The 144,179-nt window shown below is 38.6% G+C and overlaps 1 long non-coding RNA gene across 1 annotated transcript; it reads right to left on the minus strand.

The window, feature by feature from the left end:
- Window positions 1-16,289: 16,289 nt before the first annotated feature.
- Window positions 16,290-66,609, minus strand: LOC128850473 (uncharacterized). The gene is made up of 3 exons (XR_008447884.1): window positions 66,523-66,609; window positions 23,737-23,842; window positions 16,290-21,651 (listed from the first exon to the last, which is right to left on the minus strand). It is a non-coding gene; the product is annotated as an uncharacterized LOC128850473 (long non-coding RNA).
- Between the last annotated feature and the right edge of the window lie 77,570 nt (window positions 66,610-144,179).

A 144,179-nucleotide genomic window follows, 5' to 3' on the forward strand; every position in this document is an offset into this window, starting at 1 on the left:
TGAGGGCTGATTTGCCAGATTAATTAGGTAAACAATGAGTGGCATTTCTCTAGCATACAAGGTTTTGCACAGAAAGGCTTTCTCACAGCAGCTTTGAAAGCAGAGCATTGGAAATTACCATATTGATCTGAAAATTTTGGGTTAGCACATCCTCAGAATTTATCACAGCCTGTCCTGCAGTCTTATGAACAAACTTTTAATTGATGTGTGCAAACTACTGACTCTGCAGATTAGTTGTGGATAATTTATTACAGCATTGCAGGCTGCCAGTGATCCATAGACCGGAGTGTGGGAACTAGTGATACAAACATACAGAGGAGTCATTATACACTTGGCAGATAATGAGGTTAGATGCTACTTTTTTTTTTTTTTTTTTTTTTTTTTTGGAAAGACGCAGCACTTACAATGTTTTTTTCTTCTTTAGAACAGTCCATGGAGATTTTTACATTTATCTTTATATTCACAAGCAGCTTCAGTTTGATAACTAATCTAAAGGTCAGTGTCTCTGATGTTTCAATGCACAAATACAGGTTATATATGGAAACAAAGTACAGCTGTGGTGTTTATAGAAGAGCAACAAAAATGGCCTGGCAATCTGCAACAAGAGGGAAATGATTTATGAAAGACTCTGTGTGTGTCTGTCTTTATTTGGTGGTAGGGAGAAAGTGTAGAAGGTAGGCAGCATAGAAACTATCTTTCTGAGAGCACAGGATGAAAAGGAAATCAACAGATGAAAATATATAAAAAAAAAATCCTAATAGTGAAATGTGCTCATCAGTGAAATAAATGATGTCCCAAAGGAAGTTCCAAAGTCCCATTGCCTGGGGCTTGAGAATTAGGCTGGAAAAAGCACTAAAAATAAATACTGTGGGGAATGACTCCATTGTGGTGTTAGAATGGACTGAATGACCTAGTAAGACTTTCCATTTCATAACTTAATAGTTCTGTGAAGTTCTACTGTAGAATTTGAACTACAAACATTTTACCCAGACATGAATACAGCCTTCAATCCACTGTATAGCTACTCAATTTCTCCCCAAGTGATTTAAACAACAGCTTATTTATTTACGTAGTGCATTGTGTAAACATTCGGATAATATTAAAACCATGCATTTCTTGCTTAATAGACTGTATGTGATGACAAACAGGCGATATATGTTTAAAATCTGTTATAGCCTTTTGTCATAGGCTTAGTACTCTATTATACAGTGTATTTTTTATAGCTTCCTTCATACAAAATAGCTTAATAGTTCAGAGTCGATTATAATTTGTAATAGAAATGATGGATGCAGATTCAGTATTTTAGTCAGCCAGCGTCTACATTATAGCAATGTTAAGGTGAAAACGTGCAAAAGGGCGGTGGCCAGTTGCCATACTCGAGATTTTCAGAGAGAACAAATGAGTGTGGGGAAATGGAACTGAGGCTTAGTGAATGGGATTGGATTGTTTTATTAAAGAGAAGGGTAGGAGTCATAGGCCAGGGAGAAGGAAGATGAGTCTTGAAATGGAATTTGCAGGGATGTAAAGAGTCTGCAGCAGAAGTGGAGGTGTAGGACTTGTTGTCTGATGTGAAAGGAGAGTAAGAAGCATGACGCTGGATGATCAGAAGGAATGGGTCAGAGATAAGATCTGGTAGTACATACAAGGAGTAAGATAAAGATGACAAAGAGGGAAGAGTGTGTAGTGTCTGGTGAAGTGAGGAATGATTCTGTGAAAGTTTTTGAAGCCAAGGTTATAACCGGTCTGTCATCTTTGGGGGAGGGGTGAGCAGACATGCTGCTACATTTTTGACAGAAAGGAGCTTAAAGAGAAGTGACCCTGAAAACTCACCAGAGAAGTTATTCAAAATGTGTTTGGGAGGTGACGTCTGGAAAATTTTAGAACTGCAGAGGTGTGGAAGGATAAAATAAATGGTCTTGGACAGGATGAACACCTGAGATCCTGACAACAGGCCAAGAGGCTTTTTAAGAAGCAAAGTATGTGGGCCACTGGACCTATAAGTGACGAGAATGTCTCTCAGAACTTCTCTGTATGTACCAGAGCAGGAAACCATGGCCTCTCGCTTTTCTGACTGTCCTTTTTGTTCTCTTGTTGTTGTCTTTGCGGTGCTGGAGCAGGAAGAGAGAAGCAGAAAGAGAGCTTCATACCCTCAACTGCACAAGAAGGGACTTGCTGGAAAAGATGTGTGTGGAGACAGAGATCAAGACAGAAGGAAAGAATGAGGGAGGTTTGAAACCAAGAAAGTGAGACAGAAGAAAGGGCACTGTAAATACAAAATGGGAAGAATGATCTCATTAGTGCAGAGAATGAGGAATTGAGGTGTCTGTTCTCAGATGTGTCACACTTACTATGACCTTGGGAAGTTCATGGTACTTCTCTCTGTGACTTGGCCATCTTGCCTTGACGCGGTAACTAAAACAAATGCGTGGGTACAAAAACGTTCTTAATTCCTCAACCAAAAATAATGCAGCTCTTTGTTGGTTTTGGTTTGTTTTTGGTTTTTTTTTTTTTTTTTTAGTGGAAGGGGAACCTGAATCATATGAGGCATTACTCACTTTCAAGGTTTACATTCTCAATGGAGTTACCTAAAATACTGCAGCACTGCATTCTTGATGTTTGAGGAGAAGACCCATCTAGCATTTAGGTATTTTCTGCATAGTTGTGATTGCAAAAGTTTAATTTAAAACGACAACAATCCTTATAAATGAAGAAGGAAATCACAAGAAAAAAAACCCTAAGAAATGTGTAGATTTGGAAGTCTGGCAGTAGGGAATATAAACTCACGAAAAAGTAAGTCTGTGAGAATTTCCCGCAAAAGTTAATAAATCACCCGAAAATCCAGAAAATTCTATACAATATTCAAAACTATTTCAGTGATGTCGTACTCTGTTAATACGCCAATAGTCTTGTTTTGCTCCTTGGTTCAACGTCTAGGAGTTGTACAACGGGAGGGGCCACGAAATTTAGCTGGTGTTACAGAGGATAATACAGGATACAGGATAATAATAATGACCATCATCACTGGTTGATCATTCTTCCTGTTAGGGAATCTGAACTGAGCACTTCTGTCTCTGTTCTAAAGCAGTGGCATGAGTTCAAGCTGGCACTGTTCACGTCAGACGCAAGATGTGAGGTGATGTGTTTGGCTGGTGACCCTCTGCACAATCTGGGCTTTGAAATCTTGTGGGTCTTCTCGTTACAATGCTTCTGCTTGCTCGTTTGTAATTTCATGTAACAGTGATTACTTACCTTACAGAGTGCCCCGAGGACTGTGTTTGTTAAGCATATTGAGATCAAGTGTAATGTGATTAAGAACATCTGCATTAGATTTGGACATGTGTATTGCAAATAACTACCATTAAAGCAGACCTTCCAGGGACTGAAACTGCTCTCTTCTTTGCGACTAGAGAAAAAACAGTCCAAAGAGTCACACACAGGTCTCAGCCTTATCTGCCTTCTGTAAAGAAACTCTGTGCTTTCAAACCCTTTAAGTGGGCATGGCAGCAGAATTTTTTGTCTTATCTCCTGAACTGCCACAGGATGTGAAAAAAAAGACGGTGCAGGTAATTTCATAATTCTCGTTAAAAAGGTCTGGAGTCCTTAGGAGATGGTCAGAGATTCTCCTGAAGCATGAGGTTTTCTGTGGTGTTCTGGAGCCAGAAGTGCTATTTTTTTCTCCAGCATCTTCCCATAGAAATACAGTAAAGGGACCTGGAAGAAATGCTTCGGCAGAGTGTATTCCAGTTCATAATCATCAAGAATTTCCAGCAGACAACTTCCAAATTGTACTTAAAAGACAAGGACACTGCTGAATTATTCCACGCTCTGGACTAGGGAATAGTATTTTTCAGATTACATACTTCTTCTCTTTCTCTTGATATTTGAAATTTAGAAATAAATAATAGAAATTTTATTGTAAAATTTTGCTCTTTCATGTTACACTTTTATAATTCTACATTCACAATAGTGATGCCCTCTGAGTTCGAACACATGTTAGAATTTTGCCCAAAGCGAAGTTTTGTAGCTTTTAAACAGTGTTATTGGGTTTTAATTTTAGTGGCGATTTTAAAAGATATCTGTAAGTATATTGATATTAATAAAACTATTAAAATACGCTGCTTTTATTTGAAGAAATGAATTTGTGTGAACTATTCCTAGCTGTAAATCTTTTTATCTAGCACTCTGTATTTTGTTGGTTAAAAGCATTCCTCTGAGGTCAAATAAAGATTTGTAATCAAATGCAGACCAACTTTCTCTTGTACTGCTGTTCATAATGGTGAACTAGTTGTGAAATATAATCCGTTAGCTTATTATTAATGAAAACATTTAGCACCGAGGTCAAGGCTTTTGGAGAAAAAATGAAAGTGTACTTTTCAGGACAATATTTGCTGTCTACTCTTCTTACTTGTTCTTTGTAAAAAATGTGGGTTATAATTTGTCTTTTTCAGGGAAAATATTGTTGACAAGAACGCATTGCAAGTACACAAAATAAATGGACAATGGCTTCAACATGACTACTTTGCAAGGACTAGGTGTGAGAACTGTGCCTTTGTTGAGCACTACTTAGTTCACATCCTTAGTTCCTGAGGCTTCAGGGTGAGGAAGAGTGCCAGACTGTGACCCTAACCACAAATTATGAAGCCCTAAGTATTATCTCCCCAACATTTTAACGTGTTCACATACTTCATTATGGTCAGAAACTTCCAAGGATACGTTGCTGTATTCACACACAATGTCAAAACAACTCAGATTGCAGATGATTGTTCCTAAGTTCAGTTCTCCAGAACGTATTTATAGAAAGAGCTTTGAGGAAAATGTGATTGTGTTCCTTTTATTTCTCTCTATTTTAGCCTTATTAAAAGGAGAAAGTATGCATCTGAAAAGAAAAACATGAAGAGGAGACCCCATTGCCATTACTTTGGAGAGCTGAGAGGTGGAGAATGAAAAAGCCATTGGTCTCAGTTTTACTACCACAATGGCCTTTTATGAGCGGGATTAGATACGCCTAGAGCTGGTGCAGCATTCAGCGCTGCCCTGGACAACAATCTGGAAAGAAAGACGATAAAAATCAGTTTGTCATAAGGTTAAATCACCACAGACTAGCTAGATTGGCTTTTCAGATTGTTTTTCATTTGGGGAAATGAGGAAAAACAGAAAGGAAGAAAGAAAGAAAGAAATATGGCTTAAAAGATGTTTGGTAGGGCTTTTTTTTTTCTTTCTCTCTCCCCCTCCCCTTTTTTTTTTCTTTCCTGCAAGATGTAGCATTCAGAAAACATGTTGAGCGAGTGGAGGCATTAAAAAGATCAGTCTTTGGTTGCTGAATGAAAGACTGTTGTGCATGTGACTCACATACTAAACAGAAATCTGCCTTCAAAGCCTATTTTACTGCCTAATTATATATACACAAAATGTAGCTGTCTGTTTCAATCAAATCCTAGGAAAAAGAATAAAACTCCTCTTAAGATGCAATTTTCATGGTTTTTCATAACCTTAGAACACACTCTGCTAATGCAAAAGGGGGAAGTACAGCTGCAAGGTCCAGATAAACCACTAGTAATTGTTTTTCTTTTAATTATTACTTTATAAAGACATTATACCTCCTACTCAGAATGAGGAAAATTAGTGTCCTTTTTTTTTTTAGTTTTTAAGGTTTTTCCTCCCCCTTCCCCCTCTCCCCAAGCTTGTTGTTATGCATTTCAGGAGTAGTCAGCAGCTATGGGAAGTGCTTTTAAGCAGCCTCTGTTGATAACAAGCTTTCAGGAGGGATCTGGGAATTCCAGCCCTCTACAAATCTTTGTATTGCATTAAGAACTTCATATGAACAAAACCAAATATAGAATGAAAGAATGTGCCATAAAATATAAAATAATTGCTGGCAATCAGCTCTCTTGGAAACTTTCAAGCTGGACAACATGTGTGAGCCGTTATGAGAGACAAAAAAACCCAAACTGGTTTTAGCTCTTCCTGCAGTCTTTTGAGTATGTGCATGTGTGTGAGTATATGTACATACAGGCATATATATTTTTTTTAATTATCTATTTAATGGTTGGACTCGATCCAGTGGGTCCTTTCCAACGTAGTGATTCTATGATTCTGTGGAGGTCTTTTTTAATGACTTCAACTGTAATGTTTGATAAGCCATTACTAATTTACATCCTTTTGCAGATACAAATAATTGAAATGAAATTATATTTTAAAGGCTTATCCAATATATATCTAATTGCTCCTTAAAAGTTTCTTACTCTGAAGACATTACTGGGTGACCAGCTGGGAGGCTAAAGCAGTACAGACAGGCATTTGCTCTGCAAATCGCTGTGCCAGTGGAAGAGGTACTGCTCATCGTCTGCCTGGGGACAGTACCTAATATTCTCCTCGACCTGAACAGTCCCTAGACCATTCCAGCCAAAACGAGACAAATGAGCAAATGTATTTTCCTCACAGTTTAAGCAGTTAAACCCACTTAGGCCATATGGAGTTAGAGAGGGCTCTTACTGCAAGAGGTGAGGTTTAGTAACTTCTGGGAAGAGGCATGGGAGTACAGTGATAAAAAAGTCACAGCAGAGTCGGAAACTAACTCTGTTTCATCTGCAGTGGTTGTTTACAGCCTAATAGTCGTACCCTGAAACTGCCTCTATTGTTGTTAACCCATTGGTTCTAGCAGAATATTCTTGTCATTACTAGAGGGAATAAGGTCAACACTAGTCACCGAAAATCTAATTGAAAACAACGTTTTCTGTCCCAGCCACTGGCATTATTTGTGCTCACAAAAAGGCTGATCTCTCCAAAACTGGGCAATGTCTGTTAATTACAGAATTAATTAGATAAGGGGCCCTAGATGTTCTGCTCTGCGAGGTACGTGCCTTCAGCCAGAAGTTTTCTGGCAAACCTTTCTCCCACCTAATCAACGTCTGGTAATTTGAACTCTGACATACCGCAGCTGAATGGGTGAGACTGAGGAGGCCCGGTTCGCAAACCTGGAGGTTTGCTGTGCTTCCAAATGCCGATGGGTGTCCAACTCACACGGGCTGTCTTCTGTCTCCCAGACTGGTTACAATGGGGGCTTGTGGAACATAATGGCTGTGCTTTACCCAGACAATAGGTATGCTAAGGAGATTAGCTGAAGCTACTTCCCTTACCTGCCTGCAGGGAGGGAATTTGGAGAACAAACACAGAACAAAAGGCTTGTGGATCAAGTGAAGTCCCTGCAAAGTACGCGGGTGTGTGACTTTACAGCACACTAACTACTGAGCTCTCTCCTCTGGGCATCCTTTGTGCGCGGTGAGGGTGCAGCTCAGCCAGAGACACTTGAGCTACTCTAACAGCTCGCTGCTGCCAAAAGGGGCAGTCCCATTCTTCAGCCCCGTTTTCCCACTTTTTCTCCAGCCCTTCGAGCTGTGTGGTCTCATCCTCTCCATTGCACAGCTCTAGCACTCATTTGACCCCTAAGGGAGTCACTAGAGTTTGTTAAGCCAACAAAAAACTGTTGACTGTTTTGTGGGGTGAGGTTGCTGCTGGCTCAGTGAGCTGAATCCGCTCAGCCTGCAGTCAGAGGGGCAGTTGTGTCACCTCTAAGGGGGTCATTGGCAGCACACAGGGTGGGTGAGAGTGAGCGAAAAGAAACTGAGGACTAAACGGAGCAGGACCGCCTCTTTTAGTTGCAGTGAGCCAAGAACTTGGGTTATCCCGTTTCATCTAACTAGATCGTAAAGACAGAGACCTGCCTCATCTGAGACTGCTCTCCCAACGGCCATGACCAGATCTGCCACCTGAATTGCCAAAAATACGTTTTAAACATAAAACAATCCAGCTGGTTTTGCCAGGAGTGGACTAAGACATACTCGTGAACACATCTCATTCAGAGGGACAGATAAAAACTGTTGGTACATAGGGATAGAAACCACTTCCTCTGACATGGCTGCAATAAAAAGAGACGCTCTGTCTCTGTCCTTGGAGCATCTGCACTGTGAGAGATTTAGTGCAGAAGGAGGACTGTGCTATAAATTCACAACAGTATACTTTGCGGTAAGTTCCTCACTGAGAAAAAAAAAAACCAACAAAGAAATCATGGTGTTGAAACAGGGACTCACAGAAAGACATGGGAAATCCCAGGCAAATGAAGGGAGGAAGTAAACCTGCCTTCCTAGCGGAGCAGAGAGGTTTGGTTGTTAGATCAACACATGTGATAGATGATGAGCTGAGCTGAAGACAGTGAATAGTTTGGAAGACAAATGGTTTGGAAGAGTCACACAGAATACTCTGGGCCACGCTATCAGCTACAGAGGAATGTTCCAGAATTGCAAGAAATTGGGAGTAAGGAAATAATTGCAAAAGTTACTGTTTCTCGTCTTAGTCTGTGTATTTTTGTGTTGAGTGGAAGTCATTGAGGAATTTTAGAAACCCAGAGTAAATTTCTGAGTGACTTCTTTCAGATATAAGGAACCCGATATAAAGTTACCTGATTTCTTGCGACATTGCCCACTGGCTTCTTTCCTGGGAAAGCTACTTATTTGTTGAAGCATTGCATGCCTGTCTCAGACTCACTCATGGGGACTGTGTCCTGCTATGTCTCCACTGGCCTTCAGTCTGGGATGCATTTACTGGCAGACATGGAGCAACAGATTCATGGTTTTTTTTTTTCACAGAGGAAGTCTTATTCTTCACTGTGAATTTAACAAAACCAGAACTTTTTAGTGGCATTCTTGACACACTTGCTTTGTCTTTTCAGCTGTAAAGTTCATCACAGAGAAATACATCTAAGAGGCATCCCTGCTTCTCGGACCGGCATAGACTCACTGTTAGTTCCAAATCTGTAATGGGATACCAGTCATACAATCAATCCATCATTTAGAAAAAAATGGCTCAGGAAAACATTGACAGTTTGTTACAGTGGTGGAACTTGAAATTCAGTAATACTACTGACGCAGCATTACACTATGGCATCACCTAAAGCCAATGAGACAGGTACTGCTGCAATTTAGACTCAGATAAAGCCAATGATAAACTCTGATTTACAGAGACAGTGTGGCATATGTAGTTTGATATATTCCAGGTGTGCAAAGCCCTGCCAGCTGAGTTGAACGTTCATAAATGAAGTTTTTAGAAGCAAATATTCTCAAAGACAGGAAAGAGGGACAAAAACTTCTTTTTTTTTTTTTTGTTTTCTTACCTCTTATTTTCCACAGAGAGTTAAATTCCTCACAAACCCCCCCCCCCCCCCGCCCCCAGGAAATGTAGTGCTTCTTTTTTGTTGTTTGGCTTAGAGAAAAGGAGGCTGAGGGGAGACCTTATTGCTGCCTACAACTATCTGAAAGGAGATTGTAGCAAGGTGGGTGTTGGTCTTTTCTCCCAAGTGATAGGTGATAGGATGAGGGGGAATGGGCTCAAGTTGCTCCAGAGGAGATTCAGATTGGACATCAGGAAAACTTTCTTCACCAAAAGAGTTCTCAGGCAGTGGGAGGCTGCGCAGGGAGGTGGTTGAGTCCCCGTCCCTGGAGGTATTTAAAAGACAGGTAAATGAAGTGCTTCGTGATATGATTTAGTAGTGGACAGGTACAATTGGGCTTGATGATCTCCAAGCCCTTTTCCTGCCTAGTGATTCTGTGCTTCTATTTCTTAGACAGGTGTTCATAAATACCTCTTCAGAATATGTATCAGAAGCCTAAATGCTAGTAGACAAATTACCAGATAGACAAGTAGTATAGCCAAGTGCAAGTTCCAGTATCATGTATGAAGTCTGTGGCAGAACTAGGAACACAATTGAAATTATTGGACTCCTAACCATTTTGTAAGACAGCGCCAGGAAAGGTTTGGAAAGGACACTGTACAAGAAGTCCAAATCCCTGATATTGCAGAAAAACAGGCAGTAGGTGTTCTAGTAGGTGCACAGGATATGTATTCTATGTACTAGTGGAATGTCATAGGCCATAGCATTCATTCCTGAGTCCTGCAAGAAATATAAGCCTATATCCAGACAACGAAAGCTACACCTGTAGTGTGTCCCAGGAAGGCAGCAGGCTTCTTTTTCTCCAGTGTTGTAACCCTCTGCAAAAGAGGTGAACTTGTTAGAGAAACCTTCAAGACAAGCACTAGAAAAAGACTAATTCCATAGGGGAACATCAAGAGTACACGCCAGATCTGAATAAAGATTGTTTCCAGATACCAGTTTGGCATAAAGTCGTGGAAAATACACATGAAACAGATGTCTCATAAATTTCCTTGCTACTAGAAGCATCTCCTGGCTTCAGCTGTGACTATTGCTTCTGACAATCCATAAAAGGAACATTCTTTTCTAAGTGCAGGGAAGCATTAGACTTCTTACTGGTTTCTGTGCTGGTCTACTACAAAAAGCCCAATCTTGCTCAGTGGAAGTTCATAGGGAGCGAGGTAAAAAACTTAGTGTCTGAACCCTTACAGAAACATCATGATTCTCGGAAGCTTGTAGAGTTTGGCATTAGGTGTCTTTTTCAGGGTAGGGGTCTTTACCAAGATGAGATGCCACTTACGTTTTCTATAGAGAACAGCCTTTCTGGTCCCTGAGGTGGCACTATCCCCTGCACATAACAGAAGTCAGGTAGGGAGTATGGTACTTTCCAGGGAGAAGAGGACTGCCTTTGATATTCAGTCCAGCCAGAAGCGGTTTATTGCACTCTGATGAGACAACAGTGTAAGAGTGTATTTTATTTACTTCTGTGACTCTGTAGAGCTGTATAAGGCTGCAGACCACAACCTTGCATGACCACAGTCAGGGCAAAACCAAGTTTTGGTTGTTGGCTGTACGAAGCAACTTTCTGAAGCTTTTGATATTTCAGACCATTGCTAGGCCATTCTAGAATGGCAAAATAATGTTAATCTGCCTGCTTTAATTTTATAGTTCAGCAGTTTAGTTTCCATTCCTGTTGCTGAATTGCCTAGTTTCTTAATTTTTTTATCATATCAATCTATTGTTTTGACACTTCAATATATTCTCAAGACAGAGATAACTGACTGTAAACCTCATGTCACCACAGTTTTTTCTCCTTAGGGTTTTCAGTGGGAATTATTTGTGCTTCAATTATCCTTTTATGACAGCGTAACATAATAAAAACAAACATTCAATAGAAGTTTACAAGAATAGATGAAGCAATTGTTACAGTCTACCATGGAGAGCATAGCACTGTAGTGTAAAATGCATTTTTTACACTTGCAGCAACATCAGCGTGAAGTACAAAGCATTATGGCACTAAGGTGTGTGAACATTCAGAAATAAGAGAAAGTATGAAAAGATTAACTGATTTTTAACACTCTTTAATTGTTGGCATTGCTGTCTTAAAGTATTGCATGAATCTATTACTTGTTTTTAGAAATCCCAGAAGCTTAGTTTGAGTTACAGAAGAATACATTAATGCATTTTTAAGATATATAAATAAGTGGAAAAGGAGCGGTGAGATCACTTCTACAATCCTACAGAAAGGAATTTAATGGTTTTATTTAAAACTTCTGAAAAATGGGTTGAATGAAGGAGACGGCAACAAAGCCTTAAATATAGATGAGCTGACAACAACACAGTAGGAAAAATCTCGTATCGTTCTGAAAGCTAGCTACACCACTGTTAACATATTTTGTTACAGTGCTCTCTTAGTCCTTCACCAAATGTCTAATTTCAGAGCTGCTTCACGTGCTTTCCTTGCAGGGTTTAGTGTACGTGATTAATCTTGACTTGGCTTAATACTGCTAGGAATGTGGCAATGACCTCAGCTGAACACTGGCAAAGTGATTAATGTTACATGAACTGGGATATTTTTTACTCAAGATCCTGAATAAACACAGATACGCCGTATTCCGTTACAGACCTTTGCTCAATTGAAAATGTACTGTGGTTTCAAAGAGCAATGTTTCAGATGCAATAAACAACGTGAGAGGAAACATGGCTCTTGTTAAAGAAAATGCTGTTTCAGGCTAAAGTCCCAGTGATCATAAAAGATATATGATGCAATAAACAAAATGAACCACAGGCAAGACAGGTCCATTCGATGACTAACCACTGATTGAATTTTCCAATGCTCCTAGACATTCTGTGGGATAAACTATTCACAAAAGGTCCCTATTAAATATAAGGTTGTCATTTCTTTTTTATTTTTATAGTGAGGTCCAAGAACTGTATGAATGTCCCCTACTGGTTGTTTGTGTTTTTGAATTTTTTATGATATGGAAAGACAGGCAAACAGTTGCTATGATTGTCAAATGTCTTAAATCAAGTAGAGAAAATGCAATAAAACACAGTTTCCATGGCAACACATTGTAACCTAGTACCTCTGGATTATGAACCAGCTCACATCTATGATCATTATTTGTTGACAAGCATAAATTGAGCCTAAAAGCATTAATTTCAGAGATAAAACTAGAACGTTGAGCTAGGTAATAATAATGTTTAAATATTTCCAAGGTAGTGGCAGCAAATCAAGGCTAGTTATGTTGCCATTTACATAATGTTAATAAGCTACATGAAATTGCTTTTACTTTTCAAGCCTTTCAGGAAAGAGGTAGCAAATGCATGTATCTCCAAACTTGCAAATAGCAATTGACGTGTATTCTGGGCTGCTAAAGGAATACAATAGGACCAGTTATACAGGATGATATACAAGACATTGTAATCAAATAATGAGAATTTGATTTGCAGTTTGTTGACAAAAACCCTGGGGAAAAAAGAACAAATATTTGAACACCTGTTTACTACGACCATCTTCCTCTTCTGCACACTATTTTCCCTACTGCCTATTGGACTCTTTTGTAGGTTGCTATGAAGCACTAAACCAGAAAAATGGAAATGAACTTTGTTGGCAGAATTTGTGTACGCCTGTCATCACAACCTACGTCTCAAAAACATAAAAGAGATCACTTTGTCTGATTTTCACAACTCAGAACTGACCAAAACAATCAACCAGGATAATGAATTTGTTTTGGAGTGCTTCTCGCTCTTACTCCTGGGGAACTGGGATTGTTTAGCCTGGAGGAGAGGAGGCTGAGGGGAAACCTTATCACTGTTTGCAACCATGTGAAAGGAGGTTGGAGTGTTGTTGCTTCTCCCACGTGATTAGTGATAGGATGAGAGGAAATGAAGTGATGTCATTTTTTTACCCAGCTAAGAGTACACCCATCTAACTGATTTGCTGCAGGTTTCTCTGGGAGAATGTTGTGTGAGACAATGTCAAAGGCTTTACTGATGTCCAGGTAGATAACATCCACAGCCTTTCCCTCATCCACTAGATAGGTCACCTGGTCACAGAAGGAGATCAGGTTGGTCAAGCAGGACCTGCCTGTTGCCTGGGCCTGATCGCCTGGTTGTCCTGCACATGCCTGGTAAGTGCGCTCAAGATGAACTGAACTGTTCCATAATCTTCCCCAGTACTAAGGTCAGGCTGATGGGCTTGTAGTTCCCTGGATTCACCTCCTGCCCCTTCTTACAGTTGGGTGTCACACTTGCAAGCTTCCAGTTGTCTGGGACATCCCTTGTTAACCAGGAGTGCGGATAAATTTTGGAGAGTGGCTTGGCAAGTGCCTCTGCCAGCTCCCTCAGCACCCTCAGGAGGCTCCAACAGCTGCTGAGGGAAGCTCCGCACCAGGCGTGGTGGGTCTATTGCGCTTTCCCTACGAAACTTCTCTGCAGCCCCGCAAGTATCTGTGGAGTTGCCTAAGCAGCAATGATTAGCGGCTACCTTCGCAAAGCAGTGGAGAGTAGACCATGTACTGGAAGTCTGATCCTGCCGTCTTACTGTGCGTGCACTGTCCCACGCCTTCCAACTACCTGAGAACATCCTGTTTCTTGAAAGGATCCAGTTTGTCAGTCTGTGTCTTTTCTCCACAGAAGTTAAGGTCTGTGAACTTTTCTTAGAAATCTTGTGGTGGCTCATCAACAGGCAGGGATGGATACGCATCTTCGTTGTTGCTGAATCAAAATCCCTGCCAGGCAAAGGCTTTGGTGCAGCTTTCTTTAAGGCTGTGTGTCTTGACTATTGCCTTTATATTGTCGCTTGAATTTAGAGAAGAGCCTTGAGAAGATAGATCTTAAACGTAGATTAATTAAGGAATTTAATTGTTCTTTTGGTTAAAAAAAGTCAGATTTGACTAGCACTGACCACTACAAAAGGCCAGTTCAATAAACATGCAGCAGCTTTGGGAACAATAGAAGCATCCAGCACAGCCTTTTACAGCTTTAGAGTCTGGTTATGTGAGTGAATAAATTCCTCTTAGAATGCAAATTTTTTTTTTTGCCTAGATGGGAACAACTTTACAGACATTTCCATAACAGTTTGTAAAGAGCTCTTGCCAACTGCAGAAACAAGTGATTTACAGAGGTTTGCCTAGCAGAACACACCTACTCCTTCACAATCATTATTGTGTAAATATCAACTAGAAGACCTTTAAAAATAAAGCTTCTTGGGCTACTTTATATAGGACAATTGCTGTGACATAGCTTAATGTCTATAAATAATGCAGTAAGGGCTCTAATTCTGACCATCAGTATGCCTTACAGATTTTGACATTTTCTGTGGCTTAGGGAAAAATACAGAATTGGCTCTCATACAGATACAGGTGAGCTGGGATTTTGTATTTTAAAGATCATAGACATTCTCAGACATTGTCTGGGTACCTGAAGGGCAACACCAGTCCCTTGAGGGACAGGGGGAAAGTTGAATTAAGAAAGGTAGTTGCACCTGTTTTTTGAAAAATTTGTGTGCATCTGAGATTCTTTTAAATTCAGTGATTCGCTGAATGATGTATTGTGCTTGAGAAGAAGCTTCGGTACAGAGTGAACAAAAAGATATTTTAAAATCAAAGGCATGCAGTTCTTTTTATTCTACCAGTTGCCTACCGTAAATAAACTCCGTGAGGGGATGAAGAATTAAAAATTAATCCTTGTCATTCTAGTGGGTGCGGTCAGATTATCCCTCTTCTTATTTTTTATGAGGTGCAATGGCACCAAGAGAAACCAATGGAAAAGTAGAATCTCTGTGCAGTGGGTTACCATTGAAGCAAGCCGGTTTTGTTGTGATGTGAACACACTGTCCATAGCTTGAACCTCTATGTTTTAGACAAGATAAGCATCCTACTTGGTTTGTTCCTCCTGCATGACTTATCACCTCGGGTGCTAGACATCCTTAGCTTGGCACCTGTGAATCAAACAATGCCTGAGATAGGCTCCAGTTTCTATGGGAGGACCCCTCTTGCTCTGTATTCTGATACTGGATTGAATCTCAATACTTTCACCTTTCTTGCATATTGCATCTTCTTAGTTTGCTAATTATGAAGTGACTTTGGATGTAATCAAAGCTAGAGTTTTTTGATAGAATCTGAATTATGGGGGTGATTTCTGAAGCATATTCGTATCTACATGAGGAATTCCATAATCCTATATGTAGATAAGATACTGCTACGGTTCTCAAGACAGTACTAAGTGTTCAAGTACTGCAATGATGGGCAAAGTATAAAAACCGATTCAAATTAGATTGCTTTATATTTTTCTCAGTTATATTACTAAGAAAAGAGAGTTCAGAAGAAAAAGAACCATAAAGGCTGAACTTGGTAGCATGGAGCATAAGCTTTCTTCAGAAAGGACTAGGTTGTTGTAATGTTTTGGGTGATTCTTGGACTGTATCACTTGAAGGAGATGCTTATGATTTCAGTAGTAGGACCAGTGCTCTTCAACACCGTTAGAAGTGACAAAGTTTAGTTTCAGTGACAGTTACTGAAACGTCTCTCAAGGACTTAGTGCTTCTTGTGGGGAGACTATTTCAGTGAACACCACAGTTACTTGCCTTGTTTTACAGCTTGATCTGCTTGCTCCATGGTGTTGCAAATTCTGCTGGTTGTCAGCAGTAAAAGTGCTGTGGGCCTGTTGTGCTGCTAATTTTTTTTTTTTTCTTTTGTCCAAAGCACACCTTCCTCAAAGTCAGTAGAGTTATCTGCAAGTACAAGCAGAACAACATAATTGTGGATTGGAAAAGCACAGGAACATCTCTTTTGCCCGTTAAATTCCCAATTAAACACATCACTGGTCCAAATAATTTGCAAAGGCCAGTACAAGGTCATGTAGTTTATTTTACTTAGGCAGAATAGTTCATAGTTGGTCTATCTACCTGCTGAGCAGATGATGTGCAAACAGGAGATGTACATTTTTAAGGTGCCAAAACAAAACCTGCAGGAAAGCTTTAGGCTGTAGAAACTGTTTAAGGTTTGCCATATAGAACATACTTAAAGGTTGAAAGACTGTGACAGATCTATTGAGCTATCGTATTAAGTTTTTTTTCCAACTGCTTACTTTCTGTTATGGGCATTCATTGCTCTCTATTCACTTTCACTATATCATGGCATATATGCTCATTGTTTTTTAAGTCACTGTGAAATTTGTGTAGCAGAATTAATAAATATGTGAAGTATCGACTTTCTATGTTACCTATCATGTTTAAACAGTATAGCTCACTGAGTTCAGGGAGAATTTGCTCAGACAAAACCAAATTAGAAGCTGGTGAAGCCAAATGAAATGGTATCATACATGAGATAAAATTTGGCCTCCTGCATCTTGGCTATTAACACCTGTCCCGCTGATTCAAAACTAGCTCCATCCATGTTACAAAGTATTTTAGCTAAAAGGAATAATCTATCTTGAGTTACAGGAGCTTAGAAGTAATAACACAACGTTAAACACCAGGGTGTCTGTACTGCTGCTTTGTCCAAGAGACAGCAGAAGGGATGTGGCTAAACAGCCTGAAGCGTCGTCCTTGGCCAACACCCTGCAGTGGAGAGATTGGAGCACTGCCTCTTGTACACCAACAAGTCCGGCAGGGTAGCCCACCACTGTTGCTCACAACCTCCTTTCTGAGCCCCGAAGGCCCGATACCAGCTGACAAAGCTGTCTGGAAGTTTTTCCTTTCTTCACCGTGCAGGCCGGCCTCATGAATGGCAGCCCTAAAGATTAGTGACGTTTGGATTTACTCTAATGCAATCGTGACTATTGACTTGCACATGATAAGAATGTGTTGCACTGGCAGCAAAATTTTTCTGTTATTTTTTCCTTTGTGCTTGACAGAAATTATTTCTTAGTCTGCTTTAATTAATTTGCTCTTGGATTGGATTTGAGACGTAAGTGACACGTTTGCCTAGCTGCAAGCAAGAGTGCTTTATTCTTTAACTCCAGCTTCACAGAATGATGTAGTAGCTGCCATAGCCAACCACAGCATTTAATTTTCTAAATTCAGTTTTGAGGGGAAAAATGTACTTCTACTCCTATCCTGGAAAAAGAAATAAGACCAAACCAAACTGGAGATAGTTGAAATTATGGTCTATTCAAAATAGGTGGGTGACAGAAAGGCTGTTCTACTGGCATGCCCTTGTTCCACCTCCTCTTATCATTAGTAATTCTATTCTGTTCTTATCTGATTATGCAGGGACACATTAACTCACTGGCAAATGAATACACTATGGAAAAAACTCCCTCAAATGCAAATTAAACAGGGGTTGCTGATACTGAACGCAAGGAAGCTTCTTGTACTCCTACCCCAACTGCTGACAAAGAGCTGCCAGCCACTGTGACGAATCTACCCTTCCTACAAAAATAAAAGTCCTAATCTAGCAAATATTGCAGAAATTATACCCTTCTCATCTCCTTGGATGAAATCTGATATTCAGTAAACCCTTAACATTCAAACTTATTACTTATCTGACATTATATTTTTGAAATGCCACATTTCAACCTTTAAAATAAAGCGAAGAGCAAACGTAGATTGCATGTACGCATCAAACCCAGTTGTTGAACCCATTTGAGCCAAATTATCAGGGGTGCATGGTCTTTCCAGAGGCTTATCATTTCTCCCAGGTCAGTTCAATGACAACAGTAAAACTCCAGCACCTTGCAGGGTTGGACAGATAGTAAAAGAACCAACATTTTAATGTATTTTTCTGGTTTCCTATCCTGGTCATCTTTCTAAGGATCACAGATACCTGTACACCCAGGCTTTAGGAGTAGAAAGTGCCTTCCATGTGAAAACAATACCAATCAAAACAAACAGAAAAAAAGCAAATAAGGATAAAGAGAACTCCAAATAGAACAAGTTGTGCACACGCACATACACACACAGACACACACACACAGAGGAAAGGTACTTGTATCTTTTTGATTTTGCTAGTATATAGTTTTCCTTTTCGGACCAAGACAAAGTCCTTATAAAGTTGTTTTTAGAGCTCTATGGGATAATTCCTAAACATTTGTCTTTATCTGTCAGTGATTTCATGGTGAATGTACCACCATACTTTAGAAAAATGGCCTTTATGATGACTGTTTGATAGAGTGAAGGTCTGGGTAGACAGGCAAAATTATTATGTAGTATGCATTTCTGTGATCTTTGAATACCTACCAGGTCTGATTCATAGACAAAAGAAGGTCTGTGCCCAAAGCCGATGCATGCAAAGTACCTTCAACATTCAGTAAAATTTGGCTTTGAAAGTGCGTGCAGTTGTATATGTTCATAAGCCATTTGTGTTAAGTGGGTACTAATATTGCAGAGAACTGCATCCATGGAGACAAAAATAACCCTTGAATATGTTGTCAGGTTCACAGTCAAAACTCCTATTTTATAGTTACAATACAAAGCATTTAGGAAGCAAGTGAGGATGATGGCAGGCACAGAGACACACAAAAAACCACAAGGTACAAATGGCAGCTTGTGTTCTTTGAACTGCTTTCAGGAAAACTACACTGATTTGCTGAGGCTCCATGTGAGCAGATTAAGTGAAAACAATTATTTTCCATTTTAGATATGTCATGTCACGTTACTCATACCTTTTTATTTTGTTTTGTTTTTAATTGACACGGTTTTATTTTACTTCATCCTTCAGATTAAAGCAATGAAAACTAAGAACTGGCACAGTATGAACTTACAATTTATTTAATACTTTGACTTTCCAAAGCTCAAATACCTCTGATCCATTTGTTTCATGGTGTTAGTTGGCTTAACCTTTTTAGATTTCTCCAAACAAAATAACTTGAGCTGCAGCAAGCTGTTTGCCAAGGATTTGAACTCTGGAAAGAATGGGGGAAAAAGCCACTTAGCTCCTGCAGTGTGATGGAGCAAATATATTTACTCTCGTTTGTGTGTTAGCCTTCTGCTCACCTGGCATCATTCTCATTACTATGCCAATTCTGCCTGTATGATGTGCTCTCTTTTCCAACACTAATCCTGATAACTGCTTCTTGAAATGTACAGGGCAGGAGTAAAAATAATATTAAAAGTAGTATTCAATATGAATGCCCTTTCATTACAGAGTGAACTGTAAATATAACAATTTCTGTCCGCAGTCTGTATTTTTTCCATGGAAAAACTACTGAAAGTGTGACCTGCATGAAAGGATCTCCTGTGTTAGCACACTCAGGTTCTTTACACAAGTTGTTTTAAAGCATAGCTTCTTTCACTTTGAGACAACACTGTTGCTTTTCTTTTTCCAATAAAAGGAAAGAGAAAGGGACCAGACGTACCATATAGTGATGCGGCTTGGAACAAATAATCGAAGCCATTACTTACAGCGTAGAGTACTTCAGCAGCTCTGAAAATGAGCTGAGGCTTATTGGGAATAGTCAGCTGAATAGCAAAGCTGAGTAGCACTCAGTGAGGTTCGAGACATTTATGGGCTATTTTGCAGTGGAATGGTTTGTACAGGAGCACTATGTTAAAGAAGAATATTGAGTTGCTGAAGAAAATGCAAAAAATAAACAGGACAGAGAGTTAAAGATTAGAAAACAAGCCTGGCTGTGAAAGATTTTGGTTGAGCAGTCAGTTTTGTTTAAAACAAAGACATTAATTGGAAGCATTGGTCATAGTTGCCAATTCCTACAGGGAAACAGAAATTTGGTAATATGACGCTCCCTGAGAGACATAACTGCATGGAATGAATGGGTGATAAACTTAGACAAACTCAGACTGTCTTAGTGCAATCTTGATGGGAGATGTTCCTTTTAACAACAAAGGTCATTAATTATTTTTATTATATGCAAAGATTTTAGATGCGTTCTCCACTGCTGGTCCGAACACCCTGCTTCAAGCAATGAGGGGAATGTGTGCCTGGTTCTGGACATCACCTACAACCAATTTATTTGGCTTTCTTACTCCAGGCTTCTTGGACAGCAGAACAGCATCAATGTGAGGCAGGCCTTCTCTTTCTGAGCGGCACAGACCTGATATAACCACCCTCTCAAGGTAGAAAGTGCCTGTGAATGCATAATATGTGCCTTCCCTCCTAGACCTGGAGAAGAAGGACGGCAAGAGTCAGAGCAGGGTGGCACTTGTCAGCATACTCTGGTCCTGCAGCCATAAAAAGCAGATACTACACCCATCCACAGCCTGGCAGGACATGCAGGGATTTAGCAGGGCTGGGGAAGGTATGATGTGACTGCTGGACACAGGATATGTGATACATTTGTCATCCTAACCCCGTGTCTCTCCTACTGTGGCAAGCAGCATCGGCTTCCATGACTGTGTGAGTAATGTAGCAATCATCCAATCCTTCCTTCAGCTTCAGGAAACAACAGGAGACTTTCAGGTCCATGTTTTAGCAGTGGTTTGGGTTTTTTTTTTTTGTGATAGAAAAAAAAGGAACTCAAACAACAAATGAAGAGCATGTATTAATTTTCTATGAGTCGCTAGGCAGCCTTCAAGTCATGATGGCATTGAAACACTAGTGACCCTGCTGGGATAGGCTCTCTTTCTAAATGAAATGCCCGTAATGTTTGAATCTCTTTTTGGATAACTTCATTTGAAATGGATCAGCTTCACACTATCAGTGCCCTTCAACAGCTTCACCTGAGTCTCCACATTATCCTCAGGTCAAGTTAGGAACCTCACAGCTGCCTCAGAGCAAAGAAAGTTACAGTCAGAGTAATAGGAAATAATTTCAAATAACGTCTTATGACTGTGAATTCTGAGGTTGTGGTTTTCTGAAATACATATATAAAAACACACTCACACACATGAAACGAGAGAGAATGTTTGCCAGGTGGTATGTTTTCCAGCCTCTTACAGCTCCAAAAATATTCTAAGGAAGATTTTATGGTGAATGTTTTCCGATTTAGCACAATTATAGCAACTGAATATATGACCCGTTTTCCTCGGAGGAGTATTTTCAATGGATCCTTATGCAGCAACAATCTCCCTATTCTTGTGAAAACTGTGGGTTTCGGTTGGTATTTTTTTTTTAATTATTTTTTAAATTTAATGACTACCACATTTCACTGCAAAAAAAAAATTATCGCTGTGCTCTTCTTTCTACTTTGCTTCTCTGCTGCTTTTCATTTCAGGTGGATGATGCAAAGCCCTATTAATGAAGAAGCAATCTGTGATCAGCGTCTGAGAGCTCTTTATACCCTGTGCTAACAATGTTTTGATCCAGCTCCCTCTCTCCCTCCCCAGCTGGCTTCTTTTGCTGCCTGGCGGTGTCTGCCGTGCGGCTGCTGAAGCCTTGGCTGGCAGGCTGCCCGGCAAGCGGCTCTCCTGTAGATTTCAGCCTCTCTCCAGGAGTTGCCTGCCTTCAGCATAATGGGCAACATTGAAAGCAGCAAGGCGTTCGGTCGACAAGGTCAGAGTGCCTTTCATTCCTGCAATAATCAACCAGTGTAGCTCTTCCTCAGACCTGGGGAGAGAGAAGATAGAGGTCAAAAGAGCAATTACATTTCACGTTGACTCCAGGAAAGGCTTGGAACACAAAACTGAAAAGAAAACAGCGTAGAGCCTCTCTCCCACATTCCTTTTCTGGTCATTATTATTAGAACAGTGCAGCAACCATGTCCATTATAAGCGCTGTAACACGAAGAACCATTTTCCTCTCGTAGATGAGATCTTTCTTCTCAGACATTTAGTGCTGTCAGCATATTGCAAAGGAATGTAAATGAGAAACACCATGTATAACCAGATACAGTGAGTAAAGGCTATTAATTAAGCTTAAAATGTTAACCCTAGCCAACTGCGGAGCAAGTAGTTGAGCTAATTTAATCTGTAATCAGTCTTTGAATTATTGTAACTTTATTTATTTAGCATTAAAACGATAATTTAGGGAACATAATTTAGATGGAAATGTCAGTAATTTTCTTCTGCCTTATTGTCATTACAAAGCTGTCTTTATTTGACCCTACAGCTGCTGGGCCTAATTATTTTAATGGCATTAATTGTAGTGACCAATGTGGTATTGTGGCATTTAATTGCTACTGCTGCATAGCTGAGATCATTGCAAAATGCATCAAGTTTGTTTCACAGACATCTTCTATTGCTTCCATGTATTCTTAAATTACAGTCTGTCAAAGATTTAGCCAGAAAAATCCCCATGAAGCATAAATCTGAGACATCCCTTTAAACAGAGCAACCTGCAGACTCTAATGTTAATATAGTGTGATAGTAGAAGAATGTAACTGATCCATTTACTCACTGCCCTACCCTGTCTTTATGAAAGCTGAATTAGCTCAGTGTTGACAAAGGATTAAGAAACTTGGTAGTGACATTCCTCACAGTAAACAAAACCTCCCTCATTCCACATTTCACACTGAAGGCAGCCACTTGAAGAATATTCACTTCTTTGTTTCCAGCTATAGAATGCAAACATGGCTTTATTCCACGTTTTCCTACAAAATGAAATGTGAGTGCAATGTCTCTATCCCACGGAACACCTGGTATTATTCACTCCTGTGTTGAAAGCACTTTATCACTAACGGATTGAAAAACATATTTCTTTTATCAACCATGACAAGCAACAGGATTTTTTTTTTTATTTCCTTGCAACATTCCAGGTGTGTGGCAAGAGGAAAAGAGATGCAAATTTTTTCTCCAGATCTTTTGAGAGAGTTCAGATCTCTGCAAGTACAATACAATTAGTTGCCAACAGTTAAAAATCTCTTGTAATCAGAGGATCGCTCCAGACCAGGTCCTAAAACTTAGGTATCACCAAGGAAAAACAAATTGAGGATTAAAGGGCACCTGAATCAACACCAAATAGAGATTTGATTAGATGGTGGAAGCTGTTCACAGCCCAGTGGATGGTATTGCTGTAGCCCTACCAGCTCTGACATCTCTCTGGCTGTGTCAACATTTGACCTGTTGGGAATGGTTGTTAAGATTCAGTTGTGAGAGTTGGCACCACTTTTTCTTCCATTTTAGTGTTATCTACTGGGGGCAATTCTCTTCAAATAGTTGACATAAGCTTTTCTTACGTATTCCCCTCTCTTTTCCCGCCCCGTCCCTCGCCCTATGGCTACCACTTGCTAAAGGAATCAGTCCGAAGTAGGAATTCTGTGCTGTGTATTGTGAGGAAATGTGTGTGTGTGTGTATGCATGTATGTATATATGGCCTTAAAAGGGTGGTTTGGGATGGTATTGTACTGGAAAATTCTGTTCATTTCCCTTTTCATTAAGTACAAGTGAACTTTATTGATAAAAGGACAGGTCACAGGAAAGAAAGTATTTGTAAAAATGTTCCACAGGGAATAAACCTCTGATAATAATCAGCTAGCTAGTCTGTGTGGAGAAAGAGAAATTAAAGGAATACAAATGTTAACTTTCTTCTTACTGGTCTAAAAATAACACACAAGCCTTTCAGAATATGACAAGATGCACCAGTTTTCTGTTTTTGAAGATAGTTCCTGACTGTGGTGGCATTTTTGAATTGTTAGAAATACACATGATACACCTTGAAAATTTGGTCTTTCAAAGAGGTATATTGATCGCTCACCTCCAAGTTACCTGAGATAGCCTTAACAAAGAAGATGTTGCATCAGTAAGTGATCTTGATTCTGTTCTGTTTCCCTCATTAAAACCGGTGAAAAGACAAGGTCATCCTGTAGAACAAAGAAGAGATTACTTTATTAAAGAGGGACTTAACTGAATGACCTTATGTTATACTCAGAGACAGATACTGTACAGAAAGGAGAAAAAAGCAACACTGGGAAATTATTGCTAAATCTCTATTACCTGCGAATTTCCATTCCTAGTTTATCTAGAAGTTCTGGATTAGTAGTATGCAAAATTCTTCAGTTATGTCTACTTTATAAGATGAAAGAATTAATGGAGCCTCTGTATCGTGAACCCCTGACACTTATTGACACTCTTAGGCTGCAGGTTTATGTACCTGTAAGCTGGCAGAGCTGCCAAAACCACAGCTGTTCCTATGCTCAGCTGATGCTGCCCGCTCCCTCTTTCGTGCCAGTTTGCAACTTGCCAGAAGCAGCACTTGTGAAGCAGACGCTAAAAGCAGCAGAGGGAACCGATCCATCTGAAGTGCTCAGAGATGGTTTGTGCTGGGCTGCCTTTCAGCTGTATCAGTTTCCTGATCCAAGCTCACGACAGAAGCACACAAGAGCTTTTGGTGGCTCTGGCTGCAAGGAGGCACCAGCCTGGAAAGGAACAGCCAGCAGGTACGAGGGCAGAGACTTCTCCAGTGGCAGGGGTGGCATAGGTGTGCCTCAAAGGCTTTAATATTCTGGCATACTTCTTTGATCTCTTCCCTTAACTCTTTTCTTATTATGGAAACTAACATTATTGCAAATAAAATGTAACTATTAATTAGCCAAGTGTGCCTGTCAAGGGCATTATAACTATTCAGAGATGTATCTAAGCCTGCCTCTTTTTTTGTAGTAGTGACTGAGATGCAGGTTGCTTAGCTGCATGCATCAAAAGCTGTAATTTTCAGAAAATTGCATCCTACTTAATATGTCTCATGATAAAAATGGAAGAATTAAAAATGGTGGCCTCAGTACTTGAAAAAAAGTATGGCCTCGATGTGGATGAGCCACAGAGGCGTGAGGTGTCCTGGCTGGCATCACTCGGCAACCGAGGCAGACTTTTTTCACTGAAAGAGGCATTTGGAGTGGCTGACTGATGGATGTATCTTCCAGACAAGAAATTGTGTTAATTTACTCCCTAGTTTCCATATAGTCACTATAATGAGTAGCTTAGAAAAGTACAAAAGTGCAAACCTCCCCAACAGCACATAATACAGTTCAATCTGTTAAGAAATAATAAACCCTTTCCTATAAAAGTCAGGGAAGAAACTCCCATCAACATTGTTCAGAACAGGAAAAAGACCAATAGTCTATAAAACGTATGTATGTGCTCTGTTTATGGAAATCTATGCAGTATGAAACATATGGTAATGCCACATTGAAGGAAATATTTCAAAAAAATATTTGCTAAAGGAATAAGCCTGTTGAGGGAAGAGTTAGTGATGGAGCTCTTTAAACAATGTTAAACATTTCAATCCAGACTTGTTCTCATTTTGCATCTTAAGCTTTAATCAATGGCAATTATTTGTTTTATTTCATTTTGCTTTATTTTCTGGTACCTATCCAGATTTCTTGGTGTCCTTTAAAACTTAATGCCCAAGCAGACAAGGTAGCATTTTGCAGTATAAAGTCTTTATTAATTAAATTGCCTGTTATGCATTTTCCTGTTGGCAGATTCTCACAGAATCCTAACGGAGGCCTGACACTATCACACCAGAGAAAATTCCCTAAGTCACTCATAATCATCAGCTTCTTCTCTCACGAACTTGCAGACTCCCTAAATACCTACAAAGATAAGGAGGACTTTGCAGCGTGCCGTGAAGTACAGTGGCTGTACAGCATGGGACAAGGTAGAAATGAGTTGACTAAACTACTCCAAAGTCAACTAATTTCTACCTTGTCCCATGCTGTACACCCATTGCACTTCAGGGCATGCTGCAAAAGTGCCATGTGAACCTGGAAGAAACTGTGTGGCGGGAAAAACTGCACATTGTGTCCCAGCATCCAGTGTGAGATTTTTGTTAACCAAAAGCTGTTTCACAAAAAATATTGTAAAAAATAATGTAAAATTTAAATAAATTATTACACAAGTGGTGCATCAGGGAAACTTGAAATTATTTTTCTCTGGTATTGTTGTCCAACAGAATAGATAGTTATGACCTTTCCAAAATGTTTTTCCATATATTGTTGTTTTCGACAAAGAATAGCATGAAATATTGTCATAAGTGCTGAGGGAGCTATTATAGATATTAGGATGTCCAGAGGAATAAATGATGACCCATTTCTTACACCATGAAGTGCGGTTAACTCAAATATATTTCAAGACAGAGAATATTGACTTATTAGAAAAAGTTGCAGTGAATCAGGAAAGTCTTGGGGAAATGAAAAAATAGGGTATCCAGATGAACACCACACATGCATGAGAATAGGCATAATTTTTGGTGTGGTTTGGGTTTTTTTATATATATGCCTAGATACAAAAATGCTTCAGAGGAGGTGATCAAGGATGCTAAAGGCTTTCCAGTCATTCCTTATATGGTTGCTGAAACTTCTGCAGCTTCATTTCTGTCCTAGTTTCTCCTTTGCCCTTGGTCAGTATTCTTTACTCCCAAATTAAATTCCTCTGAAGACTTCATGAAATCTGGGAATAATATGAACTTATTTTTTATGTGCAAGGGCCAGGGGCATCTCTTGCTGTGGCTCCTTAAAAGTGTGACTTGGACATCAGGCAAGAAAATCCTGCTGGCCATTGGGTCCTGAGCTTCCTGGAATATAAAGGGGAGATTTTCTCAGACACAATGGACTTCCAGTTAACCTCTAAGCCACTGGATACATAACACGAAGATAAAATTCATAGGAATAACAATATATTTTCTTTTACTACTTCTTTGTATTTAATATTTTTCTATTACTATCTTTAAGGCTTATTAGTTAATTATTTTTGTTATTGTTGTTAATTACACTAGTTAGTAGCAAATTTGGTTTTTTTTCTGCCAAAGACATCCTCTAGAGGAAGTCTCAGTGGTTCTTTGGTGTTTTTCAAGATGAAAAATAATGCAGTAGAATTTTTGTGCTGATTTGTTTCATTTTGTTCTCAATAAAACATCCATAAATGAGATTTTGTTCCATGTTTCTGTTTACCAGATGTTAATGAAACATCTTGAACAGCAAGCAATTGACACAGCAATTAATGACTGAATGTATCTGCCATCTTTGAATTTCCTGTGCTTTGCTCATGAGGCAAATTGAAAATACATTCAACAATGTGCAATGAAGCTCGGCCTTAACTTAGAAATTGAAACTCATGGCATGATTTCCTCTCCTACCGGCTTCAACGACAGTTGTGTCTGCTAAGTCTATGATAGAATGTTCAATCTAAGGACCAGTAATTGTCATTTTCCTCCCTCTCTGCTACATGGACACAAAGACATGTAAATAAACTTCAGAATGATTCCTTCAGGTGAGTTTTAACAATCATTGAGTCAAGAGGTATTTGCTCAATTTCTTTCAACAATTTTCTTTTAACTTTTGATAGAATTGAATCATTATCCACAGAGTGGGTGGTATGATTTTGGTTATGATCCGCATTTGGTCATTTGCTTAATAAATAGATGTAAGCCTTGTTTTATCAAAGTCAATACTGCTTTAACAGTGAAATAGTGGCCCCATCATTTTTCATAAATCTTTTTATTGCTCTTCTATTCCTTTTAGCTCCTTTCTTACTGTTTTTATCTTTTGGGCCTTTCACAGCTTTGCTTTTCTGTATCCCTTTCACTTTTCTACTTATCCCTTGTCATCCTTTCTTCCCAATTAACTACTGATGAGTAGTCTTCTGATGATCCCTGGTACTCTCATCAGTTTACAATTAACTTTGCCTACTTATGTTTCTCCTTCTTAAAGTTAGTATTTCATATACTCAGCTGGTCCCACAGTCTCCTAACTGTGCTTTTGTGGATGAATATAACAAGAATTGTCAGATTAATGAGCTGCATCGTGTGTACCTTTGGCCATTTCCATGCCCACATGAACAGCATATGAAGCACAAATCAGCACAAAGTTTAGACTATCTCCTCCCTCTCTGTTATCCCGTTAATCCTTTGGTATTATTTCCTTTGAAATAAAATAGCTTCAACAAAAAGACTTATCGGTGTCTGAGACCATAAAGGCACTATTATGTGGTGATTTTGGTGGGGAAAAGAAAGAGGGCGGTGATGGTTTTATTTCCTTCTGGCTGGAGAAGTACTTGATGAGATGACTTTCCATGCAGATTTTATACTTTCTAGATGTTTTTAAAAGAAAATGATCCTTGAGGGAAAGATTTAGAGTACCCTTCTGCAGGATGAGATATCAGCGTGGAGATTCAGAGTAAGGCTGCAGCACCCATTGGCCTGCTAGGTCAACAGTAACTCATGTTTACACTCCACCAGTTTGGTGGATTAGATTGTACTGATTTGCCAGTGTCACTTCACTGATAAAATATTTGACTTGTTGATCTTACTGTAGTAGCCATATAAGTTAAAAGATTTTTTCATTTTGGGAGTATGTTACCTTCCTAAAACAGGTGCTATGTGGTATTGCAGTAGCATGTAAGTAGGAGCCAAGTTCTCTTGCGTATTAGGAGAACTATATTCTCTTCTACAGCGTTTAAGAGTTATGTGGATAAAAGTGATCACACTGATGACACTGGTGGCAGAAAAGAACCCCTAATATTAACCATTTTCCAAGAACAACTGTTATTGGGCAAATAATTGTATTGAGCATTTTAAGGTTTTGTATAATATAACCAATCAGGCTATCCAAAATGAGATTTATGCACATGCTATAAATTGGTCATGTTGAAAATCAAACAGAAATTTTTGTGGTATACATGTAAATTGAGGTTTCACTGATTATTGGCTAGTTAGGTGAGTGATTTACCATTTGCATTTGCAAAGATTTGGGGAATACTGAAGGCATTTCTTCACATAAAATTGTGTGTTTCTACGTATGTTTATAGAAGGTCCTCAAGGGTATTGATATGGTCATTTTCTGGGTTTGGTGCTCTTTGAATAAAATCTTCAAAAAGAAAACTGAAAAAAAGATTCAAACTTGGCCACAAATTTAGTGAGAGAATTGTATTTTGCTTTGCAGACTTCTGGATGCACCACAAAAGGCCTAAAATAGCTTGTGGCAGCAGACATCCGTAATAAGTATTATCCACGTTCAGGGTACTAGCTATAAGAATTCTGCATAACTTCCCTCAAGTTCCAGCTAAATATTAATTCAATCATTCGAATGCTAGACAAAAAGTAACATTGTCCCGATATCCTGGTGTGAAAGGGTCAACGGAGAAAGCAAGAAGGGATGGTGTTTCCTGCATCAATAGCTGAAGAAGCATAGTAAGGAAAAGAGTTGAACAAATGGAGGGAGCAGCAAAGAAAGAAGCCAAACCAACCAACCAACAACCACTGTCAATGAGACAGATTACAGCTCGGCCTTCAAGAATGCTTTTGAAGCCATGTAAAAGAAAAATTTCTGCAAACTGGTTTTGATTTGGCTGTCCTCTGAACAAACAACTCTGTGGAGTCACAGGCTTGCTCTTAGCTGTGGCTACTTGCAACAGATTAACTGTGCCTTAATTTTGAGTCATGGAAAGGGAAAAATGTGCCTAGTAAGCAAAATTAACATGTGTGATACAACAAGCAGTGGTTCCTCTAGAGTCCTGGGGTTTACCACAGAGAAATAATAAAAACAAAGAATAGTAGTAAAAACAGTTACACAGATAGAGTTGTATAACAAACAAAAATGGTGATCGCTGACATTTCAGGCTTGAATTTGAAAGCTCAAATGTGCAATCATGCAGAAAAACCTTGCATGCAGTAGCTTGCCTAATCTGCTCCTGAGTTACCATAGCAGAGCGTGAATCAGTCTTCATGCATGCAGTTGTCTCCTGACAATTGCATAACTCCCCACCTGCAAATATGAAATTCACATGCTCAGTCTTTTTCACTGGACGTATGTGCTTACATGTGCAATGTATTTCTGACTCTTTAAACAATCCAAGTGCTCGGCCTGTATTTGATAACTGAAGTTCTTGTCCAGAAAGTGGCAGGAACATGAAACCCAGTCTGCCACCTGCTCCCTTGTGGTTTCAGGCAACAGCAGAACACCAACCCACCCGCCATGCGTATGACTAACCCCCAAACACTTCGCTTTACCAAGTCTTTCATGTAAAACAACAAAGGGAAAATGAGTTACAGAAGAGTGAGGGAGATCAAAGATACCTCTAGTCTCCACCATTCCAAGCAATTTCTTAATGGGAATATAAGGGCAGGAAATACAAGAAACAGGGCAGTTATTATTACTGGATTGAAAGAATAAATTAATTGGAAAACTGCAGAAGCTCAGGTGGTGTAAGAAATAGGTGTGCAACATAATAAGAGACCCAGCGCTACACAAGACTTCACAATTTCTTTTGGCTTCCTCTGCTAGTTTATGTACTAGTGAGCAATCATGATGTCCAGAGATATTCTGATGAAGTTCTCAGAGTAACGTCTGCAAAGAAAACAAAGCTTTCCTCTCTAGCAACTCCTTTTTAATTTCAGTTTTCTCTCCATGGCTGCTACTGAAGGTTGCAGTTGAAAACTATAAAAGCTCAGCAGTTCTGCTTTGTAAAACAATCTAACTAGTTCCGCAAAACCTTTTTGTGTAAATTTAAAAGAACAAGCAGAGCAGCTTATTTGGATGCGTAGCAAATGTATGTACACACCTGCAGATACATGCAAAATCTGCATTTGTTAGCCTAACTAGCCAGTCTGCAAGTTCCTGTTTGCACAGGCATATGAGAGAGTTAGCATGCCTAATCAGACTAAATCTGCTGGCCTAAATCTACAACAAAGATGAGTTAGAAGAGCCTGGGTTAAAGCAGCTTTGTGGTCTTCAGGTAGTACATCAGAGATTTGACATTGGCCTGAAGGGGTAGGTAAAAGGGAAGCTAGCTGTGGACTGCTCAGGCATGTGACTTTGCTGAGGTTCATGGAGCAGAGCTTTGCAGGTGAGTGATTTCCACCCTTGGGAACAGAGCTGTGAGTTCTGGAAAGCCATTCGACAAGGGGTCCTATGATTGATGCTGTGGCTCCAGCTGCCTCGATGGCATGAAGCCGTTGGGCCTCTGTTTGTGCCGTGCAATCCAGTGTAATCCTCACACCCAGAGAACTTTGTGGGGTTTGCTTGTATTTACAAAGCAGAAGAAGTCAAGCAGTAGTGACCTCCATAAATACAGCAGTCCTGCCAAGGACGCTGGGCTGTTTTACAGCTCAAGCAAAGGAAGGAGGATGCGCAGATAATTCACAACTATCTCCCCATAAAGCAGAGCTGAGCTTGCCCAAAGGCATAGCTAAAAAAAAGACAAATACCAAAGTCCGCTTAGCTTTGTCATATTTGTGCCTTTTAAGCATTATTTTGAGGTTATGCAAAATAATTGTGTCAAACCCACAAAAAACCCCCTCTGGATCTAAGGTTTTACTGTTGTTTTTGTGAAGAAAGTCTCGTGCTGTTTTGTTAGAAAATGAATCTCAGTTTATGGCCATATGATTAAAACAGCCTCTTTCCCCTTCCCTAAAAAAATAAAATCACTTGAGCTCACTTACAAAAGCAATGGTCAGATCCTGGGGTTTGCTGTAGTATATAAAAACACTTAGCACCATTAACCATTTCCTGGGATAATCAACTCGTGCAGCAGCAGAGTGAGTAAATGAATGAAAGGCCTCAAATCATTTTTTTATTTCTTTTATCTGAGGTCTGCTGTAAAAGAGCATAAAGAACAGTTGCAGGGACACTTCAGCGATCACAAAACCAGAAGAAGTCAGGAGAAGGGGGAGACCGATGGGACGTGTTTTTGGACATGAAAGAGAGCAGAGGAACATCAAACACACAAAACATCATTTGCAGTTTCCTGTGAAGGTTTGTCTTCGGGCTATGTGATTGTAGTTATTTTTTATTACTATTGTTGGTCTTGAAACTTTTTCCAAATTCTTTGGTGGGGGTAAACCATTACTGTTTCCCAGGGGCAGTTTTGAGAAAAGTGCAAGGAAGGGTTTTTTTATTTCCCCCCCTACCTGAGGATGTAGTTTCTAGTGGCCTTATCCTGCGCGGTGCTTGGTGACCTCTACTCAGATTGAGGCCACATTCACAATCGTCTTTTTTTTTTTCCCAAAAAAAGTATAAAAAATACTCAGTAAACCTAACAGTTATTAAACTAAAAAGACAGGAGAAGAAAGCAGAGAAAGTCTTGTAGCCACAATGTATAGGCCTGCTGTAACGCCAAATGCTTTATCTTAGAGTGGCCTTGGCTTAACTTTCATGTCAGGACTGAACTGTGCTCAGACAGCTCTGCCCACCGGTGCGCAGGCTGCTTCAGAGAAGAAGGAGCCATTCCTTCACCTCAGCTTCATCTTTTACCATGCTGTGCCATTGTAGAACATCAAGAGGTGCCGATTCCAATAAAGGTCATGTTGTTAATGACGGGGAAAAAAAAAGAAAAGTACGGTGTCAGCAAAACCTATACATTAAACGTGTGATATTTAATCTGATTCTACTGAACTTGGACTAGCACAGGCAGTCCCAGACTCCATGTAGTGTGGAATTTAATGCCATTAGGAGATAATTAATAACAATCTAATCTCCACCACAACACCTCTACAAAGAACGAGAGCCAGGGCATAGCTCTCTCGAGTGCCAACTCCCTGCAGTGCAGTTCCTGCCAAGGCAACGTGTTATAATATGAAAAATGGGTGCTGAAATGCTTGTGTTAAATAAAGAGGTGTAGGAGTACTCCCAGCTGAAATGAAACAAAGCCAAAAAAGGCCTTTGAAAGTGCACAGAGCCACATGGGAAGATCCTTCACTATCTGTTCAGATCTCCTTTCTTGCTGAAGGAAAGGGCAGCCAGGTGCCTGGGCAGCCTTTCAGCTGGAGTCGGATTAGGTGTGGTACGGCAGCCTGGAAATGGGCAGTGCCACGCTGATTCACCTCTCCTGAGGATTCAGCACGGCTTTCAAACAGATGAGCAGTATATGCAAACTCCATTTGAAATTTACCTAAGTCTCACAAATTATGGTATTTAAAGAACTCAAAAATTACCCTTCAGCCAGCTGAATTCCCTAACTTATTTATAGAAGCTGGAAACGTAACAAACCTGTGGATCTTCTCAGTGGGCTGGTTAAACCAAACCTACTCCCTGTAAAGGTAAAGTAGAGAATATGTTTGTTGTGCGAGTAACAAGGTCATGGACTGTGCAGCTGCAGGAGCAAACTCGATTAAGACTGGTGATAATCTTTTGAAGGATAGTAATTTATCTCTATTTGAAGAGTATTAGCTTTGTGCTACGGCTATCACAGAGAACAAGGTTAACAATATTCCATGATGAATTTTTGAAAGCTTTAGTCAGATCTTGTACATTTAAGCCTTTCCAAACGGCTGTCAAAGGCAAGGAAACAAAGTGTCAAATTTGTACACAGACTTACCTAATGGCCTTTATCTGAGAAAGTGGTTTATGATTTATAGTCTCTACCTTTACTTAAACAATTTCTCTTTTGCTCTGTACTGAAGGCAATCTTCTAGCATTACTCACATGGGAGAGATTAGCCCCACAGACTGATCTTACTGAAAGAAGTGAGGAGATTCAAAACATATAGAGACATGATGCAAACCGTATGATAATCCGCTTTTATTACTAATTGCTTTTGAATTGTCAGTTGACTGTTTGGATATAAAAGTTTTAAGCACATTTTGTATTGAAAGGGATTGTGCTTATCAAATGTTTGCTATGCTCTTTAACTTTCAAGTAAACTGTCACCTTCAAATGACATAAATATGAATAAAAGTGCTTATTTTCTATCCTTGAAGTAACATTAGCAGCGTAAGAAGATACGAATCAACATGTATATACAAATTCACAGAGCTCCTACTTTCAAGAAAAAGGGAAGAAATAATTCCTAGATTTCATGAGGAAATAATCGATACTGCTTACTACATATGTTTGTTTTTTGAGAACTGATTCTTGTAGTCTTTTTTGGGGGATTACATACAGGTTAGCTATCCGGACAACAGAATGAAGCATTGTGTCCATTAATGAGTATAAATTAACTGTATGTATGTATATACAGATGCATTTGTATACCATACACATACACATGTATATATTTATGCATCCATATCTGTATCACAGAAATGTTATTTATTTAACCATAAGGCCTTTAATTTTAGGAATATTTCAGAATGGAAAAGTAGAACAAATGCATCAAGTCTACTTGTTTTGCACATATTCATACTGGTGAAATTCCTGGGCAATTGTTCTGTGGTCAAATGCTCTCAACTGTTTAGGTCTTGAAGCAGATTTTGTTGACTTCACTAAAAGTGATTTTGAGACTACTTAAGCACAAAGATAGAATTTTAAAAACACGTTCTAGATTGAGAGGTTGCACCTGTAATTTGAACAAAATCCTTGATACATTAGTGCCACCTGATCTGAGAAGTTGTGACTAACTCTTCTGTCAGACTGCAGATAACAGGTTTTTAGTGATGGCAACCGACTTCCTGGTGAGCCGTGTTGCCAGCTGTTTCAACAGCTTTGCAGTTGGTGTTCGGTCTGAGAATTAACACTGCTGAAAGTGTGCCAAGGCCACCTTGTACTTTGAGATAGTGTTTTCCTCTGGCTTCTTTTTGATTGACAACCCTATTACAGATATCTTGTGGAATTGCTAGAAAAGATTACGGAAGAGAGGGAAAATATAGTACCTGTGATACAGGTACGCCCACGTATCAAGGATCAATCCTGTAAAATGAAAGGTACATGCAATAATACTGAGTATATTTAATTTACATTCACAGACAAGTCAAGGATCCACATCCCACAGAGGAAATGAGAATAATAATGTGTATATCATCTCAAAAGTGTTACCAGATTGTCCAATCTATAGTTTACAAACTATGTGGTATGGCAAACCACTTAAGTATGGTTCCTAGGCACATGTAGCTAGTGTCCAAATCATAAGGAAATGGGATTGAGCCAGCCAGGACTGTAACAGGTGATGTGGGACACTGCCAAGAACTTGTGAGTTGCAGGAATGCATCCACATATTCATAGTCAGTCTACTATAATAGAATGCACCAGACTGCATGGTAGGTGGTCAATGACTTAAAACAAAGAACTGCCAAGACAGGCATGAGGAGACACTCACCATGCATGCAAAGTAGCCCTAATCAATTAGACAAATGTCCTAAACAGGCAGTCAGAGGACAACAAAGGAGAGTTTTGGCCAAGGGAAACACTGCAACAGCTTTACAAATCTGAATGATAAACTAAATCATGATAAACTAAAAATCATACCATGTCAATGTCAGGACATTAAATGGGTAGACAGTTCATTGTCTTAAGTGCTCATACACTCACGAACCCTGGACATGGAGTAATATACTAGTGAGGGTCTAGAAAGTAAAAAAGAAATCATTAGACCACTATTTTACATTTCCATGTTATTTTTTTTTTCTGTTACTGCTATAATATTCAGCAATGAGAATGCCATTCCTTTCAGGTACTTTGGCCCACACAATAGCAGTGGTTAACAAATGAGACAACAAGAATAAAGAAATGCTATGTTAACATTAGGCTTGACCTTATCTCCACTCCATTAGCCCTCCAAAGTCTTGTTAACTTGTAAGCTTTCAGTACAAGAAAAGTCTGAATATTACAGCAGCCTTAATTATCTCAGACACTTCAGCCTTCCTGCATTGCAGCATTTTTTTCTTTTAGAAGTACGTAAACAAAGCTGTAAAGATGACTTCTAGTGTCATAAAATGCAGACAAGGGGGCGGACAACCAATGAGAGATGAGTACTTCTCCACAAGGGGAGATGTCTGGTTCAAAGCTGTGTAAGACTGATAATGATGAAGAGTTACTATCATGAGCAGTAGTGGAGCAGAGCACCGGGGTACCTTAGCAGATCCATGTGTAAGCAGACCTTCAGCAGCACAAAACACACATCTTATGGTCCCATATGTCTGTGCCTTTGCCATCTCTATGGTTCTGTTCTGAACCAGATCAGTGGCAGCCTGTGTGAGGAAGGAACAGCAGAAGACTTGAACAAACTCTTTTATAGGGACCCTCCGTAAACCCAGATGTCCTGTGGCAGTCATGGAAAAGCAGGATTTTCTGACTAGCTTGTACACAGCGGAATGATGTTATCGAGCTGGCAATCTGGGCTCACTCAGTGAGGGCACATTTAATGATGCGTCTGTTCCTTGTGATGATGGAATCACCAAAATGATGTCCCTCTCTTGCCCAGTGATTACAGTTCTAGGAATAAAAATGTTAGATCCTAGTTGGATTTGGACCCATGATAGGAATAATACATATTCTGGATTACTGACTGCAGTTAAGAAGGATACACTAAAGGACATGTAGAGGCATGAACAGCGGGGTAAATGCCACTCGCAAATACATTTATGCTGGAATTAAAAAGATAGGTTTTTGTCAGCACAGTGAAATTCTGGAAAGGCCATGGGGAAAAAAAAAAAAACAGGAGGGAACAAAATCTTACTGTTTTCAAGAAAGTCCTCCATTAGTTTATGAAAATGATAAAAGAAAAGTAGAACTGATGATACAGAAATCATCCCATTCGCTCTAGTCTTGTCTGAGAATATTTGATGCTCCCAGAATATTAAAATTCAGTGAATGTCAACCTAGAATCCTTCCCAGACATTTGTGTATGTCACTGTGTTTCATGAGATAGAGACATACAATAAATAACATCTGCAAAATGCAAACAGATATGCAAAAATGACTTTTCATGAATGAGTCTGAAAACTGACATATTTTTGCACACTTGTAAATTCTTCATCCCTTGCACAACTGTGGCTTCCATGTGAGGAGTTGGCCTCTCTTACTTCTTTGTACTCCTTGTGAGCTTGCCTGCTGCATCGTGGTAAGCTGGTGACAGCTGGCAGGTAAGGCCCCACCCAGCTGCTCGTTCATTCCCCCCCCCAGAGCTGGACGGGAGAGAATCAGAAGGACAAAAGCAAGAAAAACTCATAAATCAAGATAAAGACAGTTAAAGAAACGAAGGCAAGAAAAGAAAAGAAACACCAAGTGATACAGAGGCAGACACACACCGCCTCCCACCAGGAGGATGATGATGAGCCAGTCTCCAAGAGATGTCTACTTTGGGAACCACTCACCCTGGTTTTACTGCAAAGCATAGCATTGTAGTCCATCCCTTTGGGCGGTTGGGGTCAGCTATCCCGAATACACACCCTCCCAGCCTCTTGGAGGGTGGAAAAAGTGAGAGGCAGAGGAGGCCTTGGCACTATGGGAGCACTGCTTAGCGGTACCCAAAACACTGAGGTTATCAACAATTTTTTGGTCACAAATCTAAAACACACCACCACACAGGCTGCGATGGTGTCCGAGACAGATGCAGTAATGAATGAACTTACATATTAGTATTGAGAAAACATAACTCATTTTTGCAAATGGCACTGGCAAGTGAGTAGTGATAAAGAAGATGGTGCCTCCAAGTTGTTTCCAGCTACCTCTTGAGTACCAGGAAGTGTACCAGGACACTGGAGTTTTGTTTGCACTGGTGAGAGCAGTTAGTAATCTGCACAATTAGTACAATTTTAAATCCTGCAAGGTGTAGACAGAGTGTGTTTTGTGGCAGGTTGGTATCCTCAAGCCCACAAATCCAACACATTACATACATTTGTGCAGCAGCATTTTTTTTCTCATGTTTCTCGTGTTGAACAGGTGAGATAGCTGAGGAGGCCCTCCCATCAGGCCATGAGATTAAAAATCTCAGATTTGGTTGGCAGTTTATGACTAATGGATTATGTATGTGTGCTTATAAGAGTTTTTGCCACAGATCAGAATCTGGCTACCAGTAAGAGTTGCCTTAGAGGCTGGTACTCACAGGGTAAATATCTGTGGTTCACAGCCCAAATGGGGCAGCCCGTCAGAGAGACAATTTAGCAGTGCTGGAGGCAGTAGGTAGTTTAATTCAAGTGACAGATTAAAAACAAACACAGGATTACTGTGATAAATTCACTGCTGTGTTAGTGCTTAAACACTTATAAACAGTAAATAATTAGATATAAAACAGGTAACAATAAAGGCTAGAGTTCGTTTTTATTTTCCCACTAAACTATTATACCACAGTACTTCAGGGAATTCTCTGGGATACATTATGAATTAGCATATAAAGTCCACAGAAAAATTAGGAAAGAGCAGTCTGGCTGCTGGACCATGCTGAAGTGAACTGGACCTAATTTCATGCAATTTCTGAATTATTTGTTTATGAGGGTTCTCACACTCAGAAGTCTTAGGACTTCTTATAACATGTAAGACACTTCCTCATTAATAAATGAATTTTCCAACAGCATGAACTATCAATGCTGAATGCTGAAGTAAAACAGATTTTCTGAAAAGTTCATTGTTCACACCCACGAAAGTGGTATTCCAAGGCATCAAAAGATAGAAGGGATCATCTGGGAACAATGGGAGTATCCATTAGTAAAATAACATTCTCTTTGGCTTCCTTTTTCCTGCTTTATAGAATAAAGCCATTCTTCTCTACTGTCATCTACTAGTTCTGATGTTTATGTTCTTGATTTTATAGTCTAGAAGGCTGAAATAGAAAGAGACTCATTTAGTGTATACTTAAGGAAACTTACAGCATCCCTTATCAGTCTAGTTTCCATTAAACAAGACTGGTAGGAGAAATCCTGTCAGCACTATCCCAAAGCAAAGCCCTGCAAGTCCTTTATAGAAACAGGCCATAGCTGGGATAGCTTTGTGACTCACCCGCCAAACAGACACTGGAACCTGATTGTAGTCCATTAAATAAGACCTCTTAAACACTCTTTGAGAGGCTATACATTTTTAGCTTATCTAAAACATCTAGAAAGAATGGAAAACGAAACTAATACGTCAGTATGGACAAGAAATATTATCAGCCCTGGCTAAAATCAATTCTTCATTCATGTCTTTTATTTTATCTTATTTACAGGCCTATCTGTTGCTCTCATCTCCAAATTACCTATGGCCTTCACAGACACAAATGATGTTAGCATCAAACAGCTCCTGGGAGACCAGAAAGATCACTGTCTTCATTTTTCAGATGAGAAAACGGAGTCACACCTTGCAGAAATGGCTTCTTCTAGATCACAGAGGGCACAAGAAGCTGAACAGAAACTCATGACTATGACAATGTGGGTTGAATTTCAGGAGTCTTACTTCCCAATTCAACACCTTAATTTTAACGTTCTCTTTTTTTTTTTTTTAGAGGCTGCTGAGATGTATAGCCAATATAAATTGATTTGACTCAACATACCTAACAACCGTGAGCAGCATTGGGATCAATGAAGAAAAAAAAATTGGCCGATTGAAAGGGAAGGAAAAAAGTAAAAGAAAGCTTTATAACCTATATTTTAACATTTTTAGGCATGTAGTGTAAATATGAATATTTATATTCTTCTGTTTAATATTCCAAGATAGAAGTTAGTAGTTCCACATTGCTGAAACATGAATTGAGTAGTCTTAATTGCTAATACCTGTTTTCAGCCATCTAATGCATTACATTTATCACGATGATCTCATATTCTTTCTCTGTTTTTGTGGTAAATTTAATATTCTCTTCTCCTGCAAACTTTTTTTACTGTGGAATACTCTGTTTTATCGCATCATAAAAGGAAAATAATGACCTAAAATCTGAAGTGTATGTATGAAAGCCCTAATCCATAGCCATAGTCAAACAAATTTCTCTGGCTTTATGAAATACTGTGAGTTCAGATGCTGCCTATTAAAAAAAAAAAAAAGAGAGAGAGAGTTAAAAATAACTCAGAATTACGTAGATGAAGAGAAAAATGATAACTTAATCTTAACAATTTTGCGTATGACACACAATGTTCATTTTATCTCATCCAGGCAAATTATTCATTGAGAAAGAATCAGTGCCATTGTTGGGAGGCAAGATTTTAATGGCCAGTTGGCTTAAAGAAGGATTCTCTGAAAGGAATTGGTCAACTGCCAGAAGCTGTTTGTAATGACAAATTGCTCACAATGAATTGTTTAGAGAGAAAACACTACTTTTTGTTTATGAAAGAAATCTGCATGCCAGTCAGTAAAGCTTGAGTATGAAGGATGTTTGTTGTAAGGTCATGAATGCAACATTCGTTTGCTTTCCTCAGTACGTGCTGTTTATAGCTCTTCAAGTATCACTGCTAAATAGCAGTAAAAAGTAGTTAGCAATTCCAGTTTTGAGTCCATTATTGTCCTGGAGAAAGGCTGCCTAGCAGTCCTTACATATCCACCTCTCTTCATTGCCAATCCTTCTGTATTCAAGGGATAATCTGCAAATATCTGTGTGTAATGACTTGTGGACCTTTTCAGGAATTCTAACAGTTGTGCTGGATCATTTATATTCAATAACCTATCTTCCACAGCTGTAAAGCCTCTCTGAGTGTTTCATTCAAGCCGTCTAGCTCCTGCGAAGAAACAATATGACTGCCAGTGCTCCCTTGCAGCTGCTAAGAAATAGCCATTAAAATTTGCTTTTAACAGTATTCCTTACAGCACAGTAATTTAATAAGATATATGTTGTTCAGTAAATACAATCAGATTAATGTTTTTGCCCACAAATGTTATTGTAAACGTACTCAGAAGACCTCAACCAATTTTCTCCACAGCACAAAACACAGCCTATGTCCAACTGCACAACACCATGTGACGTAGTCCTCTTGCCTGCACAGAAACAATTTCCAAGAGGCCACGCTGCACCTCCGGTGCACTCATCTTCATCCTAGTCTAAATATAATGTAAACCTGCCTATTCTTTAAAGACAATACTTTCATATACGGCCTTTGTGCAAGAAAGTTGCTATGGAAATCCATGATTACATTTTTCTGGCCAAAAAAACTTCCAGGTAACTCTGTGTCTTTTCAAATTTTGCATTTCATGCGTAATGGTAAGTGCCAACATGGGTGTTAATGCTTATCTGATGGGCAAGGAGGATGTTTTGCAGTATAATCATCTATTTGCTTTTCAGTGGAGCAGAAAGGTACTTTCTGAGGTCAATGACCGACCTTTCTGCAAAAAGAATCCTAAACTGGGATAAGGGAGAGACAGGGAAAATGCACCCCGAATGTATTCAAATGCCTTATGCGATATAAAAAGAAAGAGATCATCCACTGCAGCTTTAATGGTTGTGATGTGAAACTGTGAGGGCTCTCTCTGCAATTAACTTTACTGAGCATGAAGACAGAGTACCGTAGCTCTCTAGGCTGCCCCTCTCCCTGTAGTCTGGACGGTGAGCTGAATACTCCTGCATTTGCTAGGCGGTAGATCTGGTCAAGCATCACAAAAAAAGTGAAAGAAGCAGAAAATAAACGTAATCAATTCAGCACAAAAGCAGGCCAAATCATCCAGATATATATCTGCTGTTATCCGTAAGCCAATCGCAGAGGTAACTACTGATCGGTCATTGAGTACTTCAGCGAAGGATTCACTGATACTCTGATAGATATGTGCTCAGTTTGCTGTACTTTGGGGCAAAAAAAAATATCTTTGTTTTAGATATTTGCCCCTCAAATGCTTTCTTGAAGTCTTTTAGCTTGCGACTGATGGTTTTTTAAATATCAGTATACAGGAAATTGAATGTGTATGGGAGACAAATCAGTGAAACTCAAAGCTGTCATGTACCTCTAAGCTTACAGTTCCTTAAGGCGCAGATTTCTGCATCACTGAGAGCATCAGGGCAATGATCAGTTTACTTTTACGTTTCACAGTTTTTATGCTTCCCAGTGAGTCACATTGATCAGTTACCAGTACAGCTATGCTTTGATATTTGCAAAAAAACCCCAGTGATACAGAGGCAGATCAGATTTAAGAGGATGTTATATCTCACTCTTCATGTCTGCTCAGTTCCCTGCTCCTACGGAAGATTAGTACTAAAATGTGTTTGTTCAATTATTTGCTCAACCATATTTTAAAATATCTCTGTCCAGTAAATATATTTTAGTTGAGTGTGGTCATTTCACAGAACCAGCATAGGGCACCGTCACAAAATTGTCCCTCGGTACATTTCAGGGAGCGTAAGGAGTAGGTGCACACTGATCTGATCTAAAGATTAATAGACAAAACCCCGAAACCCCTATATGTTCACCTGAATTTTTACCATGAAACTCTTTGCTGATTTGATTTACACTGCTACTCCAGAGGCAGTGGAGAAGGATGTAGAAGATACCCCACACTTAGGCTGTTTCTGAGTCCCTTGAATCATGGAAAAACATTTGTAATTGAAGAAAACCCTCAAAATATTCAAAACAGCTCTCTCATTTTGACCACAATGATAATAGTCTTTTGAAAATAAAACAGATCTCAAAATGATATCATTTCCTCTGTCACTGGAGAGTAAGCAGTTTATTTTTTAACGCATCTGTTATGTTATTCCTGATAAAATGTAGATCTTTTGCCAAGTCTGGACTGAAAGTTACTCTTCTGGTAGTAAGCTGTGACTTTCGTGCGATTTTCATTTAGAAGAAATCTCATAGATAATTTAAAAATTGTTGTAACATGGACAAAAGAAATGGGAAGGCTTTCATTAGTTTCTGAACTGAATACTTCCTGAGAGCTCTAGGGTATTTTTCCCCAAGTATTCTGAACACACATACAGTAAATAAAAGAGAAGTCATGTACTCATTTACACATGCAAAGTAACTCTATTGCAGTCAGCAAGTTTTCAAGATCATTGTATGCATAACTTTTTTAGCGTTGGGACCCTGTTGCAAACACAACCAGCACTGAAAGTCTGAAACATCAAAGAGCTTTGCTGTGACACATTAACAACGTTTATGGGAATAAGAGCAAATTCATGTAGAATGCAATTGCGGCTAAAAACGCCGTTCCATTAAAAGATTAAAAGTCATTGTTAATTATAATGATCATTACATCAGAAGTGAACTGCATACAGGAATATTCTTCTTTCCATTTTTTCCTGTTTTCTTTCTGGTTTTCACAAGATTTGTCTATCAGCTTGATTTAAAAAAAGAATTTCTTTGCTAAGGAAAAAGGGCTCCAAGTCCTGCAAGTGTGAGCTTTGCCTCGAAATATGGGCAGGCATTGGGAAAAGACCCCGAATTTTGTAAAACTTATTGCCTTGCCTTGTGGGGTCGAAGTACTGGGCTTATGAGAATGGCTTTCTATTCCAGTGTCTAGGGATTACTAAGTGAGCTGCTTTTCTTTCCGCCCTTCGAAGAGCTAATCTCCTTTCCTGCAGCTGAGTAATGGCACAGGAGGAACAGTGAAATAGAAGTCCGTGATCTATGTAAATATTATTTTTGTGCTTTTTAAAATACTGGTTTTGACATAGTCAGCTATAAACAGTTTTCTGAAGGCTTTCTAATTTGGTCTGTCACAACTTCTCAGCGAGTGAAACAGGCCTCTGTGACTCGGGTAGATAAGCATGACAGAGAAAGGGTGTCTATAAACAGAGGCAGAAAAAAAAAGTACAAGTTCACATCTGGGTCAGGGAACAATCGCTGGGTCTGGGAAACAATGTCAGTGAATAGCAGCACTTAACATTGCTTTAAAAAATAAAGTGCTCCTGGTCTGATCTAACTCTCATTGAAATCAGAGGGAATCTGTATCCTGATTATAACGAAAGCTGGATAGAAATGTAATCCAAATACCAAGCTGATTACATCCTTAATACATTCCACAAACCTAGCTATTTATTAGAAACATGGAATGCTACATAAATCATGATCTGGAAATCAGAGCGCCTTTGGGCAAATACAAAATAAACAAACAGAAAGCAATGGAAAATTAGGAGAAACAGTTTGTCATTGGCAGGAGAGCTGACTGAATTTACCAGTACTCTGTTTATGAGCACTTGTAGAAATGTTCTAAGGGTTCATATGTTCTTACTTTGCATTAAAAAAATGGTATGCAAATTAAAAATAAAACCTTATATTTGCACCAGCACTTTTGAACTCAGCATCAAGGGTAGTTTTGCATTGGCACATAGTTAAGAGCACTGAACTGGCAAATATTGGTAAACACTTGAAACTGGCTCATACAAGTCCTTGTTTGCACCTGGCAGGTGTGCACAAGTGCAGGCTTTGCAGATGCACTGCATCTCCTGTTACAGAAAGCTTTGAATATAAGCTCTTGTTTCCAAATTCTGCCCCACCTTTCAGAGTAAAGGCAGATTAAAACATTGATTTCACAGTACAAGGAATGTTGCAGGGTGACATCACCGTTCTCTGGCAGGGGCTTTTCAAAATTTCTTTGCCAAAAAATTTCAGCAACTTTTGATAGTGGAGAAATGTCCCAGGAGTGTCTAGAAATGACAGTCCAACCTGCCTACAAGTCCAATGACTGAATAGAAGAACGGTGGGACACTGGTGGTGAGGGAAGTGCAGGAGTGGAACTGCCGTTCTCGGATGTGGGCTGTTGACAGCATTCTGCCCACACCCAGGACACTGAGAACTCCAGAGTGTCTGGTCTATCTGTAGTGGGGAGAATTGTTAGATGTAGTGAGCCATTGACCACTACTCAAAGAGTAGTGGTCAGTGGCTCAAAGTCCATATGGAGATCCATGACAAGTGGTGTCCCTCAGGGGTCTGTACTGGGACCAGTGCTGTTCAATATCTTTATCAATGATATTGACAGCGAGATTGAGTGCATCATCCAGTGTGCGGATGACACCAAGCTGAGTGGTGCACTTGCCACACTGGAAGGATGGGATGTCATCCAGAGGGACCTGGACAGACTGGAGAAGTGGGGCTGTCAGAACCTCGTGAGGTTTAACAAGGCCAAATGTAAGGTCCTGCACCTGGATCGGGGCAATCCCCATTTTCAGTACACGATGGGGGATGATGTGATTGAGAGCAGCCCTGCAGAGAAGGACTTGAGGGTGCTGGTCGATGGGAAGCTCAACAGCCCAGAAGGCCAACTGTATCCTGGGCTGCATCAAAAGCATCGCGGACAGCAGGGGGAGGGAAGTGATTCTGCCCCTCTATTCCCCTCTTGTGAGACCTCATCTGGAATACTGTGTCCAGTTCTGGAATCTTCAACGTAAGAAGGATACAGAGCTGTTGTAACAGGTCCAGAGGAGAGCTGCAAAGATGATCAGAGGTCTGGAGCATCTTCCCTATGAGGACAGGCTGAGAGAGTTGGGCTTTTCAGCCTGGAGAAGGCTCAGAGGAGATCTTATAGTGACCTTCCAGTACCTGAAGGGCTACAGGAAAGCTGGAGAGGGACTGTTCACAAATGCTTGTGGGGATACAACCAGGGGGAATGGGTATAAACTGGAGAGGGGCAGATTTAGACTGGACATTAGGAATAATTTCTTCCCCATGAGGGTGCTGAGGCTCTGCCCCAGGTTGCCCAGGGAAGTTGTGGCTGCCCCATCCCTGGGGGTGTTCAAGGCCAGGTTGAATGGGCCTTGGGCAGCCTGATCCAGTGGGATGTCCCTGCCCATGGCAGAATGTTGGAACCAGATGATCTTTGAGGTCTCTTCGAACCCTAACTATTCTATGATTTCATGTTATTAGATTCCACACAAGAATGTTCTCTGTATACATCTTATCCTTTTGACATTTAAAACATCTGGTATAGGTCCGGATTTGTCTTGTAGGGCACAGCTTCACTCCATTCTCCCCATTTGCCCCAGGCTGATGAAGGCCACCTACTTCAGTTGACTGTTCCATCCAGACCATGCGATCTTTGGATTTGTTTTCTTGATGGATCCCAAAATCACACTGCGAGTGAGTGAGCCGCACCACAGTGATAAGCCTGGCAGATAGAGCTTTGCAGCACTTAACCATATTGAAGTATTTGATGTTTTCCCCATATTCTTCAATCCTTTACCTGACAATTTGCAGGTACATTAATTATGAAATTGGTCATTGTATTACTGATCCTTCTGAACTTTGATTACTTTGGATGGAAAATAAACTTCTACACCTCTAAATAATCTTCTAATCTTTGGATGGAAGTAAAATTCTTACCAAAAGGAAAGTAACAGAGGCAAATACATTGTGGTTGGAGAAACTGTGGAAAAAAGGAACAGAAAAGAGGGGTGACCAAAGACTAGGAGAAAACCACAAGGCCTTCAGGAAAGCAGCAGAGGAAAAGAAAAATAGGTATTATCTCATACACAGACTACCAGGTGAAGAGATAAAAATATTTGATAGTTTACTAACTGCTCACAGGTTTTACATCTTTAACCCCGGTTTCTGGATAGTTATTCTGACACTGGTGCATCATTCAGCGGCTTTATGTTCTCAGCTGTGTTGTCCAGGACTTTTTCTGAAAATTTAAAAATATTTGGTGCTACAGAGAATCGTAAGATGATAATTTCTGAGGTTATTTGTTAGAACTTGGATGTGAAATCACATAATACTTGAATATTTGACAAGTAATCCAGCCATTTAAATTACTTACTTCCTAGTAGGTTTTCCTTTGCTCTGTGTTAGGTAATATTGATAGCATAATTAAGATGTTTAAATCTTTTCATTAAAGCTTCTTGGTTTATTTAAAATGTAATTAAATAATTGTGAATTTGCATCCTTCATTAGATCTTTTTAAAGAAGTGGAAGGATATTGCCGTATAAACAGCCTGTATTCCATGATAGCTGTTTCATTCTGCTGCTTAATGAAAAGGATATAAAGCTTCATGGAAATGCTTTAATACACCACATTGCAGCCTGTTTCAGAAATTTGTAAAAAAAAAAAAAAGTCCATCATTTTATCCCACATTGCCAGTTATATTACAGCTAAAAAATCAGAGTAGTTACACTAATATTTTTTAAGACTAGCTGTAAAGCTACAATAGAATCATGTAACTTCCCCACAAACACATTATCAGATTACTCCGTGGGTACATGTGTGCTTGCAGAAGTTTTTCTCAATACAGATAACTTCTAGTTCACACTTATTTTAATACTTTTCCCCTTTCCATTAACCAATGGAGTCTGATTTCCCAGAGCTACAGGAATCTGTCATTTATTAATGTTAATAACATTGAAGTGAAATCCTGGCATATTTGACAACAGTGAGACTTTCCTGGTACTTTCAGAGCAAAAGTTTAATATAACTCTGGGGCTGACTGTGGAAAACCCATCCTGCCCCATGCTGAGCTCAGTCAACTGACTGTAATGTCAAGAACGATTTACCTGGTGACAGCTTTGACAAATCAGGAAGCACGAGAAAAAGGGGTGGGGGTGGGAGGTGTGTGGGGAGAGAGAGAGAGAAAGAGAGAGAGAAGAATATTATGGCAACTCAAGTAATATGATTGTAGAGCTACAGCAGGATTAATTTATTTTTTTTTAATTTGCTCTCAAATTGTGTTTTCTGAAATAAAAAGCAGTGCATTTACCACTCTCTTCTTTTGAGCAAAATCCTCCAATAAGATCAGGTCTTGTTTGCCTGTCCCAAAGAGCTTATATTTTAAATTTACAGAAGTTATGAGTTGCTTAGACTGATCAATGTCTTTTATTTCAGTAAAGGTTTGTAATTTTCATTGTTCTTTTCTGTTGAAAATTGAATGATGTAACTGTCTAGCAGTGCATGCTGATGTACACCTAAGCTGTTATTTTGTCTGGCGAGAAGAGCAGGCATTGATATTTACAGCTAACCCAGCAATATCACCCAGGGAGAATGAACAGTTTTCAAAAGGTCAAAGCAGGGCCGTGAGTAGAACCCAGATTCCTGAGTCCCAGGCATGTGCTCTGTGTAACACAATCAATTTATAGTAGATCTAAAATTAATTACCTTATCTCCAGCTTCTAGCACATGCAGAGCCATCAGCACTAGCTCCTGTGGCTTTGTTGCCTGCTATTGTAGCTGACTTTCCAAGAACTGACCCTGCTGAACCATGAAAATAAAATCAACGGACAGAAATATAGTGATTACCAAATGCTCGGTGCATTATTTTTTAGTTCTTGTTTCATTTTGAATCAGAACTGTTCATCTTGCAAAGTAAGTGAAATAATACTGTTACAGGGTCTCAGTCTTTCCCTTTCGGATTGGTATTCTGACTTCCAAATTAAAAGCTATTTTTCAACCTGGAAGTTATACCAGCAGGCTAAACGTTTCAAGTCAGGGTTTCTGTTCCGCTGATTCTTTAGTTTGCCAACACCGTCTCCTCAGTAGCCGGCTGTTATTATGCAGCATAAAAAGAAAAAAAAGCACTCAAGGAACTATCTGTGTGGTACATGGCTATGTTCAGTTTCTATTATTGTTTGAAACATGCAATTCAAGTTCAAGTGGGGTTTTGCAACCAGACAGAAATCTTACAGCTAGAAATGAACTCTCTCTAACCCAGGAGCTTTCTGCCTCTTGGTTTCTCACTCTTTCTTTTTCTCTCCACCAAGCCTAAAGCCAGATAACACTTTCCTGCTGTGAATTTTTTAAAGTCACCCGACAGCTCTGGCAAACGAGAGCTGTCATATTTTTCGGTTGAGAAAATCATCCGCAGCTCACACAGATCTATGAGCTGATAGGAGTTAATTGACAGCTTGCAGGATTTGGTCTCCAGGCAGAGTTAGAGGGAATGGGAGCCCTGTGGGTTTCATTTGGGCAGAGACAAAGCAGGTTTTTATTCAGTGCTCATGGAGAGAGCATAATTAACCTTTTAGAAGTTTTAAGAGTGATCAAATTGTTATTCATTTTCGCAAATGCGAAAAGAGAGCTTCTTTCTCTGCCAGGAAAATGCCAGTGCAGATTTCAAGGTCACTTGATGATTTCCTTTGACTGAAAAGATGGAAGTTGGGAAAAAAAAGAAGAGGAAAATATGACGACTAAGAAATTCCATAATAAAAACATGCCTCATTCAGGATGTGAAATGAAAAAAATGTCCTTTTCTAACACAATATACTTTAGCTAATATTTACTGCATGTTCATATTAGCCTGTGATTAAGGTTCCCATTGTTATTGTAAATAAGATACTTGGTGCCAGTCTTTAATTATTTTTCTTTCTTTTTTTTTTTTAATATATTCTTAAAGGAGAAAATTGGCCACTATACAAGTTAAGTGGCTTGGTTTTCAAGAAGTGTAATACAGTATTTTCAGATGTTCTGGACTCCTGGAATGATTATTTGTTGCTGATTTCTGGGACGGTGAGAAGAATGACATGTCTCATATGCAAGAATAGATCCAGACTCTTATGTTTCGTAGTAGCAACATGGTAGTCAGCAATAAGAAACCATGAACATGAATATAAATAAATCCATTCTTCCAATCTAAGCTGTGGGATTTAGGATGCTCTCCTAATTCCGGTCTTGTAGAACACACTTTTTGTCCACCCATGCATGGTGACACTCTATACATGCAAGTTGATTCTCTCTTCTTCCCTCCTCCCTCTGCTCTCTTTCACTCTTTCTTCCACCCTTGCTCCCCTCCAGCCCTTATTACCAGATTTCAGACCTGAGATCCACACAATATGTCAAATATTATTGCAATATGTCACATCCCTTTTTCTGATCTGGAGGTACTTAGCAACCTTCAACAACTCAAGCTACAGGTGTTTGTCTGCTACAATAAATGTATTAATTACTGGCTGTGAGAGTCCCTCCTGATGATAAATAGGCTTCTGTCTCCTACACTGTAGCTGATCGCTGTAGGATGCGCTCTCTGTCCCTTTTATTGTTTTTTCCTGGATAAAGATGTGAGTGCCAGAACTGTGGAAACTTTTGACGCACTTTTTAAATAAAAACCTTGTAAATAAGTTTACTGCCTAAAGAAATCAGCTTAGGGAATGAGGGATCACAGACTTTACAATGACACCTAAAAGAGTATTTTCCTTTATCTCACAAAGAGTATCTTATCTTGTTTTGCTTAAAGTATTACAGTACATGAAGCAAAGATTGTTTTGGTTTCCTAAAATCCACATATGAGGACAAGGCGTTCTTGGCACGATTTCTGTTTATATTACCTGCTATTCATAATGTTATTCTTTTCTTTCCTAAATGCTATTGTCCTTTTGATTTAGGCAGGCTGGTTGTTGAGCTGATACCTCTGGTAACTCTCGAAAGAGTGCTGAGACTGTGACTATCTTGAGCTACCTCTTTATTCCTAAAACATATTTCAATATAGTAAGATAGAGAAGTCAGAAATAATTTCCTCTCTTCTTTGTGGTGTGGTTGTTACTGGTCTATTGACTTTTTAAAAAAGAATGTAGAGGGTTAGGCTATGAAAAACCTTGTTATTTTTCAAATTTCAGTAATACGAAATTTGTGGCTCCATTCTTCACCCAAGTGAATGGAAAAGCTCTGCGTGCTTTACCTTCATAGGTCTGTGCTTTCCTTTCCAGTTAGGTGCAACCTCTCTCCAGAAAAGTAAGACAAGTCTTCTTACTTATGTACCAGAGGCCCCTGTGAGAAGGTGGAAATCATAATGCTCAACCAAGACAAGTGTGAGCAGCTTTTCAGTTTGACTGCCAGTGGGTTCATAAGAGGAGAATACTTCTGAAGAGACTTTAGAAGTTTTTTTCAGGTAAATGATTTTATCCCCATGGATTATTCCTACTCCAATCATGACTACCAGAAAATAGTAAGACTTTGCAGTAATAACAGTGCCAGACAGTTAAATATTCAGCTATACATTGTAGTCTAAAACTCACACAGTTTTACAAAATGTGTCTGTCATATCGTTTCAAAATACTAATAATGAGCTAGCATATATATTCAAACTTGCAGCAGACCTTTAGGTTTTTCATTCTGAAAAACTTATTTAGTTTTTACAATGTGAAAATTATAGACATGGTGACATTTAAACCTTTGCTTTTCATAGTATTTCACACTTACACCATTTTAAAAGACAGCTATTAACATTTACAAAAATCTTTCAGAAACCAAATGTTCTAACATGCAGAATTCCAATTATACTGTGTAAGAGGGTTATCGACTATTCTTCTACAAGAATACTTTGAAGTGCTTGGTATTAAACCAAGAGGTAAAATGTCAGTTGCACATAGACAATAAATTAAGGTTTATAAAACCATGTAAGATTTATTTAATATTACAATTTTGACCTTTAGACTGCCTTAACCATAGCTTGCTTAAGTTTTCCTCTCTCTTGCCTTCCTTCTTTATCTGCCTAATCTTACTTGAATGTTAAACAAAGGTTGTGATGTCAGTTATGTAAAGTAACATAAACTATTCACAGTATTAGTACTTTCCTCCAACTGTTGTAACACAGTCACATAAACCATGTTTCATTCTACAGCTGAGATGTTTTCTGAATTGCTCGGGGGGGTCAGTGAGAAGCATTTTCAGGACTGCCAGGACACATCTGTTTAATTTTCAGTTTCTCATTGCAAACACCAAAAACTTTCAATGAAATGGAAAACTGAAAATATGAATGCAGGTCAGATCTCATATCCTACCGACAGACACTGAGAGGAAGGGAGACAATGTCACAAGACAGGCGGCAAAAGCAGAAGAAGAGGGACACGGTCTTGAAGGAGAAAACAATGCTTGTAAAAGATAAATCTAAATGAACACTGTTTTCAAACACGTTTCAGCTCATATTAAACCAAATGCTTCCTTGCAAAGACAGGGTGTAAGTTAACCATTTATTTTCTGGCTTCACACTGAAGAGAATATCTCTTCTCAGACAAAGAAGTTCCCGTGTCAGAAGCTAAGTAGCTGAACTATTTTTGGCATCTCTCATGCCAGTGGTATTATTGATTAGTAATGACCTTGAAAGTCAGGAAAGCACTTAGGGAAGGAAATAAATGCTTGACAACCTGCAAATAATCTTTGCAACCATCTGCCACTGAAGAAGCATGTACTGAAAGGTACAGCAGTGTTCACCACTCAAGACTGTGGAATGACCAGAGACTGTACATGGAAATTGGGAACTCAGTTTAATGACGCTTTTTGATTTGCAAAGCAATGCAGATTGTGTGGAGGAGAGTTCATACAGAAGACATGTCAGTCTTTCAGGTTTTATGAAGGAAAAAGGAAGGAAATGTGGAAAACTGCATTGAAGCTCTGCTTTAGATATTCTTCTGTGAGCTGAGCTGTGAGACCCAGATGACTGAAAGGGCACACAAAGTGTCGGTGCAGTCACCACCCGGAAGCTTTCCCTGGACACTTTTCTTCAGATGTCTCAACTACAGAGATAAGGTTAAAATGTTGAGATTGGCTGGACAAAGATCAGAAATTAAATTCAACTCCATGTTCATTTCATTTTATCCAGACTATAGTTTAAAGATCCAAAGAGGTCATGGTTATTTTCTGAAATTTGAAGAAAGCCCTTGGAGATCAAAATGTCCACTATGTCAGAGCATGCTTCTTTCTCTGAAGTTGAGAGATGAGCTGCAGTAAACAGGAACATTGAATCTTCTAACTTTACCCGATAGCAGCTTAACTTTTCAGCTCCACCAAAGACAAAATGTTGTTTCTTCTAGCTTGCTGTCAAAGCAGCAGCTTCAAAGCAACGTGTTTGGGTTTCTTGCAGTAGCTTTCACTGCACCTAAATATTGTAATAACTATGCAAAACAAGATAAAGTATTTTTCTTCCCATGTGGGTGGCAAACTTGAAAAATGTGCTGTTAATTTTTTAGTGATAGCAAGCGTTGGTGAGGGCACACATGACTGATAGCTGCTTTCCTTCCTCAACATCAACATACTGCAAATCGCATACTGAATCCTCCTTTTCTAACACATACCATCTTCTCAAATTCTTTGTTGTTTTTTCACCTTCTTTCTCCATTTTTGTGGTTATTCAAGAGAGTGCATTTCTGGGAAGAGCTCAAGCATCATAGGAAAGGGTTGTGTTGCCTTCTCCCATAAATCTTTCCTTGGCCCACACAAATATCTCTTTTAATTTGCTTGCTGACGTTCATTCTGCCTTTCAGCAGGCCGCAGCCTCCAGAAGGGCCCCTTTGCTTTCTCTTCCACTGCAATCTACAGCAACTGCATTGTTCTGCTATCAGTTGAAGAAAAAGTCATGCTGGCAAGACAAGCCTCAAATCACTGCAAAGGTTTAGTAATTTTTTTGTACAACAGAAGATTTTTGCATAAAATCGTGTTCAGGCAGTTTTCCTTCATCATTCTTATCTGTCTTAGTGACTTAACATAAATCGTAAAGCCCTGCTATGCAAGTTTGTAATAATATGGGGTACAGCATTCCTGATGTTATATAAGGTAAAACTAAGAGTCAGATCACGAAAATAATTTGAAAGAAACAGGTTTTGTAAATTCCATGAAGAGTAATTTCATTCAGCCCGGCATTAAAATTGGTGGCAATTATTTGCAGGATCAAGGTCCCATCGAACAGGCATCTCCGAACAATACGTTGGGCAACTTTTCCCAGAACAGTGTAGCACCCAGCAGAGAGGCAATATCAGGAGCTGCAGGAGAGACAAGAAAGTGAAAAGGTTTATGTTATTCATTGCAGAAAAGAGAAGCCTTCAATCACACGTCAAGTAAATCAACCACTCTAATTTGGTTTAGCACATTATTCATTATCTACATTTAGTAGTGCCTTCAACTGCTTTCAGTACGAAGAGATTTGCAGAGTTCATGAGAATTTCCACAAGATTAAATCTGGAGTCTTAACAGTTAAGTCTTTATTATGTTTAGGCTTTTTTTTTTTTTTTAATGTTTCCTCTCTCTCTTCCCTCCTCCCCTACAACCGGTACTATATGAAGGGGTTGAGGGCACTCAATCAACTTTATTGAGCCACAGCAGGTTCCATACCTCTCAAGTGTCTGGATTTTATTGGAAAGTCATCCACTTACAGGAATTTGAATTATGAGCTACACAGTGTTTTCATGTTTTGTTCCAATTTTTGCTCTGTTATGACTGAAATTGCAAGCAGATATCTCTAAAGGCAGGAGAAATGTGGTCAAATTCCTGTGAGTTAAATTTATTGTGTTGACTCAAATACTATCCAAATTTTTCCTGCCACCTAAAACTAATATTGATTTAAAGAAGAAGAAAAAAGACAAAGAAAACAATGAGCTAATCCATCTAATTTGTGTGTCCAGTACCACCACTTCTACGCCCAGATTGCCTTTATTTATATTGGGCTAGTAAAGACTCAGCAGTGCACTCTGGAACGGTGGAAATATAAGGCCAAATACGTTAAAGCAGGGATTTAAATACACTGCAACACTGAAGCAGGGAATTATTAGTGCTCCTGAGAGTTATAGGAAAAAGAACTCGAGGATCATAGTATCATTTGACATGTGTGATTATTACATGCATTTTTAAATTTTCTCTCATTTACCCTAGTTTGCTGAGCTGCACACTGAGCTAAATAAATAAGCAAAAGAAACTGTTTTCTTCAGGGACATAATAACCTTCCATTCACTACGTGGTGCATTGTTGAACATTAAAAGACAGCTCTGTTTCCTGGATGCTAATGAGGATGTTGTTTGATTTAAATGGCACTACAGCCAGAGATCCTTACAGCTACCATATGCTTAAGACTTTCCTCATATAATTTGTAAGGTTGCAAATCACCAGCGCCAGTCAGTAGAACTCCCTATGTGTTTTCAAGATGCATTTCTAACACCTGTGCATTACTGGTTGGAAATGTAGGTTGTAAATTTGGTAGTAATGCAGAAACATAATTTTTTGGCAATGTTTGGTAGTTAGGATTGCAGTGATACAAGAAGGAAGAAGTTAAGTAATAAAATGAACGTAGAATGAAGAAAACTGCTTCAGCCAAGGTGATTTGTGCTAGAGGGAAGTTTCATTAGTGTATTCACTACGTCCATTCATACGTAATGGACAGGACACGGGTAACTGGTGGTTTGTTGTTGTTAGAGTCCTGTTTTCTTATCCTGCAGATGTAAACTAGAGTTATTGTGCAGGTGCAGTTGAGGTGGTTTTATATATGAATAAAATAAGAACTTGAGCAATTGTGCTCACATTTTGAGTACAGACTTTGGCTTTGTGTCTTTGAATCTCTAGACCAGCAGCTCTCTGTAAGGACTGTTCCTCCCATGGTTTTGATCACATAAGAAGTGAAACTGTGGCTCAACAATTTGCAACAATTTGGAGCTAATCTTGGGAACATTAATGAATGCTTCCTCTCTGTAACATCAGGCTCTAGCCCCAGCGCATAAAATGAACAACATTGCGTTTGAAGAAATTGCAGGGTAAATGAAGTCAGGACAAACATATTTGCCCTCCATTTGTGTGTGAGTCACAACCTGAGCGAACTTAATGTGCAGGCTGCCCAGTATTTCATCATGTCACCAGACCAGACTGCTGGAGGAGAGGTGGCCACCTGCTACACCATGAGATAAGTTATCCCTCCAGAGGAGTTTGAGGAGAACCTGATGTGAAGGGGATGCAAGGCCAAATGTGCACTTGTGAGGCTGGTGTTGGGAAGACATGGAAGTAAACCCCAATATTTAACATGAAGAGAAGGAGCTGCAGAACGTGTAGAAAACATGGAGAATGGGCAGGAAAGTGGAAAAGAGAAGAGGGTCAAAGACATGAGAAGAAGCAGCGGTGCCACCAAGAAGATGGTCAAGGAACGGTGAGGGTAAGAGGGTGTGAAAACACAGAAGGTAAAGCCCAAGTGATGGAGCAAGAGGCTTTGGCAGAATTAACACAAACAAGTGTGGGAGTAAACAGAAAGGGTGAGAAAGCAGTCACAGAAGAAATAAGTTAGGGGGAAGAAATCTTGCTCCAGGACAAGGGACAGGAGGAGAATAATGCTGTTTCCGACAGCCACTGCATGGGACCACAATCTTGTGTGGCTTTTGAATAATAAAAAGATTTTCATATGCAGTCTGTTAATTAAATGGGGGCAAAAAGTGCCTGAAAATTAAAAAAAAAACCCAACAGTAAAACTTTCACTGAGCAGACACCTGCTATAACAGCTGAGCTAGGACTAGGCTCTCTTATGGGTTTTACAAGGGTTCTCACTGTGCTTAACTTGGAATTATGCCAGGCACTGACCACGCAGCCCGGCATTCAATAGAGTAACCAAGGGGATTTTAATGATTGTGAATGACTGGAAGATCAGGTCTTCATCCAACACAAATGATATCGTAATAACTGGTATGAGAGGATGATAAAATCGGAGCATCAGATTTTTACTTTTATTTTAAGCTGTGTGGTTCCTTTAGGATTTCTTGTCCTCTGCATTTATTATTTATAAACTGATGTAAAAAGTGTATGGAAAGGTAACTGCTAGTAATCTGAAATAAATCCACAATGACATCTCCTGCTTGTTTGTCTTCATTCTAACATAAATTATCCAAATATGCATCAGTTTGTACATATGGGAAGCTGCGATGAGTTGATTTGTGCGCTTTTCAAGTGTGATGTAATTGCGCGTTTCTCTGCTGTAAAAGGCCAACAAGAAATTGGACACAGTGCACAAACCAGATTTTTAAAAACGTTTTTTTTCCCCTTCTCCCTAACCACCCACTTTCAGGATTTGGAACTGCATAAACAAGATATAGAAGAGTGAAAATCACTTTTCATCAATTCGTGCATTGTACTTTAGAGGTAGGTTTTTCAGCTTCTGTTTGTATTTACAGAACCACTACTGGGTCAGACCCTTTAGTGAGCAAATTCAAGAGGAATATCAAGTACGTTTAAAAATTTCAGCCCGATATCCAAAATTATTTGATCTTTTATTGGTGGAGTGTGGCTGTTGTAAAAATAAATGAAAGAAAGTGGCAAGTCATTGCTGAGTAACTCTGATGAATCCAACCTAAAGTGGGTTTAAATAATTCTTAGAGTATGTAGAGTACAGTTAAATTCAGGTCAGACAAACACGTGTATGCGTGTGTTTATCAGTTTCTAGTACTTCGCGTTTTTCCTCTTGTTTTGTTTGTTTGTTTTCTCTTTTTAATTTTTAACATGCACACTGATATTCCTGTGCTGGTAGTCTTTTTCACAAACAGTTTATTTCTGGAGGAATCTCCTATTTTACAAGCAAACATATAAAACACACACACCTCCTTTCTAGCTGGAGAAGGTATTTTCTTCTAAACCTGATTTAGTTTGATAAATGTAAGAAGATACTGCAACAAGATACTGTAGGCTATGCAAAATACTAGACTGGAGCTACATTTAGTGATGGCACAGCAAATCTACTTATTAGCCCCCTGAGACAGCCCGTTGGGCTGGGATAACAGCTCCATTATTTGGAGTTTCAGGTCTATCGCCCTACTTATTAGCATAGTTTTGAGGTTAAACAATGCAGTTAGTTTTATGTATGTGTCCTCCTACTTATTCATTATTAAATTGCTTTACAATGTTTACTTAGGCTGCTATCATCTAGATCTAGACCCTAAAAATTTAACTTTCTTGGCAACAAGACAATGTTTGGTGAACTGGTTTAGCACCTGACTTTAACAGGGAGCTGGAATCAACACCTAAACAGATTTAGAAAGCATTTTTTTCCAAGAATAAAATACTAAACTTGATGAACTGGCAACGGTGGAAAGTCTTCCAGCGGTTTCAATAGGCTTTGGATCGAGACTTAATTCTCATTTTGTGAAAACTCTTGAATATGTGCATATATTTGTCCCTCTTTAACAAAAGCATTTAAGGACATAGGCCAGTGGACTTCGTTTCATGATTAGAGGTCAAGTAGACATATAACTGCTTTCCCGATCAGACGTTCAGTATTAACAATATCCAGCACTAAGTACAAAAAAATACAAACAATGAGGCCTATGTGTAGGCTTTTGTGAGTGGCAGAGTAAAACGAAGAAATATCTCCCCTGAGTTTAAGTGAATACTTTGCATCCAAGCTACTGTTTACTCTCATCACATCTATTCAGATCTTTAGCACTTGATAGAAGCATTTCAGTGTGGTGCTTACAACCCTTTAGCTCAAAAGTAATACATGGCATTCCTCACCTGCTTCATGGAACTCCAGAATTTTTCTGTAATGGCTTCAAGAGTAGCTCTATCTATCCACTTATACGCTTATGTCTAAAAAGTTTAGAAAAAAACCACTCACCAAAACAAGAATTGTTAATCTTATGTATGTATTGGCCTCACTTTTTATGTGGCAGTAAATTAAATTTTCCTACTAGCCACTTATTATATTTGCTTCATATAATGATATTATGATGTAATGATATAATGATAAATGGTCTGGCGTAGGTGTGTATGCATGCCTAGCTGGGTGCTATCTTTGGGTAAACACAGACAGAAAGTAATGACTGTGATCTCCAAGTATGAAATATAGACAGTGCTGATTTTCTGGATAACTGTCTATAATGTACACAGATATCTTTCTACAACATGCATTATTATCCTCCTCATAAGCATCTTATAGCTCCCAGGACCAGTGTCTGCTTCTCCAAAGCCTGGAAGAGCAGAAGAAGAAGACAGGAAATTTTCTTATTCAAGACATGACTGCGCTCTCTTGCTCCTCCATCTCTATTTTTGTGTACATCCACTAAACTGCCTGAGTAAAAGTATGAGCTGAGCTAGTTTAAGTCATTGTGTTCAAACTGAACTATAGCTGAGCAGCACTTGACAGTGTTCCCAGGGCTTGTGTGCAAAGCTACAAACAAGGGGAAACTGCAGATCAGAATGAAGGCGCTGTCAGCTGTCATTTCCCACTGATCTATTTTACTGTAATTATTACTTTTTGAAGATTGGCACACATTGTAAATTACAAAGTTATTGAAGTTCTGAAGATGTACTACACTCCTGCTCTGAAATTTTTGAAGGAATTATTTCTTCTTACGTGTTTACACTGAAGCTCAAGTCTGCCAGAGAGAAACTATACTACATTTTAAAGTGAAGTTTATGCAATGCATTTCAATTTATCTCTTTGGCATCTTTGCACAATTTTTTGAAGCTGCATACATATGAAGAGGAACTCTCCAGCACCAATCTAATGTTTTTATAAAATGGATTGCATGACACTCGGAATATATTATGATGCATCTGTTTAACATGCAGCCTTACCAGAAGTTATAGATTTGATATGTTACACTACTCTAACCTTATGTTTTCAGTACAACACTACGCCTTTTTAGTACCGACCAGGAAATCAGATTGAATATGTCTGGGAATACAGTTTCACATTGTGCATAATCGAGGTTCTGTCACTGAAGAAAATCAATGAGGGTGAAGCATTGATCTCCTTGCAGAGTGCAAATGCAGTTAGCTCTGAAACACACGGCTGGGGATTTTGTGATTCAAGTCATTCCACTGCTCAATGTGTTTGCTAGCCAAGTTCTTGTCATGCAGTACCTCAGCAGCCTAAGCTTAGCTTCAGTTATGTATAGAGTGGAAAAAGGTCCCTTTTGGAAGAAGAAAAAGGCTTTACATATGCACAGTTTTTCTACTACGTGTGTGTTTGCTCAAGGCTAAACTGAAATGCTTTTCCTTCAATGACATTTCACAATGTCACCAAATACATGAAAGCCTCACAGAAAGATATGTGATTATTAATCAGTCCAGGAAAATATTCTCTTCTGTTATGATGGATTGTATTTTAGTCTGTTCTACTTAGTCAATTCGTTTTCCTTTCTTCTTAGAGAAGGAAATTTGATTGAGAATTTCTTAATGTTGCCAAAACATACATGTATTCTAGCATAGAATCATAGACTCATAGATTCATAGACTCATAGAATCATAGACTCATGGAATATTTAGGGTTGGAAGGGACCTTAAAGATCATCTAGTTCCAGTTGCCCTGCCATGGGCAGGGACACATAATCACAGGTATGACAAATGCATGCACATACACAAACACACGCTCCTTACACAGAGTGGTACTTAATTTTTTATGTATGTATGAACTATATTTCATTCCTGTCAGCAAAAATATTTTCCTAATTTACAGCCATCAAACTGCAGACAATAAATCAAGTATTTTAAAAGTGCAGATGATTCTTTTAGTGCTTTCATAATATAGTGTATTCTCTAATGAAAATTTATGTCATTTCCCCTGGAATAAAACTGAGTTAAATTTGTATTGAGAGATGCAACATAACTGATACTTTCTGAGGTAAACACTGGCTGATACTCAACAACAGGTGGGACCCTGACCTGCTGAAGTACTGTGATGTTATTTAATGCATGTACTCTGACTTAGGATGTTCCATGGCATTATCATTAGACAAATATATGTAGATGAACAGGTGGCATTTGTATTAAGACATAATGCTTACAGATCAGCGTTAACTTGCATATATATAAAGCAGTTCCTCTGAATGTTAACGAGATTAAGACAGTAAATTCTGCTTTAAAGCATACTAAAAGCAAACGGTAGCTCTGGTAGTAGAAAGGGAAAAAACAATTATCCAGTTTGGTTGTTGTTTCAATATTTAGAAAGATGAAACATTAACTGAAATATTACAGGAATTATAGGAGATGAAAAGATGCACTGCCAACGTTATCTAAGAGATCCATATATGTTATTCCTTATTTATTATAAATGTGCTTGGCATAATTACAGTGAAAAAGTAAACAAAACAGTGTTTCAAGTAAAACACAGCCTCTGGCCATTCCATATTACACCGGGAACAGCTGAAGTTCACAAGATGGTAAGGCCTTCTATAGTGAAGCAAATAGCTGCTTTATAACAGAGACAATAACAATAAATCACCAAAAGCATCATGCAGAACTCAACTGGTGGTGAAACATTCAATACCAATTGAGCAGTGGTATAAAATTAATAGCTGAGCTTTTCATCTGTCTGTTATACCAGTGGATTAAATTCACTCACTTTAAAATGTGAATACTTTGAGAAATTTTGATATTGCGTAATTAGGTGCTTTATCACAATGGTGTATGAATATAATAAATATAATGTCTCTTATGCATATAGCACTACCTTCAAAGCACAAAATAGAAAGAGTTACAATAGAAATGGATAAATCGCCCTGTCTCAGAGTGAAAAAGAAACTCTTAAAACGCCTTACGAATAATCCGATTTAATGAATATTTTCTTTTATGCTCACTAACATAGTTGTGTGCATCAAGTAATTAGAAACTTGACCTCACAAAACACACAGTGATAGGACTTTCTTAAATAGAAGAGTAGCAGAGAACCCAAACCCAGTCCAACCCCCTTTAGCCACATGCCTGTGCTCATGCCCCTGCCTCTTCGTACTCCTGAACATCCAGCTGTAACTTCAAGTATACAAACCAGGATGATCTGCACATGGCAAAGTGAAACACCTCACCATGTTTTCATCCTCTCTGCTGGTGACTCAATGATTCTCTTCTTTTCCTTTGGACTACTAAATTATGAATTTAATTTCTGCTTTTTCCTTGTCTTCATGGATTGCAAGAACCCACTAAGTATCCTGTCACAATGTCTCTAGAACCCATTAATTTTATTTCTTCAACCAACATTTGCATGCACATTGCCACTACCTTTCCCTGTGAATATGGCATTGCCAGAGAGCGGAAAGAATGCATCCTCGTCATTCGCATTTCACTCAACATTACAAACAAACTAACCAACGAATCAAACATCTTTAGCTCAGTGTTTCGATTACGCAGATCAAAACACATCCTCACATTGAAACTCTTCATCCTTTTCTTCAAGGGCAGTTCACCTTTTATTTACATTTCTTTTACTGTCTTTCCTCACCTTCCCATAAATCCCTTTTCTTGTATGTCTACTGTTCTTGTTTGTATGCCAAGGGAAATAAATTACTTCCTAAACTCTGAGAAATGAGCCCCAACCATGCTCTTATTTTCCCTATTTATTTCCCGTGAACACTCCTGAATAAAGCATGTTCCTTTTACAGACATGGGAAACAGTTTGATTCTTTGAGAAATGTAGGAAACACTGACAATAAAGATATGAGATTAAATGAGATTAAAATAAATCTGTGCCTTCCCTCAGTTTCTCTCAGTAGGACCCTAAAAAAATATCTGAAGCTAACAAAGAACTTCCATGAAAATTCTGGTAATACCAGAATACTCTTTTTTATTTCACCCTTATCAGTTCTTAATCTAAAGTTCAAGTCAGAACAGGTGTATTGATCAAAATTGCCTTGCTATCCTGTTTTTTATCTATGCAACTATTGATTCATCTCATTGAGTAGTACACTGTGTTGGCTTTTATCTATATATCTATCTGGTCATTTAAAAAAATCAAACCAGTGGAAAATTTGCCATCTTGATATTCTCAGCATCCTTACAAAAGCTGGTTTAATTATTAATTGAGAACGAAATATCTGATGACTCCAGCTTTTTTTCCTGTATGTGAATAATTTGCAAACTAGTCCTAATTTCCACAAAATATCTTTTTATGCGACTGTGCTGAATAGTTTATGCAAATAAGTATTAGCCCATGGCTTGTTTGCAAACTGCTGACTTAAAATGTTTGTTATTCATTGCAAATGACTTATCAGAGAGTTAATGCTTTATTGATTTAGTGTCCTCATACTTTTAAAATTTTAAGGGAACCACAGTAGACTCTGAACTACATGGGGAGTGGTTTTGATAGGTAGGAGGAGAGGAATCATGGAAAACTCATTATTTTATAATGTAGAACACATTTTCACAAAAAGTGGAGAAACTCAAAGCCATGAGTCACTTGACTAGCCCCTGTTCTGTAAAGAAAATGAAATAGAGGCAACACCAGAAGATTCGTCAAGTTGGGGAATGGTGCTCAAACCCAAAGATCTGCCATTCACTGACTGCCACTTTTGGAAGCATCCTGCCTGACCAGGCTCAGCTCCTTGCTGCATCTCATTGAGATACCTCAAGAAAAAGTGCGCAGTCAAGGATTCATAATTTAGATGTTTCCAGTGAGTATATCTTAGCTGTGTTTTCTTTAAACTTAAGAAAGTGGCGATAATCTTCAGCTCCTTCTTTTCATGAGGTATAGTTGACTATTACTTTGATGCAATACTATTGTGTAAAACTGTGGTTCTGCAAGTTTCTGAGGAGGAATTTTAACCCAATACCGATTCTAAGTGTCTGTGCCTCAAGGGAGCAGGAACTGGCAGAGAATAAGTTTCCTAACATTATCTCATAAAGCAGCACCGGATGAGTGCATGCTGAGGGTTTGTCTGAAACAGTGTCAAAGCATTCAAACTTCCTGTACACTAGCGAATTGCAAGTTTAACTGGATGTAGTTAATGTCATTGTTTCGTATACAGCACAGCAAGTGACTGTTTACATTCCTAATCCTGAAACGAAAAAAATGCAGCAATTTCTTCTTCCAGATAAAACCAGAGCTTTGTAGTAAAGTGCACAGTGCCCTTGCTGCAACCCAGTCAATGTCAAAGACTTAATCTAGACTTGAACTTCATGACTGAGCAGTCACCTGTAGTAGATGCTTAACGACATAACAGGATTATAGGTCTAAATCTTATATGTTGGTATGTTTTGAACCTTCAAGGTGTTATCGAAACATAAATGCACGTCTTTGGGTGAACTCTTTGCCACAGCAGCCTTCCTGAGCGCACACAGATTTGATCTGAGTCTGTGGTTCTTGCAGAGATATGTATTGCATCATTGTCTGTTTTCAGCTTGTTACATTAATCAAAACCTATCCCATTTATTAAACTGCTTCCTGCAGCTCAGGCATTTGAAATTCAGAGTGCCAGCAAGCAGCTGCCAGGCACCGTGAAGAAAAGAGGTGGGGTAGATTTGAGTAATGAACAAATTGAATTTCAAGTGACTGAGCAGCCTCTTTATCTCTTAGTGACACAACCAGTGATTGTAACAGTATTCTAAAAGGAAATGAAACCTGGAGCCATGGTTCAATCATTGAGTAGTTACTATAGCCCTTCCCAGCAGTCTTTCTGGAACTACTGATGACTGTGACCTTTGCAAAAATGCACAAAGCCTTGATATCTGTACAGTTAACCTTTACAATCTGGAACCCTCCTGTGGAACCTAACCACAACAGAGGGATGCTTTAGAATAAAAACACACATATATTTTATGAGAGAGCAAATTAAAAAAAACCAAAAAAACAAAAAAAAAAAAACATGAAAGGAGAAAAAGAAAACCTAGAAAAGAATAAAAGGAGAAAAATAAAAGATTTTGCAAAGGGGCATTTTGATTACTTACATCTCTGTTTCCATCTGTACTTTTCACGCTTCTCATATTCCGCAGGTAACAGTCAGTCCAGAAGTCTGGCACCAAAGGTGGTTTTCTCAGGAATATTCTTTGCAATTTAGAAGTCGTTCAGGGCAGAAGATGACAAAACAGAAATTCAGTGCAATCTTTACACCAGGTGTTCCACTAAATTCATAGTGGAGGTACCCAGGCAGTCAGGGGGTTCCCACATCTCTGTGTGTTCTTCCTCTGTAGATAAGATAAGATACCCATAAGAGGCTTTAGGCATCCAGATTTGTGTGTAAGAATAACAGTCACAAGTGATTTTAGGAGAGGTTGAACTGCCGTTCTCCCATTCCTGTACTTCAAAACTTAAGTTCAGCCAGTGGGGGTTATATTCTTGAGCACTCAAGAACCCATGTGTCCTCAGCCAGGGTTGTGTGCTGCTGGTGTTCTTTCAGGGCTGCTTGAGAAAGCAAAAGCCCCCAAATTTCCTTACCAAAGTTCCAAACAATGCAAAACAAATTTTTGGTAATCATTTCAGTCAATGCCACAGCAGGAAAAAGAGAATGCAAGTAGATGGAATGCTTTATAAGGAACTCTCCTAGAAGAATCTTGTTAATGGTACTTTACTCCACTTCCAGGCCTTGTTCTTATTACCTTTAGTGGCAGTGATAACTGTTCAGAAAGCTTTATATATGTCTTTGAACAACATGAGAGGCAAAAGTGTTATTGCTTTATGTTTGGTTGATTTGGTTTCCTCAGTATATGTCTTTGTGGAAAAGATCTTTGAGGTAAGATTGTTGGAACAACGACTTTTTCAAAACCAAATCTCTACAATGTAAAATGTGATTTGTCTGTCTAAAGTATTTAACACAGAAAAAAAAGATGAACAATACTAAAATACAAGAAGAATTAAGTAACAGAAGAATGTCATTAGAAGAGAACAAAATCAGAAAAAAATCTAGCTGCAAAAGTATTTTATCTGTAATAGCAAATTAGAAGCTTCATCTTGGGAGGCTGTATATTAATTGTCACAATTTCTGTTTCCCTGGACAGACTGGAAATATATCATACCTTTTTGCAATGCATTCTGTAAAACTACACCTGTAAGATACATGGATAAGAACAACTTCATTCTAACCTTCAAAGTGAAGCCACATGCTTGGACCTCAGCAGGAAAATGACTTTAACTCATTCTAGATGACCTTTTCATTGGAAAGCGAACCTCTGCCCTTAGGCTGTTTGGAAAGGTTAGGTGTACTTTTTTCCTTCTACTATTATAAGGCATATGTTTATTAGTGCTCTCTAGTGTTTTATTTCACACCGACTCCGGTTGGCTTTTAGAAAAATCAAACAACTCCCACATTCATCCCTACCCTTTTCCCTTTTGTGGATCATTAACTACTTCCACACCTGTGCTTTTGAGATCTGAGGGTAAAAATATTTCATTCAAAACAAGAAAAGGAAAAGGATCAACAGTATAATTGACACTATTCAGAACAATAGGTCATTAAATAGCCAGCCTTCCCATTCTTTAAAACTTGCTTAGGTTGCTTCAAACAGTCGCTATAAAGGAAAAAAAATCTAGTACTCAAGTATTAAATTTGCTGCTTTTCATCTCTGCCAATAAGGATTTTGGAATAGATATATGGAGTTAGCACCCAGGGGACAATGTTAATTAACAACAGAGGAAATCATGTTCCGTGTGCAGATTGGTGAAAAGTCTTTATTAACTGCTAAGAAATAGTTAATTTGTCATTAGTCAGAACACTGAAACAGAGGCTGCTGCCTATGAACCATTGATTAAAGTTTATGGTAGCAATAACCTCACTGAAAAACATTTGTTACCATACTTAATGACCAGATTTTGAACCATTAATCTTCCTTTGGAGGTTAACCAACCGAATGGGTGTAAGCTGTTTGTAACAACCTATAGCACTGATATTAATATTAAACTGATATTAATATTAAACTGGTATAGCACTGATATTAATATTCAGATGTTTTAAACATCAAAGAAGTTTCTTAATATATGGTCTATAGCAACTTGTTAATAGCACCAAATATAAAAGGGAAGGGCCTCCATTCCAAAGAGATACGACATGATATTGTAAATAAAAAGGTATAATTTGGCTTTTGCCTAGCACGTTACCTTAGATAGAGCACGTGTGCTGTACGGCAGCCCACTCCCACAGAGTATAGAGGGATGGAGGAATGTGCAGAAGCACACAAGAAGTCCTTATGATGGACCAGAGTCAGTATCCTCTGTGACTGTAACTACCAGGGCAGTGTTATAAGCACGAGGTTGCGTATCTCCACAGCAATGAGAAGCTGAACTCACCCTTTACCTTACCAAAGACAGGCTTGCTCTGTCTAAAAGGCTGATTTCCGTTTCCTTAATGAGTAGCAGGAAAATGGTATATCAGACAGTGCAAACACAGAGGATACTAAAGCCAAATAGTAGTTCACCCTGGTGGTGATTTCCTAATCAAGCCAGGATCACCTCTACCAAGCACAAACATATGCGTCTGTCCTTCAGCCTTCTACCAAGGCAGCTGCACTCCTTGCTTTTACCCCCCTGCAGGTTGCCTTGTGTCCAATAGTACAGCACGTCTAAGGTACAGAGCAAAATGCTTGTGCCAGTAATTCCTTTTGGTTGGATTTATAGCCACTTCCTCTCAGTCCTGGAAAAATCAAGCAGAGGGTGTACTTACTCTGAAGCCAGTCCAGCAACATTTGTCTCAGGAGTACTTCTTGAACACGAGTGTGTCCGAGGTTACTGCCTATACCCTCTAGAAATGTTTTGATTAGATTAGTGTCTAGCATGTGCTTCATTCTGGATGACTTAGTCACTGGACCAGTGCCCAAAGCAAGAAGCAATGCTATTATTAGAAATCCTATTTGAAGTTTACAAACCTTTGCAGGATATTATTTCAGGATAAACTTCACTCTTCTATGACCTACTGCAAACAAAGTCGAAGAACCTTCGGTGGATCATTGATGGGTTTTTTTGTGAACTCTTTCGCTGAACATGCACAGCAGTATGTTTCTAAGAATGCATCAGTGGCAGCATTGTTTGGCTGGAGGTAAAGAGCAGATAACCTTAGTGGTGCTTAAGCACCTGCCAGCTTGCACTGAAGTTAACGAATGCAGCTTTATTATATACAGCACCTCTGAGAACTCAGTAATGAAGTGATCCATCTTTAATAATTCTCCAAATCAGAGTAATACAATAACATTTGTGACCGAATCACTTAAGGTAGTTACTCTTGAGTAGCAAAATAATAAAGCAGAAACACATGGGGTGGTTAGATCAATAGAGGTGGTAATGACGCAAGCGGTTACCAACTGCAAGGCTCTATTATCAGCACAGCAAGTACTTTTGACCAAAGACAGCAGCTCTAAGGAATTCAGTCACTCTCAGTCATTTTCTTTCCTGATGGCTATTTCATAATTGTGAGAAATTTCGTGTACAGGTTAATTCTTCACATATTTTTGGCCAGCTTCAATCCAGTAAACAAGCTTTGCTATTATTTGAGTATTTAAGTCAGTCAAACTCTCAATAATAATTTAGCAACTGGATTTCATATTGCTTTGATGAAAGCTTGCACTGACATGTTGTAACAAAATATTCTTATAATCATCTTGGATTTGGGGGATTTTTCTCTTTTTGAGGGTTGTATTGTTTGCTTTCCTTCATCCATTACAATACTGAAAAAAAAAAAACCCCAAAAAACCCCAAACCTCAAAACAGAGCACTTCCTTATACACAACAAATTTCAACAGATAAATTACTTTTGAGCTAAATGTCATCTAAAATGTGATTTTCCTGATACGTAGAAGAAAAACAAGTTTTGATTTAACGTGCATATTCCTGCAATCTTGTGAATTTATCCTATGGCTCATTAATGAAATAGTACTTAAGAGTATTTTACTTTCAGCAAGGAGCTCACACCTGAAAATGATGAAGTATTTTAACACCAAATAAAGTGTGGATGATAAGCATGGAAAATCCACTTACAGATTTTCCACATCATAAGCTATCATGATACTCAGCACAATTTCATAACGTGCACACGCAGTGCTATCAATGGCTAAAAAAGTACAATTTTCTTGATGTGGGCACTGTCATGGTCAGGAGACAAAGGCTGTAGGAATATATAATTTCCCGGCATTATGTGAGGAATAAACGACACAAGCAGATGCACTGTCTTTTGACTGACATAAGGAGAATCAGACACAAAGGCCAATACCAGTGCAACAATACTGGTAAAACGTTACACCACAACTGCAGAGCAGCACTGAGGCCTTACCAGCTCTTAATGAGCTTTGATGCTCTCCTCCTTGAAAACCCTTTTATGCTTTCTGTTGACTCCATATGGCCGCTGATGAGCTCACACTTCTTCTTAAGTACTTCTGTATCAGAAAACAAGAGCAAAGCTGAAACAAAGTGAGTCATCTGTTTTAGTCTTTGCTTTCACTGCATGAGATAATGTGGAGGTGTTAATTACAAGACTTCACTGAGTCTTGACTAATAACAGTGTGCAAACAAATATATGTCAAACTCAGCTACAGAAAGCTTCTACTAATAAGGTAAAACTAGCAATTAGAGCTGACAATGAAGTCATACTTTTCCTTGAATATTCATTTATAAGTCGTTGTTTGTAGGCCTGACTCTATTTTGTTCAGAGAGACTAATAGGAACTCCATTCATTAAAAATGACTTAAATATCATTTGGTGAGTGAGCACACTGGATTAATTCTCCTTTGTACCAATCCACTGACCCTTTGCATCAAAGGCAGAGAAGTAATGTTCTCTGAGATCCCCCAATCTCTGACCTTGGCATAATAGGAACAAATTGAATTCCCAAAATAAGAAAAATGCCGCTGACCATATAAAATCTCTAACTGCATGTCTGAAGCACCATTCATTTCATTTAAATTCTACGGTGGAACTCCTTTGGTTACAAGAAGAACGAATATGATTAGCACAATAAACTTACTCCTGTCACTTGGTCTGGGGCTTTTTTTCCCCTGCTTTACAAAGCAGTTTTGACATGCTTCTTTAAACACACAAGCTTTGCGTTCCCATGCTGGATGAATGCATACCAGGAGGAAGCAGGCTGCACATTCAAATCTCTTTATGTGCCTGAATCCCCAAATAAAAACAACTGCAAGTTCAAACTCAGCCATGCTGTCTAATTCCATATACCTGGGTTATTTAATCTTCTAAAACCACTTAATGATTATTCCAAAATCTATTAAATTAAATACAGATAATTTAATGGTTTGTTTTTTTAATAACATTTCTAGTGGAGAAGATCATCCTGGAAAAACATTGACCAGGAAATATTTCATACGTAGCTGACAAACTAAGGAAATGAATTTATTAAAAAATAAGAAAGAAAATAAGGTTATTCTGTTTGGAAAGATCATTTCTTTTATCACCAATCTCTGTATTCTCCCTATATTATAATATAAGCCGTTCCCAATGCTAACATACAGTGGCTATACATCGCTGCTGAGCATTGCTGACTCTTTGCCTGGCACAGTACTATTCTGGTGCATCTTTCCGCACAATTATATCTGTCTGAGTAATAGCTGAGCTTTGTATAATTTGATGTATTCCTAAATACACCTCTGGTTTGTTTAGCTAGGTATCTATGGAGATCTATACAGATATCTATACGTACACTCACCAACGTGCATTATAAGTCTCTAATCCTTTGGCTCAACTACAATTCTCCAAATGAAACCCAGGGTTCTTGTTGGCCAACTGCTCTGGGGAGGAGAAGACAATAAGACTAAAACTGTGACTAGCCACTCTATGCTTTTCTTTCTGCTTCCATTCGTATGTTGGCATCAGTGATGTCAACAGATGGGACTGACAAGCATAAATCTGCAAACCTAATGCAGAGACCTGGAGTCCTTTCTGTTCTGTGGGTGACGGAAGAGTAAGCAAGCTAAAATTTTAATAGCTGGAGCCTCTATTTCAATTCAAAATGCATCTACAGAGAAGGAGATATTCGTACAACTGTGTTACTTTCACACACTGATACGAAAACTTAGTTTCACTTTGCATTTCTTTATCTGGTAATCTAATTTGAGAATAAATAGGAATAAAGTTAGTAAATTTAAGATGAGGTTTGCAGGTAGAGGTAACAGACTTTATTAAGCCAATACAGTTGGAAAATATGTAAATTATTAATTTTGAAGTACTCTATTTGGTTGTTACATTAAACAAAGCTTTGGAAAAGTGATCACATTCTTCAAATACTGTTCAAAGTGTGTATCATGTGATTAGACCTTTATTGGAGAGTTGGTGAAAACAGTGTTTTATGCAGTATTTATTTGCAAGTTTTATTTGCAAGTTTATGACTACTTACAGACATTTCCTACACTTTAGCAATGCAAAATCCACCATAGACCTCTGATGCAAAATAATTAAACCCAAATAGTTTAAAGGGAACAAAGTCAGCAGGAAAACTTTTGTCTTCGGTAAAACTGAATTTTGTAAGAAATCGTTTCTGTTAATTATTTCTTGCTGCAGGTATTGGCTGTCAAGGTAATGCATTACCACACCATTTGGAAAAAACTACAGTTCTAATTAGATGAGCAAATAAATGTTCATTTCAATTTATTAATATAGCTTTAGGCCTTGTGGCAATTTATCTCTCATTTCTGAGACCAGTGCATTGCAGGCTGGAAATCATTGTGGTGAAGTAACTGGCTTTAATAATGGATAGAGGCGGTGAATTATTCATGCAGAAGGAAGCAAGCCTTGATGCTTTCCACTCACTCCTATAATTAACTGTGAGCTGCTGACGAACCCTGTAGTGTGTCTAAGCTTTCCAAGTTTATCTCCCCTGTAAATGTGAATTCTCTTGTAGCTGCAAAAATATCCTGTTTATCAACAGCTTAATCCAAAAAACACGACCCCGACAAAGTAACTGCTTTACTGCTGTTACTTTTTTGTATTTTCTTTCATGTCAGCACCATTTCTATAACCCAAGTCTTCAATGTCGGCCCCCAGATTTACTCAGCTCTCCTCTGCAAAAGTTGTACAGCTTACAAAGTCTGGAAAATGCTGCCTTATGACTTTGATATTCAATGCACCTCCTTCACCAAATGTTATGGATAGTGAATGGACAGGTGAGAAACGTGCTGTACTCAACACGTGTCCTCAGACCCCACTGGCGCTCAGGGTAACTTGGCTGTGTTCCTTTTTTTTTAATCCCAAGTGTTGTTCCAGGGTATTGTGCTGTGGATGACAACGGTGAGGAGAAATTTCTGCCCTCTGTGAGGCCAATCAAAGCAAGATCTTTGAAAATTCTAGGCGTATATCTATGTAGTTTGGATTGTGCTTCATTCAGCAGAACTGTTTCTATGAGCCCAGTTATATATACACATGACAATTTTTTTTGGACCTGGATCCAAATCAGGAAAAATATGGAAGAGTATAATACAGGAAAACTTTACTAACACATAAGAGGTAATTGAGACTTTCCTCTCAGTATACTCGACTAAACTTTTGTTTAAAACTCTCAGTTTGCAGCTGATTAAAGTTAATGAACTACAGAAGCCATTTTTAAGCCCGTTTTTGGTGTGGCATCAAACAAACATTTCAAACTCATAGCAAATGTAAGTGCTGCAATTATTCGTATGGGACTCTGTGTGATATTTCTGTGAGTTTACCAATGTGCTTTAATGGTTTCCTGTAGGGGATCAATGATAATAGTTTATTAATTAAAAAAAAAAAAAGTAAAAAAATACCTTTGGAAATTTTTCCTCCTTTCTTCCAAGTCTCTTAATTTCACCTACAGAGTAGAGCAGAAGAAATGCACTTCAGAGACACTTTCTGCTGGAATATAATTGAGTGGTTTTGCTACAGTCACATTAACGACATGCTTAGATAATTGATTGTCTCTTATCTGACAGATCTACATTGCTATCAGCTGTTACCAAGCAAGTGAAATATGTAGTGCACATGAGCATTTATTGAGCAATTTTTGTATTGCAATGATAGGCTTCCTTTGACTTTCAGCATTTCTGAGCTAAAGAAAGAATCTCAGGGAGGTATTATCCTACCACTTTTTTTTGTAGAAATTGAATCACTATTTCTATAAATCAAATACCATGTTAAAAGCTCAGTGAAGTAAACAATGATGTATGTGAATTAGCAGCACAACTTTAGTCAATACAAATCAAAGTGGCTTTATGAAGGTATTGATGTTTTCAGCTCTTGCGAAGGTTGAATACATTTAAGCATTTACCCCTGGAGGGACTGTTGATCCAAATGAATCTATTCACTTTGAAACCAGATCATGGTCATGGCAGCAAATAAGCTTACACATACCAAAATAAACGTGGCACTTGTATTAAGCACAGTAACTGTTAAGTTCATAGTGACACAAGTGCTGTTCTTCATGCAACAAAATGGGGTTGAAAACAAGTACTTGATTGCAGTATACAGGCTGTATTTTAATTCAATTTCCCCCTTTTTTGTAATTTCGGATAAAAGAAGTGATGGTGAAATGCAATTATAATAACATTTTCGTATATTCCACACAAAAAGAAAAGAGCTGATTGTGATAACAGATCTGTTATTTTCTCATTTACCTTAGTAGATTAAAGTAATGCCTGCTTTAAAAAAGAAATTGTATTTTGTTTTTATGCAAATATTACACATGATGTGCCAAATCTACTCCTGATTGCATCTGTGTAAACCTAAAAAAACTCCAGCAAAGCCTTTGCTGAGTAACACCATTGGTTTCAACAGATTTACTTCACCTCGATGCTGATGTGCCAGGCTTAGTTGGCCGTGTGTGGAATAATCTTGGCGTGGAAGAAGTATGCGTTGAAAGTGGCATTTATTTCTACAGAAATAGTGTTTGTTTGAAAAGCAATACCTGATTTCTTTTTGAATTAGATCATGAAAATGGCCAGGCTTTACAGGATTAGCTGCAGGACAAGAAACCTCAGGATAGTAATCAAATGATGGGTGGGAAATACTATGGAATGTCTCAGTCAATAAAGAGAACTACATCTGTTGGTTCAAATACAAAATACGTCCTGTAAGCCTTCTCCTGACAACTTAAAACCTTTTTATCTCTCCACACAACTCTGAAGAAGTTCACTGACACCCATGGTCTTAAAAGGTAAGGTATAACTTATATTCCAGTGTGCAGAAGGGCAAACCTCGTTTGAAACCCTTTGCCTTGTCCTTACAGAAAATATAAACGTATAAATATCTCATCAAACCCATCATGCTTAATAAATGTCATCTTGCCTGCGGGTGCTTGCAAGAGACAAACATATATTAGAGGAAGCTCACAAAACTAAAAACAAAACCCTTGTGTAGCTGGAAGAAATAGATCTTTTCAAGCACATCCGAAAAAAGAATTGTAAATTAAAATGTCCCCCACAATGGTTTTTTTGTAGGTCTCTCCTTCCCTAAAGAACACTGCAGCATTCAAGTGTGGGAATGTTTCTCTTAAACATGTGTAAATCACACATTTCTCCTCGCAGGCTGCAGCAGAACCATAGCGGCGGAGGGGGTGGGGAGGAAGAAATACTGGTCAAGCAGTGTGTTAATGAAACATTTACACAAGCAGTTTATGTGGTAGCAGTGAAAAAGGCCTCTTTCATCCCATCCTTTCATTACTTAGCACAATCTTTAAGAGGATTAGTTTAAAAAAAAAAAAAAAAAGAAAAAGCGGGGCGGTGGTGGTGTGCAGGGAGGGTGGGGGAGAATGTGCTTATCAGTTGATTCTCAGGATCCGTGGTGCTGAGTTCTTAATAGATTGCCCCTGGATTTGGGATTACTGCTGCGCAAGTTCTTTCAGGCGTCACTATAGAACAGAAAGCAGTTTGTTTTTGCAGCGTTCTCACCCTCGGATGAAGAGAGCTATTGACTTTGTGATGAAATGACATAGGACTCTAAGTCGCTGTGGACTGATCCCTTCTGTTGCTCCATCTTTCCCTTAAAGAAGAAACTACATATTCATAATGATTTCTTTACGGTTGATGACGCAGATTGTATTGAGACACGCACTAATTCCTCAGCTAATATGATTAAAAGCTGCTGACACTGTGAGTTTAGGCACAGCAAGCAGCAGACTCTCATGAAACCCCTGAGCTGGGATTCACCTCTACAGGCGATTTACCCCGGAGCAAAACAGTTACAGCGCCTTTCGCAAATGTGGACATTTTAGTCCTTTTTGGATCAGGAATCATTCTGCACTGGAGCAGATCATGCTGGAGGGAGGTGTGTGTTTGCCTCCCTCTTCCTAAGTCGTTCAATGCTCAGTTTTGTGAGACGCGACTCTGCCGTGTGGCGCTGAGCTCGCCGACACTGCCGGCTTTGACCTCTTCCATGTCAGTAGCATTATTTGGGGCCCTCCGGAAAGCCTCACCTGCACCAAACACGCTTGCAAATAGACCTCTGAGGATGTCTCCTGCTCAAATAAGAAAAAAACGTCTTCTTGGTCTATACATCCTTCCTAACAATGCGAGGCCATATCCTGCCCAGTGCTGCAGGGCACCATGGGCTGTGCACCCCAAACACAGCAACACATAGGAGGGTTCGGCAGGAAGGCAGAGCAGCAGCAGGGTGGAGGGAGCTGCCTTGGACTGTCCTGGTGGGCTCTACTTCTCGCTGAGTCCTGCCTCTGGTCACTTTGCGTTTGATAAATGCAACTAGATGATAAATGAACTGGATGATCTTTAAGGTCCCTTCCAACCCAAACTATTCTGTGATTCCATTATATATTTGATGGTGTGGGTTAGATCTTGTTTACTGCCCTTAGCACTGGTGCTGGCTTCTCAGTATTATCACCCTGTTTCAAATCTCTGCTTTCCCACTGGCACAAGGAAACAAACTAATGACTGGAAAATGGGCAAAACCAGCAAACTGACTGTTCATGAAATTAATTTCCATTGTTATTATAATTTCATAATGCACTGTTATGAAGAGACTTTATTTTCCATCACGGATAGGGAACAACAACGGAAGAAAGTAATGATATTCATCTTCAGATGTGTGATTTCTCTCACTTGGTATCCTTAAATGTGGGAGAAGAATACTGAATGACAAGAGAGGAAGGAAAGAATTCTATTGCTAATTCAACTTTCAACTGACAGTGGACTGAAATGTAAAAAAAAAAAATAAGGGAATGTTTAAAAATACTACCGTCAGTTAGGAGATCAAACATTTTATTTTCACTGTCCCCTTTAATGATACTGTATGAGAACAGTTTTCAACAGCAATGAAACAATTTACAATTAATGATGTGGTTAAAAACATGATTAAGTAAGTTTTTCACTGGACCTAAAAGAACTGCAAAGGACTGCCTGCATCTGAAATCACCAAATGTGATAGAAGTATTTCATAATTCATTAACTATCTGCCCAGTGATGATAGTTTTGGAAGTGGTTTGGACAGACTGTCTGAACCTGGCCTGGAGCATTTTAGTGTTAAAATGTGCTGTCTTGTCTTTATTTTCTATGCTTTTGTTTCTCAACAGAGAGGAAGCAAAGTCATGGGTTTGGGCAAAGGAATAGGAGAGACTAAAAAGCACAGAAACATTTCCAGCTGACATTTGGTCTGTTTCTGATTTTGACCTGGAGATCTCTTTTTATTTGTTTTTTTTGTTCTGAGTGGGGCTTTTAACTACGAGCACGCATCTCACAATTAATAACAGCTTGAGTGAATTATTTTGCCACATTAAGTATTTTACTTTTATTCCACACAAAATCTATATTTAGCTAAGATTGTGCATTTTGACTATTTTAGCTCCTTGCCATGAACAGTTTTAATTATACTAGACCTTAATTGCAGAATTAGTCTTCAGAATTGCTCAACACTTTTTCTACAGTCTGTGTACCACATATGGTGAGATTCCCCACACCCCAGTATTTCATAGTCCATTTAATTTAATATGATAACAATTCTGCATATTTCACTAAGTTAACTTTCAGACTGCAAGTTCTATCAGCCAATGGTCTGGTATTTCAAGAAGTTTGTAGGTTTCCATGACAGCGTAATTCTCGCTACAAACACTCCGCAGGGGTGGATCAAGGCATAACCACAAAGTCAGAGTAGCTGGAAAATTCCACAGACTATGCATGGATGTATGTTTCTGTATATGTATACACACACACACACACGGGTGTTTGTACACACACGTGTGTGCCAGTGACATTCTTAAAACACAGCAAAAACAAACAAACAAAAAAAGTTCTGCTGGAAACCAAACTGTCAGTGTCACATGATTGGAAACAATCATTTGTAGATTTTTTTTCCCGTTTTATCTAGTTTAAACTGTATTTTTAATTATATATGCAGCGTTATTGAAACCTGTTTTATAGAAGAAAAACAAAGGGTTTTAGAGATGCAGACTGACAGTATCTGAGCAATCTGATGCCATTATGCTCTGGAACTGAGTATCCCCATTTTCTCAACACTTTGTCCTTCCTTTTTCTGGCAACATACATGAGCAAGTTCAGCTCTCTTATTCTGCCAAAAACTGAGCTGGTGGGGGTGGGAGACTATATCATTAGCTAAATTAGCTTATTGGGAGGTCCTGGAGTGAGTTTGTTGAGGTGGTTGGGATTACACAGCCAGAAGCAGGGAAGTGAAAAGAAATGAAAGAGGAGTGGGAGGATGAGACCTGCCCATTGCAATGGTAGTGAGGTGTTAGATCAACTTGGCTGTTTCAGAGAGACAGCGTTACTGAAAAAATTGGATGTCTTAAATGCACATTACCAAAAAGTTGGTTTTATCTGAGGTCTTTCTGTTAAAAATAATAATCGGGGAGCCTAATTAGTTTTTACTCATTGATATGCGTACACAAAGTCTTTGTGTTTCTTTGAGCGTTTCCTACACACAATTTCCAAGCATGATTTTTTTCAGAAGCATTTATTGCATGATATCCTGGAGTAGCGTACACCTCTGTTTGAAACACTAGTCTTGCAAAAACTAATGCATTTGCTTTGGTTTATGTGCTGTCAGGTTTGAGACTGTGCAGTCTCCATCATTAGAGGGTTTCAAGCCCTGACAGGGTAAAGTCCTGAGTACCTTGCTCTGACCTCAGAGCTGACCCTGCTGTGAGCATCACCTTGGACCAGAAACCTCCTGAGGTCCTTCGTGACCTGCATTATCCTATAAACCTAAGTTGTCTTCCATGACTGAAACCTAAACAAACACACAAATCTTTTACAGGATTGAGACATGAAAGTTCAAAGACACCAAGATAATACCCTGAAAAGGGAATGGTATGTGACCACAGAATCAAGCACTATGTGTAAGTGTTAAAAGATAATAATAATAATAATAGAAATATTAGTGCTAGATACTGAAAGAAAGGCAGAAACATTCAAAACAAGAACAATCTGAAAAGACAAAATCCATACTAGGTCTGAAAGTAATAAACGTGTTTGAAAAAAGCCCTTGATTGTACGTGATAAACTGGCTCTTTCTGCACACAGAAAGGATCATTATGAGATTCTTTGACAGACCATAGAAAAAAACGGAGTCAGCCTACCTTGCTGCTTCAAATGTAGACCAGATGAAAGAAAGAAATAGCGGAGAGTTTGTTCCACGTGGCTGGATCTATGGCCACAGAAAGATACAGACATACAGATGCAAATAGACAAAGAAGCTGAAGTTTTCAATTTAAAGTCTTATTGGTCAATTTAGGAAGAAATAGAGGAAATAGAAGACAAAAGATTTGGAAAATGTACGCCAATCAGTCACTGCCTCAAGAGGAGTTTAAATTAATGGACAAAGTTGGATTTCAAATTCATTTTTCAAAACAGCTCAAAATACATTGCAGAGCAAATATCAAACCTTTCCCCGTCCCTCTCATACATATGCAAAAATCTCTGAGACAAGTTTAATGGTAAAGTGAATCCAGGTTTATGCCACTGAGGATGCACATAATCCCCTGCTTCCTTCTACTCTTTCACAAATCGAGATATTAAAGAACAGATCCATTTACTGCAGGAAAAAGAAACGGTGAAATGAATTCTGAGCGTTACTAAAGCACGAGTAAAATGTGTAGTAACCTGGGAGTTGGGGCTGCCTATAGCTAGAGTGGACTGAACTAACTTGGGTCCTCTGAAAAAGATATATCCATAAACTCACTATGTGGTCTGCATATGCCTTTTAAGGAAGCAAGGACAGTAAAAGTCTTATTTCTATGCCCATCTCATCCCCCAAATCTAAGTCCCCAAATCTGAGTAGCAGAAGGTATAACACGATCAAGTGACTTCACTGTATGATGGAGCTGTACAACAGCGCTCACTACTCCCTCCATGCGAGGGTGCAGGCAAGTTCACAGCAGTATCCACCTTAACAAAACATTTTTCTCACTGCGCTTAAAGATAAAGAGTGTTCAAAAGCCCCCATCGACACAGCTAAGCTTTGTAAAATGAAACACTATGATGTTGATGTTCCCTTATCAGTGTAATTAGTATTTCAATGCCAAAAAATTCCAAACCTTGGGTGGATTTCATCCCTATCATTTTAGATACCTCACTTTTGTACTAAGGGTTGACACAGAGTAGAAGAGAATAAAAAACTCCTGATCACTTTAGATACATATGTCAAACAGTTAATTTACCATGACATTAGAAAACTGTGACTAGGACAAAAGACAGTGAAGACACAGCTAGCATATCAAATGTGAAGACTTCTTTGACCATTTTCTTCTTTCCTAAGCAATTTCTACTCAAAACATCTCTGGTAACTTTTTTTCCACTCCTAAAAATTTGGAATAATGCTTTTGTTCTGTGGACATTCCCTTCCTGAGGTAGCTTTCTCCTTTCGTTTTGTTCCTGCAACACAATTTTTCACCAGCAATGGATTTCAATAGCTTTCTTATGTTTAGTAATAATATGGAATAAGCTGACTTGATTTGTGCTAACCTCGCTGTAGCTTAATTTCCTTGGTAAAATGTTTCTATGGGTTTACTACACATGTACGATATACATAAGATACATGTTTGTGTGTGTACATGTAGATGTATATATCTATATCTATCGGTATGAATGTACGCATGTGCGTGTGTATATATAGCTATCACGATTACATTGACATCTTCCTTTGTCTTAAACGTTGTTTGTAATGTATGTCACCCGCATAGTACGAAAAAGGAATTTTCCTGACTGAAAATAACCCTTAACTCCTTTTTATCCCTTTTTAACCCCTGCATGCCCCCAGGAACCCACAGTAGGATGTTTTGCCTCATCATGTGTTTTAGCTTATGAATTAGGAAATAGCTTCCCTCTGCTCTCCCAAGCAGCTCTGTTCCAGAGCTTACTGGAGCGCTGTGTTCCCCTCTTGGCCTTGATAGGACAGCCTTTCTGAACCAGAAGCAGAACACTTTTGTAGCCACTGATGTCTTCCATGTGGCACAGTCTTCTACTTTTCACAACTGTGCTGTTAACAGACCGGCATCTCATGCAGAATTTCAACACATAAGTTCTTAAAGAAAGAAACACACTGAGAGGACAAAATAAAGTGTTTAAAAAAATTAGGGTTTCAAAGGTTCAGCTGTTAATGCATTTAGACAAAGCTTGTTGTCAGAAAATATTTTCAGTACAGTAGTAAACAGTGTATCAAAATAAAGATGAGCTGAAAAAGAACAGAAGTAGGAGAGATCCATCTTCTAGAGGCACTCATGTCTTTTTAGTGGCTTGAGTCACTAAAACTATGTGTTATAGAAATGGCTTTATGTGTAAGAAGCGTATGGAATAAGTTACTGCCTTTAACAGCTGGTAGTAGCACAAGAAGTGCTTACAAATTCTGTATCCTTTCGGCAAACAGGAAGGTTTTTTTAGGTACAAGATAGAATCCTTGTTCAGTCAAAATCCCAGATCATCGTCAAGTACTGCCAATAAGGGAGAGCAAAGCAGCACTTCGTTGATAAGTGCTGTAATGATCTGCTTTTGGTTACTGTAAATTTCGTTTCAGAAGTATTTTTTTTATAAAATTGATTCAATTTTCTTCCAAGTCTCCTAACACCCACACCCCACAGAGAAGTATACGTCTTTATATTAGTATTAATTTAATTCATTATGACAATACTGTCACATCACAGTCACAAGCTGTAAAAAAATCCCCAAGAACGTGCTATGTTTTATAGCATACAGCAAATAAACAATAATGTTTAAAAGAAGAAAAGATTTAAATCGATGACTGATACCACCCCCACATAGTTACTGATTTTCTAGAAAGCAAAAATGTTAAGAAGCATGAAAGAGAAACACACAGATTTGTCTCCCACAGAATGAGTAGCTGTTCAAAGACAAATGACAAGGCATAAAATAGCATCCATAAAAGCAATGAATCATCTAACTCTACAGGAATTTACCAGCATCGCACAACTGATAAGTGAATTTGGTGCTGTTGATCATCTAGGGTAATTTCTAACAAAACATCAAACAATTCATACGCGCGCGAGGATCTCAATGGGTGTTTTCATCCACTGACAAATACATGCAGAAATTTCTTGAAAGGTGTTAGAGAAGAAAGTGCTAATTTGCACCTGCCTCTCTTCTTCTGAAAATCTCTGTTCTTTGGCCTTTGATGACTACCATAAAATCCTGAGAAATCAATGGAAAGATTCTCTCATTTCAGTGGAATTTAGAACATATCCTGAAGAAAGTTTTACAGCGTGGTTAAGGCCCTTTCAGTTAGAGCAAGATGGAGAGTAGCATTCATTCAGCTCTCAGAGCTGTGCATCAGCAATATTAAATCATGTTGCAATCATCACCCATGTGTACAACCCAATGCTAAAACATACACTTCATCTCTTGTAGTTCTTCTCAGTGTTTTAGAGGATGAACTATTAAAGCAGCAATTGCAGTACAAATTTCTCCATTGCTTTTCACTAGCAAAAGAAAAAAAGCAAATCTAAGATATGGTATTTATCGTAATGATGGGAAACAACTTGGAGTCCAAGATGACTAAGGGATCTATATCCCTTTACTAACAGAATTTTTTTATATAGAACAATTTTTTGCAAAGGAATGGTGAGTTGTAGATGAGTGATTGCTGAAAATTGATTGCTTCGGCCATGTCTAAGGGCCCAATGCATCGATATCTTTATTGAGAAGCAGAACAGATCTCCAGAGGACCTATACCTACACACAGATTAGAGAAGGTGTAACAGTCACATTGACAGCCACAATACCGGAATTCCATCTGTTTCAGTAATGATGAATAAATGTTTCTGTGATTAAGTCTACTATTGTTCGCAAGAATCTGCTAAGGATCCTGCTCTTCTCTGACAAAATACACAGCCTTAAACTATTATCTGTCTTACAACCGGTGGCACTGTTATGGGTGTCAAAGAAGATCCCTACAGTGTCTTAACAGCACACTGTAAACACTTGAAGCCTAAGGGGAAAAAAGTGCAAAAGCGAGGCAGTAGCACTACCTATACGAAGAAGTCTTAGCAGCCAGACAAACCTGCTCCGTTTCCTTTTTCACACAGCAATCTTTAGATTTTTTTGCTTTGGGGTATTGCTCTCTTTTACATACACTATTTTGCCTTCTACTCTTTACACAATGTATTATACTGTAATGCTTGTCAAATATTATATCTTTTCACAGTGATCTTCTGGAAGGGATAATTCTATTTTAAACGCATAACTATAAGATAGAAGGCCTGGTTCCTCTGAAACCTTGATTTTTCTGCTGAGGGTCACAGAGCAAGACATGAACAGTTTATGCGCGCATGAACAGTTCTACAATTTCTCCTGTGAAATCAGATCAGTTTCTATGTTTACAATCACATTTGAGACAGTGTGGCTGGCAAGATTTCCAAAACTGTTATTGAATGTTCTAAAGTTCTCAGAAATTTCTGGAGTTGTTTCTGAGTAACAGACCAGAAAATCAAATAAAAGAGGCCACCCCGAGTTTTTACAATTGAACTATGTGAGGAGTACAGAACATGTGCAGAAGTAAACGAAGTTCAGTTTAGAAGGTATCTGTGGCATCTTAAATTTCCAAAACTTGGCAAAAGTGATTCATAAGATAATATATCACAATATCATCAGATGACAGACTTCTTAATTCATCGTGATTATATATATGTGGGATTGGACTGATAACAGTGATTCAAAACTGATGTGAAATTCCACAACTCATTCAGAGCTTTGTGTCAACATTTGACAGGATTATATGTCTGAGGATGTTGAGATTACAGGAAGCTTATAAAAGCCTATCGAACTCATGACTCCTGTTAAGAAAGTTCCCGTAATAAAGGAAACCAATTATTTTCCAAGACTGAATTTCATTCCTCTCTGCAAGAAACTCACGAAAGGCCTTCTCATTTCTCCAATCACAATTAAATCCTTAGAGGAAGGCAGAAGTGGTGCTAAACGGGGTCGAAAAGATTGCACAGAACCACTAAAGAGAGGACGATTTTATTCCCTGTGATCATTTCAACTGGAGAGCAAGAAAGCTGATCTAACCAAACAAGTTTTCGTCATAAGAACTTGTATCCTCAGGCCCACTCAGGTGAATTCACATGGGCATGAAATGTGTCATGCCTGCAAGTAATAGCCAAAATATCACACAATTCTTACGGCCAGTCTGAATTACACATGCAAACAGAAAAAAGTAAAGAATATATGCCTTGTTTAGAAGTTAGCCCTAATATGACATAATAAAAGAAATGTAAAAATTGTCAGAGCCTTCCTCTTGCTCTTGATCAATACTATCCCTTGGGAACTCCAACACAATTTAAAATTACTTATCCATGAGAAGAAAAGAATGATACATGAGAAATTCATACCTAAAATATAGTATTTAAATAAATGTACTAGAGATTACAGTCAAATTGTAATCTAATATAGTCAGAAGTGTGATGTTCTTTTTTTTCTTTTGATGGAGAATCTTGTAAGAAAAAAAAAGAAAACGCAGTGCTGAGAAAGCACCAGTGAAGAAAAGTCACTCTCTATGACATTTCATTTCTTAGCAACTTGAGAGATTAATGCTCTCTTCTGCAGCTCGTGCATTACTATTCCTAGCTATCCAGAAATGAAAAATCGTGTACCCAACTCATTCTTCACTGCATAAATGTTATACAAAGAGAATGGAAATTTGCATTTAGGTCTTCTTTTCTGTTAAAAGTGTTACAGACTTGATAACATTAAGATGAGAAATACTTCAGTGCCTGTGCACTTTCGTATTCAGGATCACTGAAATAGCTTAATGTATTCTAATTATAAGACAGGAAATGAGAGACTTAAATTATTTTAAATTATGTGGTGGCTACACTGATTTGAAAAGTCTTGTCATATCTACATTACATGGAAAATCTAGTGATACATCCTTCCATACACAGAATCACTAAGGGCAAAACTGCCCAACTTATCAGCAGCTGACTACTGAAGAACTTAATGTTGCCAGCAGCTTTTTATGGTATTTGAACATCACAGGCAAAGACCATTGCAAAGACATTTCAGTACGAAGAGCTATTCAAACACATGCAGTAAACACTATTGTGCTAGTAGCGTACATAGCATATCTACACCTTGGTGAGGAATGACTTGTTGGGTGGATGATAAGGTTCAGTTATGTCTCCCCTTGAAATGGACAACTTTGTCCTGTCAGCAAAACGGGTGAATTTTGAGCTTGACAGAATAAGCTGCTATAGAGATGAGATTGCCATTGATTAATTTGTTACTGGAATCAACAATGTAAAGCTGGATTTACTTGATCTGAGCATCAGGGTTGGGAAGATAAGTGGTTCCATGTTCAGTAGTGTCAAGAAAGACATCTAAGTTCTCATAAATCCTGCTCTGCAGTGTTGTTCTTTTCTTCTACAATAGCTTTTACACCCATAAAAGAAATTCCAAGCATACATTTTTTAGGAAAACCAACAATTCTATTGATATGTGATGTTGTTTCAAGATAAAAACATCACTCAGTTTTGTATGCTTTTATTTAATTTTTATTAAAGGAACTATTCAGATGTTTTACTGAAGGCTGGCCTGACCAAACAAGACGTTTATTTTTTATTAATTTGTAAAGAATGGGAGCAGAAATCTGATTGAGGAACTCTAAGGAAAATATATTCAAGCATTATTTCAGAAAAGAAACCTCTAAAAAGATGTTTTTCTAGATCTGGAGATTGTGGTGTGAAACACCCAGTTGTTCAGATACAGGTTTTATCATATTCATCTACATAAAATAATTTTATCTATTAGTAGTTAAACATTACATGAGGTAAAAGATGGTGTCCCTGGGAAGCTTGTCCTTCAAATTTCTTCCACAGGAAGATTTCACAAGCATGAAAGTGCAAGAAAACAAGATACTAAAGTTATTTTGAAGAGCCAGTTCCCATTCAGACTGTCACACCTATAGTAATAACATGGTTAGACATGGGCCACCACTCTCTCTTTGTCTCTCCTGCTCCCCTCTCGTGACTTAAAACCCATCCTACTGCAAAAATACTCAACATTTGTATAAGGTAGTTGCTCTTAATGTAATTTTGTATTTTTAGTAATTGAAGATACCATCCTGCACATTTTTTTAAACTCTCTGGTTTAGATTAAACCTTGAATCAGATAAAAAAAAATAAATTGTACCCAAATGGAAAAAGCAGGAAAAATATCAGCTTCCATCCAGCCTAACATGATTTCATTGCTCTTAGCACCAAAAATCCGTTCCTCTTGTGCACTAATTTCTGCTCTTATAGCAATGAATATGACAACTGGTGCTTACTATGCTGTAATTCTCACTTTTCGCGCCAGGGCTCATCTGACAAGCTGAACTTGGCCAGTTCAACGAACTTAGTACCAAATGTATGTATTGACCTGGGGCTTTCTGCTTTTCATCTGAGTCTATAAAATTAGAAATGCGAGTACCTTCTTCTGACTTATACATTTTGAAGGGGCAAGTACTGTGATTACGTGTCTGCATTCCTGGGTCTGATCACTTAAAGATTGCGTACAATAAATTTTCTGCAGTGTCATAAATTTGGTCATTGCCCATCTGTTGACAACTGGCATTTATCCACCCACATTTTCATTCTTAGAAATACTCCTTCTCTTGACATGCTAAAAACTAAATTTTGAGTTCAGATTTTCAGAAAGTTGAGGCCTAGCCTCATTTTTCAGGAAGTCTTTTCACATTCAGAATTCATAAGAATTATCTGTTGTGCCATGCAACAGCATAACATTGAAGAAAACACGTCAAATTTTTCAACTACTTGTGCTGAACTGCTGAAGGACTCCACCTGGAGAAGACACTCTTGTTGGACTTTCTGTACTTCTGCGTAATGAATTTGTAAGAATTTTGTGATAATTTTGTTAATGTTTCATAACTATGAAGAGAAAAAAAACATTCCACACATGAAGAGCACTTACTAGTTTCCCATCAATAATGTGTGGGATGGTACTATAGACAGATCAGAGAGAAATAAAGAATGGCAATGGAGAATAAGAAATGGAGATAACAGAATAAGCAGCAAAAATAAGCATACTTTATTTCCCTTGGCAGGTTACTCTTAAGGAACAATTTTCCAGTTCCCTTTGAGAAAGTGATGAGTCTCCCAGGAGATTCAATGGTGCTTCCTGACAAGGTTCCCTGTGATTTTACTAAACATCTGGCCTCTGTGGTATGCAATTATATTGCTCTTTTCTCTTCACGCTGACCTCCAAGTACAACTGCCTCTGACATGAGCAGCAGGAGAGAGCAAGCAGCTCAGTACTGTGTGAAAGGAAAAACATGAGGCTGGAAGTTGAATGTAAAGTCATTGTTGGGGCAAATGGAAACACTGGAGAGTGGCTCCGTATACAACTTAGGAGAAAACCACTTCACAGAGACTAAAAGATGCCAGCTATATTGTATATTCTTCAGTCTTATAAAGTACAGATAGGGCAAAATGCCCTCAGAAATGCTTACTTTCTAATTTCTCTTGTGAGATTACTCTTCCTTACAGGGTACTTCAAAACAAAGGCAGGAGGCAGGGGCTTTGGATCAGGTCAAAGACCGTGAGGCTAATTGAAGGCAGGTTTCTCACTGATAGCTTTTACATTTAAAAAATGATGAGTAGGAACAGTTCGTTTACTTTAGCTAAAAAACGTATGCCAGAAGCCTCATTCTGTCAGAGATATGCACTTGTTTTGTGTTCTCTGTGATTAGGAGATTAACCCGTATAACAGCAGCAAGTATACTTCTATCCGGCAGCCCCCTCCCCAAGATAAATTACACTCATACCATGTTAATCTTCCTCTATGCTTGGGGAGCAGGAAATACAGACCACGACTCCCAGCAGAAGGAATGATGCATTTGATATGCGTAACATCAGGTGCATAGAAAGGGCACATCTTTGTAATACTGCCCCAAGGGTGAAAACTGGACAACCAGTGTCATCATTAATCTTGCAGAACTGTCTAAAATGGTACAGTCATTTAGTTCAACAAAGCCCTTCTTAACAGCCAGGATAGATATTTGATTTTGATCTAGTGACAAATGTCTTTTGATGGCTCTCTGGCAGGCAAGTAACTTACTGGATTAAGTATCTGTGAGAAAACTGAACACGAGAGTCACTAAAGAAAGCTCTGAGTTTCATATCCTTTATGATAAGGACAGTAATTTTATTACAGAACACACCTGCAGAGAACTGTCTTTGGAGTCTACTATATAGCACCAATAGTTTTTAAAAATGCTGTAATTCTGTTTATAAATGAATATGCAATCATTGTAGTTTCTTGCATATAATTCAATTGGTGTTTGAAAATTAGTCTTATACAGTTTTCAATTCAGTGCTCTGTTTGTGTAGTGTTGAGAAACAAGACATCAGGTGGGTGCTGAACTTTCTGCAGCTTTTGAATAATGAAAACTGTATTAAAGAAAGCATAACCTTGTCTCCACTAAATCATCCTTTGAACATTAGGAATCTATGCGCAGGAGTTAATTAGGTTATGCACATGCCAATGCAAATGTTGTAGCCTTTAACCTTCAAAAATTATTTGGAAAGAGCCTTTTTTTCTCTCCATGAAGATTTTATTTATGTAATTCATCACCACAGATCCAGTACAGCCGTACATTACAACTCTTTTTTCTCTGCCGTTGAAACATGTAGTACTTCCAGAAAAAAAAGTCAACACCAGTGGAAACAAAGACACAAAATTGGATTAAAATAGGAGTTTTTAAAGTATTGTAGGCAGTTCATAAAAGCTCATGTTCCACTAAATACTGGTCTGTGGAATAAACAGCTCAGAATATGGCAGAAAACTACAAGCATTTTTGTCTATTTACTCAACAGTTTATATAGGAATACGTACTTACCGTGGTAACCCTTGTGTGACATGGAGACTAAGAGAACTTTTTTTAAGACACAGATGCTACACATAAGGCGCGTGGCTTGCGGATTTGCACACTGGCCTATTCATGAGCAGCGAGAATGACACCATCTTACCCTCAGTGAGCTATGTCTTGAAAACCATACTTCTGGAAAAGAACATTATTTATGTTACATATGAATAGTTACAGTTTGTGTGTTTAAGATGTGAATGCCTCTTTTTGGTTGTGGACCCACAGGAACACGTAACATATCCTTACCTCCTTCAGTGCTCAGGGAGGGTAATGTTGGACTTAATGACTGGTAATGTGGGATAGCCTTGTGAACATCAAAAATGGGACTTTTATTCATTTTCCATAATGAATGGAGAACGTACAAACACACTGCACATGCAGACAGACTTGTGAATCCACAGAAGTTCAGAAATGTGGTATAACTGGAAACAGATGGGTGGGTGCTTATGCACACTAACACTTAGTACAGGGCTATTTTTTAAAATGGGTACTTTTTAGAATTTGGAGCAAATAAAACTTGACTGAATACATGTTCATGTCCTTTTTAAAGCTGTGCATCCTCTTGGGTGCAAATAAACGCATGTAGAACCTAACTTCAACATTGAACTCATTACTATTGAGCTGAACTTACGGTTCCCAAGGAGAGGATTACTTGTAAGAGGAGATATTTGTTAACTCTATGTTCTCCCATATCATCCAGCTGTTCATATTTTCTTTTCTTCCTCAAACATCACTTACTTTTGTCACAGAAGTCCACATAGTCCTTTATCATATATTTGCCTTCTACAGAAAGCAGATAACCATCCCTCAGTTGGTAACACTTTGTATGAATCCCGTTGACTGTTCCTGTCTAGAAAGCTTTTCAAGTGCTGTCACATAGCGGCTGCCTCCCAGGGAATCTTACAGGAAGCAGGTCCTATTCCGCTTTATTTTGTTCAAGAAGAAAGAAGGAAAATGTAACTATCTACTCCCCGTCATGGGGACAGGACGGAAAAATATGGGAGAAGTGTCTTCAGGTTAGGAACAAGTCATCCTGCGGCTTGAAAGAGAATCCTTGTGAAGGACCCACCACTACTCTCCAGGACCTGTTTCGCGACAGATTTGACTCACTGGAAGCTGCCACATCATCTTAGAAAACTCTACAAATGAAACACTTTTCAAAACGCAAACAGACATGACAGGACGAGAGTTTGTTGTGAATATGCAGTGTGATACACATGCAAATAATCAGCAGAGAGTTATTTAAAGTGTACGCTCCTTGGTTTGTGACCATCTGTTTTGTTCAGCATTGGAAGAGGCTTTAGTGCTGTGAAAAATGAGAGGGTGCCTCGATCCATCAAAAGGGTACTGTTCATAGAAACTTCCTGACACAATAACAGATGACAATGATATAAACCCACAATGTGTCCTTCTACATAGATTACCATTTTGTTTCCACATGAACCACTTATTACAATTGGCTTAAACTAGGAAATTACTGAGCGTAGTGCGGAGATAAGTTGTGTTCCCCCACCATATCAGTACTTCAAGAAGGGCCACTTATTACTGACGAATTGCTTATGTTGCATTAGCAGTTTTTAACCTCTTTCCTTAGAAACAAACCACATTAGAACAGAATTCGATACCTTTGGAAGTTTCCTGGCGAGGCACACACAAAAAGTATATTCCCTTTGATTACTCTGAGGTGTATCTTAAAAAGGTATCCCTTCCAAATTGGGTGGGTCTGAACAGGTTCCAGCTGGAAACTGAGAACACTAGAGACAGAGAGGGAGCAAATGAAGAGAGGTGATAAGTGCAAGCTTGCCTTTCTGATTTGCTGTATCGTTTGCTCAGCCAAATAGTGTGGATTATCAGATACACTATTATAAGCCGTTGCCATTTTTCTAATGTAAATGAAACTACTCAGAGTGGGATGCCTACATACTTTCAAAAATACATCATGCTAAATAATAATTCTGCAAATCCATTTGCAGGAGAAAGCAAATAGCTCTTCTATTACCGCTCTTCAAGATGTAAGAAAAGCCCAGCCAAGAGTAGCTGAACATGTTTTAGAGAGGGTGTGCAAGTAAGAGAAAAATGGTTCAGTAATGAGTAATAGGAGAGAAAGAGGTGTGAAAGGCTTCTAATGTTACAGTGCTGGCTGGCTTTGATAAATTGCCACAGAGAACCAGCAAGAGTAAATATCAGAATTAAGAGTCTGCTGTTTCTCCAGGGGCTATGCTAATGATCCCACCCTAGCTCCTGCTGGAATCAAACCTCAAAGCTATTAGCTTGTCCAGTTGACTGAAAAAATCCTGCCCCAAAGAATATTTTAATTTTTCATAATGTCTACAAGATGCCTAAAAACCCTCAAACAACCAAGCCTTTATTCTAACATCCATGGAAAGCTTCTAAGTGGCTGTGTGACTGATGCAGTGTATTGGAGCCTCAGGGGAAAAATATCAACACTAAATATGGATTCATCAGTTTCTAAAATGTAGCCACATTTCCAGGAAAACATATACATCACACTCAACTAAAAATTACCTATTTCCCACATTTTTCATGGACAAGCAATGGATGGCTGGTTTAACAGATCTAAAGATAAATATTAGTCATAAGAACATGTAAAGTAAATACTTTTTCTTTAACAACTACCTTTTAAATCTCATTAGTTCTACCTGACACTGAAAGAGCTCTGATTTAGAAATGATTTACACTGCACAGATTGTTTGTCCAGATTTAGAGTTCTTTTACGAAATGAAAAACATGAAGACGAATTTAATATTTCTCAAATGAATAGGCATGGGGCTTGAAATTTTCCTTTGACGGAGGTAACTGCATTTTTTTTTCAGTGTTAATAAATTCACTTTTGTAAGATTAGGGCAGGGGAGCATGTTTCTTAGATTCATTCCTAGTTACTGCCCATCCGTCTCTGTGTAAAGCTATCTCCTCCATCAGAAAAAAAGCAACACGACCAGCCAAAGAACAAATATATAGGATTAGTACATTATGAAGAATAAAGAGAAGCTTTCAGCTTTCTGTCATGGATGGTATTTATCACATTTCTCTCTATCCTGCTTCTAACAATACTGAGAAGATAAAGTAGGCTGGATGCATTTTCCCTGTATCTTGTGTTTTACAGCAACAACAATATTAAGAAGACAAGGAGAAGATGAATGTATTTTTCTTCTTCCCAGTTTTTATTTTTCTTAGAAAGTAAAAAAAAATACTTCTACAAAAAATTAGGCTTAGACTTTTCTGTCTGTTATGCTAATATATTCATAGAAAAAGCTGGTGCTAAGGGCGGTTCTCCAATTAAGACAAATGAGGCACATTGAATTTCTCCCTCAGGGCACAGCAGGGGTGCTGGCAAAATCTACTTTATTCTTTCTGTCAGGGCTGAACTGGAAACAAAAGCATGAAAATTCAACACATCCACTTACAGAATAATAAAGGCTGTTGTTTAAAGCGTGAAGAGTTTTGGCACCCTTCTGGGGCCTTATGCAAATCATTCTTCCTCTCAACTGCTACCAAACCATCGGTCTTGGAAATTAAAGATGTACTTGGTCGGTTAACAGCTGAAAAGAGAAGAACGGCCTGAAAGTCAATTAGATTTGTATTAAGCAAATAAATCAGGTCTGACTGATATTGGCTAAACTAAAATGCATTATTACGGTCTGACAGTAATTCTAATTTGATTGACAAATGTATGTAGTGTATTATTAAGCTAAATGAAAGATGAGAATAATCCTATTATTTTTTTTTAGAACCACTCTCAAGTAAATGGCCTCCCCCTCCCCCAAAATACAACAAAGACCACCAATGTTGTATTCTTATCTACAGTATGGCTAAAAAAACCCACAGAAGTGTATTTTATGAGATATTATAGTAATTAAGACGGAGCATGACCTCTAGAAAATGACATTTTTCTACAGATTTTTTGGCGTATCTTACTGTATACAGAAGAGTATGAAGTTAAGGTAATATTTTTTTGGCTCTTTGTGTCTCCTCCTTACAGAAAGCTTTGTCCTGGAAGTATTGTTGGTGTATATCACATGCTGGTAAAAATGCTTGATTGGAGTGGTACTGCACCCAGCCATAGCACTGACTGTAACAACAGCGGCAAAATTCAGGGAAAACAAAAAAGATTAGCACATGTGATGTTAATAAGAACAATGCAGCTATTAATCAAACACAACTTTTTTAATTCTTGGAGCAAAGAAGACAAGTGCTGTCACAACCAACAGAATCTGTGCAATTAAGAAAAACGTCCAAATTTGGCCTTGTAGGATGGTGTTGCGACAATATGTGAACATAATTTAGACAGACATCCATTCTTTATGCGTATGTAGAACAGGGTTTGTGATGTAAATGACTCTATAGGTGGCTCAGTGCCTATGCTTGTGTGCTAAACATCCAGTCTGTACGTTCCTGCCAAGGATTTCCTTTCAGAAGCAAGGCATGCGCAAACACACTTGTGCAGTTATAGAAGTCTGACAGTCAGAGCTTTATCGCCCTTTCTACTTGCTGAGCATAAATTATTAAAGCTGTACATCGTTTGTTTTTCTTGTGAAAGGGAAAGATACCACAATCCACTGATATGGTCAGGAGCCAGGATCTGCCTGTCAAAATGCAGCACAACCCTAGAGGTATCACTGTTAGCTTTAAGACCATATGTACTATATATATATCTTGGAAATCGATAAAACAGTGGTGGAGTGCTTTGTATAACTGGGATGCCAATAAGTGCACAGTTTTGGTCACTACTTTTGGGGCATAGGTTTTATATATTTGAAGGAGATCACAAGATTTTAATAAGGAAAACATTTCAAATACCTCTTCACCCCAAGCTTTTCTGCTTTTCCAGTTTTGTGAAATACTGTTTTTTTTAGAGCTAACGTGTAAAACAGGAAAACAGTGTGAATGAGTGTATGTGGTGGTACAGAGGGAAGTGGAAAACAATTTTGTAAATGCTGTTTAATCTCCAAATTCAAGGCTGGAACTGGCAGAACACTTCAAGAAAGTATTCGTAAACATATGCTGGAATAAAAATAATGTATCTACTTTGATGGTGTGCAGAGATGTTTTTATTTGCTTTCCATAAACGTTTCTACAAGTGATTTTTTTTTGTTTCACTTTCAAGAATGTTAATTGAAAGCAAAGACCTGGACAATAGCCATGCAAATCATTAAAGGAAACTGGTTTTCTTTTTGAAGTGAACAGGAAGTCTTTTCTAAAAAAAAAAAAAGTGAAAAAATGGCTGTTAAAATAATTTTTATAAACTTGCTCTGCCTCTGCCTCTGCTTAAAGTCCTTTCACCCTACCTTTAATCTGATATACTTTATTGTGGTATATTACTATTGTAGAATAAAAACGTTTATGATTTTAAAATGCTAAACAAATGTTTGCTTTCTTTCTCCCACCTTCAAAAAGGCTTGTGATTGATTGGTCTCAAAACTTAGGACCTCAGGGTCAGGAGTTAATGCTGGGAGGGAGGGAGCTTGGGAGGTGCCCCAGAGCTGCCCCTTGTCCAGCCTGAACAGCCCTGGTCTTCGATATTCTCATTGGGCAAATGCTCCAGCTCTGACCATCTTGGTGGCTCCTTGCTTAAAATGCCCTTAAACCACCAGATCCCCCACAATCACTGTTGTCCTGCTAATAATTTCTAGGAGTGATAGTTTTCTGGACAAGAGAAAAAAGAACAATCAAGCCTTAGCTAATAAGATACTTGTATTTTGTGGATCCACGTGAGTACGATATCGTGTTAATGAACAATGTTACCTCAGTGACTGTAGCTTGGATGCGTTTATTCAGAAAGCGTACATTTATTCAGAAAGTGTATGTAAGAAGGAGATGGAGCTGTTGGAATGGATCCAGAGGAGGCTACAAAGACGGATCGGAGGGCTGGAGCACCTTCCCTACGAGGACAGGCTGAGAGAGTTGGGGTTGTTCAGCCTGGAGAAGAGAAGGCTCAGAGGAGATCTTATAGCGACATTTCAGTACCTGAAGGGGCTACAGGAAAGCTGGAGAGGGGCTGTTCACAAAGGCTGTGGGGACAGGACGAGGGGGAATGGGTATAAACTGGAGAGGGGCAGATTTAGACTGGACATGAGGAAGAATTTCTTCACCATGAGGGTGCTGAGGCACTGGCCCAGGTTGCCCAGGGAGGTTGTGGCTGTCCCATCCCTGGAGGGGTTCCAGGCCAGGTTGGATGGGCCTTGAGCAGCCCCTGATCCAGTGGGATGTCCCTGCCCATGGAAGCGGGGTTGAAACTGGGTGATCTTTAAGCTCCCTTCCAACCCAGACTATTCTATGATTCTATGGTGATTCTATGATTCTATATAATATTCTGGGAATAACTGTCTTCAAATACCATTACTAATTTTCTGAAAGGGGAAATTGGCGGTTAGCACTGAGGGTACAGAACAGGAAAGCTGAATTCCAAGTGATGCATCAAACGTTTAGGGAAAAGTGATTCATTCCATTGTGATCAATGTTGACCTTGAGAATCATTGTTCCTTGGCATACATCAGTTTACAAGCTGAGATAGAATAAAAGGGGACTTTTGTTCTTCCCTAAGTGCCAGCTCCTGCTCTGGCTGGTTTGCTCCTATCTGGATAACATTTGGAGGGTGCTCGCTTAGTTCAGCCAGAGGAGTCTACTGTTCCACCTTTGTGTCTCATACCTCAAAATCATGTCATGGAGTATTCCTTCAGAATGTTAGGCCCATGCAGGGTCTATGGAAAAATGGAAGAAAATGTTTGCTCTTTTTTTTCTTTCAGTTGTGACTGACCCTCTCCCAGGAAGGAGAGAAGTCAGCTATTTGAACCAAGTACTTCATCTGTAATAAACAAAGGAACAAAGCAAAATGAAACTGAAATTTTGTAGGAGAATTGAAATATTATGGCAATATTGCTCAAAAAATGTGCAAAATTGATATTTGTACGCTCCTGGGTTTAAAGAAAAACTAAGTACCTTTCACATTATTATTATCTAGCTTTTAAAAAATTCTCTTGTGCAGTGTGTTGAGTAACAGGTAATAATTCATGGCAAATCACAGACCCAGAGAAGGATTAAAGTCAGCAGGGACCTCTGGATATCACTCAGTTGAAATCATCTTCTCAAAGCAGGATCACTTAGATTAGATCGATCAGGGCTTTGGATCCCTCCACAGACAGAGGCTTCACAGCAGCTCTGGGCAACACTTTGCACCTTTTGATCACTTTCATAATTCTTTTTTTTAAAAAAAAGCACGGAATTTCATGTGTTTCAGTTCATGCCCAACACCTTGTGTCCAGTCACTGGGCACTACTGAGAAGAGAGTCTGGCTCTATCTTCATTACCTCCCCCAAACTTACCCCAATATTTATGCACCTGGATGAGATTCCCCTCAGTCTTCCCTTTTGAGGGCCAAACAGTCCCATCTTCCTCAGCCTTTTCTCACACGTCATGTACTCCAAGCCCTTAATGAGCTTTGGAGCCCTGTATTATACTCACCCAAGTCTGCCCACGTGTCTTGAACTGGAAAGCCTCAAACTGGACCCAGCAGTCCAGGTGTTTCTTAGTGGGAGAAGGATCACCTTCAGCCTGTTGGCAACATTCCTCCTAATGCAGCCTAGAAGGTACCACTGCCAGCAGATTTCCAGCTGAGTTCACAGGAGACATACACAAGCATTGAATGTTCCACAACAATCTGAAACGTAATTTACTAACCCCTTGCTTCGCACAAACTCGTGGATAGAATGTAAATTTTAATGGAGATGGAAAGGAGAAGGAAAGGAAAGGAGAAGGAAAACTTCAGCAGTCTCAGGGGAATCTGCACAAACCACTGGGTCAGTGGCACCCGTGCGTCTCACAGTGAGGGACTGCCCTTTCTAACCTAACTACGGATGGTGCAGCGTGTCCGGTATCGAAAGGGGCTGGATGGGACTACATGGCACCTACCACTACTTACACCTAATCGCATTTGCACCTGGACCTCACGTTGGGAGCTGAAGGAGTTTTCACATTAGGTCTCATTTTCTTCTTCTACTGCTACTTTGATCATTGAAGTTGGAAATTGTACTAAACAGGTCTCCTTCTCACTCTGTCTATTTGTGTGATGTGTAAACTCTTCCTCAGCCTTCAAACCTCTCTAGCAGTGAGGCTGGAGGCTTCTCAGGCTTCTCATCCTCTACTCTAAAGGAAAAAATACATACTCCAATCTCCACAACAGCTTTAAAAAAACAATTTGCACAAATATTAATAAGGAAATACCCCAAATCCACAAATCGATTAAACGGCAGATGGTTTTGCTCTTCTCCCTGCAAGGAGCCATTTTTTCCCACACGGAGCAAAATCCATTTTTCAGAGCCTCCAGTCCAAAACGACCGTCACTTGCCAAAAGACAGTGTTAAGAGCTATGTCCCATATTAAACAGATCCTACTGAAGTCCTGGTGAAGTTGGGTTCCATATTCTCAGGTTGCAGATTTCCAGATCAGCAATGTATGTAGACAACACCAAGAAAAGTTTTGAAGATGTAAAGGTACGAAGCTGCTGAACCGGAGCTGCTCTGTGGTTTTTATCGTGTCTTATTTTTTGTTTTGTTTTGTTTTGTTTTTTCTTTTTTCTTTTTAAACTAAAAAGAATCTGCACAAGCATGTTTCTCCTTTAATAGATAGCACCTGATTTATACGCTGTCCATTTGGATATGAGTAAGTCTAATCTATAGTTTATGTTTAATAATGTCCACTATCAGCATTTTGATGAACATAAAACAAAAATGAAGAGGAAATTAATCTCATTTGTGACATTTTAGATCTCATAGTTTTATTAACAACAAGGTGTAATACGTTCAATACAGCTCCAAAACATATTGGAAAATCAAGACAGTTATTCCATTTTTTTCCCAGAAGCACTCCCTCCTCCCTTTCAGACTAGAGACTGGGTACTATTTTAATGAGACTTCTGGTTGGGGGCTTTAAAATAAGTGAGAATAGTTCATTTTGTGAATCAGCAATTAATATTGAGGGGGTAATATCTGCCTTTTGGGTTTTTAAAGATTTTGAAAGCTAATGTAAAAATTTGTTTTCTGAAGATAATATTCTTTAAAAACAACACTCTATCCTGTTATGTTTAATAGGTTTAAGACTTGCAATTTAAGGTAAATAATACAATAATACTACAAAACTCAGGATAGCCAATATATCTCATAAATGTATAAATAATGTATGAATGTATGATTACTTTTTAATATCCCCATTTTACAGCTGCATATTAAAGCTGTGGTAGATATTTTCTCTCACGCACAGAACTATATGAATAATATTTAATTTTCCTGCTAGATCTTTATTAAGAGTGTTTTGCATCTGTAAGCATTTCCAAATTAGCAATTTTCTATTAACTTCAGATAATATAAAACAAATAACTTGACATACCTACTAAAATCTAATGGTGGTGTCATAATGCGGTTTCGTCACTTCTTTTCATTTTAAATTCTTTTCATTTTGATTGCCTTTATCAAACTGCACTTGATGGACATTTAATACACTTGCATTATCCTCTCATGGCCAGCCTTATCATCTAGCACTTACAAAAAGTACTAAAAATTCTTTGCTGAAATGACTGGACTTGTGGTAATCTAATTGAAATAATTTCTTAATAAGAAAACAGCCTTAGTGCTATTTTCCAGGAAGATAAATACCTCTTTAGGATGGGGAGTTATGTATCAGGGTGGAACTGAGGCAGGAATCCGAAGATTTAGTCCTTAGGTGCTATAGTTCTTAGGAAATCCTTATCTTCAGAGAGAAAAGGAAAGAAATTATGAACTTGTAATACAGATGTTTCAGTGTTATAAAAATATCACTGGCCATAACTGAATTCTTAACATGATCTCATGGACAATGTTACTGACTGCCTGAGAAATGGTATTAAAAATTATTTATTGATATTATGGGACGTATAGAACTTAAGAGAACAGTCTAGAAAGCTAAATATTCAAGTTTTCACAGCCCTTATCACTTTAGCTTTTCACAGAACTTTAGGAACACTAATGAACCAGGGTTCTGAACACGACCCTGAGGTACAGAACGCCAATAAAAATAATTCTTGGACTGACTATACCAGAAAATAATCCAATTATGACAGAGAGAAAGTTACTAGTAGTGCAGCAGAAGAGATGTCTGTGCTAATTCTATTTGTCCCAACGAGCATTTGCAGTGTCTCGATAGTCTTTTGTCTGCTATTAATGTACCAGAGGTTTTGGCAACGCTGAACGTGAGTTGCCCCAAAGTGAGAGAATACCACAAATTGAGACCAACCACAATTTCAGTTCAAAGGAAAGGTCTATCTTCTATTGAATTCTCAACGTGTCACTGTGATTGATATGGCCTGGCTAGAGCAGAACGGAGAAAAGGAGAACTGTTTTCCTTGTATAAGGACACTTAGCCTAGAAATCTGAAAAGGAAAAAGAATGCAACAACAGAAAAGCAGTTGTCTGATAAGGCTGTAAACCTTGCCTACTGACTGGCGAAGTGGTCACTCAGCTCGCGGTTTCTCCGTAGAAATCACAGAGGTCGCTTCCATTGCATCCTCGCATCCCACTTGCAACCAGAGGGTGTGAAGTTGCCAAAGTCCAACTGCATGTCTGTTTATATTTAAATGAATGGAAGTGGAAAATCTTGTCCTCTTCATCTCTTATGGGTTATAAATAACATTGAGCTTGCTTAGACAGCACATCACATGTATAATTCATTGTCTATCCATGTACTGACCAAAAAGGCCAATCTGAAATTGGATGTTTCCAGTTCACTTTCTATTCTATAACTTTTCCATTAAACTCCAAGTATCTGGGAAGGACTTTTCCAATCGTGTAGCCTCCTTCCAAGAAATAAAAACCTTCAGGCAGCAGATTAACAGTGGTTCCAAAGCTAATCTACTAAAAAGGCAAGGGAATTGGGGGAGGAGGAGGAATAAAACATTGCAGGATGATTCACTGGGACTATCTCGATGGTTTAGATCTGTTGTGCCAGAACTAAAATAACAGTGGTCAAAGATCCTCAGACAGAATGTTTATTCTGAATTACTGATGTCTGCTAGACTCCAATTTAAAATACTTTTGGGGTATTGCAGAATGGAGCGTTTATTTTAAAACTGTAATCTCCCCACCCCCCCAGCTCTCCTGAAAGCATGAAACCTGCCTATTCTGGAAAGGAAAAAAAATGATGAGCTCTTACTATATTTTTTCAGCTGGACAATATGTATGCTTGTGGAATGCATCTGCACAAACACCATACTTCTTTTACATTCGGGAAGTGATATTTCAGTACAAGCTCCTGTAAAACAATACTCCATTTTCTGTGGTTTGGGGAGAAGCCAACACAAAATTTAGATTTCTTCGTTTTTCATATATGAACTCTATAATAAACAAAACTAACTCCATAAAGCAGATTTACAATGCTGCCATTGTGTGGGGTTCAGCACAACTACAAAATATTACATTGCGCAAAATTAGTGCTGCTGAAAATATATGTTGCCAACAGCTTGGATAATTACAAGGAAAGGCAGTTAGTAATGAATTCCTTTTACTCAGAATTCAAATCTCAGGACTGAATGTTGCCCATTATTGCAGTTCAAAGGCAACTATCTCTAGAATTGTTCTTTTAATGTTTGCTCGATGGTTTTAGTTGTTCTTTTCTTGTAGGCACACAATTGTTGTCTTGATCTTTGTGATAAAAAGAGCTACACTGGAGCTTTGTAGTGAATCCAGTTGGCTTGGTAATGTGCCCGTAGTCAGAATTCCAAAGTGGGAAGACAAAAGCTTAGAAAATATAAGGCTGAGAGCTGTTTGTTCAGGACTGTGGGAATCTAACAGAGACCTATGAAACCAATGAGCTCTCTCTGTTACATCCACATTCATAAAGTAACTATCCAATTCTACGCTCTTTTGTCTTTACCCAAACCAGAGTTTTAACCACACTTTAAACAAATGTGGCAACTTCTTTGTAGCTCCACTCTTGCCAAAATTCCCAGTGTGCTATAATTCTTCCCCTTCACGTTAAAGCTCCATTAGCTTAGCTCATTCAAAGTTGCATTTATTTCCCTAAATAGCTATGCATCAACAGAAAGGGTTTTGCTTAAACAGACAAAAGCAAAAGCTGCTTTTAAAACCAAGGGACGGTTTTCACAAGGTTACAAATTAAATTCCAAAGATATTTTATGCGGCTTTCCAAAAATAAAATTAGAATGCATGTCTGTCATTTATATCTTAATTGAAAACATGGCATTGTAGGTTGAATTTGAGTAATCTGTTGCATCTGTAGATCTCAAAAAGCTTTGTAAACTGCTCTGTAAAAGCTAAAGAGCAGAGACTGAGGCACAGAGATTGTGTTCCAAGTCAGAGACAGAATGAGGAACAAAGCACAGAGCTGGCAACAGCAGCTCCACCATATGTCTTGCTATACTGCTACACTGAAATGCAAAACAGGAGCAAAGGAGATAGCAGAAGGACAGAGAAGGAGGAAAAGTGAACAAGGCTTGGCTACCTTGTCAGCAGCTGCAGAAGCAGCTCTTTGCTGGTGGCCTTCTTTAAGTGCAATGGCAGCTGACTTGAATGACAGAATGACAGCTAGAGCAAATGTGTGGCTGTCATTCCAGATGAATGATATTTGGCTGGGGCATTGTGGTGAGATTTACACCTAAAAGAACCTTTGAAAAATATGCAAGGACCCGACGCTATACAGGTCCACTGAGCAAAGATAAACTCAGAGCAGGTCAGCAAAACCAAGAAAATATTAGTCATATTGCTTCAGAAGAAAAGCTAGTTGCCTTTCTTGAGTTGTCCAAAAGATTGACACACAAATATATTTCAGCAAAGGTAAGAAGTTGTCAGTTCCTCAAGCCACAGGAGAAAGTTCTGTGGGACCACACCAACAGGTGCTGCCTGTTGGCACAAGCATAGAATAGAATCTTAGAATCATAGAATTGTTCAGGTTGGAAAAGGCCTCCAAGATCATCGAGTACAACTATCAAGACAACACCACCATGCCCAACAAACCACATCCCAGGGTCACACGTCTATATGTTTTTTGAGTACAGCCAGGGATGGTGATGCCATCACTTCCCTGGGCAGCCTGTTCCAGTTATTCACCACTCTTTCAGTAAAGAATTTTTTCCTAATATCCAATCTAAACCTCCCTTGGTACAACTTGAGGCCATTTCCTCTCACCTTATTACTTGGGAGAAGAAAAAAGTGTAGAGGTATCTTAAGTTCTCCCTGCCTTCACTTCTTCTCTTCTGTCATACAACAGTGTGGGAAACTTGAAGGACACCTCTAAGTTACATGGCAAGGTTGGCATTTATTGGCAACTATTTTCTTTCCTTTTTTGAACCCAAATATAAGTCAGCACACCAGTCTCAACGTAATGCAGGTGATTAAAAAGACAGGTGAGATAGGAAGGAGAGGCAATGGTGAAAACTCACTGTCCTTGACAGGATATTTGCCTTCACAACACAGAGCTATTACTGTCTGTGGCTTACTAGAGCTTTCTGCTTGCAGAGGCATTTCTCTGTTTTGGACCAACTCTGCCACAGTGACCTGTGCAGCTGCTCAACTCCTCAGTTCCTTGAAGTCTGTTTACACTGCTCTGATATTGCACGTGGTCTGTGAGCCCGTAGGCATGCTCAATATTGTGGGCACAAACAAGAATGAGCTGTCTGTATGGTCAGTGCCCTGGAATTTGCACCCTTTATTCTATGACCAGGTTGTACCTAAGGCCCAGAGCTGCAGCACCCTGAGTTGACTGCTGGTCTCCTAGGCTGATCCATAATGAATGTCATCAGGATCATGTCACTAGCTGACAAAAGGAACTCAGAACTGGCTTTAATCCAACAGAACAAAAGATTGGGAAGAATCCAATTCAGTACATCTCCCACCTATTCCTTTGGTTTGTTGCAAAGCAGAAGGGTGCCCTGTCTTCTTTCTGTAGGACCGTGGGGATGGCTGTTAGTCTTTTAACAGCATTTTTTACATTTTAATTCACTAAGAGGTAATCCTAAAAAAAGCTAATACTCGAGAAATTTTTATGTTGTGATGACTCCTGATGGCTGTGGACAAAACAGTTACTGCAGATTTCAAGGAAAGCCATTTCAATTCTGTCAAGAATTGTCTGGGTATTTTGACTAAAGAAGATGGGGGACAATGTTCTCATGGTGAGTGATGTTAGAAGGACATCCTTGAATCTGACAGGAATTTTCTAATGCTGCTTTTATTAACTTTGTATAGAGTAAAAGCTTTGCATTATGTACTCAAACTAAAATATCAAGGAGAATGGCCGGACGGAGGCATCTATTAATTTTGCATTAAACAACTCACCTAGTATCTCAGGGGGAGTTAAGTATGATCAGAAAAGTTATTTCATGGCTACTCAATGAGATACATAAAAATCACTTCAAGGAGTCTACTGATACGAAATAATTTTTCCTCTTTAGTTCAAATATTTTGAACCTGATGAACAGATGACCTGAAGTCTTAGTTGCACTCTACTCATTGTTTCTTTCTAACAATTTCAGTAACATCACTTATACTATCCAGGTATGTCCAAAATGAACCACCCTGTCATCTATTTTTGTAGTGCTGAATACCTGGATCAGTCCCTATGTGATTTAAAAGAGAAAAAATCTTGATTTGTTCTCTCTGGCACTTCAATTAGTTAAATAGCTTTAAAAATATGACCAAACAGATCTTGGTTCCTATCCATGCAAAAATTCTGTTTTCTGAGTTAAAATTTTGATATAATTTCGGCCTCAATGGCTTCATTGTTGGCTATTTATCTAACCTGACCTCTCTAAGCTTTACAAAAGGCAGGACATTGTATTTCTCCTTTGAATTAGTATAACTGCATTTAGCAAGTGGGCAGCATACAAGTAATACTACACTCGTGTTCTTGTTACTCCTCACCGTCACTACCTATAGGCACTCCTGAAACTTCTGTTTCAGGCTGTTAGAAACTTCTCGACAGACATGTATTTGTGCAATTTTGTGATTTTTTTTGCAATTACCATGGAAGCTAATTTATTTTAGCTTCCTAAAATTTATGGTCCCTTTCCGCATCAACTGATTTTTTCTTGCAAACATATTTATGAAGTTGCTCCTAATCATAAACCGTTGCTGTTCCTCTCCTTCTTAAGCAAAGCATAGTCCCATTGCAGATTTCAAGAGGCATTTGGAGTTAATTCATCAAAAGAACAGATCTGCACACATGTAATGTGAAAGCAACTCAGACACAACATCTCTTGTTACTCTCCAGCTATCTTAATGCAGGTGCTTTGTAAAGCTCTTGTTTAATTCCCCATAGTTTCTTTCCAGCACTTGTCTAATGCTGTCCTCCCCCGTTCACAGCTACTACTCTGAATATTCAAAGTTCTGTGAAAAACTCAGGGGAGATGTGCACTCATGAAACTCTTCAAGAGCTAACTTGAGACCTTCTGTTTAGAATTTCTGTCAAATCTTTTGTTTCTACTTAGGAATACAAGTGAAGGGGTTATGTACTCCTGGGTCATTAAGTCCAGTCTGTTACCATTATAATTACTCCTCTTCCTTGGTTTCTTCCACGCATTTATCTTTAAATTCTTGCTCCTACTACTTGTATTGGAAGGCTTTATCAGTTTGACAAAATAATACTCATGATAGGTAAGATTATCCATCTTTTGACAACAGATACAATTTCTAAACAGTGATACTCGTTAATCCAGCAAGAAGTATCTTTAAATTCCCGTGTTCAATTTATCTCTTCCTTACTTATCTCTATGCCTTCAATTATTCCTTCATCCAGAATTTGTTTTAAAGCTTTGCAAGTTCTTGAGGCTAATCCTTGTCTTGATCACTCTCCTTCTTAAATACAAGTAGTTAATTTGCATATTGAGTGCCAACCATCGCTCAAGCTGGTTAATTAATTTTAAAAAACAGTTAGAAATAACGGACCTGCAGCTTCCTAGGCAGGATCACTCAAGGTCCATGGTGAAGTGTTTAGCCCATTTATCTTGAGAACTTTATGAGTCAAGATGTACTCCAGTCTCATAGCTTCAAGATTTACTTCTATGTGATGAAACAAAACATCTTGTTTAACTCAAATGTTTTTCAGGAAATTGTTTTCTTCAAAGTCTTATTTCTATTTTAATTAACACCAGGTATGCATGTTTGATTTTTCATGATCAAACTGAAGAATCAATTGTTGACTGAGATTTCATTTGAATCAGACGAACACAAAATCTGTTTCTCATTTATTTGTGCAAGATGAATAAAATCATCTTTATAATTCACTTCCCAGTTTATGGTATATGACTGTGAGTATATATAGCTGCATAGTATGAAATGAATCTTAGAAGTGTGATTTTTCTGTTAAAACCACTTTAAGGTTGTTGTTGAAAGCTTACACTTGTCTATCACTCTTACCTTACTCAACCCTAGAAATCCTAAACTCCTAAGGACTTCTCTGTTTCTGTAAAGGTAAATGACTAAAAAAGAATATCTAGTTCTTACCATTCCCTTGTTTCTCTACAGGATTTTGTTACTAAAAGGAGGACTGATATGCAAGAAGACATTTTGTCCGTCCCCAGCTGAGTTTACTGAGAATGGTGATGTCTGGACTGTAGGAGGCAGAGCTCATCACTCCTCTGGGATTCATCTCCTGTTACCTCACTGGTGTAAAATATCATTTAGAAATTGGTTCAGGTGACTTATTTTAGAGGAACACCTTTAATGTTTCCTCCGCTGAAGATCTGTAACAGTTCTCTTTCCCACTGCTGTATATGTATCTTTTGTGTGTTGACGATTACATCCCAGTGTAAATCATTTCATCCAAAGCATCTAACATCCAAACAATGAACAAGGAATACAGGCATAGTATACCATGACAATTACACAGGAAGAGAAAGCAAAATCTGGAATAAAGACTCCCTTATTGATCCAGTTTGTAGGTACCAATAACATGTGTTTTCAAAAGAGTATCATGGTCAAACCAGTCTGCTTGGAAGTGTGATCGGTGTACTCTTGGTGAATGTTTTGAACACAGATACTGAACATTACTTCAAATGACGTGACTAAAGAAACTATAGCCTGCATTTAAAAACAACAACAAACAAACCTAACAAAGAGTACCACAAATCCACATACAACACATAGGACATTTTCATGTTTATGTTCTTGAAGGCTTTTAAGACACCATGTTTGATTAACAGCCAATTTCAGATGTTAGCAAACCACTTGAAGGTGTTTATATATACAGAAATTAAAACCCCTATGCTTAATTTTCTGAGTAGCAAAATATAATGTAGTTCAAGCAGGAAGATTCTGGGGTAAGAAAATCAGTTGCATTGCAGTTGAAATAATATTCTGACCATAATTCCTTTTCAGACTCAACCATTATGTTGTATTCTTCCAGCAAATACACATAAGCATACTTATTAACATTTTCTAATTCAAATTTTTAATTGACTAGAAACTGTTCTTCTGACTGCATCTGTTTCTGTCAAATGCACAGATACTTCTCTTTATAATGCCCTTCCTCCACCAGAGATCCCTGAGCTAATTCATGACACTTGACATTAATCACATGCACAGATCAACAAAGACTTTGCTTTCATATAAAAACTAATTTAGAACATATTCCTAAATCACTGCTTGTTATTGCAGTCAATTTAATTAGCTAGTTAATGACAATATCTGTTTATAATCCAAGTAGTCAAAAACACCAAGTTCAGTAATTAGACTATATAATTCCTTAACAACTCAATTTTATAACGGAAAAGTGTTGTGGTTTTAGTCAATTTGCTTCTAATACTCTCCTATATTCAAAATTAGGAATTCCTTAGTGTATTCTTTTGACATTCAAAGCTTGAGAGAGAGTATTTGGGTTAGAAAGCTGAGTTTCCCTCTTTATTCCACACAAAATTGCATGCCATTTATATTGTATTTTCTATCATTTGCCTAGACCTTGCTGAGAGTATCCTGTTTATGTAAACATTGAGCTGAAAAATCTACTTTAGAACAACTGCAAAAATTTAATCTTTGTTAGACAACTGTAATGATAAAATAATTGCAAACTACTGTAGCAGGTAATATTTGACCTTACGAACAACAGTAACATTGAATATTATTTCAATAGGTGTGACAAAGGAAGGCATAGCTTAGCATTTAAGACCATGTTTTAAACAATCATCCACAAACCTAACGAAGACAGTACCATAAATCCAAACTGACACTTATAGTAACCCATGGCAATGAAAAAAATCCTGTCAAAAAAGCATTAGAATAAGCTAATTTCATTTATCCCAGCTGTCTGCCTTTCAATTCTTTATCCCTGCTATCAGGTTTGAATAAATTTCATCTCTCACACTACAAGTAATGAGCAGGCAATGACTTATGAAGCATAAGAGACCAAGTTGAGACAGAATTAGAATACAATTTTAATGAGACAGAGCTGAGAAAGTGGAAGTGTTACTCTTTTGACAGACTTGGCAAAATACCCAACATTATTTCAAATGCTCTTTCCTCTTTATAGAGAAACTGTCATTATTTAAAAAAATGGGAATACTCAGGAGAATACTTCTAGGGGTATATTTTTAATGTGATTTAAGTGATGAACTGGTTATTAAAGAATTTGCTTCGTAGAAGACAAAGTAGAACCTATATTAAAATACACCGGAATTTGCACTGCATGACAGAGAAACAGACAAACTGGATGCCCGGCTCTGCTGGTACCCTTCTGGAGAATCAGTCTCTTCAAAGCCTTTTTGTGGCCAGCTGAACAAAAATACATCATCCTTCAGGTGTCTAGAGAAGGAGAACTCGTAACACTCACAATGATTAGGGCATAATAACCCATTTTATCTCTGATGACTCTGTCTCCAACACCACTCCCACACCAACAATTTCAAAAAAGAAGGAAGCCTCAAGAAATTGAGTTCCTCTGCCTAGAAGAAAAAAAAAAAAAAAGGTCAAGAAAGGCATGCAGGCTCACAAAGTGTTTTTTAATGAAGCTGGCAGAAAATCATCTTAAGGTCTAGCCATAAGAATAGATGCGTTTAATGTAAGAATGGATTCTGACGCGGAAGGAAAAACGAATGGAGGCAATCAAGTAGAGTTACTTTGAACAGAGGGAAAAAAGTTATTTTAAATGTATGACAAAATAAAATAAAAGACAAACAACATTTTTTTTCTTAACTGCCTAAGTCTTATGAACATACTCTTTGTGCCTTTTTTTCAAGTGGTATACAGAGAATCATCTCCTAACCAGATATGCTAATGGAAGAGGTTGAAAGAATAGTAACGAGAATATACAAGTACTACTTCATTTCCTAAATATGCCTTCCTAAAATCTGCAGTTCTCACTCTTACTTGATTCCTATTTATTTCTTACACTAAGCTACAAAATGAATTTAGAGTACAGGTTAAGCCTGCATGTTTCAGGGATCTGAGACTCTGTCTATATTGCCTTTTCCTGACAAACCTGAGATCATCCTGGTTACACTCCAAGCTGGCTGGAGGCAAGCCAGCTCTGATCCAAAAGTTGTGTAACTGTTTTAATGCCTTTTAGTAGGGCTTATTAGCTTGGGCTCAGTGCCATACTAATGTGGTTACACAGCTTCTAGTCTGGACCAAGTTCAGGTCTAGTTGGCTTGGAGTGAGTTCTCATTTGCCTGCTTTCAGCTGCATAGACATTGCCTGACAAAACCACCCTTTGTTACTTTTTAGCACACAAAATCAGCTCATTCTCACTTAAAAATTGATAAGAATGAAAGTCTTTTAAGACGTGTATCACCATTCTTATGTAAAGTTAGTGAAACAAATCAGCAGGTCAGAGTATGTAAAGAGGTGTATAGAAAGGGGTTACAGGAAAAAAAATCCAAACCAAATCTCAAATTTCACACTAATACAAATAATGACATCTAGTATCTTTAAGCAAAGGAGGGTGTATAATTTTCCCACAGGAAAAGTAGGAATATTACAGCCTCAAGCGAAACACAATTCAATATTTCTGATAAACAGTTAGTTTATGCACTCCTTACATAAGACTTGCAGTGTTAAAAGAGAAAACGAAGATGCACATGCTGTCTTATGAAACAAAAGTTCTAGAGCGGAACTGTACAAATTTAAGGCCTCTTCCTTTTTGGACCTTTCTTTCAAAATGTTACTACTCCTTCTCATGTGCCTTTATTTACCTGAAACCAGTCCGACTCTTTAAATAGGTACATATTGACAGATATGCTGTTTAGGTTGAAGAAGTTTTATTTCATGGTTATATAGATTGCTTAATGTCAGAGTTATGCAAGTAAAGAGGAAGGCCATAGCAGCCATCTGCCTCCTTAGCCTTAGAGCAATGCTTTTGACTGGATTGAGTGCGTGTTCTTGAAAAGGTAGCGTGTTGTATGGGACAACCAGTAATTTTCTTTTGCGAGGGTGCTCTATCAAAGTTAAAGATGTCACTTTTTCAGATTTTCGTTGAAACCTCCTTCCCAGATGAAATGTTACTTGGAACATTCTGGAAGCTGCTGCTTCCCACGTACTTGGAAGAAAGTTATCTTCTTATTTTGCCTGTGTATTTTTAGTACTTTCTTTAAATATGGAGGTCTGTGTACTAACTCTTCAGATCCCAGAATCTTAAAGAAAATTGCATTTATTTTTGCTGAATAAAACCAAGGAGAAGACTGAAACAAGACAGCGTGAAAGAGAAACATGGTGCATATTGAAACAGTGAAGATTTGATTCACAAAGGTGTTTGTCTTTGCTCCAGTAGTCTACATGTTTATCAAATTATAGCCACTAATACTGTATGCACAACTGCGTTGGTGATGAATGGGTTAATGTTTGGAAGAGTGCTGGCCCTGGAGAAGAGAGGCCACATCTCACCCGGTAGATTACAGAAGAGCCTTGAGAGATCAGTGCTCAGATGCACTCTCGCTAACTGTTCACTCCAGAGAAGAGAATCATGTTTCACCTCGGCTGTCGGTAACACCCTTAGTCAGAAGGTCAGCTGGTGCCCAGCTTCCTTCTCGAGGAGATCTCAGTTCTGTCTTGAATGAAATCAACATTGAGGATCATCTAATCTTGAATAAGGAAAGTCTGAGGGAATTTCAACACCCTAGACTTATGTTTTCTCGTAGGAGGCCCACTGAAATCAGTCGTCAAGTATCTCTTCGGTGGCACGTTTGTTCCACGTATCTCCGTAACTGTTTGAATTTATCATGCCATGATGTTCTTGAAGATTATGTTGTGAAAAGACATGGGGTAATGTGCATAAGTTGCTTCTGGGAAGATTATGATTGGATTCCAGAAGAAAAATTTGCAACATGAGAACAGTTAAAAATTGGAATAATCTCCCCTGGAAAGTGATAGAGTCCTCTACAGTGGACAGTTTTAAGGCTTAGCCTGACAGGATGCTAGGCCATCTCATTTAAACTAAATAAACCAAATAAACTAAAATAAGTATTCACCTAAAAAGTTTGAGCCAGATGATCCTTGAGGTCCTCTCCGACCTGGCATTTTATGGTTCTATGAGCCTTACCTTGCAATAGGCATCTGTCCTGTCTGCCAGGCAGACCCAGTGTGGTTTGATGCCTGACACTACAGAGGAACAGTAAGGCATGCATTAACCCAGAGCCTTTTAAAAGCAAAACACTTTCTTTATCTTAGCCATGGGAATATGGAACAGTCTGAAATAAATAGCTAAATAATAAAAGTTACATAAGGTAGGAAAAAAAAATTATGCAAGCTCATCTTCCAGGAGTTCTTTTATCTTTGGGACTTAGAGATTGGACTCTTATGACTCATTTTCTTTATTAACCCTGAGATAATCTGAATATATGAACTCCTCAGCCTCCTTCCAAGCATGCACCAATATGTGCTGACGGAAGTCATTCCTGGCAAAATCCTACTCTAACAGTCATCCCACAGGGAGTTTTAGTCAGGAAACTCTGGGCAATGACCGTCCAGAACTATTCATCAGGTCATTGCGGTGAAGTGGTTATGGTCACAGACTTCTTCTCGTAGCCTTCTGTGGTACCTCGTGACTATACTGCCAGGGAAATGAAACACTGCACAGAACGTATCCCAGTGGTTTAACAAAGACACAGGGTCCCCGTGTAAACAGGAGAAGCCCTCAAAAGACTCAGAGAAATTATACTTCAGTTATTTTGAAAAGGCAATATGATGTTCAGAATTTAAAGTAAAAAAAGCAAACCAAACCAAACAATTATACTCTCATAAAAACAAAAAAACAAACCAACTCAACCCCCCCAGATTTTAAGTTAAATGCTCTTTCTGTGGTATACATTTATATGTTCATAATTATTCAACCTCTGGCACTCCTTGACAAAGTCAACGTAGCTAATAAGATCCTAGCACCACTGGAAAAACAGTTTCATGAGAAATTCTGCCCGACAGTATCAGAGGGCGTGTCCACGTGTCTGCATCTTTCAGCATGCCATAAAAAACAACATTTGAAAAATAACAGATCTTTTTTTTGTTTATGTGGTCAAGCTTTCCCTCTTGTTCCTAAGGGTCTTGGAGCTGTGATTCATATCCACCCCGTATCCAAAGCTGAAATACACTGAATTTGTGTGGAAGAACTATGAGACTCTGGGAGGGGACAACTGAAGGTTTTACACCTAACAGAAGCAATATAGTATCTGAAAAAGCAGCTCACAAAGTATTTTCTCTTCTTTGGAAGAACTGTCAGTTGCCTTTCAAACAGACCTTCACAGTCTGCTTTTTTCTTTGTTCTACACATATATATATAGTTCAATCAAATATAATATATGAAATATATGAAATCAGAAATATGAGCAGTTTTCACTGTATTATTGTATTTCTGTTTTATTAATCCATTAAAAAGAAGACAGAAAAAGCATTGCTCACTTCCCACATCTCCACAGGAAAACCACGTATTGATTGTCTCAATGTTAAGGAAAAGAGAGCATAACAACTGCAAAGTAATTCTGCATTTGCCAAGCAAGGTTTTAACTGAAAACTGACAAAAGTACAACACCAGATCTCCAGTAACTAAGAACATGTAAAGCAAAGTTTCTTTTCTCTCCCCCTTTTCCCTCCCCCACTGCTTCTGCTTTTCCTTTAGTGATTGCTTCCTGTCCATTTTTCCAGTGTGTAAAACAACTGTGATTTGCTGTAAGCAGTCTCTATTTGTATTGAGAACCACACAGCAGGTGCCACTTAAAAAAAAAAAAGGCAAAAAAAAAAAGCAAGCAGTAACCCATGAGTCTTATCCCATGACCCTGGAGGGTCATTTTACTTGTTATTACACAATGCATGTGTGAAAGGAGGCTTCCTATGAAAGGGCAAGCAAGCAAGGTACAATGACTTTCTTTTATCGCAGGAAAATGCAGGTTTTATAGAATGCTTCTCTCTCTGAAACAAAAATCTTTACGAATAATTGATTATGTTGAATCTAGAGACAGGCCGTGTTCAACAACTACTCATTAGAGTGTGTACTTTTAAGTAGGGATTATGAGATGTCAAATAGTTTCCATAGTTATCATGTGATCAAAAAATTATTCTTGTGACTTTTATGCTTAATATCAGTACAGCTGTCAAAGCAGGTTGTTTCCCAACAGAAATGAAAATGAAACAATTTCATTCTGAGCAAATGTATCCGATTACCATGAGAATTCCTACTGCAGTTTACATTTAACATTCCTCTACAAAAAAAAAGATATACTTCAGTATCATATAAATACTCTCTTCTTTTAATTTTAGAAATTCAGTTAAGAGAATTTGCTGGATCTGATTGTAGCTCACCAGTCCCCACCAAACCTTTTTCTCCTGAGCCATATTTATCAGATTGTTTGACTAAAAAGCCTGAAGGAACTTCCTTAAACAGGATATTTATTTAGCTCTTTCAGGTCTGCCCTTTTCCCTTCCCCCCTCTACTGTTTCCACTGCAGCTCATTGTGAAAACTGAAGCTGTGAAGCATGAAAGATTATGTCCTGATACAAGACTGTACTGGAGTTTTAACCTTCAGTGCTAAGAAGATGGGTCCTAATTGTCCTTCCAAGTGTGTGTGACAAAGCTAATTTCAGAATGCGGCAGATAACCCCTGTCGATGACCTAATTACATTCCCAGGGAAGCTATTATTATTAAGATAAGGTGTTACAGCTCTTGGCTATTTAAAAACTGAAGTTTAAGATGCCTGGAAATGAGGCATCTGCAAATCTTATTCAGTCAGAATTTTCCATCCATGTCCACTGTGGGTACAAATTAGAAAAAGTGGACCTTTTATCTTAATGTGGGATGATTAACCAGAAATCAGTATAAAAACTGGAATATTTGTTCAGTATAGGTAGTGTATCTTTTCTTGAATTAAATACATAACCGAATACACAGGATGAATTGTTGTCTTTGAAGTAAAATTGGAGAAATTAAAGATGGGAATTTTCTCCCCTCAGGTCAAGTAATTTTGAAATTATGCATATGAATTCATTAGGTATTTTGAAAGCATTCCCAGACTGACCAAATGTCGCTACGGTGATAGTGCACCTTACAAATCTTGGCTAGACTGTTGCATTTAAGGCTTTGTAAAATGTGTACCATGTGCTTAGCCTAATGCTGAACTAATGCTTGGAACAAGTATTTGGGAAATTTTCAAACTGAATTGTCTAAGAGAAAAACAGTTTGTATACAATGAACATCTGGATGTTAAGATAAGGAGAGGAGTCATTTCCTGGACAAGGTAGGATAGCTCTGAAGAGGTGAAGAAGAAAGAGAAAAGCCCAAGGACAGCTCTGAAGAGCTTTGAGCTCTCAGGCCAGTGTGCCTGCTGTTAGATCAGTTGCTGACAGTGGCATATCTCCTTTGAAGTAAACGAAACCCACACTGACATCTTAACTTGCTAAACTAGGCATGGTTGTCATTTCATGCAAGGGGAAGAAGAGGTGGAGGAATGGAAGGAATATAAAAAATTGACGAGAAGGAAAAGAAACGTCCTATGAGCACACCAAACCGCTTAAGCAACCAATTTTCTCTAAGTATTGTACATTCACTCACTTTGGGTGTTGCTTGAAATGGGCTCCATCTGGCAGGTTTTCTGTGTTTGAAGAAAAAAAGGCAGAGTTCCCTAAACTCATTACTAAATGGGCTTCAGATTTTTTACACTCAGATGTTTTCTTTTCAGTATATTCTTTACAATTCTGAGAGCCCCCAGTGTGTCTTTGTTTTTCCTGATCCTAAAATAAGGAACTGTAAGAACAAACAATTATCTCCTATATGAAAACAGAGCAAACATTTATATTCTATGAGCATAGCTAACAAATTCCAACCGACTTTAAAATGTGGACATTTTAAAGGCAAACATGCTAATAAGCACGTTACTTTAGGTAGTACACGTAAATCAAAAAGAAAGTGCTTCATGAAACTGTTAACTCACTGCATAAGAGGAAAGCAGAGCTGAATGAACTCGCTTGTTAAAGTGCTAAGATCCTGGTTCAGCAATACTAGTAGGAACTCAAGACTCTCAATCATCTTACAGAGTCACGTATTTTTCAAGAACAGACTAACACAGTAAGCAGTGTCACAGAGATAGTTTCTAGCTCAGAAGAGATAGACTCGTCAGGTTTCCTGCCCACCCCCTGGCCTTTGCAATCCCTTTTCCCATAATTTAAACTATGGTTTGCAAGAAGCACTGGTTTGCAAGCCATCCTTAGACATCAGCCCTGCTTTCTGTGGGTCCTGTTCCAGTGCTCCACTGAAAGGTGTTTTTTCTCCTTCAGAGGTAGGATTTAATGCAAAAATTCTTGAAACATTCCCAGATCTGCACTCACACCGCAATTCTTACAAAAGCTAGCGGGAGTTTTGTGTCACAATTTCGAACTTCATCAACTAACACACTAAAGAGGAAATGTGCATCAAAACAAAAGGCAAGGGTTTTCAGCTGTGTCTTTGATAACTGAAATAAAATTAGTGAAAACAAAGGTGAGAGTATTTAGATCTTCTAGGACTCCCTCTGTAGCACAGTTCAGTTACGGAACTCTGTGATGTTTTGGGTATCCGCAGACTCTTTTCACAGCCTTCAGTTCCCACAGCTCCTTCCAAGAAGTGATTAAAAAACATTTTCAAATGTGAAGCTAACAAAACCATAAACCAAGGCACAAAGAGGCTTCTTTTACTGAATTTGTTAAAGTCACATCAACCTGACAAGCAGGGGTCACTGAGGTTCAAACCTCAAATGTTCACATCCCCGAGGAGAATGGGACATTATTAATATTTTTGTATTGAAGAACTCCTGAGTGAAGCAGTCTCTCTCAATGATGAAATGAAAAGGGTATTCCACTGTGTACTGTGAAATATATTATATATCTTCCACATAGTTGGTTGGGGATCAACTGCCAGCTTCTTCACGGTGTGAGCTCTTGATTGAAGCGCCAGCTGTGTTCAAGGGATTGAAAGAGACCTTGAAAATGGCAAAGCAAGACCCAGCATTCAGAGCTGACAAAATAAAACTGACAAGAGAGGCAATAGCTATTCTTTCTGAGTGCTCATCATAGGAAATGTCATTGAAAAGAAAAAAGAAAGAGAAAGAAAAGGGGTGGGAGAAATCAAACAGAGGGTTTCATATGACTTGAATACGCTCTTCTGTTTTCTCACACATTTTTTTTTATTAAGAAAAAAGAAACGTAACTTAAATCTACAAGAAAAATTAAAATGCAGGAGCCAGATGAGAAAAACCTTCCCTTTGTCAAAAACATTCAGGGAGACTATTTTGCTTGCCACTTGTGTGATTTAGAATTAACTGAGGCCATGGAACTGTGTTGATATAAATCAGATGTAAAGTAGAGGAAACAATTAAGCCTCACAGAAGAATCATATTTGTAAGGAAGCTTTGCATCCTTGTAATTCCTAATGGAACAAAACAATTGTAGTCCCATTTAAAATATAACTCTTCACTTCTTAAGGTATGTCTGAGTTACTTATAACTCCTGGGAACTTAAAGGGGTATTTTTGGAGGGCAGGCAGTATCTAGGGTCAGTCTCCATCTGTTATGTAGAGACACAAAGTAAAAAGGATGCTCGCTTTCCATTTACAAATGCATGTGAGTTTTTTCACTGTGCTTTCAACTTTCAGGACTTTTAACATTTTTTTCCCCTGTAACTTTTTCTTTTTTTTTTTTTGTACAGGCCCATTCTTTGGCAGCCAAAGTGTTGAAATGTCAATTGGTATCCCCCGGAGACTTCATTTCCACTGTCTGACACTGCCAACATCATCATGTGGTTCAGGGTTTATCTTTCCTGCTGTGACTGAGCTGGAAAATCTAAATCAGCCCTGCACAAAAGGTTGAGCAGAGGCCAGCCATAATCAGACAGAAATTATGTATTTTTGACCAAAAGATAGGAGAAAGGGGGAGGGCAATCACTTAAAAAGCTGTATAGGCAGTTAATGTCTCAGACTGGATGCATATAGCATTCTGTTTAATAACCAGTATAACAGGAAAGTGAGAGGAAAAAGGTGGTGTTAGAAGGACGGTGGTGAAGTCTTACCTACCCAGAACCAGATAGATTTTTTTGGGGAAAAAAGATGTATGAGAGAAAGATGCAGAGGAATTAGAATGGGTATTTCAAGTGATTTTGCATTTGACTCAGTGTCATCACTTATCAGCCGCGTTTCCGAGTGAACAGGTCAGTAGACTGGCAGCTGGGTGAATTCATGCTTTATCTCCAGTTCTGCCACTGACCTGATTAACACTGGGACAAGATTCTTCGTGCCCCTGGACCACGTCATACCTGTTTAGTCCACAAGATCTTTGGAAAAGAAACATTTTGTTCAGTGTTTTGCCTACCGCTTTCAGAATAGAGTTTCTAAGAAAGCCCACTTCTAACACAAGCAATTTAATAATTACAATGCATTTCAAACACAGATTAATAGTTTTACTCTGATACCAGTGTGACATTTTTCTGTGTTTGGTTTACAGGCCAATACCTTTAACAGCATATTTGTTCAGCAAAAGATAGAGAGCTAATCTACAGGGACTAGAAATGGCTTTGTCATTTGCTAGATGACAGCTCTTATTTTCCATTGCTTTCTGGCAGAGGAATTACCATGAGTCTTCCATCTTTCTCAGCAAGACACTTGCTTATCTAGCTGCTGGAAATGCTTTTGTTTAAAATTCCTCTTGTATAACTCTGCCATGGTTAGAAGAAAGGTTGCTTGTTTTACGGAACAAGCTCATGCTGCACTCTCTGATGCATCTGTTGCTAAAACAGTTAAAAAATAGCTGAAGATTAAAAACTAGTTATTAAGTGTAAGTCTTTTTTTTAAAAAAAATAAAGAAAATAAATATTTTTTGTAAGGGTTAAGAAATTGTTTTACTTCCTTATTTGTAAAGTAGCATTAATGTGTCAATATTTGAAAAGAATACATGAAAATCTGAAGCTTTAGCAAATTCTGGAGTTGGTGTGACTATCTGGACTTGGGGAAGCAGGACTTAGTCCACATTAGAATCTTCAGTTATCAAGTAAAAACAGCCTAGTAAAATTATACACAAAGCATACACAAAGGCAGATTTGGATAGAAAGCAGGTTAGAGAGAACAATTGTAAAGATCGCCTTTGTACTTCTGTAATCCTGAAGTCATTCTGTGCGACAAAATATTAATTTACAGTGGGTGTAAGGGGTTTCAGCATGTCACTAACCTTTCCCATTTCATTTGTTTGAGCTAAGATGATAGCTGATAAAGATCATAATAAAACCCACCAACTTCCTATTTGGTTTGGTCTTTTAGTGATGTATACTGGTTTTGAGGATTATGGTCTTGAATAATCCGTTGTGACAACTGCTACTCGGTCACTCAGTACATGTGGTTTGGATAATGTTGACCTGGGATGGCATTTACTGTAAATTGTGGGTTATCAATAAATCAACATAATCACTGATTTGAGATCAAGCATTGTGGACAATGAGAAAGGTGGAATTGACTGAAAGAGTAATGGGTGAAAACTAGAAATTGCAACCTTATTTTCTTCTGTCATGAAAGATAGCAATAAAATGGGCTGAAATAGTTAGAGCTGTATTTGTGCCTAATGCACAACACCACTAATTTACTATGGGCAGAGGCATTCCTGAGACAAAATTAGGTGTAGCTAAAATGTTCATAGTTCATTACTTCATTTCCCCAACTAAATCAGAGGTAAAAATAATGAAGTCATTACAGAACATTTAAATTTTAGATCTAATTATTTTTCTTTTTTTTTTTAAAAAAAAATCTTTTTTACAGGAACTACAAACTCTCTTTATCATCACAGAAATGCAATTTACATAACATAACTATAAGTCATCTTTAACTGAACAGATTTCATGTCACTTATGCAGTAACCATAAATAGATTCCAAAGAGAGTTTGTTTTCAGTCTCACAGAAAGGGCAACCCTTTGCATTCCATGTATTCACATAAACACAGAAAAATCACACCTGCATTACTTCTTGTGAGAGCAGTGGAGATCTTTCCTTCTGCCCACAGAACTTGCTTGTGAAATAGCACAGCTTTTTCCAAGAATGACTCCTTGGTGAAGGTCCCAGCTTGGCCCAGAAGAACACTACTGGTGAAATTTTTTTCCAAAGATGACAAGTACCCAAAACTGATTCAGAAAACTCACTGGTTCAGTAAAGTTGTCTTTGTGTGGTATCTTCAGATGTAGGAAGGATTTCATCATTAGAAGAGATTTTCTACATCAAGGTGGGGTTATCAGTTAGGTTTGGAGCAAATTCTGAGTCTGAGCCATTTAACCTCTTCCTGGTTTTGAGATGGACATGGTTAGGAATCTTACATATCATAAACTGGATATGCAGTACAAACATCCACATTTACACATTCTTAAAAAAAAAAGCCAAAAAAAAAAAAATAAGGAAGATTTGTAGTCATGAGAAATGAAAATGAATTCTGACTTTGTTGTAACTCAAACTCCTTGTTTTACTCTTTATCTGTGCACCACACTGTTCCAGCTACATATTTGATCCTTTTTTATCTTTCTGAGTAACATTTTTTTTCGGGCTGTCCTTTGAAATCTGCTGTTCACCTTCTTTTTGTTGTATTTCTTTCTTCAACACACAGTATTTTACTTCAGCTGTTGTAATTAATCAGCTTTTTCAAAGCAAAGTATTGTTTAGTTTCAACCTAAGTAACAAAACAAGAACAAGAGGTACATTAATACAACCCACATGCCTTTTGTAGACCTCTACAACCACTAACTTCTCAGCATGTCTGAACAAGAACAAAGCAAAATTCAGCTATTCAGTCAGATTTCCAGGCAGAGTAAATTTGTAAGGGCTCTCTCTGTAGCTCAACAGTTCTCCACTTACATGAGAGGATCTTCAGTCTCTGGATGGCAATTTTTTTCTTTCGTTTTTCTAAGTTTGCTCTGGGCTGTCCTTCACCTCACCAATCAACAGTTCTGTTTCCTGTTTAACCGCGAGAGATGTGCCTGGCTATTTCAGCATTCACAGCTCAACAAACATTTCCTCCACCACAAACCTGCAGTTGTTTCAGAGATAATTACCCAGTGCCTGTAGGAGTATTCTCTGTGAATCTGCCAGTTCTTCCCCCCTAAATTTATCTATGCTCATAGATAAACAGCAATAATGAGTTTTTAAAAAAACACCTTCACCAGCTTACAGTTGTTCTTTGATATTTAATTGCTAGCCTAGTTAGCTCAAAACTCCATTAACTCTTACTCAGCTGTTACAAATCAACAGTAGCAACTCTTTTTTGGACAAGCAGGGCCTTCCTCACTTGGACAATCAGACTGTAGGTGTGTCAGGACACGTTTCTCATCTGCTTATTGTCTGTCCTATAAAGAATTTCTGGAGACATCCTAGGTCATCACCAGCAGAGTGAAGAGGTCTCATCACACCTCTCTGCTAGTTATGCCAGAACTGCTGATTGACATGAATTGCTTCACCCATAACCCCTCTGAACACGTTGCAAAAAGCAGAACTTGTCATTGAGATGTCCACTCTGACTTTATAGACTTTTAACCTGTGTTCCTATATCATGAGTAACAGAAGAACCGTTCCAAACAGACTGGCTCTTGGAGCAAATCACGTAATCGAGGAAACGGGGATTTCTGCCTCAGCTGAAAATCTCAGTTCGGCTGCAAGTTAGAATTGTCTTACTGATTAGAAATTGGATTAAGCTAAGATATTTCAGTTATCATGTTTGAGCTTGTGTGCTTCTCTGGGTTTCCACAGTTCTAAAATTGATGGTAGTGTCATATTTCACCAACACAGATCAGATCTGTGAGAAAGACAGTCTTTCTTTTAAGAAAGTACCTACTCAGCCATGAAAGCAGTTGTTCATTTGATGCTATGCACTATAGTAGAATGCACCTGGATTCTTCTGAGAAAACTGTTTCAGAAGAGAAACAGTCTGGTAGAATTTGTGGATCCTAGAGGTTTTGAAAACCAGCCTTAATTTTTTTTTGTAAATGCACATTGATCAAAATTGTTCTCCTTTGAATCATGTTCCCCACAGCTGACAATCACAAGAAAGTCTTTATTTTCAATCTAGAAGTTCCAAATATGTACTTCCATTTATTTATTATGTAGGGACATGTCTATAGAGTTAGCATTGATGTTCATGCAAATTCACTGGTAGTAAGCCACTTTCACATAGGTCAGCTTTAGGCAGAAAAGGGCTAGGATGTCTAGAACAGTATTTCTGTGTGACTCTTTATTTTCTTTCTTGTTTGTTTCTTCCTCCCCTCGCCCCCCCCTTTGGCCCAGTTTTCAGTAACATTGAAATGGAAAATGAAAAAGAGGGGGAGTGGAGAGTTTTCATACAACCTTATGTAGACAGACTCTGTAGGCTATCCTAACAATTCCTCCTTCATCTTTATTGAAGGTGAATTCTCCTTCATGATTGCTCTCCTAATAAGTCCCAGCTGGTTTTAATGACAGGATTTATAGGGTGTTTCTAGACTGTTGTGAATTGCATCCAGCAGACTGCTGAAGAAATTGTATCCTGCATTGCAAGATCGTTTTCACCAGGGGCACAAGTGTTGGCGTATCACGTAGCAGGGACTATCTTTTTCAGACTTCAAAAGAATTCTTATAAACTATGAAGTCCACTTTCTCCTCCCACCTCTGCTCCTGTGAGAAAATTTCATGAATATTTATAGCTAAAGGGCACGTAAGTTACTTTCCATTGCCCATCTGAGTTAGAGAAGGTTCCCCTCCTTTACCAATTACCTGGAATCTGGCATCCTTCCAACTTCCCTCTTTAAGTGTTCTAATTTGAATTTTTTAATTTGTACTTTGCATGTACAAAGAATATATAGTTACTACCTAAAAGGGTGACAACCTGAAGTGGTTTATTTATAAAGAGAATAAGACCAAAGGGAGATAGAGCCAATTCTGTCCTTATGAACTGTAATATTGACACACCGATTTAGAGTCCATTCAGCTGGGGAAGACAAGCGATGATTAAAAACACACCTATTATCCTTGTATCAGGTCAACAGTCAAGGTCCAGCACCTTCAACACAGATGTTACTGTCACCGTAAGGAATCCAGCTGGTTTAATGTGAAAAATGCGGCTGATCATTCTTTTAAATGGTCATCTTCAGCTCTGCATGTAAAACAAATGATAAAAGGCAGCAGATCATATATTTATTTGAAACATATCTGATGCTAAGTCAACTGGTAGTGTACTTCCTACGTTCTGCTACTGTATCCTTAAGGCTACAGTAAATCAAAAGCGTATACATGTTACGTAGGAGAAGATGTTTCAGATTATGGGAAATGTGGTAAAAGAAGTGCTTTCAGTAAGACAGGATTAATTTTGAAACTCATTGTTGGTACCGGAGCGATCTCTCTGCAGGATAGAGCCATCATTCAGCAACAGAAGGGCGACAAAAATACCTGAAACGATTTAATTCTGTATTACCCCATTATATTTGGCTGTGTTTTTTTTCACATTAAGAATGTGAAAAAAGTTTTCATTTTGCATGAAACTGTACATTTGATTCATCTTGTGGAATGTTATTGCCAACATATGTTGAAACACTATTTAAACAAAACCCAAAACGAACGCAGTCCAAAATATCTAATGCAAGCACATATGTGAGTTCTCTGTAATGCCTGAGAGAACAGCTGATATAAACTGAAGATATTTTAGAACACTGACAGTAAATGGAAGATAAGAAAAGGCTAAACCCTGCTAGGGTTTAGTATAGCAAAAAAAAAAAGAAAAGAGGTACTTCCTGAATTTTAACTATTTCTTTGTGGAAGTAGATCTAATATGTTTTTTTGAAAGAAGAGAAGCATAAAATAGGAAAACGTAAAAGCAGGTATGGCACAGTAACATTTTTGTGTATATGGCTTCTGAAACTCAAGTAATAACCATTCTGTAGGCACTGAGCACATGAACTAATTCAGATCTATTTGTGCAAATAGTAAACATTAAGGGAAACAGACAATTAGGTTCAGCTGCTATGGAAATAAATGGACATAGCAGAATTAAAATTACCCTAAAGGATAGTATTGCTCTTTCTTCACATCTTATGGGTGTAATTCTAGATACCATTTCAGTGTCCTGTTTGTGTCAGAAGATTCTGAGGAAACCAGTAACAAAACGACAGCATTTGGGGACTTAGTGCGTACATGCCTACAACTACGGACTTTTAATTCTGAATTGAATGCTACTGTGTTTGCAGATTGTATTAGTTCATCTGATGGTGCAGTATCAATAGAAATCTACAAAATAACAAACTCACAAAATTGTCTAGACTTAAGCAAACTGATTACACAGAAGTTTTACATCCTCTTTTTCTTGAATGAAATAGGAATTTGTAGATATTCTTTGCTTCAATTGCAGTGATTTTCAGTAGTTTTTCAGTTGTATTCCTTTGAGTTGAACAAATAAATGCATAGATGACTAGTACAGAGTGGGTGTATTAAGAAGCAATATTTTCTCTATGCTGTGGCAAGGCTTTGCTTGTGATAACAAGCCACTCATTACAAACCATACCTCATGCCTTAACCCCCCTCCAGCCTATCTATCCTTTTCCTATTAGTGGGGTTGCCTACTAAGAAATCATATTTCACAAGATTCAAAAGTCATCAACAGTCAAAGGGAAGTTCCAGTTTTAATTTCTAACTGGATAGCAACACTGAGTACCCAGTGACATCTCTCCAGGGAACCCAGAGCAAGCCAGACACCATCACAGCTGTGAGCCTCTACTGAAGAACTCATCACCATCAGCCAAACCTTCTTCATCACCTGAAGAATTAGAAAGGTATATAATATCAAAAAGTATTTCCAAGTTGAGTATGGGGAGAAGAAGGTGAGATGAGGTTTCCCTTACTCAAATAATCTCCTTTTTGGCTATTTCTTTGCCTCATTAATGGAAGAAGAGAGAGATGCATCTGTAGTGTCTATGCACTAGTAGACAACTTTCAGTTCTCTCTGACAGTGGTCCTCCTTGCTGTTCACTCGCACTGCATCAGTTGGGGACACTGTTTAATGCTACTTGCTTCTGTGAAGCTTCCTGCAAGTCATCACAGACAATTACTTAGTAATTCAAAGGCAAATACCTTCTTTCCTCAAGCACTGTGGAATGTAAATAGATGCACCCTCTCTGTGAAAAAGTATCTTTTCAGTGATTAATTATTTAAGTACATTATCAATTATTTAAAATATCTTACATATTAAGTTTGAATTCAGACTTTCAAAATAGATCATTATAAATAGCAAGCCATAAATGGATAAAATCTTTTTCAAACCACGTTTGATTGAACGATTGCTGCTTGATAGAAACACACGTATGGAGCACAAGTACCATTCCTGCTTGCAAAATTACAGCTGTGTGTCACTTGTAAAATCACAAATATGATGTTACAGCTCTCTATTTCTATTAGTTTTACTAATTTGCAAGTAAGGCATCTTCTGAGGAAAAGTTAATAATCATGGCTACAGCACTTAGAATCACTTACAGCACTGTTAGAATCACAAAACAGTTGATGTTGAGAGGGACTTCTGAAGGCCATTTGGTCCAACACCTCTGCCTAAGCAGGGCCACCTAGAGCCAGTTGTCCAGGACAACTTTTGGATATCTCTAAGGACAGAAACCCTACAACTTCTCTGGATAAGCTGCCCCAGATCTTGGTTACGCTCAGAGTGAAAAGATCTTTCCTGATATTCAGCGGAAACATTTTGCATTTCAGTTTGTGCCCATTACCTCTGGTCCTGTTATCCAGCTGCCACTGAAAAGAGCCTGTCTCCATTGTCATTCCATAGAATCACAGAGGCATAGAGTGGTTTGTGCTTGAAAAAGATCACCTAGTCAACCCCCTCTGCAACGAGCAGGGACGTTTTCAACTAGATTAAGTTGCTCAGAGCTCCATCCAACCTGACCTTGAACGTTCCCATGGATGGGACATGTACATTTTCTCCAGGTAACCTGTTCCAGTGTTTCACCAACATAATTGTGAAAAGTTTCCTCCTTATATCTAGCCTCAATCTACCGTCTTTTCGTTTAAAACCCTTACTCCTTGTCCTATCAATACAAGCTCTATTAAAACTCTGTCCTTCATCTTATAAGCACACTTTAAGCATTGAAAGGCCACAGTAAGGTCTCCTCAGAGCTTTCTCTTCTCCGGGCTGAACAATACCAACTCAGTCAGCCTTTTCTTCTAGAAGTGATGTTCCATCCCTCTGTGGCCCTTCTTTGGACCCACTCCAACAGGTCCACGTCTTTGCTGTATTGAGGCCCTCAGAGCTGGATGCAGTACTCCAATTGCCCCTCTCTTCTGCTATTGTGAGACCCCATCTGGAGTATTGTGTTCAGTTCTCGAATCCTCAACATAAGAAGGCTATGGAACTGTTGGAACGGGTCCAGAGGAGGCTACAAAGGTGATCTGAGGGCTGGAGCACCTCCCGTATGAGGACAGGCTGAGTGAGTTGGGCTTGTTCAGCCTGGAGAAGAGAAAGCTCTGAGGAGACCTTATAGAGACCTTCCAGTATCTGAAGCGGCTACAAGAAAGCTGGGGAGGGGCTGTTCACAAAGTCTTGTGGAGATAGGATGAGGGGAAGTGGCTTTAAATTGGAGACGGGAAGATTTAGACTAGACATAAGGAGGAAATTCTTCACAATGAGAGTGGTGAGGCCCTGGCACAGGTTGCCCAGGGAAGCTGTGGCTGCCCCATCCCTGGGGGTGTTCAAGGTCTGGTTGGATGGGGTCTTGAGCAGCCTGATACAGTGAGATGTCCCCACCCATGGCAGAGGGGGTTGGAACAGGATGATCTTTAAGGTCCCTTCCAACCCAAACCTTTCTATGATCCTATGATTCTATGATTCCAAGTCAGGTCTCATAGACCACAGACTATGAGCAGAGTAAGGGGACAGAATCAACTCCCTCAACTTCATATTCATGTTTCTTCATGCGCAGCTCAGGTTACAGTTAGCCTTCTGGGCTGCAAGTACACATTGCTGGTTCATGCTCAGCTTTTTATCCATCAGCAGACCCAAGGACTTCTCTGTGGGGATGCTCTCAATCCTTCCATCTCCCAGCCTGTATTGACAACCATGGGTTGCCACAACCCAGGTGTAGGACATGTAACTTGGACTTGTTGAACCTCACAAGCTTCACATGGGCCCACTTCTTGAGCTTGTCCAGGTCCCTCTGAATGGCAACACATCCCTCAGGCATGTCAACACTCAGCTTGGTGTCACCTGCAAATTTGCTGAGGGTTACTCTATGCCATTTTCTATGTCACTGGTGAAAATGTTATACAGCACCAGTCCTGATACAGACCCATAAGGGACATCACTTTACACCAAACTCTGTCTGGACATTAAGCCATTGTTTACTACTCTCTGGATGTGACCATCCAGCCAATTCTTTCTCCATTGAATAGTCCATCCATTAAAATTAATATCTCACTAATTTATAGAGAAGGATGTTGTGGGGGATCATGTCTAAAGTCTTACAGAAGCTCAGATAGATGACATCTGTAGCGTTTCCTTCATCCACTGATGTAATCACTCCATCATAGGAAGCAACTAGTCTGGTCAGGCAAAACTTGCCCTTGGGGAAGCCATGCTGGATGTTTCAAATCACCACTCTGTGCCTAACGTGCCTTAAAAGAGCTTCTAGGCAAATCTCTGGTGTGATCTTCCCAGGCACAGAGATGAGCCTGACAGGTTAGTAGTTCCCAAGGTCCTCTTTTACACCCTTTTTAAAAATTGCTGCAATGTTTCCCTTTTTCCAGTCACCAGTGACTTTTCCTGACTGACATGTCTTTCCAAACAAGATCTGCCTCTTGTCAGATGCCATAGACTTATGTATGTTTATGTTTCTCAGATCATCTCAAACCTGATCTTCTCTTAGAGTGGGAGGTACCTTGCCCCTCCTGTCCCTGCCTTGAGGAGGGAGAGACTTGAGAGGTATGGGAAGAGAGGTTGCCAGTGAACACTGAGACAAAAATGTTGATGAGTACCTCAGCCTTCTCCTTGTCTGTTGCTACTGTTATGCCCTCCCTCCAAATATTTCTGTACTTTGATGAGAAACCCATGAGTCTTCTCTTCTCTTGGCTGAACAGGTTCAGCTCTCTCATCCTTTCCATATGTAAGAGTTGCTCCATGTCCTTGATCATCTTTCTGACTTTTCATTGGACTCTCTCAAGCATGTCCATGTTTCTCTTGTACTGGGAAGCCCAGTAGTGGACAAGATCATTGAAGAAGATATCAAGCAGAACTAAACCCAGAACTGAACCCTGGGGTAAAAAACTAGTTGCTGGCCTCCAAGTAGACTTCGTGCCACTGTTCACAAGCTATAGACCAACCTGTTCAAGCTATAGACCTACCTATTCAACTGTTTTCAGTCCACCTCACTGCCTGTTCATTCAGCTCATACATCAAAACCTCCTCTATGAGGCTCTTACAGGAATCAGAGTTGAAAGGCTTACTGGAGTCCAGGTTAAGAGTATATGCTGTTCTCCCCTGATCTACCAGGACAATCATTTCATTGTAGAAGCTTATTGAGTCAGTGAAGTGACAGGGCCTGATCCACAGGCCTAAAGCAATATAGGTGACCCATGGATGATTCATATTAACTGTATGTACAGTTTAATCTGTGACTTCTCACATCGCTATTATGAGTAGAATTCTGCTGTGTTATTCTTAATATATGGAGTGTGAGAAAATACAGCATAGTTGCATTATCAGTATAACTGTGTTGTGCCACCTTTGTTATGGTTTCTCTATAATTAAGGAGAAGAAGGATGAGAAAAAGACCATCAACACCCAGGCTGACCAATGAACTTGAACACCATGTGAAAGGAGCAGAATTATGCAGGAATGCTGCACCTCAACAGGCACCTCAGCTCAAAGATGAGAGGTATGCAGCTGTCTCCTTATCTTCTTTGAGCCTTGACTATGCTCTAGAAGTGGGGAGCAATGTGTGGCTGAGACCAGAGATCCCACATTTTCAGAATGGTATGAGTCTTTTATTTAATAATATAAAGCTGGACCCTTTTGCAGTGATCTTGGGGCACCCCATCTACAAGTGCGTGCACGGCATAGGACCCTTCAATGATCAGGGACAGGTTCTCCAAATCTGTGCTGTAAAAGGGGTTCCCCAACAACTGAGGATTCGGATGATGTTTATAGGGTAATTGATGATGTATCTTTCTTAATTATTATTCTTATTCTCTTGTAGTAACGACTAGATGCATTGCCTTTAAAGCTGTTACTGTTAAGTTGTTGTTAATCACTACTAATAATTTGTTACATTTCTTGTTTAGTAAGTAAAACTGGATTTCATAGACTACTCAAGAGTTTGGCCTTTTATGCTGATTGCACTTTGTGCTTGGCACTCTGTGGTAAAACAGTCTTTGGTGAAGCCATGCTGACCACACCTGATAATTTTTTTTGTCTTTAATGTGCTCAGAAATACCTTCCAGAATTAGCTGATCTATCACTTTCCTAAGCATAGAGGTAAAAGCTGAGTGGCCTGTAGTTCCCTGGGGCCTCCCTCTTGCCTTTCTTAAACATATGAGTGACGTCAGCTTCAGATGCCTGTCCCAGCCTTCAGATGTTTCTTCCAGTCACCATGACTGATCAAAGACTTTTGGCAGTGGCCTTGCAGTGATACCTGCCAACTCCTTCACCTCTTGCAGGTGCATCCCACCAGGGCCCATGGATTTGTCCAGGTCCTATCTTCCAAAGCATTCCCTGACCTCATCCTCTTCCACTAAGACTATGCATTCCTTGCTCCAGAATTTCCTTGGTCACTTGAGACTGGGGTTACCAAAGGCCAGTCTTGCTAGTTAAACACTAAGGTGAAGAAGAACTTTAGTAATTCAACCTTTTCAGTCTTGTGTGTCACCAGGTCGCCCTTTTCCTTCAGCAGTGGCCCCACTTTTCCCCTGGCATGTTTTTTGACATCCATGTACTAACAGAAGACCTTCTTGTTTTCGACACCACTGTCCAGATTCCATTCCAGTTGGGCTTTGTTTTTTCTGATATTTTCCCTGCATGTTCTGGTGATGTCTCTGTATTCCTCCCAGGTTATCTGTCCCTCTGTCATGTTCTGTATGCTTCTTCTTCTGTGTTCGAGTTTTGCTGGGAGCTCCTTGTTCATGACGCAGGCCTACTGGCATTTTTGTCTGATTTCCTGCTCATTGGGATAGACTGGTTTTGTGTTTGGATGTGACTCTTGAATGTTAACAAGCTTTCTTGAGCCCCTCTTCCTTCTAGGGTCTTATTCCATGGGGCTCTACCAAGCAGATCTTTGAAGAGGCTGAGGTTTGCTCTCCTGATACCAGTGTTGTGATCTTGCATTTACCCAATTTCCTCCTCACAGGAACTTCACCATCTCATCGTCACTGCCTTTGACCTTCTCAACCCCAGCAAGCCCCTCGCTGTTGGTATATATGAGGTTCAGCAGAGCATGTCTTCCCATTGACCTCCTTATCACTTTAGTCCGGATATTGTTATTGATGTGTTGTGGAACTTCCTGCTTTGTTTACACCCTACTATGTTGTTCCTCCAGAAGATATCGGGGTGTTTGAAGTCTCCCATGTGTACAAGGGCCTACAAATGTAAGGATGCTTCTACCTGTCTTTCTCCCCATCACAAGATTCAGCAGTCCCTCCAGTAACTCCAATTTTTAGTGCTTACAATGCTAATTTAGGCCCAATCACTCCAAAACTAATTTTCTCCCTCAGGACAAGTTCTTGTTCTTCATGCCATGACACAGGCGGGAAAATCTAATTCCAGTAGAACAGTCTTTGTCATTATGGGTGGAGAAGCTGAAGAGTGAGGAATCTTCGGGCTATGCTAATGCCAAACTGATAGGCAACTAAAGGAGAAGAACCAGAAACCATATTTTTCTGGAAAGAAATATGAATGTAAGATGAAATAGAGAAAAATATCCTTGCTGCTTGGTGCATCTGTCAGGATTTACACCTTACACACAGAGAAACATGGCAGACAGCAATGAAGACAAGTCTACACTACATTAAGAAGCACTGCTAAGAGAGACCAAGCCAGCAACACGATGTGGCAATGTAAGGAACAACCTGAGCTTTTGGCCCCTTTTTACAAGAAGCTGACACTGATATCTTCCCAAGAGGTCTTTCTACATTCTCCAATCTCAGCGTGGTTATTTCTCAGACAGCAGTGAAGATTTAGTAACTTACTGAATATCATATACTACATAAAGGGAAAGAAAGGACTCAAAAATAGAACTCTTAGATCTCATGTTGGTGATGGAACACAACAGGTCTTCACACATGCTGTCATACTTACTTAAGAAGAATGTATTGGAAATGTTAAGGATACTTATTTTCTTCATATGTTTTGTCCAAAGCTAGATCAATTATTAGAAATTAGCTACTAGTATGTCAGGAAAATAGTATTTACAAAAAACACTTTCCCTCAACAAATGTATTACAATACTTTAGAATTATCTTACTCCATGTTCTTTTGCAGCCTCCACATCCTACCTAAAGTAGTGACTGAAATATTTTAGCAAACAATAATGTAGAACGCATATTGAGAGTTTCCTCTCATCAGAGTTCATCAGGAGTTCGTGTTTCAAAAGGCAAGGAAAAGCAGAAAGCAAAAGAAGCCACTCAAGTCTAGCCAACTTCTGAGACAAAGCAAACATTTATTTATCTAATCATCTGATTACTCCCTGTTCCTTAACATTTTTCTCCCATGAGAGGCTGACTCAGAACACAGCTGCCTTCCCATGTCAGTGGTCGTCATAAGACCAGGTCCACTGTGAACACAAATGCTGGGTTCTGTGCCTGTTTACTTTTGTGTTCTGTTCACTTTAGCTCTGCTATGACCCTTGTAACTCTCGGAATGAAAGTCTTCTAGGTGCATTAGCCATAGCTGTAGGCAGCAGAAAATTAATCATTTCAGGAGGTTTGAATAGTAGCAAGCAGGGGAGCAGGCAATTGAAAATGAACGGCTAAAAAATAAGGAGAAGGTGTTCTATTTGATTTCTTTAAACTTAGCCAGCGGGAAAGGAAAAAAAGAGACTGAGGGAAGAAAACTCTTCTACTTTTCCCTTGTAAGTGACATGCCTGCCTATGAAACGTCGGAGAATTTACGTGCAGATTGATAAATGTTTACACACCACGTATTTCATAAGGCTAGGTGATACCAGCTAGGTAGAACACTGTGGGAGTGGACCAGTGTCAGCAATCATGGTCCTTCCCACATATCAGAGTGTTTAAGGAAAAGTGTAAAAGATACATAAGTGCACTTTTTCTCTGTTCCCTTTGGCGTGAAATGTTTTCATTGTGTGTATGGCAAGCTGTGGCCTTACGGACTTTTGAATAGCAGTTGCAATCTGTTCTTGATCTTTCTTTGTATTTCATGTTCTTTGCAAAAGAAAAACTCTGTAAAACTTGTTTTGCAAAGTGAATTGCTCTCTACTTTTTCTTACTTTTTCATTTTTAATTGCAAATAGAAATTGGATGAAAATGCAATACTCAAATATGAGAGCTCACATTAAGCAGAACCTTGGTTTTAACTAATGTATGTTTTAAAGAAACCTTCACCTCTGCTGTGTGCTCAGGTATTTTGCTATTACCCTCCTAGAAGGGAATAAATTTCTTTTTCTTTGTCTCTCCTGACCAGGTTATTTGATCCTTTTCATTTTGATGCAGCCCACTATAGTGTTCAAGGTTTCAGTTCAGGCTTCTCTTGACATTTGAACAAATCATGTCACTTCTGCAGCTGGCTCAAAAGGTTGTTCTCTTGAAAACGAGGGAGATTTGACAGAGAAAAAGGAGTTGGAAGGGGACTGTACTCCCCTGCCTACTCTGAATAATTACTGGTGCGCTGCATCCTCAAGGTCCTAGAATGACAACTTTGCTTAGCAGCAAACCTGCTTTCCCTTTCACAAGACAGCCTGAACAGCACCACATGAGGGATGATGGATAACAGCCAACTCTATGCTCTCCCGATTAGATGCCAAACACCCACGGAATCCAGCCAGATATTCATACTTCTCCTTACCTTCATGCTTTTCACCTACCTGCCACATACACAATGGAATACACAATTTAAAATGAATCTATGAGATCTATGGTTAGGGTTAGGGTCAGATCAAGGGAAATGATATTTTAGCTATCATGTAACCCTGAAAAATCAACATTATTATCCTATTACATATACCACTAACAAAACATTATATGTATAATTTCTAATATATTGAGTCAATTGTTTTAATTTAATGAAGCAAAGCATTTGCCGTAAGTTTAACTGACTGCGACTCAGTTACTTGGGTGAATAATTCTTAAGTTAAAGGTTTCGAGTACATGTTGATGCACACTCTCATATCATCCTAGTTGTAATTTTCAGCAACTTTACATTCTCAACATCAAACAAGGGTTAAGTACCATGTTATTTAAACAAGATGGAGGCTTCTGATAATATTGAATATGGAAAGTGGAGGAGAAGGAATGCTGGAAGGGAATGTAACTGCTGTCATCAGGCATGAGGCAGAACACAATAGTAAATAAATCTAATTTAATAAAAATATTACTGTCATGATGTAATTAATCTTTCTGAATTTTTCTTGTTTTACCCTTAGCAAACAAGTACATCTAGGGACGTTATTTCACCCTTTTTATTACACATTTGAGAAAGTAGCCAAGACTAGTTAAACTTAATTACACCCATTAAGGCACTTTAGACCTCAAGCTTGACTAACTAATTCACAAGAGGGCTGAAAGCGGATTTCTTGTTACTAGACTTCAGCTTTTGTTTTTTAAATTTGTTCGAAGTCATGGAATGGACAGGATTGAAAAGTACCTGAAACGATGTTGGGATGCCCCTTTCCTCTCAGAGTTGACTAGTTCCTGTGTTTGATGGCCTTATTGCCACACTTAAGCAATTACCTATTTCTATGAGCGAATGTACCATTTTATTTTTAATATGTCATTTTTAGAAATGAAGAAGCAACCCCCTTCCTGCCAAAAAATCCTTAAGACTCAAACCCCAATCACTTTCCTCTTGTCTGTGAGGAGCAAGTTCAGGAGACTTCTAGTCTTGTTTGGCACATCTAGGATTCAAGTAAAAAAGTTTCTTCCGTTACCCTCCACTAACCTTCTGGATGGCTTGAAAATTAGTGGATTTTAGTAACGTAATAGGTTAATTCTACTGAATAACAAACATAATGAATAGCTTAAAAAAAAGATATGAAGTTTCTGGAAGTGCCTCTGAGCCGTAATAGTATAAATCTCTAATCACGGAACTTGCGCTGACCTTAATAATTGTTGAAGCACCTGTACCAATGGCTTGGAATCAGGCCCAACAACATAATTTCACTCAATTTGATTACATGAAATAATCCTGGAAAAAATAAACACGTTTTTGTCTTCCTGAGGGAGCTGTTGTTTATTTTTGTTCTTAGTACAACAAAAAAAATCAAGCTGTGTATTCAGTATTGAACTTTTTGTGGGTGTTAGCTGATAACTTGGCAATGATGTGAGACAACGTGGCAAAGGGAAAGAAGGACACAAATTTATCAAGTTACTGCTGATCAAGTTGATCTCCTTGGTGAACCTAAGATTAAAGCATCATATGCAAGCCAGTTTTCTACTTGAGTGGAAAACTGAACAGAAATCACAGCAAGTGACAAACATTATTTTTGTGAAAAACATATGTTCTTATCTCAGAAACCTCTATCTGCTGCAATATGTAAGATATTAGGAGCTCAAAATTCCTGCTAGCATGCCCATTTCATGCTCCCATAAATGTCAAAGTCATGAAGGTTAAATTAAATTAATTGTGAAATAGAAGTACTAAGCTTGATTCTTTTCCTAACAGGTAGGGAGATAAAAAACAGACCTCTTCCTTTTGGGCAATCACCATGGTATACTATGTGGCAGAAACTGGTATGTCTGTAACCCCTAACTGGTGTTCTAAGGTTGATAAAACATTATACAAATTGATTAAGAAATGTAAATGCATGAAAGAGAGCAATCACATGGTAACAGGGGGACGGGTGGGAGAACTAAGACAAGCCATATGTTCCTCTCCTTTTCCTGCATTTGCTGCTCTCATACAGAGAATTTTCTGCCTGACAGATGGAGAGAAATGTGCTTTACACAAGGTGCGGTCGGGATTCTGTATGAAAGCTTAAGATCTAGAGAACAAAGCAGAGCAATTATGAGTTCTCTGTTTTAAAATCGATGATCCTTATCAGATATATTACAGATGACTTCCAAAGCACTACGGAACAAAATAAAACAATTTCAAAAAATCACTGAGCGTTACTAACAAAGCTATTTGATCACTGGTAATATCGTATTTTAGTTTTAATGAGAAATGGGTGCTAGGAAGAGAACAGGAGTATCTCAAGAGGCTAGAAGGATATAACTTCATGTCTGTATTCTTAAGAACACTGTTTTAGCAGTTCCAAATTTCCCCCGACTCCTCCCCCCCCATCTCTAGATAGCTACAGCTCTATCATTTAATATTATTTGCATGAATGTGTGGGGTTGATAGATTTAGATACTATGGATGGATGGCAGGTTTTTCTTTACCATAAATCCTGTCTCACACCAGGCAGCACAAGAGAAGCGTTTTGATAGATAACACAAACTGAAGCTTTTTGATAGATAACAAACTCATTAATCACCATCTTCTCAGTGCCATAAGAAAAATTTAAAATGTGCCACTTTCAGCACTTGTAAAAGTTTCTCATTTCCAAATCACAGCAGCTATTACCCTGTGCTTTATAAACTAATGTCAGTAGCCTTTTAAGTACGAAAAAATGACCAGGGCGGTTAAATTTAGTGTAAGACCAAACAAGGATGAGCTTCACAGTGCTGTCATTAATGCTCTCTTCCTCTTTCCAGAGAGCATGGCAGACTTCCAGTTTATTAAAACAACAATCAAAGGCAGATCTTCTCTCTGTGTACACAATGAGTCAAGGATGGATCATTTGCTCAAACAGAGCTGTTTGCTAAGCTATAAAAGCAAAAATGCATTTTGGGGGAAATGGTTACTTCATGAATATCATGCAAAAAATGGTCCACAGTTGTGTCTCATACAAAAGCAGTCTAACCATTATTAAATAAAAACAGGAGATCATGTTGTTTTTCCAAAAGCTCTGAGAGCAAGATCAGGAATTAAAATGCCCTTAAGGGATTAATTGATAATTATTTGCATAAAGGAGCATTAGCATTTGTAAGCTTATTTATTTATCTAAAGGTGAAAAAAATTATTTGTTTGATTGGCATATATTTTAATTTAAAGAAAAAGTTATTAATACACATCTGTCTATTTACATAAAAAATATAAATTTACGGAAAACACGTGCAATGACAGAAACATGACAGGCATATATTTTTATTAAAAATAGAGGTTCGAATTTTTGGGCTGCCTTCTTGTGAAATAAATTCTTTGAGATCGCAGGTTATGAGTTCATCTGAGAAGTCCTTTCGCTGACAAGATGCTTCAGTAAAGATGGGGGAAGGGGAAGGAAGAAAGAAAAAAACAGACCCTTGGCTCAGGGAAAAAAACCACAATGTAAAATGGAGTTCAGAGTAAACCGAGTGGAAAACTAAATACACAGAAGGTGAAATCCTGACCCCATTGAAGTCACTGGGCACTGTGCCACCGGCCTCAAGGAAGCCAAGATTCCATCCAGAGGCTGCTAAAACAAAAATTAAAAAAAATGTCAGAAGCAGAGAACAGCATTTGGATACATATGTGGTCTACCGTGTGTCAGTCACCCATTGGATAATCTCATTTGGGAGGGAGAGCTGGTTTTCTATTTTCGATGTATAACACAAGCTACTTCAATTAGAAAATGAAAAACGCTATGATTTTTTATTTTCACTGAAATACTGTAAATCCAGAATAGAGAAGGACTGAAAAAAGCAATCACCGTTTCAAACGGAGGGGTGCAGTGTGCTTGGAAATCTAGTTTAGTGACCTCTAAATAGGTAAGATCTCAAAAGCTCAGCCTCTAGGAGATTCACACATCCCTAATGAAAGCCCTTCCTGTTCTTGTAACACCTGTGATTATATCTCAATAATTTTAGAGGTTAAACAGGATTGCTGTGCATCCAAATGGCAGATAAAGATGTAAGGCACACAGGCTTCACAGCTGAAGACTCCACTCAGCTAGCGGAGCCTCAGGGAGAAGCGCCTGTAAAATCTGCTTTGTTTGCAGGCTGCGTTTGGTAAATCTGAATCTTTGATAATGACACAATCGTATTGAATGGTGGCTGTGAGTGAATGCTTGTTGAACTTTTAAGATATGATTCAGAGCAGCACTATGAGAACAGAGCACAATAACATTAAACACCAGATGGTATTTCAAAGCCCATCAGATACACAGATTCCTTTTTCTTCCTTACAAAAGATCGGCAAGGCCTCATGTCTGAAAAAAAAAGCCCATTAAGATAAATGGAGTTGATTTGGTTTTGTCTTGCTAGGGCTATTATAAGAAAGTCATTTGAATGGGTCAAATTACAAACTGCTCTGGATCAAAGGAGAACAACTGCAGTAACGGGTCAAACTGATCCAAGCTATGTCAACTGGATTAGCATGAAACCCTAAACGGCCCCGCAAAAACTCCTCCTTAGCATGGGGCTTGATAATAATTAACGGAAGTGGTTTGCACTGAAAGTTAGGAAATTGTTAGCTGAACAGATGAATCGGAAATCTCTTTCAAATTTGCCTGAGAGGCAGTTTATGAAAGCAGCACCAGGAACCCCGGGCTCGACAGGGACAAACATCTCTGCAGCCCAAAGTACCCTCTGTCAGGCAGGTGAGGTGAAAGGCAATACAGCACCACCGACTTCAGAGTTACATATTTTTAGGCAGCCTGGGTGCTGATTTGGTGCCGTAATAGAGAGGACTTTTTAGATTTTGAGTCATGTTCAGACTGGAAGGAGTTCCTCTGAGGTGCAAGGAGTTACCCCTGTGATTTCTTTGGTCTGTTGGCAGCATCACATTTGTGGATTTGCCTCAGTGATCCACTGGCGCGGTGCTGTTTGTATGAGCAATTGATGTCAGGCAGTGCTGATACCGCAGGCTGAGGGCCGTGTGTGGATACATATGTGTGTGAATATCATTGTACCGTAGATAGCAAAGCCGACAGTATTATATAGAACATAAAGGCAGGCTTTCAGAGCAAAAGTTGTAGGAAAAAAATTAGAAATGCTGGTGAGGGTGAGTAAGGGAGTGGAAGGAATGAAGAAAAAGAAAGTTTTCTTGAATGAGCTAATCACTTGGCTGAAAAAAGAAAGGTTAACTTGCCTGACCCCTCCTCTCCCTATTGCTGATGGCAAAGCAACAAAGAGCAAGAGCCTCCAAGGGTTAACAAAGACTGCTACTGGTGAGGCAGGTTAATACAAAAACCTGGCACAGTGTTGCCAAAAGGAGCAGCCTTCTGAACTTCATCACAAATGTCCAAGTGTCTCCTGCTGCCTTTTTTCACGTGTCAGCAACAAATGGTGCTATTACATCAAGTAAATGACTGACATATACATGCTTTCTTGAGAGTCCAGTTAGGCGTCTGCTTGCAACAGCATTACTCATTGTTTAGTCCAGAGAGGCTATTTGCTGAGGAAGTAGTCAGTAGGAACCATCTATATACCCTACAAATTGCTGTTTGCCTTTTTTGTTCATTCAACACAAGTCCTTCTGGCAGCAGCTGAGTCACTAAATTAATTTGTCCTCTAATCATTACACTACTTGACTATCACATTGGAGCGCTTTTTAGGATGCAGGAGAATGCCTGCTTCTTCATGTTTAATCCTAGCAGAGGCCTCAGGCACCAGAAGTTTTCTGGGAGTGGCAGTGGCCTAGTTTGATGTGAATAGGCAGGTTTTAGTAAGTGATGTATATTTCCTCTCAGCTGCAAACATTTGGGTTTTCTTGAGGTTTCTTGCAGTGAAATGTTATGGCCATTCAAACAGATGAGGATGTCGAATCCCTTCCCCCCCCCCGGATGATTCCTAACACTTGAACACATCACACAGGAGCAATTAAACTGACAGGGGGAAAAAAGCTCTCCTCAGTCCAGATTTACACTGTGTTCCCATTCATGGACAAATCAGCAAACATTTCAAATGCCTTGACTGAGTAATGAATGGGTTCTGGGTTAGTTACTGTGCTGACAGAAGGTTTTAAATTCTATTGAGTCAGGCAAGGGGGAAGGTGAATAGGGTAGAATTACAGGAAAGGATTAATGAGGGGTTTCTTGCTGAACATACTGTTGCAGTGTTCTCTCAGTCACTATACCAAGAAGTCACTGATTTTTGCCTTAAGGACTGTACTTTTATAACCTAAAATATGCCTTCTTAAACAAATCCACATCAGGCAATGTGTCGACACTTCATTGGTTTCAATAGAATTAGTTTCCTAAACACTCTTTTCTGAGGCAATTTTTGTACTTGAAAATGCATTACAAGGAACATTTACTACAACTACAGTACAATGATGTATAATACGACAAACACAGTTTTAATCAGTGCAAGCTGTAACAACAAATACACCATACATATGGTCTCTCTTTCTCTCATTTGTTTTCACTCCTCTGCAGTCATAGTAAAAATCCCTACATTCATCTTTGTACAACCATTAGTTACTACTATTAGATTTAAATATTATGTTGAAGAAAACAAAAGGGAGCACTGCAGAAGATGCAGCAACAATTTTTGGATGATGACAGATGCCTGTTTATTAATGTTGTGTTCCTGTTGCTCATCATGTGTAGAAAAGCGTGCCAAGTCATAAAATAATTTTCTTATAAGAGGGAATATGCACATAACTTCCAGTATACATTGCATGTGGAATCAAATGTCAGTGTTTGCCAGGATTAGCTGGGTCACATTCACTGAAGGGTCTTAGAGAGTGCCAAGGGCTGTCAAGATGCCATGTCACTGGCCCTGGAGTATCCCACAGCTCAGTCAGCTACTAAAATTACATTAGTATGGAGACAGAGATCTGAAAGACCAGAGGAAAAATATTTTTTATCTTGCCTGTACACACAGACTGACCTTGTTTCATAATGTCATTTTTGGAGAAATCTTCCCCCCAGTACCTCCACAGAATTCAATAGATGAGGATACCTACAGCAAATTATTTAACTTTCAGCCCTTGGTTTCTTTCATGGCATTTGCTTCACTGTTGTACTTTTATTCTTGAACCCCCATCTTCTGGCATTTTAAATGATGCTTTCTAGGAGTCTGAACCACACTTTCATAGAATCATAGAATTATAGATCAGTTTGGGTTGGAAAGGACCTTAAAGTCCATCCAGTTCCAAATCCTCTGTGATGGGTAGGGCCACCTCCTCCTAGACTAGGCTGCCCAAGGCCACATCCAACCTGGCCTTGAACACCCCCAGGGATGTGGCAGCCACAACTACCCTGGACAACCTGTTCCAGTGCCTTACCACTCTCATGGCGAAGAATTTCCTCCTTATTTCTAGTCTAAATCTTCCCCTCTCTAATTTATAGCCATTATATAGCCATAGTCTAAATTTGTCCCTTTCCCATTTATAACGCTTTACCAAGGGCTGACAGTTCCTGAGAGATCTTCAGCTGAGCTTATACAAATAATGAGATAGAAAGTCCTATTTCCTTTATCTTCACTCATTGGCTACAGGTAAATCCCTAAAAACCTAAACCTTTCATGCACCAGGAAGAGTTTCATTCCATCACTACAGATACAGCTGCTGTGGTGTTGCCCTAGGTGAAATGCGTATAATGATATTTAGTCTGATTATGGGAAGTGTGCCTTTGGTCTAAGCACATGAAATAAAATGAAGAGAAACCCTCCTACAGTGAACAATGTCAAAACCATTTAATAATGTGATCAAAATTTACGAGAACTAGAAAAGCCATGTCTTTTTCCTTTTTTTATTACTTTCACAAGCGATGGAGATACTTAAAGAAATGGTTGCCCAGAGAAATTGTGAGTGCCCCATCCCGGACACTTTTCAAGGCCAGGCTGGAAAAGTCTTTGAGCAGCCCAATCTAGTGGAAGGTATCCCTGCCCATGGCAGGGGGTTGAAACTGGATGGGTTTTAAGGTTCCTTTCAACCCAAACCATTCTATGATTCCATGTTTTTCATTATTTCCTCTAGATTGTCTTAGTAGCAGCATTTATTAAGATCTTCTTTTTTCTTATTCTTGTACAGAGAAAGAGCAGAAGGAGGAAGAATCAAAACCAAATAAGTGCGTAATCACACACCTGGATTAGGAACACACCTATTCTCCACCACTCTTGAATGTCCCCAGCTCTATGGAACAGAGATATTGACTGATGAGGCATGATGAGTTTATTAGAAGCACCTTGTTCATGTTCCCCTTGTTCTGCTGCCAAGGAAGTCAATGACGATTCCCACGTCATTGAATCAAAGTACAGGCTGAACTCTCTGTTTCAAATTCTTGCCCACCCTATTGAAACATAGGTTTAAAAAGCCCCTCAAAAGTACTGAAGAAGCACTGCACCATACTGCGTCTCTACGTGCCCTCACAGGGTGGGAATCTCTGCTAATAGAGAATTTTCATGCTGCAGTTCTCAAAAACTGTGTTCTGAATGTTGGAACTCCAAAACAAAAACCTCAGCATTTCATAAAGAAAATAGGTAAAGAAATATTTAACAGCATAAAAGCAGATGCGTAGTGTCAAGTCTAAAGTCTACCTGAGTCCATCCCACTGCTCCATGTCTGACAGCCTCTGAAACTCGTAAGACTGGAAAAATGAGATCAACAGGGATCCTTCCCCTGGCATTTTCCTTCATCATCAACAGCTGGGGGCTCAAGGACTTCATCAGCCCTGGTTCGTGCAGTCTAGGATTTACTAGCCCTAGAAGGATTTTTCTTTCATGAATTTGTCTGATCACTTTTGAAGCCATTTAAGTGGAAGCAGAGAGATGGTAGGTTTGTAAACAGTGAAGGCAGGGCTGAGAGGAACAGATACAGGCTGTGTATAAATGGGCTGTGATAAAACATACGTTACTAAACGAAGGAGAGTTTTCAGACTACTGCTAAGGATGGCAGAAAAAAACCCACTTTAGGATGGTGAGTTATAACTCTAATAAAAGGGCATGCATAATGAAATCAAATTACTTGAAATTATTCTTTTTATTCCTACAGGGACAGGTCTAAGGAACTTCCATTAAAAACCTCTCAGTTTTATTAATTTCAAATGGAGATCATTCAAGACGTGAGGTCTCTCCTCTTCTAGTTTTTCTAGGTATGTAATAGGGGAATATATACTTGCCACACTCCTTGGGAAAGTTATTTGAGTAATATAGGTTGACAAATGTGAACTTCAGTGTCTCCCAGGGCCTTAACAGAGTTTTGCATCCATTTATCTGAGAAAAAAAAAAAAAATACTCAGTAGAAATAATACCTCCAAAACCTCCTAATGCAGATAACTAACTTAATCAATAAAATATGAGGTTCATTATCTTCAGTGAGGGCTTAAATGTCAGATATAACCAGCCCAGCAGGGGTGATGAAATTTCATACAAGAGGAAGAAGTTCCACATGAATAATCTGGAAAAAATTCCCTGTGTTTTCAATATTGTTATTAGTATATCAGTATATTCTTATTTAAAATATGACATCAGGACGGTTGATGGAAGACACAATTGAAAAAAAGATAAAAAAACCAGTAAGTGTGGTGAATGTAAGGTCATTTTAAAACTACAGCTTCACACTTTTCCAGAAAAGACTTAATCTAAGTCTTGGAACCCAAGGAGTATGATGATGAAAATTACATGATTTAAAATTTACATTTATGCCAGCTAACAAAACACACACATTTGTGCATCATAGTGAATGATCCACTATAACAGAGATCTAAATGGTCTAACACATAAAGATCTTGCAATACGGTACTACAAGATCTTTAGTTTTCCCAAGTCTCAATGCTTGTATTGCTTCACAGCTGCCCCTACCACCCATCTTCTCGCATTACTCAATATCCACATGCTTACTGTCGTGTTTTCTCTAAGTCTGTACAATCGCACAGTGAGGACTGTGTGAACACATTTTTATTTTGAGTTGAATTAAGGGAAATAAAAAGCTACAAGAATCTAACCTGAAATTTCACTTGAACTAGCATTAAATCTGAAAAGAAAGGCTTTATTGCTGGAGGTATCAGAAAGGAGATGGTTTCTTTAGTCTCTTTGTTGGAACTTCAACCTAAACTTTAAAATAAATGAATTATTTCAACTTTCTCATTAGAAAACAGAGCTTTACAGAAGAACCTGGCTTCTGGTTTTCAAACCAATTTTGCCCAGTACTTGCCATAGTAGGCAAAAATTGTATACCTTACATGAGAAAAATACATTAATCTAACATATTTTTAAGAAAATACGTTCAAGTTTCATAGATTTCAGTACAGCAGTATAAACATCTAATTAGTTCAGTATGTGTTTATTTTAAACTTATGTTGAGTATATTGAACAATTTTTCACATAAAAATAACTTCTCTATTACATCCAGGGGATTACAACAACTCTGTGAGACTGAAAACTCAATTGATTTTGGTGATAAATAGGGAAAAAAAACCAGCAAAAAAAGGAGGAGGATTTTTTATGTATGTAGATTTTTTTTTGAGTGAGTTTCCAATAATAGTTTTATCGACTACTCATTACATTCTTTCAGTAATATAAATTCCTTCTCTTTCAGCAAAAAAAGTCAATAGCAACATTAGGATAGAAGGCCCTAAAATGTTCACATATTATTTCCATACCATTCCTGGATATGCAGTATTTAAATGAGCTGCATGAGGAATGGGAAGACTTATCTGAATATCCAGGACATGGCTAAGGACAGTTCAGATTAGTTGTGGCTACAAAGCAACAGCCACTGTGAGTGATACCACCTGTGGATGATGGTACTATTGCTCATTGGACATAAAAGTTGAAACAAAATGTTGGTTTATATCTATCCACCCAGTCCGATTGGCTTGGTATAAAAGATAAGAATAATTGTGTGAATGCTAATCACTGCATTATAGCATTGTTGTTCTTCAAAAGGAGTCCGCGCACTCTCTGAATAGCCTCTGCTTAACAATTGCAGTTTTGTCCTCTTCAAAATAGCCATATTATTGGATTATTACATTATCAGAGAAGCACACACAGGCAGCTCCTCTATTGCTGCTCATGTTGAAAACACATGAACTACTCATCCAAGAGACAGTACAAAGAGACATACCTCCCATTTTGTCTCTGAATTAACATTTAAGCTGGGGAACCTCCCTCCTCTAGAAGAGAACATGAATTATGGACTATTCGCACATGAAAGTAAGAATGCTTACCTTTTCAAGGTCAGCAGCTGGCTTACACAATTATTCTATGGAATTGTGTCTGTATTCTTTTAATTGGTGCAAAGGTGTTGTGTTGCTGAATTGTAAACAAGAAAAGAGAATGATGATTTTTTTTGCATAACTCCAACATGTCCTTCCAGTAAGAAGACAGCGGTGTGTGGTGATTTTTAAATCCAGAATGGCTGCTCATTCTTTTCTGTCTGTATCTTGCATGGATCTCGGGAGAAATGTTATGAATCTATTTTAATTTAAATAGGATTTAAAGCCTTTGAAGAGTGTTAAATAGATAGTACTTTGGACTGGAACCCATGTTTACAGAACAGGTTGCAGTAATTTCAGCATTGATGACAGACCCTGGGGCAGTCTTTCACTCGACATCCAGAGCTGTGAATTTGGCAGATGTAATAAGGAAATTGAAGTTCTTTATCTCAATCTTGACTGCCCACATAAGAACGTATATTTGTTATGAGCTTAATCTTTAGCCTTTTTGCAAGGTGTACCCACGAAGAAGGGACCAGAAGCCACTTATAGTGACTTTTCCTTCGTGTAAGGTGGGCATTACTATAGTGAAAGAAATGCATTATGAATATCATGTTATTTCAAAAGGACCATTCATCTGGTGTGAGTACAGATTAGCTTGAATCTTTCTTTCTTTTTTGGCTGTCCTCCTGAGAATACAGGATGTGTGCAGGGAGAACCTTATATTCACCTGCATGAGATTCGGAAAGTAGAGAGATTTGGGAAATACAAGTATACCTATTTCGGAAGGGGGAAATAGCTTGCATTGGAAAAATTGGTAAAATAGTCTACACCTCATAATAAAGGGCATAATTCCTATCCTATCTGAATGAGTGCTAGGGTTTGAAAAGAGTGAGTGATTCAGGGAAGTCTGTGTAATGAACTGTTATCAGCAGAGCCTGTTCCTTAGGGAAGCTGTACAGATGGTCTCTGCAGTGGCCCTAGGAGGTCAGCAGGGTCCAAACTGTTACACGGGTATCATAAAATTACACTGAAAACACATTTAAGCTTTGAACAAGGACATTAATTTCAGTAATCTCAATCTCAAGTTGTCCATTGTTCTATTTGGACTGGAAGAATTTAAAGATAAGCACACAAATTACTCTCCTATATGCAGGTTAAAATACCTGATAGGTACATTTTCTTGAACTCTATTATTAAAATCATCCAGATGTTCTTGATCACAGCTGAGTTGTCACCAGTACATCACTCCGTTAAGATGTGCCAGTAATTTAATCTGATGTAACACAAAAGCCTATTTTTTATTTTTAGTGACATTATACCTAATTCCAAAGATCCACAGGCTAGAATTAACAGATCAGAGTTTATACAACAGTTCTTTATCCCTGCAAAACACACAAGGATGAAGATCTACTGGATTCATGTATTGCCAGATACAAATCCTAGATTTCTTCAGTGTTTGCTGTGGTTTCCAAATACATCCCTTTTTTTCATTTCAACAACCTTACCTACATTGTCATTACAAAATGTAAAAATGTGTTAAATCATATATCTTCTCTGTTTTACAGCAAAAAATAGTGCAGAAGGAAAAAAAAGTTGTTTCACTGCAACAAAACACATATGAACTTGAAAATTTAGTGTAGACTATATAAGATGACAACATCAAAATAATCTTCAATTATAAGTCATGCTCTATATAACTCTGTTGATTTCAGAGGAGTTTCATAAGGCAAAACCTGATGCATTATATCTACCATGGGCTGCAAATTTTAAGAAACTGGTTATATAAAAACTGTAGCACTGCTTGGCAACCAAATATTATCTGGAGAGAGTCGCTTTTGTTAATGCAGGTCATGTACATCATTAAGAGTAGCTGAGTAGTGAAGTTCCTTTTTCAGTTTAAATAGCTTTCTAGCACCTTGATACTCAAATTTGCTCAGTTTTATTCAGATTAGGTTATTCTAAACCATTTAAAATTTTATTCTACATGTCCCTCTATAGTGTGTCCCTCTATAATCAACTGTGAGCTGTTGTATGTAAAAGATTATCTACACTTGTGGAGGCATGCATCCTGATAACGACAAGCAGAAGGTTGATTATAGATTGATTTGCTGGTAGTTAACAATATTTGCATCCTTTTTGGCCTTAGATTTAAAGGTAGGTGGATGTTCTGGCTTGTGCTAAAGCAGAATCAGTTTCCTCTCCAGCTGAGCCTTGTCTAACTAACTTCATTTTCTGAAAGTTAACTGCATGTTTTCCAGACTGTGTTTCTAGAAGTGATAACAAGGGACAATGGTATGCAGAAAGGCTATTGGTTATACTTACTGCTATAGGAACTAAAGCCGTCCTCCGGATGATGAAGCAAAAAAGGGTCTCGCTTGCAGGGACAGGCAGATGAGACAGACCCCCAAACTGACTAACAGAGTATTCTATTCCACACACATCATACTCGAGATAAAACTGATGGATCACAAGGGCCATATTCTCTTCTTTGATGGCTGTTGTCCACTGAGGATGTTATCTGTCTTTTTGCCAGGTAATGATTCTGACTTATGCACAATGTAGGAAGTAATTGTAGTTCCTAGAGGATGGATTTATTATTATCACTAGAAGAAAAGCAGTTATTAAATGTAAAATATTCTCTTCAGTGTTGAAGGTTTTGGTTTGGTTTGTTTTTTCTCCAAAAGAATTTCAGGGATTTAACAAGAATACGATTTTCATCTTCAATTCCTTATCAAATGCTTGGCATTTTTATTTTATTTTATCTGCTCAAGAATTTGAATTACACAGAAATTTCATGGTGGAAGACTGATTCACCCTCTTTGTTTTCTCGTTTACCTAAACTAAACCTATATTATTTTTCTAAACAGCTATCAATTTCGCAGCTATTCAACCCAGCCAATTTTTATGCAAGTGTGGCAATGGATCGCAAGGTTAGCTGTGAATTGTGATCCCCTGTGCAGTTTCTCAAATGAGGGGTAATGCCAATTCAGCTTTGCTTAGCTCATTTTCTCTGCATCTCAACTTGTAAATTAATCACAGCTGGCAACATCAATTTGGTTGTAATTAATCATACAGGGAGGAGCAAAGAAATTGCACTGAAGTGAGTCATATTAACAACGTTATCTGATTGCTCTCAGTGTAATTTGCTAGGATCCTGATGTGTGCATGCGAGGCTTCTGGCTGGTACTTTGGCAGAGAAGGAAATTTGTAAATTGCTGTGTAAGACAGGTAGAATAATGGGTTGCCCAGCTAGCCATATATGT

This window comes from Cuculus canorus, chromosome Z (genome assembly GCF_017976375.1).
Source record: "Cuculus canorus isolate bCucCan1 chromosome Z, bCucCan1.pri, whole genome shotgun sequence".
Classification (NCBI taxonomy): domain Eukaryota; kingdom Metazoa; phylum Chordata; class Aves; order Cuculiformes; family Cuculidae; genus Cuculus; species Cuculus canorus.